The 144,179-nt window shown below is 39.9% G+C and overlaps 3 protein-coding genes across 11 annotated transcripts in view; 1 reads left to right on the top strand and 2 right to left on the bottom strand.

The window, feature by feature from the left end:
* Window positions 1-12,343, bottom strand: part of IMPACT (impact RWD domain protein) — a 13,042-nt gene extending 699 nt beyond the window's left edge. The window contains exons 1-9 of the mRNA XM_066329948.1: window positions 12,206-12,343; window positions 11,286-11,414; window positions 10,515-10,567; window positions 10,168-10,230; window positions 8,005-8,090; window positions 6,289-6,417; window positions 5,911-6,005; window positions 3,593-3,666; window positions 1,932-2,022 (exon numbers count right to left, since the gene is read on the bottom strand). Coding sequence (XP_066186045.1) covers window positions 1,932-2,022; window positions 3,593-3,666; window positions 5,911-6,005; window positions 6,289-6,417; window positions 8,005-8,090; window positions 10,168-10,230; window positions 10,515-10,567; window positions 11,286-11,414; window positions 12,206-12,241 — 756 coding nt within the window. The 5' untranslated portion in view covers window positions 12,242-12,343. The remainder of the gene's footprint in view (window positions 1-1,931; window positions 2,023-3,592; window positions 3,667-5,910; window positions 6,006-6,288; window positions 6,418-8,004; window positions 8,091-10,167; window positions 10,231-10,514; window positions 10,568-11,285; window positions 11,415-12,205) is intronic.
* Window positions 12,344-24,983: 12,640 nt separating this feature from the next.
* On the top strand, window positions 24,984-96,672 carry OSBPL1A (oxysterol binding protein like 1A). Of its 9 annotated transcripts, XM_066329976.1 has the most exons (27): window positions 24,984-25,119; window positions 29,898-29,983; window positions 31,890-31,964; window positions 32,737-32,848; window positions 33,943-34,028; window positions 37,204-37,348; window positions 38,008-38,075; window positions 38,156-38,200; window positions 39,640-39,713; window positions 39,790-39,853; window positions 40,772-40,873; window positions 42,316-42,438; window positions 44,195-44,276; window positions 46,925-47,031; window positions 66,912-67,074; window positions 73,929-74,085; window positions 79,078-79,153; window positions 80,729-80,863; window positions 83,740-83,837; window positions 84,523-84,705; window positions 85,194-85,301; window positions 85,393-85,482; window positions 85,719-85,845; window positions 89,048-89,164; window positions 89,933-90,056; window positions 91,738-91,828; window positions 95,516-96,672. In XM_066329976.1, the coding sequence occupies exons 1-27, from the start codon at window positions 24,999-25,001 to the stop codon at window positions 95,616-95,618; spliced, it is 2,862 nt and encodes a 953-aa protein (XP_066186073.1). In that variant the 5' UTR covers window positions 24,984-24,998; the 3' UTR covers window positions 95,619-96,672. The 9 variants fall into 9 exon arrangements, 8 of the variants coding, with proteins under 8 accessions (XP_066186073.1, XP_066186084.1, XP_066186099.1 ...); XR_010744765.1 differs by lacking the exon at window positions 89,933-90,056; XM_066329987.1 differs by lacking the exons at window positions 24,984-25,119; window positions 29,898-29,983; window positions 31,890-31,964; ... (5 more) ...; window positions 39,640-39,713; window positions 39,790-39,853 and adding an exon at window positions 39,903-39,938.
* A 7,748-nt stretch (window positions 96,673-104,420) lies between these two features.
* On the bottom strand, window positions 104,421-142,653 carry TTC39C (tetratricopeptide repeat domain 39C). The gene is made up of 14 exons (XM_066330049.1): window positions 142,329-142,653; window positions 131,493-131,541; window positions 129,863-129,991; window positions 128,803-128,917; window positions 124,989-125,343; window positions 123,422-123,590; window positions 116,363-116,456; window positions 115,435-115,542; window positions 114,843-114,952; window positions 114,168-114,291; window positions 111,126-111,223; window positions 110,123-110,227; window positions 107,674-107,712; window positions 104,421-107,042 (listed from the first exon to the last, which is right to left on the bottom strand). Exons 1-14 carry the CDS (start codon window positions 142,460-142,462, stop codon window positions 106,953-106,955), a joined length of 1,719 nt encoding a protein of 572 aa, XP_066186146.1. The 5' UTR covers window positions 142,463-142,653; the 3' UTR covers window positions 104,421-106,952.
* Window positions 142,654-144,179: the final 1,526 nt, after the last annotated feature.

Raw genomic sequence — 144,179 nt, 5'->3', positions numbered from 1 at the left:
GTTATATTTCTTATTCTTTGGCATGATCAATTATTCCTCTGTCACTAAGCTGATTGTTTATTCACATTTTTGGAAGTGTTGGTGGATGAGGCTAATAACAGCCAGGCCACAAGCATTATATATATAGATACATTAAATGCCATAAGCTAGTACTGCTAATATGTGCATGTTAACAACCATTAATCATCTCTGATAGAAAAAAACCCCCAGATATCTGACTCATTTGAACAATACTGTTAAAAGACTCAATCACTGTTCGTGAAAACAGAAATATTCTTATAATTTTAAAATGAAAAGGGCTGGGGGTATGTTCTGTGACAAGCATTTTCTACTCTACATTGATTATTTGCCATAAAGTCTATGTATAACAATTGCTGACAGTAAACAGGATGGTACTAATCTAAAATACAGCTTCTTGTAACCAGAAAGTGCTATTTAGAAATGCTGGTCTTATCTGAAACGAGAATAATTTCTATTAAAAAAAAAAAAAAAAAAAAACAAAACAAAACGAAAAATTCCTAAAAGTGCAGCAACAATAAATGTTTTAAGTCACCTAATTTTCATACCCGTATATCGTAAGAGCTCAAAACAAAAAACTACAAGATCTGTGAACATCCAGAAATCAGTCCATAAACTACTTTAATCTTTTCCTATGGCTGAACTTTTCTGATCCTTATTTTACTATTCTTCCAGAGTAGAAATATCCACAGTAACTAGGATTACAGATGGAGACTGATGATCTATATAATTTACACACATTCACATTTGAAAGTGACATCCTTGTCTGGATTTTTATGGAATATTTAGTGCCTAGATAACTTTCAAAAGTAGGTACTAACAAACCTGAGAAACCTGAGAAAAAGCTGATCATCTCAGAACAAACTGAGGTACAGTAACTGCCAAATTGTATCTTTATTTTCATAACAATAATCTTCACTGTTAACACATATAGTTGCATATATTACATAACCTAAGTTTGTTTATTTAACCTTCCCACGTCTGATTTGAGTTATTTAGAAAGTTTGAAAAAGTTCAAAATTAAAAATATCAAATCTTACCATCAACTATACTTTTTTTTCATGAAAAAAAATAGGAAACTTAGCGGGAGGAAAAGAGAGTTTTCAGAATAAGAGTGCAACATATTAAGCAAAAGAATATTCAAACAAGAAAAGGACAGGAAAATAAAACTCCTGTTGTGAAGGGAACATCAATCTAAAATAAAAATAAATAATTTTGTCTGTTCACACAGCTAAGTGACTTGAGGCACAGCATTAAGATGCACCCAGCTGCCTCCTGTAGTTGTGCTATTTTAACTATCGTTTCACTAGGGCTTGCATCATGAACCAAAATTTATCAATCTCAACTCACATATAGTAGCACCTTTGGCAAGTATTATTCAAACACTTGAAGACTAAAATATATGTGAGTATGAGGGCTAAGGACCCAGAATATGAAATAGCACAACAAAACAGACTAAATGATCAAAAACAACTTAGCTCTTTCATTCCTTTTGTATTTGAAGTTCTACTGGGCAAGTTCATAGATCAGTGTCTTTTTATTACACCTACTCAAGGCAACCACATGAAAGGTTGTGCACAGGTCAGCTGTTATATTCTGACAGTCAGCTTCTCCCAATCTTCATTCTCTGTGTACCTTACACCACACAGGAAGCATAGAATTTAAAACTTAGTTATCCTTTAACCAATTCAAACTATTACTGCCACCGATGAAACATCACTTCTTTCTATGATCCAAGACTTGAAAGTGCTACAGTTTGTGTTTTTCCTTTCACCTTGAGAAAGCAATCATCTGGCTGGCTGCTAGAAGAGCAAATATTAAAATAATCTTCTACAAGCTTATTTATATTGTAGTGATTTTTAAAATCAATATGAATTCACGATTTCCAAAAGCCAAAGATTAATTTCTACAACCTGCATAAGATGGAGTAGACGTCCACCTGCTGCTGTCTCTCCATCATCTTCACAATCCTGTAGAAACGTCTGCTTATCTTCACAGTATATTCTATAGAAGGAAAAAAAAAACATAAATTAGATTTTAAAATGTCAAATAATGAATATTTCTACATGATTAATAAAGTGTCAGATACCTTTCAGACACTTTTGTATCAATTCTAATTCTCTACTATACATACTTAAATGAAAACAGGATAAGGCATAGGGTAAACCACAAGTGTTTATCTGTACAGTAGAACAAGTTCTGAGAAGCTTTTACACCGACTTAAGTTACTTCAAACTTAAGGCAAACTCCAGTCATTACCGGTTTAAGTCCCTAAACAGAAAAATACTCAGGTTTTTAGCCTAATAATTGCACCTAGCTGAAACCAATTCTATCAGATACAGATTCAAATATTGGTATTAAACCTATTGGTATAAACCAATTCATCAAACTTGGACAAAAGCATTATGAATAATGAATTAAGTCTGTATTTCAGCAGCAACATGAAACTATTACTGAAATTTGCCTTGGCATTCTCCATGTAATCTCCTACCTCAAGAGGCACTGCAGTAAACTTTTGGGTGTATTGTTTCATAAAAAAGACAGCTGCTCAGGTCTAATTTTCCAGAAGTAATGCTCAGAGGTCTACTGACCATTAAGTTGGTTTGCTACTAACTTATTTCCTAACTTTTGAACTCAGTTACAGGCAACACAATAAGAGGCTTCTAGTACTAGATGACAAAGAGGAAGCACTAAGTATGTGCCTGTTCTTTTTTTTTTTAATTGTTCTTTTTTTTTTTCTTTTTTATTTTTTTTAAGTGGATTTGGATAATATGAGTGAAGGAAGCCAGATCATCATCTGTGAGAACGGAAATGCCCTCTTTACAGAAACTTTTTACTTAGGTAGAAGCTTTTATTGTTTGGTGAAGTAAGCTTTCACTTGCTCTCATTTCATGCTTCATTAGGATGACACCAGGATGGGCATGAATAGATAAGCATCTCTATATGCTTTTTTAGACGATTGGTTCCTACAGCTCCTCCCTTTTACTGTCACTTATATTCCTCAGAAAAACTACATCACCATCTGGACTGAGACCAATTCATTTCATATAAGCAAAAGTTGCCAGAGGCAGATGACTGCCAAACTCATTTTTGCTTCTCACAATCCCTGAAGTTTCTCGTATTTCAGCTGAAACTTCATATGCCAGATATCTGCATCAGGCTTTCTGATTCGACTCTTATTTCAACTGAACATTTTCAGCTATTTCTAAATATAAGGTTGAGGGGAAAAAAGAAGTTACTTCACCCAAACAAAACCACATTTAGTTCAGGATGATGTAGCATTTCCATGCTCACACATACTACAAAAGTATACCAATGCATGCTCAAATCCACTTTTTTTCTATTCCTAATGCTGCTTTACAATCTTATTTTTTACTGTATGCTCTACTTTCTTGAACTCAAATTCAAAATAACATCTGCAAGACCAATCATTCAAAAAAGAAACCTATTCCCTAAAGTAAGGAATTTCTTTTAATAGCAAGAAATTTAATAGGAAGGAATTTCTTTCTCATGTCCTGCACTCATTTTTCAAAGAACACTTTAAAAAAAATTAAAATTGCTATCTGTGTCTCACCTGTATGCATATATGTTGTGGGTAGCACTTGCAATTTTCTTGTTCTCATATAATTTTTCAAGAACTCTTTTAACCTACAAAAAACAACAGAGAAAACCTTCCTTTTAGAACGAGGGTTTCATACATCCTTCTCAATATCACTGCTAAACAAACATCTCCCTAGTACTACAATGAAATGATTTTATGCTTCGACATAAAACATTTAGTGTGATAACTCAAGAAGCAGCATCTCAGTATTCCGATACTCGTTTTAAACAATTTTCCTGGGATACTGAAAACAGCTTATCCCTTGAATTTCTACATCTCATACATTCATATAATTGCTCAAGATGTAGAAATGTCAAACTGCTTTATTAAACAAGAGACAGCAAGATGCAGAAACTATTTTTTCAGTATTAAGTATCAACTGCACTTGTTTACTTTTTTAACAATAAAGTTAAGCTGGAATAGAACACAACATACATATTCCCACTACACAATGCTTTTAATTATCTCACAAAAATATGATGTTTAGAATGTGCTACTACATTTCAAGTTTTTTTGTTTTCCCTCAAATATGGGTTTTTTCACAGTTTCAACTTCACAGAAAGAACAATAAAAACAAAAAACATCCTATTAGGGGTCTGAAAGTGTCAGTATTTCCCAGAAAGCAGACATTCCCATCATGTCTATCTCTTTGCTTTTAAGAAACATTAAATTCAAAACATTTACCAATATCAGTTAATCATATGTTTCTAAGTACACAAGCTAGCAACTGTTCAACCCTTTCCAATGGTCTAGCAAAAAGAAGAGCTTTTCATCAAGACGTATTTTTAGTGCACAATACAAAACATTACTGAAGTTGAGAGAGCTTGGGAAAACATGCCTGGCAAATAAATTGCTTTCCATTCAAAAACAAAAGTCTCAGAGTAATCAGTAGACATATTTAATATCTGCCCTAGCTTTATTGTGTTATTTCCAATTCTTCTTGAAGAAATTCAACTTGACAAAAATCACCTCAAATACAAGATATCTCAATGAAAAAAAATCCTAGTATTAATGGAGAATATTGCTTCATACATCTATCTTCTCCTTACTTTAAACACTGAAGGAAGACAACTCATACTATTTAATACACTTTGATAAACATGGAGAGTAAGTTAAAACAATAAATTTCAGGGACTTAAAGCACAAATCCTATGAAATGATCATCACCTTTGACATTACTTATTTCCCAGCTACCAGGTTCCTGTAAACGTACTTTAAAAATTAATTTTTGTGCTACAGCTGTATCTTCTTCAAGTGATTCTTTAATATAATAAATATATAATAAATGAACTCTGTTACTTTAGAGAGGGAAGAAATGGGAATCATTGGCTTAATGTATCTTCTTAATTTTAAAATACTCTCACCCTTCTATCATGATCTGTGAGTAAGATTGTTCCTACATTCACAAAACCCCACATGAATGTACAGTGTATGTGAACTTGAAGGGTCAAAGTGCTCCAGAAGGGATGCCAGGACTTAGAGATCAATTCTTATGTCAACACTAAGCAAATTATTGAGGGGGAAGCAAAACCAAAGCAAAAGAACCACAGACAGCTTCAAACATTACAACTTTTGTACAGAGAAATCAGCCTAAAAGCGCTGTAAACCTGTCAGTGTTATTTCATAGCCACTGAGTATGTAGTAGACCTAGCTGACCTGGAACTTCAAGAGGTACTTGACAATATCCCTTACCAAAAATTATTTTAAAAAAACCCATAAAAATTGCATAAAAAGAAAGAGAAAAACCCTCTCAAGGTTTAACTCTGAGTTAATAAAAGAGAAGATCAGTAATTTCCCCACTAAAAGGGGATGATCAAAGGAGGCTGATGGTAACAGATGGAAAGAGATGTACAAAAGAAGCTCCAAACTCCTGTCAATTAGGTCATGATAAAGATTTACTTATGCACGATCCAAGTGTCTTTCAACAGAATTCCTTTCTAAAGGAGGGAAAACATCTTTAAAGCCATTCTAATTCCTTTTCCAGCTAACACATGATAGACTTGGTAACTTCCAAACATCTTATGATAAACCTGCCAACATACAGAAGTCAAACTACAGTGTTCTTATTCTCTTACGTCTAATGCACATAGTGGTAAAGGATAGCAGGAAGAAGAGCTGTTTTTCCACTACTCAGCTGATAGTGAAAGTGAGAAAACAATGACTACTCAGACAGCAATAGCACAGAAAGATGCATAGACAAAACAACGTTATCTGGCAAATCCCAAGTATTCCTGTAACACTTTGACAAGCTCAAAGTACAGGCAAAAAGAGAAGAACTGATCTCTACTAACTTGTCTGGTTGTCACCACTGGAGCCAAATGTGCCTGGAAAGTGCTCCTTCGATCTGTGATTGGGTTTCCATGATGTATGGGGGGCAGTTCTTCATCTATGAGTCACAAACAAGCGAGTGTTTCTTTTCTTTTAAGAGTACAGAAACAATGCATGTGGCTACAAAAGTAAAGAATGTCTCAACTTTTAAAAAGGGGACTTGTTAAAGTGAAGTACAGAAAATAACAAACAATCCCACTTAAAAATAGATTGCATTTTTTAATGACTGTTATTAAACTTTATTGTGATTCTACAGTCACTAATTTTATTCTAAAGCTGGGCAGAAAAGCAGAATCTTCAGGCCTCTATTTCAACAGAATTAACAAGAGCATATCTTTTACCTTTCTGACTTTCAGATGTCATGCAATTTAACATTTTCATTTGATCTTCCTGAATGGGCTCATAGTCTAGGAGAAAATCATCTCCATCACCTTCATCAACTTCCTCAGTGGTTTTCTTAATATCTAGCTCTATTAAGATACAAGCAGTAGAATTTATTACACATTTTTACACAACAGGCAAAACAAAATTTCAAACATTTTTTTTCAAAAGTCTCTGACTTCTCAGTTCTAAACAGTTTAACGTTAAAAACTATTAAATGCAGAACAGTAACATTAATTACAACAAAACCCAAAAGTACTCACCCCAGTTTTAACTTAAAACTTCCTGAGAATTAAAAATAAGTCATACTATCATCCTCCTATAAGATATTCTGTTTCAATACTAAGTAACAGTATTTCTAAGAAAAAATAACAATAATGTTTACTGTTTCCATTAAACATTCAAAATGCCACCTTTAACCCGAATTTAGAGATCAAATTAAGCTAATGTTTTCCAAAAACTCCAGTTATTTACTGGTCATTTGAGGGAAAATTTAGAGCCCTTGCTCAATGCTACTTCATGAGGGTATAAAATTATTAGATTTGAAACATCTCTCTCAACATGCTTCAGGTATTCTGGGATTCCAAAAATCCTGTTTTCCATCATGCAGAGAATCCCAAAAATAATAGTCAATAACAAAAGAAGAAATATACAGGGTTCTGACACCTGGACTTAAAGCCAAATTACTACATCACAGTTTCATTCCTATTTAGAGGGCCTATGATCTGCTTATGATGCAGGTTTTATAATATATGTATTTTCCATTAAAAAATACAGGAGCGATAAAGCATGTTCAAAAATGGAAGCCATAGGGTTGTGGTCAAAAAACCCAAATTTCCAATATTGTCAGTAAAATTTTCACTTCACAGTGTCCACTCTTACAGTCACATCCGTGAAAAATGATTTCTCCAACGTCTGTGCTGTAGCACAGTTTATTGAAAGACTAATTCTAGACCTTGCCATGAAACAACAGTGAAAATTAATTTTTTTTCTTCAGACTTTTACTTCTCACAGGACTAAGATAACACCCCCGACAGAGAAAAGTAGCTCTGTTTCCTTTTGCCATGGTGCATGCACACACCACACACATTTCATAGCAGTTTAACATTTTAATGCACAAAATTCCCCACCATTTTTTGAAAGAACAACTGTGAATTTACACAAACTCTGTAAGGATAACAACAGAAGAATCACTGCAGCTCTACTGATGACGTACTTCTCCTCCCGATACAGTAAAATGAATGGCAGGACAGAAAAGTAAAATAACGGAATGCTTGGTCATTTGTCTGCATAGTCCACTGAAGATTATGTTTTCTTGAATCCCAATCCTCCAACAGTGCACCCAACACTAGAAATTAATCACTGGTATGAATAACTCCTTTGCAGAATGGAGGGCAATGCATCATGCGCCTGTGGGCAGCACTGTCCATTCACGCAAGGAATTTCATTCCTGAGAGAACTGCGGACCTTGTTCCAGTTCAGAGGCCACCCCACCTTCTTTTCCCTACCACTTTTTAAAGAGATACTGCCACTGAAAAACAGTAAGCCCTAACACAGGAGACTGTTCTCTGATATTTAGATCAAATTCAAGAGTGGGCATAAAATAATTTGCACTGAAATCTTACTTGCAGTGGAAGAAGAAGGAAAATAAAAACCCCATGTATTTTCTGAAGTACCTGGATCTGAAGACTGTGCCTTTTCTACCAGAACTTCTCGTATCTTCTCCACCCATAAATACAGTATGCTTTCACCAAGGTTCTGTCTGGAAGTAAAAGGTCATGGTAAATGAAGAATCACTTTTGAAAATTTCACTTGGAAAGTACACAAACAACATACAGACTTCAGACACACAGAAACTGAACATAAGCTAGCGAGATAAAGAGCTTAGGCAGGCTTGTCTAAAGTTATGTCTCAGTAGCTCACTGGGTGAAAAACTTATCAGTGGACTGTGATGGTAGGTCAGTGGAGCACTGGAATGAAACACTACAGTTTGGGTAATAGGCAGTGCTATAGGACAGGGAGATAAAGATTTAGGCCTAGGAGGCTTCACTCAAGGGGCACAGGTGGGTATTAAGGTACTGAGGGAGGATGGGATGAACACGTCTTATATATGCATGTCAGGAGTGAAGAAATGTTTCCTGTATGTGCAGCAGGACCCAAACAACTCAAAACATATTTCAGGTGGTTAAAATGGTTACGAACTGTGCAAGTTTGTCTAAGAAACAAAACCAAAGATTTAGGGCTATAGATATCTCATGGTTTCTTATTGATTTTATTCTTACTGCCACCATCTGGGCACCAAGTAAGTAACAAAATTTCGTATTTAAACTTTGCTTAATGTATACAGCACTACTTTTAAACAACCCAATACTTTGATTTGAAACAATCAAATTCAAATAGACATACATACTTTAAGAAAAATATTTAAGAAAAAAAATTCAAGAAAAATAAGGATTTTATGAACTTGTAGCTCTGACTTCAAAATCCAGACAGACTCCAGAACAATTCAACACCCTGACTTCACACTGCTTATTGTACAGAAGCACTGCTTAATACCTGAAGACTTTTTTTTAATGCAATGAAAAAGATTAGAAAAGGAATAAAATTTCCCTATTTTACAAAAGTAAATAGCACTTTGTCCAGCTATCATCCAATTCAAGTTTGTGAATGGTTGGAAGTAATTTTCTGTCTCCTAAAACAGACTTGTGATTTACAATTATCCATTTTTTTCCATAGCAATTGACAGTATAGTTCATATTGGTTTAGACTGCGGAACTACACAATTCAGATCCCTAGGGACTAGAAAACTGGCCAAACACAATGTAAATGATGCAGAGTATCTCTGTTCATCTGACAGTCATTTAGACATTGAACAGATAAAAGGCTTTCACAAATACTGTGCACATCAGTGATTACTCCAGGTGTTTAAACTGTTTAAAATGACCTGAAGTACATATATGGCCTACAGTACAAACACTTTCACTTCCTGCTGAACAAACAGAAGTGAGAGCAGACCAAGAAGGACTTTGACCTCTGGGCTGATATAGGCAGAAGGGAGCTGAGCCAGCACAATTTGACAGCCTACAGGACTGAATAAAAAAAGAATCAGCAAAAAAAAGAATCTACCTGTGGTAGGGACTCCATCAAATCCTTTGAATCTGGACAGCATTAAGGATAACCTCTGTCCTTTTTGCTTCACTCAACAACTGTGGTGAATATGATCACACAGAACTTTTCACTTAAAATCCTTGTGCATTTTAACACTTCAAATTAAATTTTACTTCCTTAAATTATCTGTTGCTTAATTAGCCAAGCAACCAAGTCAAAGTAAAAAACCCTTATGCAAGCTAAGTATTCCCTTCCTTATGGCATTAAAAAATATTTCTTATGCAAGATGCTCAGATTTAACTGTCTGGGGCATGACTGTGCTTCCTTATGTTTTCATTTAATTTCTTTTATATAATCTTTGGGATCCAAAAGCAATAAATAAACCATATAAAATTACTACATTTTCTACCCCACTTTCACAGCTATTCCAAATAATGTAATTTGAGTATTTCTAAATGCTGTTTATTCTCATGCATTCATTATGCCTTGTTGTTAGCTGCACACTGTGATAATAAACAGCCCACGATGTTCCAGATTCCAGTTAATACACTCTGCATGTGTTTATTTTAAAACCAACCTATCCTTTAGCTTTTAAGAAAAACTGGTATGCTGCTTATGCTCTAAGACACAATCAAAAGTTTTGACATCCTGTGTTTTAACATTCAAGTGCAGAACAGATAGAAACTGAAAATACATTGTCTCCTTTTACTCTGTTCCAGTCTCAAACTTACACATATATTTCTTCCAAGCTATTTGCTAGGTCTGTATAATCTTGTCCTCGAAGCCAAGGGGCACTAGAATGAGAAGAAATGCAATGAAAATTGTGCTATATGCTGCTTCCAACATTCTCAAATTAATATGATGAACACCTTGAAAATATACCCTTCCTAGCCATCAAGATTCCAGCTGTAAACATCTTGGAAAAGCAGGATAAAAATAGAATATCCTTGCTGGAAACATCCCCCATCACTGGTATACTTTAATTCAAGGAGTATTTTAACTAAACTTCCACTTACAGGTAAACAATTAACAATGGCAATTCATCAAACACAAATGTTTGCAAGAAAACTTCACCTACTTTAGCTGATAAATAGGTGGCTCTGCAGTTGGATATCCTGGTGGCAAAATCACCTGAAAGAAATTCAGGATATGTATTCATTGGACTACCCTCAGCTAGATGAGCTTCACTGAAGGACTCTGATGTCAAGCACAGGACTACAATTAATGTTATAAATTAAGAAAGCAATTGGTTATGTTGTCACAGAATTACAAGAACAACTGACTATCTGCATTTAAAATTCCAATAGCGGTAATGCATTAAATTATGTTTTATGGGGCAATTTATAAGGATGCAAAATAAAGGACGGAAAAAAACTGAAAGAAGCTTGTACACAAGGTTACTGGACTTAAATACTGGTACCACACTTCCCTAAATAGACACTTCCATATTTCTTACACTAAGTAAACTTACTGCTTTCAGTTCTGAAAACATAAAGAGTCGGATCAATTAAGTTGATCCAGATTTCATTTTGTCTCAATACTTTCCAGAAAGCAAATCTAGATGCAACTGCAGTAGATTCACTGAGGCACAAAGTCAATGTAAAAGCATTTCAGAAATTAGTCTTTGGTGAAATACACTGAAATGCTTTGGTCAGGTGTGGAATTAGGATATACTACTGAATATATCACAAGCACACCAATGTGTTACAGGAAAGATCACTGAAAAGTCTTATCACAGACTCCAATCCAAAAGTTTGTTAATCATCTGAGTAGAGAATAAACCATATTTAAAGGCTTTCACATCAGTCTAACTGCAAAATATGTGCTGAACTTCTTACCACCACTATACCTGCAAACAGAGGGTCCATTTGGGTTGATCCAGACAGTCACTAATCTTAATGCAATAGATTTTTTCATCTTCATCAACAACACACCAATCATCACCATAGATTGATGAAAGGGCTTCAATTTCATCAATCTAAAAAAGAGAAACAAAGCAAAAGTAAATACCCCCCCATAAAACCCTCACAGCTTTGTGTGCCAATCACCTTTTCATCTTTTTAAAGTCTTGCTCTTCTACAACTCATTGACAGATGTGACAAGATTCACGGCACTGGAAGGCCCTACATATTGGGAATCCAGTCCTGACTCACAGGACTTCAGGTGAGCCAGAGGAGGTTTAAGTTGGACATTAGGAAAATTTTCTCCACAAAAGGGATGATTAGACACTGGAATAGACTGCCCAGGGAGGTGGTGGAGTCACTGTGCCCGGAGGTGTTTAAGGAAAGACTGGATGCGGCACTCAGTGTCCTGGTCTGGCTGACACAGTAGTGTTCTGACTTGATGATCTCAGAGGTATTTTCCAACCTAACTGACTCCGTGATTTTATAAGTAACCTTTGCTCAGTTTTCACACACACACACACACCAGCTTTTGAATTTCTGTGGGCAATCCTGTCATCTCAGCAGTGACCAGGCGCTCAAAGTGTCAGGGAGCAGACGCCACCACGTCCCCTGCAGCTCCCAGTCTGGCGCTGCTCCTGGCTAGGTGGGACCCCGGCAGGGGAAAGACCCCGAGGGCTCGGCACTAAGCTCTTCCTGAAGAGGATACCCGGCAAATTCCCACAAAGAAAAACCGGGCAAGTGCCTTCCACCTAGAAATGAAGTGTGTCGGCGGTGCAGGAGCGCCTCAGCGGGCACGGCGCCGCTCTCCAGGAGCCCCTGAAGTCGCCGCTTTCCCCGCGGCCCCCGAGCCTCCGCCGCCGCTCACCTGCTGCTGGGCCCTTTCCGTGTCCCTCGCCGCCATCGGAGCCGAGGGAGACAGGAGGAGGAAGGGAAGGAGCAGAATGAAGGAAAGGGGAAGGAGAAGGAGGGAAAAGCACAGCAGCAGGCCGGCGCCGGGCCGTGTGCGCAGCCGTGGCCGTGACGCGGCGGCCCTTCCTTCCGCCGCAGGGACAGAGGCGCTGGGAGGATCCTGTTCTCCTGGCTATCATTGCCACACTGCCCGCAATTCTGTCCGTCTTGTATCCTTCTCCCTTGGTCCCGACACCCTGGTATTAAACTAAAGGCTGTAAGCAGTTCTGTTTCACTGAGGATTTTACTGATGCAGTCACCTTGCGTTTATGGCACTCGGAATGGACATAACTAGAAAATTTCCCTTAAAAATTACGTAAAAGGGTAATAGGTTTTCCACGCAGTTTTCATTACAGTTTTAGAAATCCATTTATGTAACCTCGGGAAGTTTAAGGCACCTCCTTTAGAGACAGCACTGATCAGTAAAGGTCTCCTTGCGAGCAAAGCGTGGGTTTCACCGTTTTTGCAGTTTTTGTAGTTTATGTTTTCCTCCAGTGTGATTTTGTACTGACACAGTTTGGAAGAATTCAAGGTAAACTTCAAGCTTTGCCTTTCTCAAAAGCTTAGAAAACTTGCACCCGTTCAGGAGAACAGGATTAGAGTTCAGAATGATTGTGACAATCAGGCAAAACAGGCAAAACTAAAACTAAAACAACAGGAAAACAACAACAACAACTACTCCACCAAAACACACAAAAACCCAGTCCACCACCAGGATGCTCCTGAGTAGGGACAAAACTAGAACCTAGCACTGTATTATCAACTATGTATATTCTGGATGGAGTACTGCAGGTTGCATAGCAGTTCTGCAGAAATTATTTCAGGGTTTGAGCAGATCCAAGGCCATCTTTGTCTTCAGTGTCACAAACAGAATTGGTTTAATTATTTTTGAAAAGATAATAAAAAGAATATACTCAGAACATGCCAAAAATGGGTATTTTTTCAGACAAAGTCACATATTCCAGTTAATTGTAAAGGAGAGAGAGAAAGAAATGTAGACAGACAGTGAGCTTATTGTTTAAACAATTGCTTGTGACAAAAACATAAATGAAAGCTCTAATCCATAAGGACCTAGAAAAAATGGTGCTCCATCTGTTCATCCTAATACTAAATTGCCATATAAATCTAAAGGGAGAACTGTGACAAGACTTAAACTTTCTGACAACAATCTCTGTATGATGCTTGTGCTTTTTAAGTTGCTAGTTTTGTTTTGGCTGAAAAAGTGACTTTACAGTACTGTGCACCTTTTTTGTTATTAAATAACTCAGAAATGTTATTGCCATTTTTTATGAATGTTGTCTCTAAGTCATATAAAAGCCTTGATATGAAAGACTTCAGCAATCTGCTGTCGGGCCAGGAGAAACTGTACTATATAAGGAGGCAAAGAGAATAAATCACAAAAACTGTATGGACTGTAGATATCTCTGACAGATTTCAGAGGACTCGCTAATTTATTTTCATTGTCATTTATATTTGTGACAAGTCTTGGTAAACAGAAATGGAGATAAATGTGGCAAATGAATCTCCAGCATGTTTATAGATACTAAATTAATAACAGAATAGCAGAACTGTTATGGTGCACAGGAGTATTTACCAGATAATTAATTGTCTGTCTGAAACATTCTACTAAAGCAGGTCTGAAATACCTATCCACAGCTTTCAAACAAAGGATAACAGCACAGTGGAGTTTACTAAATTATTTGGGGTATTCTTCTAGTATATAACAGAAGCTCACTGTTCTTTATGGTGGGGCATCTCCCAAAATGATACTCGTCACAGCAATGCATTAACTTTGATATTTAAAACGGTTACAAAGTCTAACCTTGGTCCATCAGTTCAGTCTTTGTGAACCACCCATAGCAAAGAGAAATATTTAAAGCTCAAATCAAATCAATTAAACCAAAGAAAACCCTGAGGTCAGGGAGCAGCCCTAATTGCTACCTTGAATTCAAATTCTTTGTTCTGTCTTGTCAGGGCAAGATAATACACTGGGTAATTATTCTTTCCATTTGGCAACTGGAATCTAATACTACAGCATAAAAAGCTTAAACAAGATATAAATAATATTCATTCAACCAAGACTGAATCACAAATAAGTGAAAAACACAGAACTAAGAAACACAAAAGAATTAAAGTTTGAGTAAAATATCCATAACCCTGCTTTATTTTGCATACAACAGTTCAAACAACATGATGCATTTTCAACTGCTGATTTACAATAAAACCAAAGGAAGATTGAGAAGAAATAAGGACAATGTAATGTCATGTCATGTCATGTACCAATGATTAATCCCCTCAGTTCTGGACTCTGGTTTTGGGCAGGATTTTCTTCTACTGAGACTATTCCAGTAGTGTCTTAAGGATAGCTCAAGGAGAGCATTTTGCTACAGTTACTTTTAGCTAAGACACTACATTCTCTCTAGTGCTCCAGTTCCACTCTATATTCAATAGAAATCTCATTCTGTAATGGAAATCATAATTGGGCTATCCAATAAAGAGAATTTATCCATTTGAGGACAAAGTAGTTCAGCTGATTTCAGTTCCACAGTGATGCATTTTGCTAGGTTGTGGTCTAAACTGACGTAAATTAGCTGTAAGGTTCATAGCTATAAACTTTCACATGCAGCTGATTTATCATCTTGGAAGTAAAACCAAACCAAACTGGTTCAGTTACAAGAACAAGGAAGTGCATTGAACAAGCCTAGTTCTTGGTCTAAAACTACATGTCTGGTAAGACTAAGGAAAAGCATATGTACAGGTGACTTAATGCCTTAGTTAGAAATATTTCTTCCCATTTAGCCACAACCCAGTTTTTTGCTGGCTGTACTGGGTACAGTTGCCTTCTGCAGAACTACAGAAATCCAAAAGCTTTTCTAGGAAGTAACTTATAGCAAGTTTTAGGAGCCTCCTGAGAGAAGAGGACCAGCAGTGAATTCTAACATTTTTTCCTGCCATACCTGCATTCAGATAAAAATGGGCCTGTTAAAAGGAACTTTTCTGTTAAAGGATTTTTTTCTCTGCTACAGGATACATCAAGAAACCGCCTGAGCTTGCTTCAGTGCTTCTTTGAGCAGGAAAAAGCATTTCCCAGCTCAGGAGGCAACCCAATTCACACCATTCACAAATTCACTACATTATATGGTTATTGCCCGCAAAGTATGAAAGAAACTTCAGCAAGAGACAAGCATCTGCAAGAATTCCTATTGCAGGCAGTTCAGGACAGCATGAACATTTGTTTTGGTCACTCACTGGCAGTTGCTCATGGTAATCTAGAGAGATCCACAAGAATCACTTCTGAGAGTGTCAGCACATTAATTAACTCTCCTGTGTCTGCATTTTGCCAGCCTAGTAAATAAAATCTGTATGGAAATATGGCAAGGACCTGTGCTTGCTGCACTGCTTTTCAGAGTTGAGGAGCAGTTTTCTCAAGAAATGCACCAGGGCTGCAAGAAAGCTGCTAAAGAACAAATTTTTAGGACTGCTTGTGAGCTAACAAACACAGTCATTTAACATGTTACTATGTGAAAACATACAACCCATCATGTATAATTTATTATTTCCACTTCTCATTTCTCTATGTGCACTCTACTGCCCAGTCATATAACTCAGATTTGACCAGCATGCTTTAATCTGAAGAGCAAAACCAGTGCAGTGTCAGTGCAATAAAGGTTGCCCCATCACAGAGAGGATATAAAAAATACTCTACTGTGAAAATCACTGACAAAGCAGTTCAGTGAGTTCTGTGCAAGGCTGTTTGCCAGTGTATTCAAATGTGTTCATGTCCCTAAAAGATGGGACATGTTTCATGCTTTCTGAATCAGTAATTTCAGCAGGTTATATGAAAAAGGAATGACATGGAAAAACAAACCAAAATTAAACAAACAAAAAAAAAAACAAAAAACAAACAAAAAACAAACAAACAAACAAAAAAACCCCAGAGAAAAGAGACCAAAACTTTGATATCAACAACACTCTCTTTCTCATTTCCTCACTTCAAAGTCCAGAATGCACTGGGTCATTATTATTCTGGGATGTGCAAGGAGGCAAAACACAGGTGAAAAACAGACACCCTTTGAAGATGATGGAAGCAGGGAAGTGTAGTGATCCTGGCCAGGAGAGCCGTGTACATCCAGGAGTCAATGATTCATGGTACAGTTAAGTGGAGCAGGCCCGGGTCTCTGCCGTGCTGCCTCTGGACCTGGGTTGTGGTGCACAGAAGCCTTGGAAGTTCACTAGCTCCTTGGCATGGAGGGCAGGCGATTACAGCACCTGCGTGGCCTTGCCCTTATCTAGACTCATGACTCATACAAGGAGTAAACCTCTCTTGTGAACATCCTTTATGAATAGCTACTTTCTTGTAAGAAAACTAAAATAGTGCAACCAAAGAGGAGCCTTTCCTCAGAGACAGGATCTGTGCAGCCTGCCAAGGGAAAAGTCCATCCAGGGTCAAACCAATACGGCAGGAATGTGGACATCTTGGCTTCTGATTTACTTGCTATCTCTGTTGGTCTTTACTTTGTCTTTTTAAAATATTTAATAAATAAGTTATTTGTTTTCAGGCCTTTCTTTCTCAGATTCAGAGATCAACCCAGCACTGACTGACTGAAGGGTGAAACAACTGTAAACTCTGTGTTGTGTTGCAATGGGTTATAGAGTAGGTGGGTGACAATACCTCTGTTTCATTATAAAACTTGTAAGAAATATGAGGTGATAATATACATATTCTAATTTTGTCTGCAAAATAAATACAAAATAAGAAAAGGTTTTATTGTGAGGTTGCTTAAAGCCTTTATGGCATTGTGAAAGATGGCTCAAAGTCAAAAGCAAGAGGAAGAAATAAAGGAAAAGGTGTGTGAGGATGACACAGCTAGTGCTTTGAAAGTAAGGGTGGCAACTTGAAGCCCTGCTCCTAAGAAAAGATAGCCAATGTGATCCTTCCCTGAAGCCTCTCAGATGTTATATAATTATTACTAAAGCATCCCCGGAAGCAGATCTCTTAAGTAAAATAAACTAATTGAAAGTAACAAAAGGAAGCAGAAGTTCAAACATGATACATTCATGTTATCTGCAGGTATGGAGCTGTTCCTTTTCTTCTTTTTGCTATGTCATTCTTCAAAGATTAAAAATACATGTAGCTATAGACAATACAGAAAAATGAAGCTTGCCTCATTATTTATGCCTGAAGAGTTTCACAAGAATTGCTCAAGTTTGAATGTGCCCGCTTTTGGAACAGAAGTTTCATACTAATCTTTTGTGATAGTTTGTCATGGCACCTCTGGCTCCCGCCCTGCCTTTTCTGCACATCTTCTGCATATGACACAGACTTAGTCATTGTACAACACTGCAAAGCTTCTCAGCTCCCTTAATAAATTCTTGCAAGATTTCAGAGGCACTGTGGGAGTTTTCAAAACGCAAAACCCCTCTCGTGCAGAAAAGCAAGGTCCCAGCTCTTCAGGTGAAAGGTGTAGTGGAGAATAAATAAGGGTAGGAGAAACAGAGGTGAAGGAGCAGTGGACCAAAGGGCCTTGAAAAAAAGCAAACACTTTACTTTTTGTGCCTGGTAGCACCCAACTTCTCTTTTAGGTTGCTTTTGGGTGTGCTGTTCTTAGAAGCACTGTGCATATTGACATTCTTTCACCTGCACCACGGCTGTATACTCTACCAAAGCGATTTCCAAAAAGATCCTGTTTTCGCCTCTGTCGATGCACCATTCTCGTAGTGCTACAGTCCTCTTTGAGGCCGGGTTGCCCCCCCATCTCTCTGAACACCTGTCGGTGTCTGCGTCCCCGCCGCGTCCCGCCCCTGCCGAGGGCGCTCCCCGGGCAGAGCGGAGCCGGGGCCGCGGCTGGCACTCACAGGGTAGCGGAACTCACGGGATAGCCAGGGTTGGAAGGGACCTCTGGAGATCATCTGGTCCAACCCCCTGCCAAGGCTGAGTCACCCAGCGCAGGTGACACAGCTACGCGTCCAGGTGAGTTTGGAATGTCTCCAGAGAGGGAGACTCCATGACTTCCCTAGGCACCTGTTCCAGTGCTCTGACGCCCTCAACGTGAAGTTCTTCCTCATGTTAAGGTGGAACTTCGTGTGTTTTAGTTTATGGCCATTGCTCCTCGTCCTGTTGCTGGGCACCATTGACACGAGTGTGACACCAAACCACAGCGGGCATAGGGCGGTACCTGCGAGACAGCCCCGGGCTCGCAGGACGCCACTGTCCCTCCCTGGGAAGAGCGGCCGGTGCGGGCCCGTATCTCCCGGAGCGCAGGGGGCGCGGCGCTCTCGGCGGGACCTTGCTTCGCCCCTCGCGGCTTTCCGGGCGCGCTGCGGCGATACGCGGACCCCGGGGCCGGGCCCCGCGCTGGCGCCGGTCTCGGTGCCGGGGGCGGAGCGGCGGCCAGGCGGGCGGAGCCCTGTCCCGTCCCGCCCGCCGGGAGCCCTGCGCGGCGGGGGGAGCTGCCGGGGCGCTGCCGGTCACATGCAACCGCGCCCGGTGCGCGTAGCGCGGCGCGGGGCGGCGGCGGCAGCTCGCGGGGCGAGGCGAGGCGAGGCCGGCCGTGGGTCAGCCCGCCCTCCCGGGGCGAGGCGAGGCCGGCCGTGGGTCAGCCCGCCCTCCCGGGGCGAGGCGAGGCCGGCCGTGGGTCAGCCCGCCCTCCCGGGGCGGGTTTCCTTCCGCGGCGGGGACGCGGGGCCGGCGGGGGATGCGCCGCCCTCCCGCGGCGGCGTTGGCTTTGTTGCTGCCGCGGCCGCCTCTCCCCCGCGGCCGCCGGGAGCGTGTTCGGGGGTGTCGCCGGTCCCCGGCAGGAGTCCGTTGTGGGGCTGAGGGGACGGCCCCAAGGCGGGCTCGGCTCGAGGCACGGAGCACAGGCGGCCGTGGAGGCGGGGGCCGGGGTGGGCTCTGGCCCTTGGGAAGCGGTGTCCCCGCTTGCTGCTGTGCGTGGGTGTCCCTTCCTCCTCCTCTTGCCGCTGTTCCGCTCCCTGAAACAGGCGCGGCGCTGGCCGGTACCCGCACGTCTGAGCGCACCTTTCCCCGCAGGCAAGGAGCGCAGCTGCTGCAACGCGTGAGCCTGACTCGCCGTAAAAAGTGCTTCATTACCGGGACTGGAACGAGCCGCTCGATTCCAGGCGGGCGCAGGGAAGTCCGGCGGTTCTGCTGAAGTTCTGACTGCTTGGGACTGTGCCTGCCTGCTGATCCGGGTGAGATCTCGCGCAAGCTGTGGGTAAGCTTATTCGGAGCGCCTGGGCTGAAAGAAATTCTTTGATGTTGCGGAAATAAAATATGTGTGGAAAACAGCCAGAAGATGACCAAGGACGAGGATTAGTTTAAGTAGTGCTGCCTTGGGAGAGGTGCTGCATAGATGTATTACTGCAGATGTGTTCATTGCTATTAAATAAACAGTATCTTGATTTTACAGAGGTGCTGCTTTCACAAGGAAGACTGTGTCATAGTAGCATGACCAGCGTCTAACTTCTACAACCCTTTACCCAGAGACTGAAACAACTACTTTTAGATAACATCGCTCATGCCTCTAGTACAACCACTCTTTCTTCTTGGAGCAGCTCCTGTCAGTACAGTGTGTTGTGTGGGTTTGTGGACAGGTTCTGTCTGTTTGTGTGGTTTGGTGCATTTTGTCCGCCTTCTTTGCAAGCATCACATCGTAATGTGTGCATGCTGGGACATGTAAGAAAACTTCCTGAGTGAGTATCAGCCCTTCCAACAAGAATCTAATTTTCATTGCTGGAGGAAGATCTATTGAAATATTAGACAGTGTTGTGCTTTTTGCCTGCCTTACTGTTTGTCGTGAGGAGAAAACTTCCTATGCAACCCGTGGCTGCTGCCTCAGAGCCTTAATGTTAAGTTGGCCAGTGCTAGTTCTGCTTCTCCTGCTTTTCTAGCTGTATATGAGTGAAACCCACTCATATTCTGTTTAGTGTATATTGTCATTGTTCTGGGCTGTGTACATGGCTGAAGGACTCAGCAGAAGAAGAAATCAAAGCAAAAGCAAGTGGGTCTTACCAATAATGCTGCCTCACAGTCAGGAGTGGCCTTTGGGTTGTCATAGGTGAGTCTATGATGACTGCTTAGGTGGGCCTAAGATGACTTTGTGTCTTCATAGGTGACTTTGAGAAAAGCAGCTTTTTTTTTTTTTTTTTTTTTTTTTTTTTTTTTTTTTTTTTGCTTGGACTTTATCCTAGCAGTTGGGTGAAGTTGGTAGTTTGTATATAGATAGTTAGATGGCTTTATGTGTTGAAGTATTCTGCAAAACTCCCTTGAGCAGGTGTGCAGGCAGAATGGTAACCTGTGTTCTCTGTGTTGGAAACGGCCCCTGTGTGAAGACAGACCCTGTAGTAGCGTGACAGGATCAGTCTGGCATGGGTCTCATAGAAGAAGATAAAAGTGGAGCATCTCAATGCTATTTTTTTACCTACTTAAAGGATAAGATTCAATTAGCAGTCAAATACTGCTGTGGTAGTTCTAATGAGTTCAACAGCAGTGCCTTGCAGTCACACCTCAGCTGCTGAGGAGATGCTAAATAATGTTCTGTGGTGTTGTGTCATGATGTACCAGTGACTAAGGAGACTGCCTTTCATGGCCCCTATTTATGCCTTGTGCTCTTGAAAGGCTTGCGTGGCAATTTACCTGTATCAGCTGATTAATGGAATAAGGTAATGATGGCAGCATGGCTGACTGAAAGATGTGTTCTCTTTTACGTGACTGGTAGATTTGCATAGAGGCAGCACAATCCGTATAGATGAACCTGCTAGTAGTATCTTAAGACCAATAACTCCCAACTAAACTATTAAGTTTCTCCCTCCTCTGCTGATAGCCTGGCTTGGTGCCTCGAAACTGGTGGGTGAGGATTTTGGAGCTCTTTGTGGTGTGTTGTGGGTTCAAATGAACTCCTGTCTGCACAGAAGTATGGGTGTACAAAGTACAGCTGCAGGTGCACACCACTTGAGTGCCTATGTATTGATTTGTTTCTATACTCTAAACTTGTCACTCAAACTTCTGTTGGTGGTTTCTCATCTCCATTACAGAGCAAATCCTATTGCTTAAAACAGTATTTACAAGAGTATAAAAGGTTCTCTTAGGAGTCTCTTTGCTGCCAGCTTTATTTAGGCATGCCATTTAGCTCATTAGCTGAAACTGTATGTTCTTTATCATTTGTCTCATGGGTAACTGCATGCAGATTTGTTTTCCAGCCCCAATTGTAGGAACACTTTTCACGTGAGTGATCTTTCTATGATTAGTAGCCAGACAGTAATTCTTCTGCATCATTGCATGCTTCAGGCTTACAAAGTGTGTTTGAAATTGGAGGCTTGGCCTGAACAGCAAGGTCTTTGGGGACTAAACCAGTGAAGCAGACACACCATGTTACTATGCATCTTACTCCATTGCTAATGTTCGCTGTAAGAGTACAAACAAATCAATGATTATAACCTCACAACTATTCGGTGGTAGAAGAACTATGCAAGTAATTTTATACAGTGATCGAACTTTATGTGCATCTTGAGCTGTTTAAGATTCTGCTCATGTACATAGCAGGCCTTGCTGCATACAAGAGTTGTTTATTTGAATCAGCGTCTTGGTTTCTTTTCCAAACAGTCTTTTCGTCCTTCTTGTCAATATCGAATGGAAACAGCAGGTTGTTAATGCGTTGAAAGTACATTGCTATTCGTACCTGCTAAGTATGTGGGATGTTGACAAATGATACAGGGTAATGATAGGAGTGTGTTTCTCATGTGAGACATGGCTAAAGCAATACTGTGTGGGAGGGGCTGAAAATGAACGATGAGCTTTGCTTTTTTTCTTCTCCCTCTCTCTCCCCCAATGATGGCTAAGCCAGAAAAAATGGGTTTAACTGTCCTGTTGTCTTTGGTCTGTGTGATTCTCAGTGTTGCATTCTGTGTCCCACTGAAACTGTATCGCTCAGCTTCAGAGATAGTATTACAGTCTGGTAATACATTAACAAACATGATTTTGATCATTCTTCAGGCACTGCTAGAACTGATTCACTGAGGAAAATTATACCTGCCCCAGTAACAATAAACTGTGCTGCGTTGCGTCCACAAGTGGATAGACTCCTGTTTCAAGAAGAAAGTATCTTCTAGTGCTAGAAGAACTAGCACTGTTCTGTTTTGTTTTCTGGTAGAACTGAAAAGCATGCGTTACCAAGAGTGCTGATTAACTGCTCCTGGAGAAGGCATTTGTATCCTGTGTCTGTAGCAGATTGCAGGTGACTGATCCAGTCTGGAAATATGCTAGAAGGGGCTTGCTTAGTCTTTGTTAAATTCTTTGAAAACAGATTCTCTCTCTGCCTTTGCTGGCTGAGGAAAAGGTAGGGAAACCTCTCTTTGCTTTATTGTTAGCTCTTTGGCAGTCTGTCCTGTTCTAATTTCTGCCTCAGTCTTGAATATTGCAGTATCTGCCACTGTCACAGGCTTTTTGTTCCTTACCCAGTGTCCTCACTGTCTCTTTTCTTGCTGAGTGGCTTCTTATCTTACCAGAGTCAAGAGCTCCCTGCATCTGTTTAAGCTGTGAGTGTGTGTGGTGTGATCAAGCTGCCTGTCCAGAACAGCAGTGTAAACAGTTTGTGGGACCAATCAAAACCTCTGCTAGTATAGGAAAGCTAACTGTGTGAGGCCCTCAATCATTAACTGACTGCAGGGCCTGGTAAACCTGGTGTTCAGGTGAATATACTAAACTGAAGACACTAAATTTGGACAAAGTCTCTTGTTTTCCTGTTGTATCAACAGCAGTAAATTGTCTATAGCAGCGCAGTCTTTTGAAGATGTTTTTTACATGGTTTCTTGACACCACTTAAAAGCACTGTATTTAAGTAGGGCAGTGCTTTATTTAGGTCTAGTTGAATCGTGGAATAAGCTGAGTTGGAAGGGACTCATCAGGATCACTGAGTCCAGGTCTTGGTGCTGTGCAGAATGCCCCCTGAGACACACCATGTGCCTGAGAGCATTGTCCAAACACTTCTTGAGCTCTGTCATGTTTCATGCTCTGTCTATTTTTCTGGGGAGTCTGTTCCAGTGCTCAACCACCCCCTGGGAGAAAAACTTGATACCCAACCTAAATCTCCCTTGACTCAGCTTCATGCTTTTTCCTCAAGTCCTGTCACTGGTCACAAGTGTGAAGAGATTGGTACTTGCCCCTCCCCTTTCCACCATAAGGATATGGAAGACTGCACTGAGGTCTCTCTTCAGTCTCCTCTAGGCTGAACAAACCAAATGACCTCAGCCTCCCTTCATCAAGCTTCCTCTCCAGATATTTCAGCATCTTCATTGCTCTCTTTTGGACACCCTTTAATAGTCTAATGCTTTTTTTATATTGTGATGCCCAAAACTGCACCCAGGACTCAAGGTGGGGCTGCTCCACTGCAGAGCAGAGCAGAACAATCCCCTCCTTTGCCTGGCTGGTGATGCCCTCCTGGCTGCCAGGGCACTGCTAACTTGTGTTCAACTTGCCATTGACCAGGACCCACCCCCAGGTCCTTTTCTGCACTGCTGCTCTCCAGCATCTCCCTCCCCAGTCTCTACACACATCCAGGGTTGCCCTGTCCCAGATGCAGAGTTCAGCACTACGCTTGTTAAATTTCTTACAGTTGGTAGTTGTTGTAATAGCATTAGGGGAAAAAACCAAAAAAAACAAACAAAAAAAACAAACAAAAAACCCAAACAAACAAAAAAAACCCAAAAAACAAAAACAAATAAACAAACAAAAAACAAAAACAAAAACAAAAAAAAACAGGCAAACCAACTTCAGATTGTGATTTCAGTTTGGCAAAAATTGCTTAAGACATCAGTTAGTAACTGTATTCTTCAACAGAGCTGGTAAGTAGCAGTATTGCTTGCCCAGAGGTCTAAAGCTCCCTGTCTAGTAGAGAGCTGTAAAATAATTACATTAAAACGTTTTGTTTTCTCCCTTTTTTAAAAGATGTAAATACCATTGTTTTTCCTTTGTTGTTCAACAGAAATTGTAGGATTAGAATTAATTAGTGATCCTTTACAGTTGTGTGTTAACTCCCTTATATTGTACTATTGTGTTTCTTTAAGATAAGTCAAATCTACAAAGTTGTCTGAGTCCCTGATTCCCCTTCAAGTTGAGGTTGCAGGGCCTCAGATAGGCGGACTCAAGAGATGATAGTACTAATCACTGATGGGTATCTGACATCTCCATGCAAATGCATTCTGTTCTCCAGAGTTGGCAGCCAAAATAACTGTCAATTAATTCTCTGGTGATACTTGGGTTAATGGATATACAGAGTTCTGTTGGTTTTTGTTTTTTTGTTTGTTTTTTTTTTTTTCATTCCTATTGCCTTTGGAAACCCTAAGGCATAAGGGTGAAATCCTTGTAAGGAAAAAGCAAACATTTACTGGTTCTGCTTGTAGCAAAGCTTGCCTTGCTTGTGGCATAGAGTTTCAACTCCCAAGCCACCCTTAGAATGTAGAAAACAGAGAAGCAAGAAAACATGAGTATTTGGTTATTTAACTGCTTTGTATGAGGAATTTTAATGCTTCTTAGTAGCCTGAGTGCTGGACTGTTGCAACAGCTTGCTCATTAAGTGTGTTCCACAGAAAGAATAGTTATCTTTTTCATACCAGGGTTAGTATTAAATAACAGAGAAAAGTGACGTAATTTTAAGTCGTAACTTACAGCAGTATAACTGATGGCAAGATCTCTTCTTTCATATCTTTTGTTAGAGATGACTACAGAAGCAGAACAGCAGCTTCTCCATGATGCTAGAAATGGAAATGCTGAAGAAGTTAAACAGCTGTTGGATACCTTGGACAAAGGAGAAATAAGCTTTGATATCAACTGTAAAGGTTAGTAGCCTTCCTCAAATGTAAAGGTTAGTAGCCTTTCTCAGATGTTTGTGACCTTGCTGTTGAAGTCACATGTAGTGAAACTGATACTGATAGTATAATATTGCTTTCTTTGGTGTGGTCAGTAGAGTAATAAAACCTACTTAAACAGCTTTTACACTGCAACTTAAGGGCATATTTGCATAGGGAAGAGATAATAAAAGAGTACGAATAGTTGCAGTGTACAGAAAAATTCAGTGTAATTCATAGGCACTAGAAGTGTCAATGAGACAAAGAATCAGTACCTCTTTTTGACTGTGTTCATGCTTATGCCAACCTTGAAGTTTTAGAATACTGAACAAAACAGATTTTGGTGCCTGGAGATTGTTCGGGGGGTAAATAGCTTTCGTCAGAGCTGCAGGGAAGATTAGATTGGGTCAGTCGTTTGTGCTCTGCTCAGAGTAAAAGTTTTTTATCTTTGTATTTTTTCTTTTTGTTATCACAGAGTAGAACTGTTACATTTCTTGCTACTTGCAAAAGTGTTTTGGACAAATGTGTACTTCTTACTTCTAGTAGAATACTAGGTTACTTGGGAAAAGAAACTAAGACTCCTCTTCATCTGTGTCTGGGTCTTTGGCCATCGCTGAGATTTTGCTCATGTGCAGCTAACATAGGTGTGGCTCAGCAACTTGCTTGCTATGCATTAAAACTTCAAACTGGGACTAGATTTGCAAGCTTGCTGGAAACTGCAGACTAACTCACTTCTTTGTTATTTTAGTAACTTTATATTTCTCTTTATTTACATGAGTGTGTTCCTGGTTGCTTCCAAGATGTGGATGTGAATCCCACTCTTTATACCCAGGCTGGTATTCCATTGTTTGGCATTTAACTCTTTAGCAGCACTGAGAACAAAGTGCTACGGAGGAAGAGGGGAGAGCTAAACTGTGCTTCCTCTTAGTCATAACAGAAGGGAACACCTTGCCCTAAAGGGCAGGGATTCCTGTTACCTGAACAAGCTCTATCCCTTTCCCAAATCTCATTCTTAATCATCAGCTTACTTATTGTTTTGTTTGACTACCCAGCTGTGTTTGTGTTTTCTCAATGGTTAGTGTACTCATCTCAGAAAAAGAAATTGTGAAACCCAAGCTCTTGCTGCTTTATCTTTGGGGAGCTAGTTCGTAATTCAAAGGGGAATCAAACGTACCTTGATGAAGCTGAAGTCCTTCACCCTCAGAAGTATATCCTTGGTAAATATTCAAGATGTGTAGTGCCTAAACAGTTGGAATGAAAGTATCTTAAGATTCATGCAACAGTGCCCATAAATAAGTTCCTGAAGTCTCCTGTGCTTACAAGAGATTTCAGAGTGTCTCTGGTGAATTCTTACACATAACCTGAAGTCAAGAAAGCATAATGAAAAGGCATAATCTGCCATCTATTATATCAAGCAAATGAGTCTCTGGTCAGAAAGTCTGCAGCATGGAAGAGACTCAGGTAATGAAGTGAAAGATGGTGCTTAGCTGTTTTTCTAGTTTAGCAGTACATGCCAGCTAGTTAATACTTGCTTGCTAATGGGAAGTCTAGGAAGCTAGAGGGAATGTGCTTGTGATATTATATTTAACCTCAACTAGTTCCAAATACGGATTTTGTTCACCGTGAAATCTCTGGTTTTGAAGTTTCAATTCTTCTAAATGTTAAGAGGACACAAAAGTGTAATTAGTGTTCTCTGGGGAAACTGCTCTAGTTGTGTGAAACTTGAGAGTTAAATCTCAATTCTTCTGCAGTCACTTTTCAGAGAGTGACTTGTTTCACTTTGCTCCCACAGAGTGTTCCACTGGAAACAGTCTAAGACAAATTCAGGCCAAACAGCCTCTGCTGTATAACTGGCCTTGCCATTCTGCCTCCTCTCTAGCCAAACCACTATGTCTTGCTACAAGTTCTGATCTGTTGGGTATCACCAGGTAGTAATCACATAACAACCTGATGATTAACTGAAGTACACACTGTAGGCTATAACTGTCTTTTTGCAACCCTTAATCTTTCTTCTTTTCCTTTAACAGCCTCTTGTGCTTCTGTCATTAGCGTGAATAATAGATGTCCCTAGAAAGTCAGGGTGTGGGGAATCTCTTCAGTGCTGTACCAGTTCCTTCAGGATTTGCATCTAATACAGCAGTGCCACTTGGCTTGGAATAAAGTGCTTCTGAAGCAGGTGGGAGGCTGTATTGGAGATGGTGTACACTTCCTGCAGGGTGTGCCTTGGTAATTCCAATAAGTTGATGTGCCTGGGTGTCAAAGCCTATCTTCAACATCTTCTCCTTGTCTTTTCAGAGGGGAGCTGCATCTGAGGCTGTGTGTGCTATATATTCATAAGTATCAGGTCTGATAGCAGTGATCTTAAACATCACAATTTCAGCCAAAGTGAAGGAAGAGAAAATAAATTCAGGCTTCCTGTACTTGCTCAGTTATGACTGTATTCTACCCAGTCAGAGCTTGCAGATAAGTAGGATTTGCTTGAGGAAAATCCAGCCAAATGATCTGAACTTCTCTTTTGGGTTCCTCAGTTCATTGGTTTGGAAAGAAAATATCTGCAATAAACAGTACCAAAACCATGTTTCATGCAAAATAATTATGTTTTCTAACATGAAAGCCATCTCTTGTTGGCTCATTTCTTTCAATGCAAAAAAATAGCATACCTAGGAATTTGCAAAGTAAAAAATCTGTAAAGTAAGGATAATGGTCAGTAGTAAGTAAAGTAAGGATAATGGCAAAATACACATTTGAATGACTGCTGCTGAAGTGGCCTAGCAGCCCACAGCTGGAAAATGACTGCCTGGCTTGTCTCCATTCTCTACACAAATGGTAACACTCGAGACTTAGGGTTGACTGGCATTAAAGCAAAGAGTTGTGTGTAAGAGGGGGAGGAATTATGTTTTTTGTTGGAATTACATTATCTCTCCTTTCCTATTCTTGTGTTCTGCCTAGTGTAATGGTGTCACGGTTTAAAATAATAATAAAAAAGTACAAACACTTGTCATCACTTTGAAGAGAAGTAACACCTCAAAAAGCTTGAAAAATAAATGGTCAACTAACATCAGAAAGGCAAACATTCAGAGTGGATGCAGAATAATGGTCTGTTCTTACTTTGCATAGTAAGAACTACAAATCTGGACAGATTCCTGGTTATTTTTTTCATGACTGAATTCCTTGGCAGCAACACCATCTTGTCAGTGCTGTTAACTGATGACTGTTCTGGGCTAATTGTATGAATTCAGTGCAACTCAGATCTCTTTTGTAATCTTTGAATGAAGATTCCCTGAATCTTATTCCCTACTGGACTGAGGGATGAGTGAAGTCCTTTAGCATGTTATCCAATATAAATTGTCCCAGAGTCAGTGATCCACACAGTGTTTATCTTCTGTAATACTTTGGCCCAACAGTGACAGAGGGTAGGCCAGACTGTAATGAGGGAAAGATCTAAATCTGGGGTTGGAAACAACAGGAGCTGAGAAGAAAGAGAATCAGATTACAAAAGAAATTGTCAATAAAGGGCAGGAATTTTAGCTGGAAACAGTTATAAGAAATGGGAAAATATTTCAGCTCTGAACCATATTCTAATGTTAATTTTTAATATGAGAGCAGAAAAGATTATGAACTTTCAAGCTGAACAGTTTTTCTTTCTGCTTGTGGCTTGTTTCCTCAGGGCAAACTTATGTTGTGCATGTTTTACGCCTCAGTACTTGAGGTTGTATGACAGGGGAAAACTTAATGGCGGCAGCAATTTCAAAACAATTTCGACTGCCTTATTTTCATTATTCTTCCAAGTACAAAATGATAGCTTTTAGGTGACACTGTAGTGCTGTGGGTCTTTTGCTTAGTAAAAACAAAGCACAAGTTGCCTTTGCTTAATAGAGTTGAGTGTTGTAGTTGGAAAGTAAAGTGAGCTGTTAATTTTAGTAATCTCTTAATGCTTTAATATCGTGCTCTTAAATAAATGATTGTAGGAGAGTCGTTGAATTTCATACAGCCAGTCCTCCAGGTCATGCTTTAAATGCCCTTTAAAGCATAAATCATATTTTCCTTTGCATGGTCATTTCTGTGCCTACCTCCTGTTTGTGCTTTATCATTCTGCAATTTGAAGCTGTAGATGATATATGAGTTCTACTGTGCATAAAGATTTCAAAGCACATTATTTAGTGAGGCTCTCTTTATTGAAACTGAGTAAAGCACAAGGCAACAAAAAAAACCTGATGACAAAAAGCCTCAACATTAATTCATTCCACCTATTTAATTTTGAATCCTTTGTTTGAAAGATGGATTGTCTTACCTCTCGTTTGTGTGAGGAAAATAAAATTGTGTAAACCAAGGAGTTTTTTTGATAAACAAGAAAAATGTGCTTGCGTGTGCCATTTTCATAATGAATAAAGAATGTAAGTAACTGAAGCTTCTTGGTAGTATTGACAGGTGTTACATGCAAAAAAAAAAAAAAGGTTTTATTCTCAGTCAGGCAACATGACTTCTCCCTTTCAGAAGGTTGTGAGGGTTTTTTGTTTGTGGTTGATTTTGTTGGGTTTGTTAGTTGGTTTGGGTTTTTGTTTGTTTTGTTTGGGGTTTTTTTCGGTTTGAATCCAGCTTTCTCAAACTGCCTCCTGATTTAGTAATTTAAATAATATGAGTAGTATTGATACTTCTAGCCTCCTTGTTCCTCTGCTGCTGTGAAGAGTGGTCATCCCTGACAGCCTCCAAGCACAATATCTCTTCTGTAGAGTGTGACCCAAACTTAATTTACCTGCTTTGTCTTTTAGGCAGAAGTAAGTCTAATATGGGTTGGACACCACTTCACCTTGCTTGCTACTTTGGACATGCTGTTGTGGTAGAGGATTTGCTGAAGGTATGTTTCTATTTTTCCTCTCTGTGTAAGGCCAGAAGCAGTTAGTGTTTGTTCAGATGTTTGTGATAGAAGAAAGGAGGCTTTGCAGAGAGGCAGAGGCACTCTGTTTATCTACATGTAACATAGAGATAACTGATTGTTGTGACATTAAGTCAGGCCTGGTTTAGAAGGACCCAACATAGTGACAGTGGAAGTGTATACAGTATCATACAGCCCTTACTCTGAGCAGTTAGGGGTACTTGGCTGGTTTTTTCTTGGAGTGTAACTTTCTGCATGTAGGAACTAAAGGCATGCAATATATAAGTGTGCACTCATGAAAGCTCAGTTTTTTTGAAGCTCAGTGGGTATCTGTATATAATAAGCCAGCATATGATACTAGTAATGCAATTACTTCAACAGTTTGATTAGTTTACTGTAGTACATAAGTACTGAAGTTTAGGCAATTTCAGTTACTGAGCTGTAGAAAAGGCTAAATTATCTCAAATGCAAAAAAAGCTGCATTACTTAATTCTTTATTGCGCATAGAAGTATGCACAGAATTTTGTGTGAAGTAGCTTGTATGTGTTTCTTTCAGGCACAGGATAGCATAGTTTGACTCATTATTTCTTTCTAACATCTCTAAAATAATGAACTGTATGATGAATTTTGAAATGATGGAGTTCTGTTATCAAAACTTGTGTTTGTATTTGCATAACAACCGCAAATGCGGTGACTGAATTTGACTGAGGGCTTATGACTGAATTTGGTTTTTTGTTTGTTTGCTGGGTTTTTTTTTTTTGCTCTTAGGGTAGCTTCAACCTTAACTATCTTAGATCCTCTTTCATATTTGAAAGATTTTGCTGGATGGCAGGAGTGTTATAAACAGGCTCAAGTGCAAAGCTAATCTAAACTTGAATTTCATTAAGAATAAAAGCTGCCACCATAATCCAGACTTTAAAGGAGGAAACAAATTTGAGATTTCTTTGAGAAATTCTTCTCTAGCTTACACACTTGCTCAGTAAATAATGCCATTTTCAATTCAAGTGGGCTACTTAAAGCAGTAGGTAAAGTTTTATCCCTTAATGCATTTATCAAGCATTTGACTTCAAGAGTTGGAAGAGTATATGCAACTTCGTACTTTTAGTTCCTTAGATAGAACTCTTGAAAGAGTATTATTTAAAGAACAAGGTGAGAAATAAGTGAGGCTGTGCACTTCTGACAGCTAGGCATGTATAAGTGTGTCTGTGTACTTGTGCCAAGAGCAAGTGAAGGAGGCATTACCAGAAAGAGAGCTGTGGAACTAGTCAGGTTCATCAGTTAACTGTAGGCAGGCAGCAATGGCCTGGCTAAATCATGTGATCTAAACATATGTGATGAAGTTAAGTATGCCCTACCCTCTCTTTGACCCTTTGAGAGGTTAGGTGGAGTGGTGTAGAAGAAATACTTAATGAAAGAAGGATAGGATTTCTTGGTTTCTTGAAAGAGTGCCTGTGCAGTGTGGCAAACACTCCTCCTTTTAGGTAAAAGGTATGGGATGAAGAAAGTGTGTGACAAAAGGACAGGAGATTCAACAGGAAGACCTACAAAACCCCAGACAAAAACCTAAGCCAAACAAAAGCCAAGACAACAACAGCCCCTACCCCTTGTATTAAACTTACTTTCCATATAATCTCTTCTTAAAAGTGTGCCTGGAAGCATGCAGGGTTGGGGTTTTTTTTGCCTTTTTGAAGCAATTGAGAGAATCTTGGCTGTGAATCTTAGATCCATACTTTATCCGTGTTTCCAGGATAACTGTGTTACAGTTCTGATCTGATTTGCCACGAGGTCTACATTAGTGTCCTGTCTCCCCTTCCCCCCAGTAGAGAGGGAATAGCCATGTAGTTCTCATTGGAAGGACATTCAGATGTCTTTTGGTCTTGCTGTTTAGGCTGGTGCAGATGTGAATGTTCTGAATGACATGGGGGACACTCCACTCCATCGTGCAGCTTTCACAGGGCGTAAGGTAAAGTATGGTGGCTTTTTTAAAGCCTGACTTGTAGAATTGTTAAGAAAGCACTAGCAATAAGATTTCTTCAAAAAGATGTTTTTACAGTGTCTAAAAATGACTTATTGTCTGTTTTGGTACAGCATGTTCAGAAGGATTAGGCACATTGCCTAGCTTGTATAACTGTCCAAAAAAAAAAAAAAAAAAGCCATGGAGAGAAACCACATTGTTTTAATCTTAGTAGCTTCTGGAGGGAAAAAATATCTCTTAAATTACAACATACAGGCCCATTTGGTGTGTGGAAGTGCTGTTTCTTCATAGTTAATTAGAACTAAAGAGCTTTTTATAGGCCTGTGTAATGTGACACTAGTTTAATTTTTTTTTTTCCACATGCCACCATCATTCCAAAACTAGTACTACCTCTGTGGGTAACATCTTGGCCCTTCAGAAGGAGTGACTGCTTACTGTCTCGTCAAAAGAACCAATTGTACAATTTTTACCTGTCGAATTCAGCATTCACACCAGGTACACCAGCTTTTCAGGATCAGTCTGTTCAGCTGTTCCTCCTTCAGCTGGTTCCTTCAGCCTGACTGATGGGAGAGAAAAGGCTGCAGTCAGTCTCACTCTAAATCTCTCTAAAACATCCTTTCCTGTTTTCATAGGAAACCAGCAGCGGTGAGAAGCTGGTGGTTACAAAGCTCATCTTACAGGATGTCAGTAGCTGGAAAGCCTGATTGTGGCCTTGCAGTTACACGGACAGATAAGCAGTGTTTTTCAAATTGTTTTTCAGGAGGTGGTGATGTTACTCTTGCAGCATAATGCTGATCCTTCTATTGTTAATGGCAGTGGAGAGACTGCAAAAGAAGTTACTCATGATAAAGACATAAGGAATATGTTGGAAGGTAACTTCAATAGGTCAAAGTTTGTTGGGGGGGGGTTTAACGTGTGTATCCTAAAAGCTGGTTTTTTTTTCTGCAAGTTACAGAAGCTAGTTGAATTTTCTTTTTAAATTTGGTTATTAGAAAGAAAACAGTCATAGTTTTTGGTTCTTGTCTGCAGTAGGGGTGACTTGAGAGTTAATTATTATGAATACAAATAGCATTACTCAGATAACTATTTCAGTCCTGCTGGGGTAGTCCTTGATACAGCTTTGAATCAAATGGTACATGGGCAGTCAAAGCCTTGGCTCACTGGAAGAGACAAAACTCAAGTCAAGAACAGTGGTTTTGTGTAAACCAAATCATTAGAGAGCAAAGTTCTCAACCGTTTGCAAAGGTGTCCCAGTTATGCATCAGATTTAGGACTTGCTATTGCAGTCTTAGACATTGTGTCAAATGGCATAAAAATAAAAACCCTTCCCCTTGTTTCCTTCATGGCCTCACCCTGTCAGAGATGAGGCAGATGGTGTCCAAATACTAATCTAGTTCACCAGTTATAGTTTTGGAGAGTTCAAAAACTTCCTGGTGTTCTTCCTGGTATTGCTTCCTAGTACTACTCTTAAATACTGATGGAGCTCTGTGTCCACCACCACAGACTGCATATAAGAAGTGATCCCTCTTCTGATTTTACATAAAAGTAACTCATTTCCACTGCTCATCTGCTGAATTGTTAGAGAAGAAAAAAATTTTGGTAGGATAAGAAGAGTAGAAGAGAAGCTGAAAAGAACATGGGGAAGATCTAAGATGAGGGTGTTGCATAGTTCCCATTTTCCCTTCTGCAGGGAGTGGGCTTGGTTTTAAGTGTTGAAAAAATAAGAATAATATATTATGTAAATGTGTATACAAACTTGCACATCTTGTCAAATTTTATGTGCTTTGAACATATTTTTGCTCTGACATGGAATTTTCTGAGTAAATACTCTATTTATACCTGTCCCAAATAAATAGCACTGGAAACTCTTGCTTCTCTAGGCTTATTTTGCTATAGTTTTTTTGAATGCTTTACTTCATATATACTTTACTGAGACTGATCTTACTTTTTTTTCTTTTTTAAATAGCGGTGGAAAGGACACAAGAAAGGAAACTGGAAGAACTCCTCTTAGGAGCAGCAAGAGAGGGGGAAACAGGCAAACTGACTGCCTTGGTAAGAATTCCAGTGATTCAATCCATAATGCTAATGTAACAAAATATGATTTTGTGCTTTGCATTTCAAAGGCTGTGACTTTGAAATATTAGTGCTGTGCATGATGTTATATTAGTAAGGTGCTGAACCCTCAAGGACTTTCCTCTTTGTTGGTGGTTGCAAACCCAATGGTTTTCAGCTGCTTTCATGATTTTAAATCCTTCAGAAAGAATTAGCTAGTTAGTTGTAAACAGCAGCATAATGGTTCATGGTCTCCTGAGATAAGCTTATTATGTTATTGTGGATACCTTAATGTCATGGATGCATAAGTTTTCACCACAGTATGGCCTGTCTTTAATCTTGAAAGTAAGCTCTTTGTCATTTGCATCCATTGTGTTTTTTTTAATGGACACTTGTCTGCACAATTCAGTTTCATGCTGAGCAGAAATTGAAAACTCTGTGTGTGTGCACATTGTAATCCCAGATGAACAGTTGGTGAGGCTGTAGAAGAAGCAGATCACAGAAAGACTGGAGGGTGCCTCTGGATGGGACCTAGTCCAGCTCCTGCTTGCAGAGCAGAATGAACAAGAGCAGGTTGCCCAGGACCAAGTCCAGCTAGGTTTTGAAGCAGAGTCCCAGTGCTTGAATTCAAGCTTTTAGAGTCCTGAAGAGTGTCCTTGGAAGTAAGACATGCAGCATGGAATGGTTTCTACCTACTTAGCATCTTTAGTTATGCCTTTTCAGGCATCAAAATTCACAAATGTGAGATTAGTATATTGAGATATTTGATGTTCTTTGTTTTTCTGCCTAGCACCAGAAGTGAACACCTGTTCACAATTTACTTCCCTCTCTGTTTTTTTGGTGGTTTTTTTGGTTTTTTTTTTTTTTTTTTTTTTTTTTTTTTAGCCGAAGAGCACTTGTCTTTCTAATTCCTTGCATGGAAACTTGTTAAATCTTTGGTAATCCTTGTAATTCTTATTTGGATTTTTTGTGCTGTCCTCTTTGAAATGGAGAGAGAACCAGAGCTGTACACAGCACCTAAGATGTGGAAAAGTAGTGCATTAATACACTGCACAATTGCAGTAATTGTAATTAATACATTGGCATAAGTGATCTGCTTTTGATTCTGATAACTTTAATACTTGTTACATGTCTGCTGGCTAATCCTTAAGCTGATGTGAAAAAAAAATCAGAAAAAAAATGGCTTCTTATAGAAAGCTGTCATTAAAGAAGCCTGCATTCTTTCATGTGGCATGTAACTGTGCATGAGCATGTAATTCTCCCTGTGAACATTTTAATTTCTAAGTGATTTTCTTTTTATTCTTTAATATATTTGCTGTGTTTGAGCTCTGTATATGTGAAGGTAGCTATATACTGACTTCTAAAACTTTTCCAAATATTGTCACTTTTTGACCTAGAGTCAGTTTTAAGTCAATTCTTATCAGGTGTTCCTTGGAATACACTTACAACTCTATGGTGTAAACCCCTTTGACTTTCCTATGCGTTGGTTAATACCTCTGTGCAAATTTGTGTAGCTCTTCAGAGCTGCCCTTTAGCTCCAAAATTCCCCTTTCTTTGCCTACAGATTGTTCAGGCCTTTCTGCTCCTACTTAATCTTTTTTTTATTAGCAGACTATTATGCTCATGAAACTTTAGCTGCTTACATCTACTTTTACTGTGACATCTAACACCAGAACATGTTATTTACTAGAAGTTAGATCTTCAGCAGCTGAATCTTAACCCAAGCAAGCTCTTTAGTCTACTTCAGGCAAAGCCATCGTGTTCTTCCTGCAAGTTCTCAAAAATGTACTGTACGTTTTCTGAAGTGACTGGAGAGATTTTTATCTCAATGAGTTGATGCATGAAGCTTGCTTCCAAATATTCCCTTGTGACATGGCATAAGGTGCTGAAAACACAGGCATGTGGCTTATAAAGAGGCAAGAAGTCGGAAAAGAAAGTAAATGTAAAACATATGGTTGGAAAGAGCTAAAGCTTGGAGTCCTCAAGAATGCAAGCATTTGACTACAATGTTAATGATGCAAGCATTTGACTACAATGTTAATGAGAGTATACTTCCACAAACTCCCTTTTTTTGACTTTTGTTCTCTCACCACTTGATCTGTAAACAACAGCTATAGTAGTTTATCCCTTATAGGACTATTTCTGAAATACATATAAGGTGTTTGCTGTTGATGTTAAATTATGTCCGTGGGAATTCTGTTATTAGGGAGTAATCTTTCAAAGATAGTGTATGGTTAATGCAAATACTGAGTTTCTCAAAAATTTTCATGTACTTGTGACTCTGGTCTCCTAAACCTGCTTATCAGTAACTTAGCCTTTCTATTAAGGCTCTCCCAACTGGCTTGTGAACTTAAGTGGCTGATAGTGCATGGAAATGGTTTGGGCTGGAAAGAACCTCTACAGATCATTCAGTCCCACCCCCATGTAGGCATCCAGTAGCCACATATTTGAGCAGAAGTGAAGTGGTGTTTAAGGATAGTTAGCAGTGTCATGCTTAATGACTCTTCTCTTTAAATGGGTCAGTTTCTCAAAACATTTATATTGTGTGCAAGTAAAAGTCAGTTTGTGTTGTTTTCTTTGTTGTTTTTTTTCCCCTTGGTTACATAGCTGCTTTTGTCTTAATAGACTTAAGAATGCAGCAAAACTGTTTGTGTAACAGATTGCCTATACTGGGAGCTCTAAATGGCCTAGGATATCTGGCATTGAGACTGGTCTGCCACCCTTCAATACAAAGTTCTTACTCTCTGAAACAAGGTGGCTGCACAATTTTTTTTCTGGATTTAGCACTGGCCTGTGCTAACTTCTGCACTATGCAGAGAACAGCAGATTTTTGCTAGTAGAACTGGGCAGGACCATTCTAGCATATGAATGACTGAACTGCAGTACTGGGCAACTTTCCCTGGCACTGCAGTTGAGCAGAAAAATGTGTCCATATTGTGCAGCAGAGATGGAAGGGTTATACCAAGTAAAACACTGAAGTTCCTTACTCTAGCTGAATGTCTTGTTTGACTGTTGCAGTCCTTGCCCTTGTCATAACATTTGCTAAATGCCCTCTTTGTTGCCAGATCTACACTGAAGCATCCTAGTTAGGAACAACTAATTTTCAAAAGAGGGAATGTGGCATCTGGAGAGGGAGGAAATTGATAAGTAAGCAGAACTTTGTTTTTTTTTCCAGCTGAACAAGCGCAAGCCACCTGATATCAACTGTATAGATCAGATGGGAAACACCCCCTTGCACTGTGCAGCATACCGTGCTCATAAGCACTGTGCGTTGAAACTGCTGAGAAATGGAGCAGATCCTAAAATAAAAAACAAAAATGGTGAGTACCAAATGAAAAGTATGATAAATGTTAAGCGGAAACACAAATTCAACATCTTCTGTAAGCTGTGTTACTTATTATGGAGTGTTCAGGGAAAATCTTGCAGTGCTTTACAAGCTTTGTGTCACTAATAAAGGAAGGCCAACAGTGGCTGAATTGCAAGAGGCAGAAGGGAAATGTGCCTGACTTTTGTTTTCTGGATGCTAAACACTGAACACGGGTAACAAAAAAAGCCAGGTTGAAAATGTGGCTGAGACAAAGTGACTCCTGAGGAGAAGGCATCTAATAAAACCAAAAAGAGGAAAACTTGATGCAGATGTTATGTGAACTGCGTTCTTGTCCTCTTTTTAAAGATGCATATGTCTTGGTTTTTTTGAGTGTCCTAAACTAGCTTTTTATAGTTGGAAGCTAAAAACAAATTTAAATTAGTTATGAAAAAGGGCTCTCTGCAGTTAGTAGAACTCTGATGAGCACTGCAGTGGCTTAGAGTTCAATACTTTTTTAGTCCTCTGCCCCTGAGTTGATGTTGATGCTCCCCAATTCCAAGCAAGTGTAGATGCTTGGAGGCCAAACTGATTGGTAAAGGGTCTCAAATGATTTTAAAGTACATCTATGTTTATTTGCATCAAATTCTCATGCCTTGTCTTGTTACTAAACAGATCAGACTCCCCTTGATCTAGCCCAGGGTGCAGAAATGAAACTGATACTGGCAGGTAAAACTGGAAAGGTAGGAACTTCTGTATCAATTTAAAATTCCAAGGCTGTCTAGTTGAAGCTATTCCTATATGAGCTTTAATTTCTGTGCAGGTTATCAACAAACCACTGGGAAGATATGAAGGTCTCCTATGGAAGGTATGGCTTATTTCCTTTTCTAAAATTGCTTGAAAGATTTCAAAGTATGCCAGTATGTCCTTTTTCTGTATTTCAGTGGTAACTGATGAATGAAGGAATTTTAAAATAGTACTTAATAGTAATTTAGTCTAATATGTGTAGGTGGGCTGACTGAGTGGAGCAGCTAGTAGATTCATGGTACCCTGATCTTAACCTCAGTCACTAAAATGTCTCTATTTCTTGGTAATTTTTGTGGCAAAGCTTCACTGTGATAAGACATTTTTCCTTGTCTGTGTGGTGGGCAAAATGTTTTTTGTTTTTTCTTTCTTTAATAGATTACTTTGATTACCTATGACTGATACATTGTCTTTAAGAAACTGTTACTAGTATTTTGCCATCATCTTCTGAAAATTTTAAGACCTAGTGGGAAGATGGCATTCAAAGAGTTTAAAGCTTGTTTTGCTGTGTTGCTCAAGTGAATCTAAGATCTACATGAATACTTAATTATGTTGCTTAATGAAATCTTTGAAGTTTCTTCAGTGTAAATTTTTCTATATCACAATTGTGATGTAAGGAGCTGGTCTTAAATGAGAATTGTGTACTAAAACTTGGAAAAGGTAAAATATTCTAGTTGGATATCTCAATGTGTATTGTTTCTCATTTGAATTTATAAAATAGAATTGTGTGGTGATAGTTCCTGTAATATTAAAACACAATTCCTGTAATATTAAAAAATGCAACATTGTAATATTTCAGTTCTTACTGAATAGCAGGCTCAACTTTTATCTTTAGGTGGATCCAAAAACAAGAGTAGTCCTGCAATTGTAAAATACTCTCAGGTTACTGTGATCATCAGGATATGCAGAACCTAAAAGGTTTTTGTAGTGTTTACTAGTTTTAAGGATGCTTCTCTGCCTGGCCGTGCTGGACTCACTCTGTCCATCACACCTCTTCCACCAGACACTTAACTGCTGGGACTAAAGCCCTTTTGCTGTTGGTGGCTCCAGTGAGTCAATGAGTGCCCAGTTTGGCTCTCTAAATTTACCACACTCACTCAGACAAGGTTTCCTTACTGGCTTGACACTTGGTTTCCCATAGCTGAGTGTCAGATGTCTGGATCCTTACTTTAATCATCGTGCAATAACAAAGCAGCAGCTTGAGCTGGTGCCTCTGACAAAGTACCCAAAGGAAGGAATCCCTGGGGTTTCCTGCCCTTGCAGTCCAAGTGAGTGAAAGTCTGGGGTCTTCCTGCTCAGTCCTCAGCCCCTGACACCACAAGTCCCTGTGCCCCTGGCTAAGCAAAGGGTCACTGCCACTTCATGGTCTCTTGCCTCAGGCTCCTACCACCCAGAGCTCAGTTCTGCAGCTCACACTGCAGCTGCACACTGAGCTGTCTGTACTAAAAGTATTCTGTTAAGATTACCTGGCCTTTTTTTTTTTCTTTTTTTTGCCCCTTTTAGAGCTCACGATTTTTTGGTTGGAAGCTCTACTGGGTAGTTCTAGAACATGGAGTGCTTTCCTGGTATCGGAGACAGTAAGTTCTGTATTTAAATTTCTGAAACTCAATTTAAATCATTCCTGTCTTCACTAAATCTCTTCTTCTTTCAAAGAGCTGATGCAGTGAATAATGATCATCGTCAGGGATGCAAGCATCTAACACAAGCTGTCTGCACGGTAGGAAGTGAAAAGTGTTGTAACTACAGTTTTTTTGTATTCCATTATATTCCATTCCTGGTTAATGAAAACTTCCGCTGGATTGGTAAGCCGATCTTTGTTATAAAATAGGGAGAAAGCTTGTGCAGTTGAAAGAAACGCTTGTTCCTGTCCAGCAAAGTATTCTTTTATGTAAAGTGGCCATAAAGCTCCCTCACTGCTTTCTAAAGTCTTTTAGATTTAGACACACAAGGCATCCTGCGAGCAGACCGGGTCAGTTTGGAGCATGTGATCTGGAATAGCCAAAGCTCCAGTTCCTCCTTAGCTGTCCCTGGCCACTTGTGACTGATTGCATAACTTAAGCTGATCTCACTTGAAAGACTAATAAATTTTGAAAGTGACTTTTGGAAAGCTTCCCTGATTTCTGTTATGCGTGTGGGAATCCAGTTTGGAAGGGGGAAACAGAAAACAAAGGCCAGGTGTCATTTATAATGCCCAGGAAGATGAAGTGCTTAAGGAAAATGCATTTAAGATAAATTCCATATTTCTATAACTGCCCTATCCTAGTTTGGCACCACAAATTCTGTTAAACTGCACTTATATATACACTCATATTGTGTGGGAAAGTGACTTGCTTTTCAGAATCTACAAATTCTTTAATATTGGTGATCTTGAACCATTGATGAGGTTTTGTCTGAATCAAGTGGTGTAAATAAATAAAAATAGAATATTTAAACATAAGAACCTCTATATCGCTATTCATAACATAATGATGCACTTTGGAAAGTGTTCTGACCAAGGGTTTTATAAATTACAATTACTTGAATCAAAATTGAGGCAAGAACTTCTGATTTAAGTGTAATTTTTTACTTTGCTTACACTACATTTTTTCTGACTGCTTCATTGTACTAATTTTGTATTTTCTCAACCTTGCTCTAGGTAAAATCTACAGACAGTTGCTTCTTTTCTGTCAGATGTTTTGATGACACTGTTCATCGTTTCAAGATTCCTAAAAATAGCCTTCCTTCTCAAACTAGAGAGGTAATAATGACTCTTTACCAAAGACATTAAAATACAATAACTTCTGTAATTAATAATTTGCATACTACTTGCTGTGGATGCATTAATAGCAGTGTGTTTCAGATTTTGATCATCAGGACTTGGTAGCTTAAGTGCAGATATTAAATCTTTTAGCATGGTTATAGATTAATTAGCAAAAAAATGACCCATTTTAATTATCTCTTCTTTAAAATGAATGCTACCTTGTTTTCCAGCTCTGTTCCCTGTTATTTAACTGTCTGTTTTTCATTCCCTTCTCCATGTGATAAATGTCTATTGGAACCTCCTTCTGTTGCACTTTCATAGTTCATTATCCCAAACACAATAATGCTTAATGCTACAGTCTACTCTTAACTGTACTCCCAGATAACCTAATAAATTATATTTTCTGAAAAAGTGGCTCATAAACATGAAGAAAAAAATTTAGGGCTCTTTGTAGTATATTCACTGTTGTACTTCTACATATGTGCTAACTAGAGATGGAATTGGGGTAGAGGCAGCTGGAGTGCTGTGTCCAGTTTTGGGCTTCTCATAACAAAGAGAGATACAAACATACTGAAGAGAACCTAACAAAGGGCCATTAAGGTGTTTGAAGGGATCAGAGCATGATTTTTACTAGGAAAAGCTGAGAGAGCTGGGACTGCTCAGTCTGGAGAAGGGGAGGCTCAGGGAAGCTTGTCTATGTATGTAAATGCATTAGGAGTGGTGCAAAGAGGGACAGAGCCAGGCTCTTTTCAGTGGTGCCTGGTGACAGGACCAGGGACAATGAGGACAAACTGAAGCACAGGGAATTCTCTCTGGACATGATAAAAAAGTGTGAGGGTGACCGTGTACTGAGGGGGCCCAGAGCAGTTGTGGAATCTCCATCCTTGAAGATTTTCAAAAGCCAGCTGGATGTACTGGCCAACCAGCTCTAGGTGGGCCTTCTTGAGCAGAGAGGTTGGACTAGATGACCTTCAGAGATCCCTGCAAGCCTCAGCCACTCTGTGACCCAATGAACAGGAAAAGAATCTACGTTTTAATTGTGATAGTACTTGAGGTTTTGTGCAGAGAGTTTAATGCATAAGAAGGCAGACTTTGTCACAGGGACCTTGCCGTCTGAACAGAAACTGAAAGATGCAAAATATATTCCCTACAATCCTTTAATTAATAAGATTTTTTTATGTGACCTTGGATAGACTAAGGGTTGGGTTACATTTGTGTTGAAGGGCTAATATGTTAAGTCTGTGATACTTTGTGCACAGAGTATTTATTCTGCAATACATGTTACATTTTCTAGCAAATCTATTCCTTGCCTATTGAGATGTCGCATTTTACCGACTAGCTTATTTCTAACCAGAGAAAATTTTGTTGTTCTACATACGTGATACTTTTTTTGGAGATGACCTTTGAAATATTTATTAACTCTGGTTTTTCCTTTTCAGAGTTGGCTGGAAGCAATAGAAGACCACTCTGCATATAGCACTCATTACTGCACACAGGAACAGCTGAGCAGTGATGATGAAGATGATGCAGTATCTGTTACAGACCTACAGGACACTCTGAAAGTATGTAAATAATTACTTGGCTCATGTGTCTGGGCAGTATAGATTAGTATTGTTTTGTGTTTGACTAAAAATGTTGAGTCCTCTAATGGATGCATAAGTGTTTGCACTGCTTGCTGTCATGTATTCCTGCTCAGACTGTGTGGCTAAAATGACATGTTTATCATAGCTACAGGGCTGTGATTTCACTTTTGCCATCACTACTGTAAGATAGAAAGCTGCTTGAGAGTTTCAGCCAGGAGAGGGAGCCTTGTGTATTGCACTTGTCCTCCAGTTTCAGTGTCACCCAAGCTAACCCACATTGAGCTCTGCCTCTACAGAACAGGCAATGAAGTGCTTTAGAAACGATCTTTTATCACCTCAGATCACATCAGATGCATTGTACAGTGACTGCTCATCCCTGCAATGGAAATGAGTAGTCTTTGGTAATTCTAGCATTCAGCCTGTGATTCTTGCTTTTTACTGTACGTTTTAAACCTTCTATTTTAAGGGAAAGTTGATGCTGCAGCACAAAAATCTTCATGTGGCTAAACTCCAAGACGCTTGTACCATTCATTTTAGTACAAGAACTTACAGTAGTTCATGGCACAGCAGAGGTGGGAGGATGACTGGCACTGGCAGTCCCCAGCAACCTACAGAAGATTGTATTATTTAAGAGACAACAGTGCACTTGAAGCCCAGAAGATCAACTGCATCCTGGGCCACATCAAAAGCAGAGTGGCCAGCAGGGCAAGGGAGGCGATTCTGTCTCCCTCTTCTGCCTTCATGAAACCCAGCCTGGAGTGCTGCATCCAGCCCTGGGTCCTCAGCACAAGGAAGATGTGAATGTGTTAGAGCAGGTCCAGAGGAGGGCCACAAAGGTGATCACCAGCAATGAATGAACACCTCTCCTTTGAAGACAGGCTGAGAGAGCTGGAGAAGCAAAGGCTTCAGGGAGACCTCACTGTGGCCTTCCAATTCTTAAAGGTGGCCTATAAAAAGAGAGAAGGGGTGATCTTTTGCACAGGCCAGCTGTGTAATAGTGATTATACACTAGATGTAGTTGTGATAGGATAAGTGGGAAGAAGAGCGATTTTGTTCAGATATTGGGAAGAAGTTCTTTACTCAGAGGGTGGTGAGGCACTGGAAGAGGTTGCCCAGAGAAGCTGTGGATGCCCCATCCTTGGAGGTGTTCAAGGCCAGGCTTTATGGGGCTCTGAGCAACCTGGTCTAGTGTGGAAGGTGTGGTTGGCCAGGGGCTGGAACTAGATGGTCTTTAAGGTCCCTTCCAACCCAACCCTATGGTTTTATGATAACTCTCCAGGTTTGCATGCGGGCTTGAAACCCTCTTTGCATCTTGGGGTTGGTTTCTGCATGTGACTATACTTGCCATTTATCAGTTAACCTATGAATGTGCTTATTTTGTCTTTAAGTTTCTCACACAACAAGGACTTAACTGTTTCTGGATTTTTAAACTCCTCAATAAGAATGAGGGAAAGAGCAAAAGTGACACATACAACAAAGCTTTGGGGTTAATTTGCTATATGAAATTTAACAAAATCCAGCCATTGATAAAATGTTCATATTCTGTTTGCTTGTGTGTCTTTGAAGGTAATTGAAGTAATTTGTTTCTGTTTTAATATATCAGTCTCTGGCCTGGGAATCTTTGTTATGATTTAATGCTGTCCAAATTTTAAAATTTCACTATAGTAAAGAAAGTAAACATACACTTTCCTTAGAACAAGGCACTTCTGAGCTAGCTATCCTTGCTTTCTTTCAGAAAGCACAGACGTGCCAACAAAGACTCAGTAAAGAGGTTTCAGACTTCCTCGCAATGGTTAAATCTTTGGATGCTACAAAAGGTAAAGCTTATTCATTTAAAATGTAGTTTGTTACCAAGCAACTATTGTTTTCTTTTTAACAGGATGCTTTTATTTCCCTGAAATCAAATTTTCAGGAGCTTGAAAATAGAGGACAATTTTCCCCATGAAAAAAGTAACATTATAGTAATTGCTAACAATTAAGATTTCAGATTTGGAGAAACAACTAAGAAGTATGCTGATTGAAAGAAATTTTATTAGCAGCTGTAAATGCAGTGAAACTGCCTCTAGCTATAGTCCTTACTGGGTAGTATCATAATAATATAACACAGGGGTCCTCTTTCAAAAACAAAATTTAAGAAAATTAGCTGATTGTAGTGCATAAGTGTCTCCTCACAGGTACAAAGAGCAGTGCAATCACAAAACTACACAGAAAACTGGAGGCGTGGTGTGATGGGACATATTCCACAGATTTTGCCATGACTTTTATGCCAGATATGAACGTCTCAAGTTTCATTTCAAGTTATAATTCTTAACATGTACCTGGGTTTTTGCAGCATAACTGCAAAATATATCACAAAATATATCAAAACTGCTAAAATATATCACAGGCATAAAGATGCAAGAGATTTTTACTTCTTTTAATAAATGCTTTAAACAGGTACAGAAGTTGTTCATGTATAAACACACAACGAAGTTTTGTAAGAACAGCTGACTGCTGGTCCTTTGGGTCTGAGTACTAGTTATATATTGTGACTAAAATTATGAAGCTCAGATTAGAGAACAAGTTGTTTGTCTATTCAGATCCCTAGTCTGTAGTAGAATACCAGTTTTGAGAAGAAAAAAGTTCTTCTTTCATCCCTGTGCCTTTCCAAAAGGAGGCTAAAATACAGCTTTTTTCTCCACATGCTACTGGGGTAAGTTACTCTGTGATGTTACCCTGTCTTTTTAATAAACTGAATTTTTACCAGATTTTTATTTCACAAGGTAAAGGGACACTTCATAATGTATATCAGTGTCTTATTGTGAAGCTTTTGTAATTAATATTACAGTAAAACTGTATTTTTCACCAAAAAAAAACTAGTTTGAAAATTAATGTAAGGTGGATAAATTCCCTTTGGTAACTACAGAGGCAATTTCCCTTCCTTCATAGTGCTGACCTGAAGAATCAGTGAGGTTCTTTTTTAAACAAGAAAAACATTTTTAAAAAGGAAATACGTAACTTAAACAACCAATACCCATAGTAATGCAAAAGCAGATACTATCTCATTCCTAGAAACTGCTGGTCTTGGCCAGTAGCAGTAATAAGTTCCTGTTTTCCTTCCAATGTATGTTTGTAACTTGCTAGGTCAATGAACTGTTTCTGGGTTTAAGTGTAACTGCAATAGGTCTCAACAGAGACAACTGCTCTGGTTCTCCTATTGTTGTATTTTTAAAGTATTTGTATCCTCTGGCTCCAGAAGTGTAAATTTCTGAGACAGAAACCCTTATGTGTGGAGTGTCCCTAAAAACGTTTAAGTTGTATAAAAATGGCTATGTTGGCACCTGATATTTAAAATTCTCTACCTAACTGTTTGAACAGGCCAATCTGAGTCCAGTTATCTTTGGGACTTATGCATCTTGTGTATTACAAATAAAGATGTCTCCTGCACTCAGAGTGCTGCCCCTCCTCCCAGAGGCACTAGCTGTTCTTGGAAGCTGCTGTAAGAGTCAATTTGAGTCAGTGGCGAGCTCTGGTATCAGAGACCACAATTAGTGTGTGGATATGTACTCTATCTTGTCCTGCATAAGCAGTATAAGTTCAAAAGTAAACTCAGGTGCTGTCACTCTTAATCTTCAGTGGTGTGGCATCACCTTGAAGCACCTGTGTTACTAAATGGTGTGAACTGAACCTGGAGTCTGCACACACTAAATGTTGCTATTATTTTAGTTTCAACAACTGTGCTTTCTGAGAAAATGGTCTACTTGATTTCTGAGGAATTGCTGCGCATCATAAAACTTCACAGATTGACTCAGATAATTTCTACCATCTGATTGAGTTGTCATTATTTCCTGCTGGTTCTAGACATGCTGGTTTTATTTCCTGCTGGTTCTAGACTTCTGTAAGTGGTCATAGAAGCCAGGATGTGAGGTAACAAGCTGTACTACTTGCACATCAGATGAGTCCATGAAAACAAGATCTTCCCATTTAATTGTTCAATGTGCTTGTAGTTACAACTCCATCTATTTTTTTAAACCTAAATTTACAACCACACTGAGCACTGTATGCTCTTTCTCTTCTATATAATATGTGGAAGAAGGCAAAAAATATCTACATTTTACACTTCCATTTATATTAAACCAGTGCATAATCCTTTTTATTTAAGTTCTATCACATAAAGCTTTAAAATCTAGAAAGTGGGTGACAGGATAGTGTTGGTAGTCCTTTTACCAGTATCCTGCTGCCATGGCTTACTCCCTCTGCTTTCTAAACCATGCTGAAAGAGAAACTCGATCTATTCATGTGCCTCTTATATCAGTACTAGGGGAAGGATGCAAAAAAAGAAAAAAAACCCTCCCACAGATCTTGCAATGCACCGGCCTTCCTGTAGCGTGTGAATGTTATGTCTGTATTACTTAGAGGAAAAAAATAATAGAATCCTGTCGTTTACAATGCCCTTCTAACATTATTAATATTTTTGTGCTTACAGGAATATCTTCTCCCCTGCTGCAGAAAGTTGATGTGGTCTCTGAGGTATCCCAGGAAACATGTGAGGCTCTGGCTGAGTGCCTCAAGCTATTCACAAAGCAAGAAGGGGTAGGTATTGTGCTGCGTGGGTCTATGAATGGTTGAACAGCTTAGCATATATAAGCTAGTTCCCTGCTTACCTGTTACAAAAGTAAATGCACAAACCCATATAACTTCATGTTGCTGGTAAGATGTCCTTTTGCATACTGAATGGGACAAAAATTCATTCTTCTAGAGAAAAAGTAGGTATATGCCTTGGCAAAATGATGTCTTAGTATTTGGATATTCAGAAAAGAAACATTTTGGTTACAAGCTACTGCTTGCAATGTTAAAACTGAATGCTTGAATTCAACAAAGCTGTTGCTTTGCTGGTTTGAAGGTCAAAATATTGAGAAAATTAGGGTTTAGATTTTTTTTTTTATTATTTTTACTAGCTGACTGAAGTGTTGAACAATTTTGCTTCTGAATTTGTTTTGCAGACCATGTGCTTAGTGGGTGTGCAAATGCTGTTTGTTGAACTTGTGGCTTTCCCAGTAACAAATATCTTGTGTAGTGTTAAACATAATGCAAGCACTTCAGTTTGGGAATATATGTCAAATTCACTAGTTCCTAGAGTAGGAGAGCTGGTGTTTTTCTTCCTTCTTGAAGATGCCCTAGTACCTTGGAATAGACTTGTCTTCCTGTACTGTGGTAACTACAATCCCTGGGTTAGGCTCTCACTCTGTCATCAGTAAACTGTGTTTCAAAATGAGGTTTGTGTTGGTGCTGTTAGTCTTCCAGTTATTTAACAGTGAGCTACAAACACTGGCTCCATTGTCGAGGTTTGGGTTTTTTCCATTCCTTCCCAAGTCCTTTGTCTCCAGTCACGAGTCTTTTAGACTTACTTAAGTTCTAGCAAAGGGGAACAAGCATTGCTTTTTTTTTCTTTTACATTGAGTTTTTTCCTTGGGAAAGTCTGATATTAAAGTTGCCAGCTTCATTTGGGGATGAGGGGGAAATTGTTACAACAGTGGGTGTATAGTGCTAGTTAGTATTCTCTAATTGTGTTGGCATCTTGCTTCAAGCCAGACTAAAATAGCTTTCCAGAGTGGAGTATGGCAAAACATATGGTGAAATTGTAATTTCACCTTACTTGAACTTGAATAGTCTCAGTAGGTGTAATAGGGGCCTTATTTTAATCTGGAAGCACATAGATTTGGGTACAGAGGGACAGGCTGGGGTGTGAACTTGATTTTCCACCATAGCTAGTGAAATCAGTTGGTCATGACAGGGAGAAGATGTGATCCTGGAGAGTTTTCTGTCTTGTTATTTTTAAACTTCAAACTACTGAGTTCAGGAATATAGTGCAGGCTTTTAAAGATACCACAATCTCGCCCTAAGACTTGCAGCTTTCCAAGAAGCTACATTCATTGATCATTACTGTTCTTAAACCCACAGCGTCTGGCTTTGTTGCCCTTTATAAGTCAGGGCTCTGTTCTTTGCTGTTCAGTGTTGATTTCTAGACTGTCGTTTTGCTGGCATTAGAAAAGCAATATATATAACCTTGCAACCGTATTGTGCATGTCCCATGAAATCTGTTTCTCTCTAGAATTAATGTTCTCTCAAGCCTGGTACTTTTTTATCTTGCCTCTTTAAGGAGAATTATTTTTACCTCTAATTTAAATTGTCAGCATACCAGAAGCTACTGCTCGAGGCTCCTCACTTCAGTAAGGATAGCCACAGTGAACGCACTTTTAGCTCTCTGGAGAAAACTTTATTTAGTGTTACTTATCACTTTGGCAATTGTAGCATCATCGCGCAGTCTGCAGATGAAACTGCTAACGCAGCGCTGAAACAGTCGGCTTCAGCCGTCTTCCACTTGCGCTAGAAATGGTGCGTGAGCGTGATCTCCGATCGCTCCATCTGTCCGCTGCTTCCCCTTGCCCCCGGTGCCGCCGGCGGGGCTCGGTGCGGCGGGGCGGGCCCGGCGGGCGGGGGCAGCGGCCGCAGGAGCCCCTCGGTGCCGCGGCCGCGCCGGGAAAGGCGTGACCTGCCCGCTCCGCACGGCGGGAGCGGCCGTGACGCCGCAGAGCCCGGGAGCGGGGGGCGGGGGGAGCTTCCAAAAATAACCCAATGCGGCGGGGCTCCGTGCGGGGCGGCCCCGGAGGGCTCGGGGACCCGCACACCCCGCGGGGCCGCCCCGGGAGCCGCGGCCGTGAGCGCCGGGCAGCGCCCCTGCCTCGGCGGCGGGGCGGGGGCGCGGCAGGGGCGGGCGCGCTCCGTCCTGTCAGGCCATTTTTGGCTGGGCTCCGTGGCCGCCCCGCCGCTTCGGGCTGGTTTCCTCCTCCGCCTCCTCCTCCTGCGCCGCCGCCCCGCGCCCGGCGGAGCCCGGCGGGAGCGGCGCTGAGCGGAGCCGCGCCCCGGCCGCGACTCCCCCGCCCCGCCCTGCGCCGCGCCGGGGCGGCCGCGGAGCCCGCGGCGTGTGGCGCAAGGTGAAGGGGCCGCCCGCGGCGTCTGCCCGCCCGGCAGCTGCTGCCGCCGCTGCTGCGAGCGGGGCGGCTTCCCTCGGAACCCTGCTGCCCGAAATCGTCCCGCGGTACGTAGCGTTCGTGATGGGCTGGGGGCTGCTGCTTGAGGCTCCGCTTCCGTCTTGACATTGGGATGAAGCCTTCAGTGTCAAGCGGATGAGAGCGCAGATACTTTTTGCCAAATAGTTAAAACATGCGAGGGCAACAGGGAATGTAACTTGGTTGCTTTATTCTGAGTATTTACTGGGGCGGTGGTGTCGGAGCCAGCCAGCACAACTTGAAACGTTTTCTGCAGTGACTTTGGCACAAGGTTAGTATGTAGTGTTTCAAAGCAGGATTTGCCTTGGACTATTTCTACCAAATCTCAGAACCTACATTCCTAGAGCAGTTTGATTCTGGTAGTTTTTGTGTCCTGAGTTATTTTATGTAGTTGTAGGAGAAGTTGAACTTAAGGTTCTTTTCATGCTATTCTCTCTGCTGGATTTCCTGAATGAGTTTAAAATTCATCTCTAGTACCTGACCTACCTGTACTGAAGCTGTTGGAAATTGATAGAAGAAAAATTATTTATTTAAAGAAACTGGCTTTTTCCTTTTTTTACCTTGCTTCTTCACTAACCAGTGCTTAGGTAAAGTGTGTAGATTAGTATATTGAGTTTAACTCTCTTAAGTTTCACTTTTACCATCAAGGGATATATGTAACAGTAAATTAAGAGCTCGTATTGTGTGAGTGTAGAATGAATAGCAGTTGTAAGGTGGTTTCATTTGTAGTCTGTTTGTGGCTTTGATCTTCAACCTTTGCAGATGTTGTCATTCTTCCTAGTTTGCTTTTGTCTTTAAAAGGAGACTTGTTTACAAGCTGGTGAAAAGCCTTAGCTGATGAGATAAGGAATTTAGGAAAGGTTTCTTCACTTTTTATGTTAAATGAGTTGTATATTTCAGCTATGAAGAATTTGTCTTAACAAATTAAGGTTGTTACTTCTACAGAAGCTTTTTAATATCAAAATACTGTGGGTCCTGGTCCTTGAACTTAGCTATGTTTACCATGGCGTAATGTGCTATCTTTTATATGTACATCCTGTAAATAAAAAATGTGCACACAGTTCAACTGGTAAATACCAATCTCTGGAATTTCAGTGCACTGCCTTAGTTCATTTCGGATTTCTTGGAAACATTAACGAATGTCTGAAGGTTAGATGTGTCTGTGTGTGTTCTTGTGGGTGAATGCTTGCATGCTCTTTGCATACAAATAGTTGTCTTTAATATGTTTCTGATTTGCCTTCTGGGAGACAGGTGTGAGCATGGCTGTTATCACTTAAACCTATTTCCCGTCTTAATGTATTGTGAATGAAGAAGGTGCCTGTAGGCTGTGTCCAGATGACTCCACAATGAGAAATTTTATTATCTGTTTCTTGGTGGGGGTGCAGATGGGGAGACCAGTGATGAGAATCTGCAGTCAAGGGAGAAATGCTGATAAAGGTACCCTGTGCAAATCTGCTACAGCAGTACTAGCATCCATCAGCAGTCCTTTTCTTCCACCGGGCAGTATCGTCAGCTACGTTAACCTCTGTAAGGTCTTGGAGCCTCTGGTGTGTGGGAGGGAGAGATGGAGAAGGGTGAGGGACTCAAATAAAATCAGAGGAGCTCAGAAAGAGGTTAATGGTAAGTTTTCTGAGTTAGGTTTAGTAAGGGGATCATGTATTGGCTGGCTGCTGAATTAGACCTAGAACAGTAGAGTCCATGGTCTCTCAGGTGATAAAACCAGTGCTTTGTTTTTCTGGTCTTTTCTCTTCGTATTTAGAAACAAGTGACAGCCTATTTTTAAATTTTTATTTTTATTCCTTTCAACTGTCGGAGTACAGAGGAATTAATGTTATCCATTCTGTTCAGCTCTTGCTGAAAGTAGTGGAGAGCGAGGGAAAACCTCAGTATGTCAAGGCCTTTAGGCAATGCCCTGAACAACTGGAACGCTGTTCAGGTTGTATGCTTGTGGAAAGAAGAACAATTTTCAGATGGTTGATGATTGGACTGAAAGCAGCAAGAGCTTTTCATGGTGAGAGAATTGAGGTGTACCTACATCAAGAAAACCTTGATTGACTCTTGGTCAGTAACTGACTTGATCCTGTTACTTTCCTTCTCCAAATGAGTGGAAATTTACTAGAAATACCTAGTGCAGATTGAATCTTGTTTGAAAGTAACAAGTTCATTGGAAGGTTCTCTCTTCATGCTCAGATGAGCTCCCTAGTAAAGGCTGGTATTTTTCCCTTAAGCAGAGGAGCATAGGATATAAAGTGTTGTGGAATGTTGTATAGGCAGGATGTATAAGAGAACAAAGCTACCAACAGGAAAGTAACTTGTTTTTTTTTCTCCTGCTAGAATGTTGGCGGTTCTACACATGCCTTGATAATTCTTGCTGTACTAATTTTTGAGTTCTGTATATGCACGTCTTTCATCTGGGTTAAAGCTCTATAGTGAAGATATTAAAGTTGGAGTAACTTAATAGTGAGATGTTTGTGGATGATATAGTGTTCTTCCTCTGAAAGCATTTTTTTTCTACCAGTGTACTGCAGCCTTGCAGGTATAAAGCTAACTACAGGTCTGTGAAGACAGTGTCCTTACCAGCAGAGGCAGGAGTTTAGCAGAGGTACTCAGAGATAGGGGAGTTAGAGAATGTAACTTGTTTTTTCTGAGATTTCTGTAGAGCAGCCACGATTCAATAGGTCACCCGAGTTGGAAGTGAAGCTAAGCAGCAGCCCAGACAGAAGCTTTTTAAAATAAGAAATACTGTGTTTCCTTTCAGGGGAAAGATAAGTAAATATTACTGCTGTTCTTTTATGAAGAGTATTATGTGTGTTGACAGAGTGCTTTTCTTGAAGCACTTGATAGGTTTTGAAGCAGTTGATAAAATCCTTGGTCAAGTGCTGTATTTGGAAAGGCTTCTGGGTGAAAGATGGTTCTGGCTCACAGAAGGACAGACAGATATTACTACAGGGTAAAAGGCAAGTGCTTCTGGTCTTTCTAGTACTGCAGGGTCCCAACTCTGGAATTTGGTTTGGGTTTTTTTTTGTCATTTTGGGGTGGGTTTTTTTTTTGTTTTCTTATTTGTTTTCCTCAAGATTGCCAACACAACATATCACCAGCTACAAGGCAAGAACTGACTTGGAAGTGTACAAAGTGACATACTGACTTCTAGCAACAGGGAAACTCTTATTGACCTGTACCTCAAAGAGCTTGCTGTAAGTGGTCAGATGGCTTGTCTGAGGGTATTTCCTGCTCCTCACTGTGTAGCCCAGCTGGGAGCCCACTGCTAACCTGTTCCTGCACTTTCCACAGTGGGTTAATGCTTATTCAAAGCTTGCCCTGTAGATGTGGTTTTTTGTTGGCGGTTGTTGTTAAGCAGCCTTGTGTAAACTAACTTGGAATCCATTCCTGGGCCTCTGGGGAAACACAGTGTAAAACATACTGGTTTGAAATGAGACTCCTCCTTAATGTGCTTCTGCAACTCCTGCTGTGAGGTTTACTTCTAAGGTCTTGTCTACCACTTGTTTGAGTACTTAATTTTTAATGTTGAGAAAACAGTCTTAGCTGAGGCTGCAGGCAGAAAAAACATAAGAAGCAATCAAATTTAATGGAATAGTTCTTGATAGAGTAAACTTCTCAATATGAATTAGGAATTCTGTTTTCTGTGAATGTATTTGCAAAATTACGCCCTTGTCTCCAAGCTGATGGAGTCAAGCAGAAAAAGAAATGTATAAGATGGATATTTTCTCTGAGTCTTTTCACTACTTAGTGCTATGAGACTATTTTTTGTTTTCCTGTCATGCTTGGAAAACAAACTGGAGTGAGAAGGGTGCACACTTTTATTCTTCTGATGTCATTGTGATGTCATCATGGCGTGTAAAACTGATCAGCTTATTTTTCATGTTTTGGCTTAATTTGTATCTCATGTGTTCTGGAAGAATGGTTGAATAGCAGAGTTCTAAAACCTGTTTGCTTCCAGCCAGCCAGTGTATTGTCAGCTAAGGACTGATAACATTTCAGGAAAAAAAATGAAGCAACAAAAAACCAGGATATAAGGCTAAACCTCTATGCCTACCACCATACCTGTTAACCTTGTTTGCTAGGATTTTGCATGCAAGTGAGATAATTGACTGCATTCACAATCTGGCTGAGTGGTCTGGTTTTATGTCTCAGCTGCATAAAACATCAGAACAGCAAACTGGACTACTGTGGTCACACACATTTACTAATTCTCTGAAGATGTATTGTTCTTCTTGACATCTCTTTCTTGAAACTTAATTTATGAAAAATTACTATATAAGAAAATAAGGCCTCTTGTTCTGTGTAAGTCTGATAAAAGCTATTTTATGAGAGTAATAATTAAAAAAATATTTTCTACTCATATGTAAAATAAATTTTGTGTAGCCTATCAAGTACTGGATATTAGCACCTGCTTTAGGGGGAGACAATATTTAACTCTTTATTATGCATGCATTTTGTGTGAAGCTGTTTTAAAGGCAGTGTTTCTGGGGGCAGTGTAAGTAACTTAAGGCTCCGTGTCACTTAACAGTTGTTCAATCATCTTAAATTTGTCATGTGGTGGGATTTTAGTATATTTTAGTTTTATTGGCTTCCTTAAACATCAGTGATACCAGATCTCTTGCCTTATGTGCTAGTAGGATGTCCATGTGTAGCCTTTCCTTGAATAATGGAGACTGAGTGAATCTAAACTTAGTTTTCTACTGTTCTTTCTGGTTTTTTTTTAGTTGGCTTATTTTAGTCTCTTCTGGTTCTGTGAAGTACAGGGCCCTTCTAGCTATGAATAAAAGAATGGATGATTTCCACATAGACAATATTAGTACTTATGGGAGGATGTGTTGTCCCTTGTGTTTTTTTGTTTTTAACCTAAACTTCACCAGGTCATAGTCATGGTATATCAACCAGAACTGCTTTTTTGCACTTAATTTTTTATGCTTACTTATTAGAGCTGATACCATTTTTATAATCAAGATAAGCAATTGTGGAATTTGACCTCTTGTCTGTTTTTTTAATCTTTTGACCGAATGTGTACTTGTTGGGCCTCCCTCTCCCCACCCCCCTAGAAAGCCAGTGACTTTAAAAGCTTAACTCGTTTTAATATTAGTATTCAGAAGTGTGTTATCTCTGCTTGCTCTGCTGCCCAGTGATGAAATTCCTTGGTATAATGCTAGCTGCTGAGTCACTGACAATATCACTGGGATTGGTAAACGGGCTGTGTTCAGAAAGTATTTACATCCTGAGAGTAAATCACTGGTGTTGTAGTTTTCCTTGAAGGTGTAGGCCATGCCTGTTCATAAAGGAATGTTAGTAAACTCTTTCTCTGTATTGCTTGTGTTGTTCTTAATGTCACTCTCCTTGAAATGCAGCAATAATACACTTTAATAATAAATGTTTCCAGTGTTATGTACAAAGGGGAAATATGGCCTGTGCTACCCAGGTTGGTTGATAAGCACACACAAAACAAATTATGCTCAATTTATAATGAACGTAATGTTGCTGCAAAGAAATGGTAAGGTAGAGCTCCTCTTACAAACAGAGTGTATCCATTTGTTGTGAGCATCCTGATAAGTCCAGTATAAAGAGGATGCCTGGCTTTCTAAGCATAGCCCTCATCTAAATATCTTGTCTGTGGGAGTGACATGATGTGCTTACTTTGTTCACATAGCTTCATGTTGAGCCCTTTGCAAGGTAAATGTGGACTCAGTGTTTTTGAATGGGAATGTTTTCCCTCCTCTCATGCTTGTCAGGGCTACATTATTAATGTTAAAATGTGGACATCATTATAATAACTCTTGGATCTGTGGGTGTGCTGGGAGAGTTTGAGGATGGCTTTAGAGCATGCCTGTTTGAAGAGGATCTGCAGTGTACCTTCATAATGTAGGGGTACTTTTTAACATAGAAGTAGATTGCTGACTTTTTCATCTGCTTCAGGGAGTTTTGTGTTGCCAGAGCTACACTGCTTCCACAACAAAATCTTGTTCAAATATGTTTGGCCTTTAAATAGAGATACAGCTTCTTATTAACCTTGAAATATAATAGTGTCACTATTGCACACCCCTATTTTTGAGTCAAGAACTATGGTGGGAGAAAGGGTAGAAAGAACAAAACTACTCTCATGTTGTCTGAAAATATTCGGTGTAATTGGTCAAAGTATCAACCTCCAGGCCTTGTGCAGGGCTACAGTAGCAGAAAAGCATCTGCAAGAAATTGGTGGGTTTAACCTGATAGACAAAAACTAATGGAACACCCATAAACAAGGCTTTTATCATTGTGATGAGGAAAAATCTTGAGTTGTCAAGATAATAGTATATCTCCTCTAGGTAATGTGGTAATCTGTGTATGTCAGTAGTTCATACTTTTCTGGAAATGCCAAGATTATTAATTGTGGATGTATCCTGTGCTATGCATCCAAATTGGATTGTGTGTTTTTCCAGTGAAACACCTTGCTGCAAGGTCAGACAAATCAAACTGAGGTTAAAATGAGCTGGCTGAGTCTTTCAGACAGCTGGAAACCTTAGACAGCAGGCATCTGTGCCTATGGATAGCAGAAATCTAGTTTTATCTGATCTGTATCTCCTCCACCCCTGAAGGGATATTTTGGGCTAAAGCCTAAACCCTAATTTCACAGCAGAACAAAATGGAAATGGTTGAGGTTGAAAGTCACCTCAGGAGGTCCTCTGGTTGATGCCCCTCCTCAGTCAATGCCACCTGAAGTTGGTTGCTCAGGACCATGTTTCAGATGACTTTTGAATATCTCCAAGGATAAAGTCTCTATAGCCTCTGTGGGCAGCTTGTGTAAGTGCCCTGTCACCACCACAGTGAAAAAATGTTTCTTGACAATCAAAGGGGATTTCCTGCCTTTCAGCTTGTGCCCATTCCTTCCTGTCCTGCCACTGGGCACTACTGATAAGGTCCAGGCTCTAGTTGTCTTTGCATCCTCCCTTCAGGTATATATATAGATGAGATTTGCCCTGAGCCCTCTCTTCTCTAGTTTAAACAATGCTTAGGCATACAAATACTTAAGGGGTGGGCCAGTACAGTAGTGTTAGAAAATTTCAAGGAACCATGTGTCAAAGATCAGCTGATAATATGTGGTCAGTGCTTTTTACTATTGTCTTTGTTCACATATGCCATTTATTGCATCTAAAAAATGATATGTCATTCTAGACTGACAGATTCTGTGTCAGCTTGGGGTGGGGAGAACTTAGAACTTTCATTAAACTACAAGTTCTCTTCTCACAACCAGGGAGTTTTATTGGAGAAGTTTGTAAAAGAGCTTCTTAGAAGTTTAGTCTGGGATCTCTCCTTCTTCTGAACTGTAGATGCTACTGGATTACTACAGGGGAATAGTAAATAAAAGACTTAAGAGTAAATATATTTGATGCAATGTTCTTGAAAAAGATTTTTAAAAAATCCAAACGAACACAACAATGATAGAAAGTCCCTATCACATAAGAGCAAAAGTATTTGAGATCATTCATAAGGAGAAAAGATCTGCTCTCCTAATGAGAACATTGGGATTATCTAGTTCTGCAGTGAATTTCCATACTCCAGAGCATATTTGTCTGTCTGCTTTAACTGCTGGGCAAATGTCTGCATGACATACTCTAATTTCAGGAAATGTCTTATCAACCTATCCAGGGCCTGGCTGAAGTCTGCTGGCTGTTGCCTGCTTAGGAGTAAGGACAAAAACAGTGTGTCAGAGGAAAATCATCCCTAAGAAGGAGCAATCTTCTTAATGCTCCAAGTCCTTCTAAAATCTGAAGTAGAAGTGGGATTTTTGCATCTGTATCTTTGAAGTCTGATTCTTTAATATCGGAAATGTGGGATGAATGTAGGCTTTAGCAGAAATAGCAAAAGGCTTTCCAAGGTGGATTTTATTTGCAGATCAGAACTCCAGCATTGCATTGTAAAACTGACTGTTGATTTCTGGCTGATGTAACATTTTTGACTTCAATTTGGTTGGTGTCCAAAATAAAATAAAAACCAGCAAGTGAGACATCAGAGTTTTTCAGAAATGCAGGGCAACTGTACAAGCATGCATGTTTGTTTTGGAATTTCTTTTTAAAAAACCCACCAGTTAAACTTTATGAATAATGAATAATTAACAAGATTCCCAATGCAGAACTTGTACAATGGACAGCCAGCTTCAGAAGCGTTAATTTTTTTAATGGGAAGCTGTTTTCACTCTGGGTCAACAACTGAGTCCAGCAGCATGTAAAAGCCAACAAAAACATGGCAAAAACATGACATTTGCTTCAAAAGAGAAAACATTACATGCATTTGCCATAATCCAGTTGGGAAGAAGTGTGGGGCAGAGATTACAAAGGGGTTGATCAAAGTAATCAATGGTGTAGACGGAAGAATACTTAAGGGAAGTAGTTAGATCAAAACTGCCTTAAGATCTATTTTCAAAACAGTGCTTAAGAATAAAAAGAAAATGTTTCCTGTATGCGTTCTTAAGAACCCTTACATCTTAAAATCGGATCTCTCTGGGACAAGCAAACTTCAAAGATGTCCAGTCACTCAAAGGGAGAAGACAAAATATTGTTCCTACTGGGTCTGAAAGTGCGCAGCAGTATGCTGTGCTGGGTCTGTTGGAATCAGTGTAAATAGATCAGTTTCAATGAGACCTTTAGTTTGAGGGAAGTTACTTGTGACATATACCTCTGAGAACATAAATGCCTAATCTCACGGGGACAGCCAAATAGCCTTGGGGTGTGGTTTTTCTCTGGTAATCTTGTAGCTCTGCAACTCAAAACGTGCTTCCCAAACATGTGCATCACTGCAGATGTCATTGAGTCCCAGCTTGTTTTGGCATTAGTGTTGGCAAGAGTGAATAGCAGCCATATTTAATTTCAGCATTACTCGGAACAGAAACACTACTTCGCAGAAAATGGCAAAATCAGATGTCCTTTTCTTTGAAGTCCTGATATTTGGCTAATCAGTATTATAGTACTGGAACACAAGTAGGGACAGAATGGGCTCTGGAGACTGGCAATTTCTGCAGCTCTCAAACCTAAGTAGACCTTGTGACATTTATCAGATTACAGTTAAATTGTTTAGGTAAAATGTGAAAAGCAAATACATTTGAGAGGAAGACAGAATTGCTATTGAGTCCCACTTTAGAATCATTCCAGAAAGAATTTTTTTTAAGTCTTGACTGTGCAGAAACACTTTGAAGAAAGCGGTTTCTCTGTTAAAAAAAGCTTAAATCCAAGGTTTTGGCCAAAAACAAAAACTAATCTGCAATCAGTTTGTTCATGTGCTCTTAGACAGGTTCCTGGCTGGGAACTGTGACATTCTCCACTGGTTAAAATTGCAGTGCTTCAGCAGCCTCTGAATAAACAGACTCCGACATAGCCAAATGTGGAAACAGGAGAGGGGAAGGAAGGCAGCAAGGTCCATGTTGAGGAGGAAGTGTTAGTGTCTTAGGAGGGAAAGGTGGGAGGCAAGCAATCCTTGTCCCTAGCATGTGGCTAGTTCAGAAACTGTTATTCCCAACACTCTTGAATTATGAGCTTTTATGTGAGACGTGCACTGGGAGAAGGGTGCTGTGTGCTCTCAGCATCTCCGGCTTTTCTCTTGAATAACAGTTCTCTTACAGCCGAAATGTCTGCCTGAGGTGATGTGATCTTGCCAAAGTAAGAGTTCCTTCTGTGTGGATGATAGCTTGGCTCTTGCTTCTGCTAGTGCTTCCACTGTATTTTTCTAAGTTTTATGATCATACCTGATACTTTCTTTCATTGGCAGAATTTAGTTCTATTACTAAATCAAATATAGGTAAATACTACAACTTTGTGCTCTGAAGAATGAAATGTAGCCATTCCAAATCAGCCCTGCTAGACTTGTCCTTTTGAACTTTGATGTGAATGTTCGTAGTTGACTAACAATGAGCTCTTGTGTTCATCTGGGGAATGACTGAGGCAGTCGTATGACTTGTTCTACGAAGTCTTTGCTTTCTTCTGTAGACTTTGGGTTGGGATGTAAGAGAGCAGATTACCAGGACTTAAAGTTGGTATGTACGGGGTTTGATTGTGTGTATGTGGGTCTTTCCGCCTTTGTACAAAAAGAAACTGTGTTGGTGGTGTTTTCTGTATATGAGTCTGAAAGCAAGCCAGCTGTTATGTTTGCCTTTCAAGTGTGTTTTCTCTTTTGAATATGATGATCTCAGTAAGATGTGGTGTTCTGATGCTGTAGAGAGCTGGCTGGACTTTGGAGATGAAGACTGATGCTGTCTTGTGATACAGTAAATAACCCTTTTGCCTATCACCACTGAGCTCAGCTTACCTCCTCAATTAAGTGATCACATCTTGTTTTGCTTTTCAGTAGTTGCAGTAGCAGTAGTTTGAGTTGCTTTCACTTTCTAACTGTGCTGGGTTTAAATCTGATAGATCTCTGAAGCCAGGTAACTGACAGGCACAGAGAGAGGGAAAGCCTGAGCAAGAAGCCATGGCTGAAGTAAAGCATGACCTATTTTGGTTCAGTCCTCTGTTCCCTGGGATGAGCCAAGACTGTGATGAAGTTTACAGGAACTAGTTTATTCCAGCAAATTAAGAGTTAGGATGCAAGACTTCAACATATGTTTACATAGCAGACATTTGTCACAAATCCCTTGTGCTTGATGGTGCTGGGGAGTAGTGAGTCAGCAAGAAGTTCTTTGTAGAAGGGCCTGAGTGTAAACAGATCAGAACTCTGAAAGTTTTGTGTAAAATATTTACATGCTTTAGGAATCTGGGTATGTTTATTAAATTGATTGCATCTGTTTAGGAACACTTTGTTGTTGCTTTAATGTGAGCTGTCACACTTGCAGTTTTTTGATGTGCCATAGAGTATTCGTATATCCGTCATTCCTTTTTCTAGTGCCTCAAATACCTGGGGCATACTTGGAAAGAAACATTCTGAAACTAGACCTGTTCCTGCTTTTTGGGGGTGGAAGGTTAAGAGAAAAGCAGGATTATACGTATTCATATCATATACTAATGTATGGTTAGTGGGAGTTAAGTTCCATGAGTAGAGTTAAAAATCAATCCTTTTCTAAAATTTGTTTTCTTTCTGGGAAGCATCCTGCATTGAAGTTCGAGTATGGTTAAAACTATGAGAACTTTTGGAGTGAGTTCTCTTTGAGAGTAACTGGTTTCAGTTTCCACTTCGGTAGCAGCTTAAGCAGCAATTTGGTACTATTCCAGGTAGCAGAGAGTCTTAACAGCAGTTTTCATAGAAGTCTATCCTGTAGAACTAGTGCTGCAGTAGCATGCTTTGAAGTTAGCTAGCAGTATATATAGAACTGTTCTGTTTCTAAACAGGTACACCTCGAGGAAAATATTCAATCTTTACATTTCTTCTTTTGTTCAAGACAAAGAGGCAGGCCTAATTCTTAATAAAACTTTAGTTCTCATTCTGCATTAACAGATTTACTCAGCACTAGTTCAAACTGGACATCACAAAGGACTGGCTTATGCAAGAAGGCATTAGCAATAGGGACTGTATTGTGCTAACAGTAAAATTGCAGCTGTATGAGCTTTTTAGAATAGACAAACTGTGTACATATCAAACTCTGCATCGTGGTTGTGGTTTCCACTCTTTGCCAGATTTTTTTGTAGTTTTCATTTAGTATGAAAATCATAAAAGAAGGGACAGAGTTCTCACTTTAGATTCTCGGTGCTTTCTGTGATGGGTTTTCTGTAGTGTGATGTGTTACAATGCAGTGCTTTGTAAGTTCTGTCTTTCAGGATATATGTCCTGTTGGAGTAGTTGACCCTGGAAACTATCAGCTTCGTATGAATAGCAAACTATATTGCAAAAATAGCAAAAAAAAAAAAAAAAGTGAAACAAATGGCAGGTTTGATTTGCTTTACTTTATTACAGAAAGCATCAGGAGATATTCACACAAAAATGCCAGTTCTACTATAGCAATGTCTTTCTAATTCCTTGGTTATGTGTTAATTTCCAGCCAGGTGTTAGACTAGCCCCTACCTTCCTACTGAAAACTTGCACCTCATTTCTGTGCCTTGTGGCAGATGTCCCATCAGAAATTACATTTTTGCGAGGATGGAATTTCTGTGGCAGTTGCACAAAGCCATTCATTTTGAAAAATGAAAACTCTCCCTTCTGAGTCGTCAGAGATGTTGGTGAGGCGGTGTCATGGGCAGCTCTCCCGTGCTCAGCTTACTGCAGAGCAGGGTTGGTACACAGTGTTCTGACATTCCAGCAGAGTCTGCCTTCAGATCCCTTCGTGGTTTCTCTGTGAAAGAGGAGGTACTTCCTTTCAGCACACCTCTGAAGTCTGCTTGTTCTGGGCAGTCATTCCTAACACTGAAGTTGAGTGCTTGAAAATCACTAAAAACTAAATCACACAGCAGTGTTGTGAAGTCTGTCCTTTTTCTCTCAGTCCAGGAGAAGTAGGATATAAGGTATGCTGTCTTTTAATTTACTGTTCTAACGTTGAAAGCATGTAGCACTGCATGTTATTGAAGTGTCTGTATTTGTTCTGTGCCCTGCTTGCTGTATGTTGGGTTTAATGTTTATTTGCAGCTGCAGTAGCATGTTGCTGAGATGGTCTTTTATTAGCTAGGCATAGAGTGGTGTGATCCTTCCCTACCCTACAGAAGTGCCACTGTTGTTGTGCATTAATTTAAATTAAAAAGCATCCAGCACCAAACAAAGCAAGTATTTTGTGTATTGTATTAAGATGTCTTCAGGATGGACAGAGAGGCCTTGGTTAAGGCTGTGCTGATATAGTTCAAGACTTCAGCCTTTAAAAAAGAAAAAAGGAGATAAAAAAGAGAAAAAAGAGTGGTTTGGTGCTTGTTACTGGTCTTCCACCTACCTAAGCAAAACTGAGGGTACAGAGTGGAGTGGGACTGGTGTTTGTTACACACAGTTGAGCTTTTTGATATTTTGGAATAGACACGTGAAATTTCTGCAAGTAGTACCCAATGAAGAAGTTAACTTTTAAACCATGCTCTTGTCCTTAGCAGGTTTTCAGATAACATGGAAAGGCAATAGGAGTATCTGCAAATAATTTGTTACTTTCCTTTAAGAAAAGAAAAAGAAGTGTGATTGCCAAAATAACTCACTTCTACTATTTAAACTCACAATGTGGTGTTCACAGCACCAAATGTTACAGTAGCATTTACAGAAATGTTATAGAAAGCTGTTGAAGCAGATTTCCATTCAATTAAACCAAAAGTGAAACTAGTTACCAGACCGTGGATATCAAACTTCAGCTGTAGAGGCACGTTTTTAAAAGTGGAGTGTTGCGCTGACCTAGATACACTGCCAGAGAACCACCAAGACTTCAGTCTGAGGTTATAGCTGTGTCTATAGCTGTAAGGATAATGATGGAGTGATTGTTTACTTCTGTGAGACAAGGGTAGATAGTTTCCATCAGAAATAGCAAATTTCAAACTGAAGTTTGAATGTAATACCATTATCTTTAGAGATGGAAGCAAGACTGATCTAAAGTGTCACTGTCTACCAGTGTGAGCACAAGCCCAGCTTTATTGATAGCTATTTGCTCTTGTGCAGAACAGCTCCTGACAAGGATAAGGTAGGAGGCCTGGCCAGCTGGGCCTTGGGGACTCAGCTGGCCTCATGCTGGGTTCACTTGAGCACTCGATGCCACTTTCTGCCTAAAGCTCAGAGGAGGCACTGGCCTTGTGGCCACCAGTGACAGGGATTGAATAGATGGCAGCCATTCCACAGTTGGAAGGTGAGGAGCTGAACCCAGTACAATTTGCCATGTGTCTCTTTCTCAGTTCAGGCTGTACCATGAAAGCTACAGAAACCATAGCTGTATTACAAGCTGTGCCTTTCTCTGGTTGTCAAAATGATTCTTCCAATAATTCCTCATGCTCAGACTGGATTTCCAGAACTGTGTGTGCATAGGTATCTGCATAATTTTGGTGTGATATTTACTACATTTCATAAATATTTATGTCAGTTCATAAAATTATTTAGTATTCAGCTAATGCAACTTCACAAAATCAGGTGATAGTTCACTGAAAAATAGTGGTCTCTCTGCATCTGATTTATAGACTGAAATGCTTCTCAACTTTGTTGTTTTATGCTCTTCTTCCAGCTTATTCCATGAATCCTACACTCCGTGTGTTAATAACAAATTTTAAAACTAGTCTGGAAGTTCGTTCTGTAATATTGCAGATGGTTTTCTTTTGTTGGAACACTGAAGAAAGACACAGTGGGAAAGAAATAACTCCTGCAAAAGGGATGATGCTGAAACACCATCTCTAAAAATGGTTGTGGAGTAGCAAGGTAGATGGACTAATTCACCTCAGAATCCTGTTCATTGACCACATCTTGAAAATGAGAACTAGAGCATGGCAAAATTATGCATAATGACAATCTGCTGCTTACATTTTGGGAAAACCTATCACTCAGTTGGTCAATTACATTGTTCAATAAACGTACACTCTGAAAAGCAGCACCGATCTGCCTGCAGTGTTTCATGTTAAAGTGGGAAGAGAGTGGGTGATTCTGAGAAAACAAAACATTTTTCCTTTATGTTCTATTTACTGCAAGTAGAGTTTAGGAGGTGTACCTCATCACCTTGACTTTTATTATTGACAAAATGGAGGTATGTCTTAAAGCTTCTTCGTTTAAAAAAAAAAAAACCAAAACACCTGCTTATTTCAAGCAAAGTTTTTTTCTCCTGTATTGTTGAGTATGTCAGGGTTGTGCCAGCTTTATCTCTCCCAGTATTGCTTCTCTACCGGAAAAAATCAATCAAATAAGGCTTGTAGAACCATTGTTAAAATACTTTTTCATTCTCATGTTGATACTGTGAAACTGTTTTTGTGCTTAAGGTGTTGCAGTGTTTCCTGACAACAGCCCTGAAGCAATGACCAGTGTAGAGGTGCCAGGCTGTAGAGATTGGTAGGGCAATCTCTGGACTCTGTCTCAGTGTGTGTCCATCCCATAAGCTCCATACGGTTGACAAAAACATTATATTATAACTTTTCATCTCAAGCCCGCAAATATTGATTAAGGTTGCTTTAAAACCAGTTTATTCAATTATGAATGAACATCCCAACAGTTGAAAGCAACAAACTTTAGTGGGTTTCCTTTATTCTTTAGCTTCTAGCTAGCATTGTTTTGCTTATGGAACAGATGAAAAGCTTTGTGTTTTTGTTATCTACTAGTGTATTAATTTGTTACATACTGGTGTATAATTGCTGTACTAGTAAGTGTCTGACAACCAGGAGGTCTGGGAATACACAGAAAAGTGAACCTTACTGTAAAGCTGGAAATTGATTTTACAAAAAGGGAATTTATTTGTAGTGTACCTTTGGCAATTCTGAATAGCTCTACATTATGATAGGAAGAGCAATCTTAAAGTCAAGAAAATACTTTTTTGGAGCAGGCATGGTTTTAGGCCTGTATGTGTTGTTGCTTCTTTAGTCACACAACTGTGATTAAAGGATGCTAAAAAGGTCCATCTGGTTTTTTTAGATTGTTTTGATTTTCTTTCAATTTTCTGTAAGTTTTAGATAAAGATTTAAATAACTCAAATCACTTACCAAACCAAAGCATTAGAGCATGATGGTGTCTAATTCAATCCTGCAAAAACAGTATTATTGCAAATAGCATTTTCATAACTGGTTTTACTTTGCTGTTTAATGAAAAGTACCCTTTTATTTTCAGTCCTTTATCTCCCTGTATCAGGACAGTAAAATACTGATGCTGTTTCTCTAAGCAGGTGGTTCTGTAACTGTTTGACAGGATACCAAATGTATTTAGCAGAAACTGCCTAATAACAGATCTTTTGCAGTGGCATGTCTGATTTGTATGAAACATTGCAATAATTGGCTTCATTGGTACTGTCAGAGTGAACTTTAAATGAAAGTGACAGTAACTAGTCCAGACTTTATTCATTTTGTTCAGAGTAAAACTATTAGACAGTAAGTGACTTACTGGTTTTCCTGCTTTTAATTAGCAACCCAATTTTATACTCTTTTAATTATCATTTAATTGGATTCCCCCTTTACACTCAGAGCCTGGCAGCCAAAACAGCTGATTTAGTATTTGGCACAACTGAGGGGGTGAAAACTTCTTTTCTAAATCTTTCTCTAGAGGATATGTTTCCATCAGTGTAGAAGTTCTTTTCTGGAAGTGGCAAATCTCTTTTAGTATCTCCTTGCTAGCCTCTTTCGTGCCCAGCTCAGAATCCACTATTTGAGAAGTGGTTATAACTGAGGGGGCTGAAGCCTCCAAAATAAAGCTTTAATGTAAACTGTAACCAGAGAGGACATACAAACAGTTCTTAAATTAGATTCAAAAAGGTAATGTTGGTATATGTGTAAGTTGTCCCTGTAACTGTTCCAAGAGATTACTTGTCATGTCCTTGCATGTTCTTAGTGGAGGGGGACTTAGTGTTGTAAACTGACCTTTGAGAGTAAATTCTAGTAAACTAGAGGACAGGACAGGGGTTGGGGATGCTTTTAAAAAGGGGCTGGAAGGGAGAAAGGGTTGACTGAAGGGGAGAAACTCGATGGTTTAGGGACTGAAGGCGAGGTAGCACACTGAAGCCTTACTGGGCTGGGAGAAGTGGCAATTTCTGAGCCTTCAGTTACAGCCCTCTCCCCTCTGCTGGCAGACAGAGGAGGCAGGGAAGCACCAGCAGAAAAAAAAAAAAGAAAAAAAAAAAAAAAAAAGAAAAGAAAAAAAAAAAAGAGGAAATAGGAAGGACACGCTGCTTTCCCATTACTAGTACTGAACCCAAAACATAGATGACATCATCTGCTCTGGAGCCCATTGCATGTGTGGGGTTTAAAAAAGGTCCACCACCTGGTGGCTGGGGTTCTGTTTTTGTTAACTTCTGGCTCCTCAGTTTGGGGATTTCAGAGGGAGGGCTGTTTATTTCAACATTAATTCACTTACCTGAAGAATCTCTTTTTTAACCTCCTCCTGTAATCTTCAGGGTTAAATGTTTTCAGCTCATAGTTCAGTTGCAGTTATTTGTAGCTGGCATTCACATTTGCCCTGTAATTCAATTTAGATGATGCTGCTTGGCCTAAATTGGAGCAGACTAGTAGAAGGAGCTTGGTGCGTGTAGAAACCGATCACTGACTCCATAGTTAAGGTCATCCAAGTAGAAGCATAAATATTTCCCCTCATTTTTAAAGTATAGTTATCTGGCTTGAATTCACTTATGAAATTGTGATTGATACTGTCAGATCTTACGTGTCAAATTATTCAGCTACTAAAAATGCTGACTAACAACCTGATTGTCATCACACAAGTACTGTAATATTCTCATTAATCCATGTGGCTTCAGTTCCAGCTGTTTGCTAGTTATTTATTCATTAGAGTCTATTTTCTGAATAGCTTCCAGCTACACATTCTTCAGAGAGATGAGATTTTATTCATACATGTATCTACTTATAGGTGAGGAATTTGAAACTGGAGCATGAGCAGGAGAAAAACAAGATCTTGTCAGAAGCATTAGAGACACTCGCTACCGAACACCATGAACTAGAGCAGTCTCTGGTTAAGGGATCTCCTCCTCTCAGCATCCTCAGTGAAGAGCAGTTCTATGATGCTGTTTCAGGTAAGTGATGATGTCCAGAATGTGAGCATGTAGAATGTGTGTGGTGAATGCCTTGGGGGTGAGTGGGGTAGGGGAAGAAGGTGGGAGCAGTCTCACTTCAAGTGAAATCTCTGCCTTTCTAACACGGACCTAATTTTAGGAGTATGCTTGATGTGGTTTGCTTGAGGGATCTAAAAATTTGCCAGAGCTCACCTGCAGGATTGTATTCCTTCACCTTAGCGTGACCAAAGATTAGAAAACCACAGGACAGAAGTGAAAGGTCTCTGCTTGGGGGTCTACATTCTTGTTCTAAATAGCAAAACATAAGGGTCTTATTTTGGGAGAGGTAACTGTATCTTGTAGCCTTCTGACTTGTTTTGTCCATGGTGGTGTGTGCTTTTTTCTTTGGTCTGTTGTTAAGATCAGACTATAAAGATCCCTAGTTTTGAGGGATAATGATGTTAAGAAAGGCTTGTGCTATTTCAGTTCTGTATACTTTAAGTGTTTAACGTGAAAGAAAATGATGAATTAAAATCCTGCATGCATTTGTTAAATGTCTTTTCTTTCCCTATCTGTTCTTCAGTTTAGTGTCTTTCATACTTTCATATGCAGAACATGCCAATAGTGATTTTGGAACATTCTGAACTGCGTGAAATGATTAGAACATGCATTTGTATAGGGAGGTTGTACGTAGTGCAGTTCAATAGCAGCTCAAACTGGGTGATCCAGCAGCACACACCTGTCTACAACTATGAAGGATCTGGAAAAGCTTGAGGGTGAACATAATCTAACCGTAGCAGACAATTGGGCTGTGATGGCAAACTTCACTAGCAAGTATGGGGTTACTTTTTGTGTGAACTGAACTGTCTGATGCTTCTGACAGATGAGAAAAGCAGTGTTCCCGGACTCCTTGATAGGTGTTCTGCAGTGAGAAACTTAAGCCGTGAAAAAACAGGCAAAGCAAGTCTATGCACAGGAACACAGTGAATCAACTTTGTGAAGCAGACTTTGCTGTTTGGCACAGCAGCAAATTTATCAAGCCTTCAAGCAGAAGAGACTGAGGAACACTAAAACAGGTTCTTCTTCTGGAACCAAAGGAAGAATTCTGCTGAAAGGCCTCAGGCCCTTTTGATTGTCAACTGAGCAGAGAATAGTTCTTTATCTGATGCTGCTGGAATGTAGTCTCTCCAGCAGGGCTTGCTTTGTGCATATGAGAGAATATTAAGCTTTAAAGGGCTAGTTCATAACTGACCTGATCTCCAAATACTGTTCCATGAAAGTGTCCAAAGCCACCTCTCCTATTGTCAGAGGTGGGAGTTTTGTCCTTGTAAGCTACAAACAAATCATATCAAGTGGATTTGTAAAATTGTAAAATTTGCTGAGTGCATATGTATATAGACATACTTTAAAAAAACAAACCCAAATGTGATTTCTTTCTTCTTTGGGAGAAGTTACTTGACATAATTCGTCTTAATTTCATTTTAAATAATATTCTGGGACAGGCTTACTCTCTTGGCTGTCGGTGTCAGTTTAATCAGACTGATGTTAGATTTTCTTCTCTAGTTTGTTCACATTCAGTGCTTTGCACAGATTAAGGTCCTTTCTGTCTCTGAAGGGGATAGGGATGGGGAGGTGGCTAGAAAAAGGGAAATATGATGTATTTTCCTGACTGCTGAATACATGTTACTGCTTTCATTTTAAGCATAAAAGGAATTAGGTTTTTGTTGGTATGGCTTGAGGAGAGGACTTTTTTGTTTCTGGAAATTTAAATTGCTACAGCTGTCTGCAAAGCTTTTGCTTAACCTGATTTGCAAACTGATAGCATTAAATTATATTGATTTTGGACAAATAGCCATATTCATGAATTACCTTTCTAGGATGTATAGGAGATTGGTGTTTGCTCAATGTATTTTAACAGGGTGATATAACAAGTTATAATGTCTGTCAGTGGGAAAATGCCGCTACTAAGAGTATTTTTTCTATCAGGATGCCATCTTTCTCTGCTTGCAGTTCTATGAATTTTTAAATCCCTGCTGTAGGAGTGAGTTTAGAAGTGAGAGTGTTGCATAAGTAGGCTTGCACTTTGTGCTGAAGAATTGTTAGTTTTGACTTGACAAGTTGAAAGAAGATGCCACTGCTGCTTTTTGTTTTGTTTTGTGTTTTTTGGGTTTTTTTAAAAGAATTTTGTCTGTATAAAAGACATTTTTTTGTTGACTCTCAACAGAAGTATCACTAATAAGACAATTCAGAGCAATTTGCAAGCAGGTTTTTGAAGAAGTGTATCAAAAATTATGTATTCACTGCATTCACTGCAGCAACTACTTGTCCCCATTTGCCATGCTCTGGTTCACATTGTAGAGCAATCCAATTGCTCCTGAATGAAGCTGAATCAGAAGATACAGTCCAGTTCCTATTGGACATTCAGTCCATGGCAGCAGAGTAAGAGCAGATCTGAAGAGGACAGCACTAGAAACGTTTTCTGGTTTGATTGTCAAGTCTTCAGCACCATCTGTTCCTCTTGCAAATCTGCTCCAGCCTGAGCCATGCTACCTGCTAGTGTTGGCATAGACTGAATTGTTCACTGTTGAAGTCTGTGGTGTGTGGTTCTGTTTGTAGAAATTGTGGCCAGAGTTACAGAAATATCCTCTTCCTTTTCCAAAACTGGAGTGAGGAAAATGTTTGCAATGTGGTAAGATTATTTACTGAAGTTGAAGTTTATATTCTGAAGTCTCCTTTCTTTTTAACTTTAAGTGATATTCTGTTGTCAGTGCTTTTTGGCTGTTGTAGTAATTCCTAAATTCCTGTAATGAGAGAGAAATTAGAGGAAGAACCTACAGAAAGTGGAAGTTATTTGTCTTACCAAAGCATGGTATCCACTGTTGAGAAGAGCAAAGTTAAGGGTGTTATTAAGCTGAACTCTGATAGCCATAGGTCAGTTGACAGTGCTTCCCAGTGTGCTGATCCACTCATCATGGGAGCGGTGGAAATGTGTAATTAAACTTGATACCACACAGAGTGCTGCAGCTCTCACTTTCAGGATTGAATGCTTAACATGTGTCAAACTCTTCTATGTTTAAAGCAGGGTGGGGCAGAATGGGGGGGCTCTGGGGAAGGGAAGAAGCACTGAACAAGTAGCAAAATTCAAGAAGACCAATGCCATCTCCTAGAGAGCTGAAAAAGTTAGTAGCTTTGATTAGTACAAACCTGAGGAGCATACGGAAATGGAATAGGAATGAAGAGAACATCCACAGTATTGAAAAATGACTAAGCAGGTTGTGAATTAAAGGGTAGAGGTACTTGATTTTTGCCTTTCAGGTAAGATTCCTTTCTCATACGCAAATCGTGCACCCAGTTTGGGAAGAGTTTAGATCTGCCTATGTTTTCCTCTTTTAAACAGGTTTTCTCTGAGAGCTGGAGGTTTTTCAGCAAACAGATTTTTTGTGTGTGTTGAGAAGGTTATTGACAGGTTTGCATAGCTGCAATCTTGCTCTAAAAGCATTATTTAGCTACAGGAATATTTAAGTAGACTGAAGCTAACCTGTCATAGAACAGCTTCTGCTGGTATCTACCACTACTGGGTGCTGTGTTTATAAATAACTCTCCTAAATGGTACAAGAAGTAGCAGACTACATCCTTTGCTTTTGCTTGTTTCCTTGTTTGTCTCAAGTAATCAGATCACTTAAAAGTAAAAACGGTGCAAAAAGCATAGAAGCCTCTTGCCCTTCCTTCCATGTTCAGAGTAGTTGTCAAGTGGCTTTTTTTGAACATGTACCAAAAATATTTCACAGCCTCTGTGAGAACACTGCTGCCTATCACTTCTTGCCTTGAATAGAGTTAAAAGAATTAATTCAGCCATCTCAGAGGGATGGGAAACACCTAGTTAGAATTGAAACTCCACAGTGCCAATGGTAAAACACTATATTTCTTAGGTTTATTTATTAATCAAAAACATTGGCCGAACTTTCTATCTGCATCTGAAGACTTACCAGTTGTAGCAATAGGAAATGATGTCCCCTGAGTTAAGTTTGTCATTGCTTCTGCTGTTTCCCAGTGCTCTCCCACTCTTGCAAAATGTAGCTGGTGTTTGTACTGTTACTCTTTCAGGTTTCATGAGCTGGAGAGCTTCCTAGTCAGCCTGGTCTTGTCTCAGAGATCACTTTAAAATTTTGGCTTCTGAACAGGGACTCTTATTCCTTCTCCCTCCTCCTCAGCCCACAACTCCTTAAGTTCAATTAAAAAAAAAAAATCATTTTCTCCTAGTCATCTGTTTGACAGCTGCTCTGTAGAAACTTGTGAATATAAATCTTTTTTTGCAGTGACGGGGGAGTATGTAAATCTTAATTCAGAAAAGAGTTCGCTGCAAGTGCACAGAGAAAAGCTCAGTTTCAGTTGCCTATTGATTTGTGCTCATAATACAATACTAGGCTTGTTCACTCTGACACCCTAACAAACTCCCAAGGCTTGCAGAGTTCATTGGGTTAAAAGAGGTATCTGAGGTTATGGGATTGGAGACTGAGATCTTTGATGGCAGGAGCTGTTGCACTTTCTTGGTTTCTCAGGAAAGTGGGTGAGGCTTCTCTAAGGAGCAACTTCTTACAACAGTTGTGTTTCATTCTTCTACTCTTTTTTGTATAGTGTGGCCTTTTACAACAGTTGTGTTTCATTCTTCTACTCTTTTTTGTATAGTGTGGCCTTCTTGCATGAGGTAAGGCAGGTGCCCTGGGGAAGTCTGTCTGGTCAGTGTCCGCAGCTCTGGAGAGGTTTGCAAGTGCACAGCTCAGTCCTGCAGAATCATCTCATGGCACTAAAAGGCTAGCATGGGGAGAACGGGACACATGATGTATTTTAAAATCTTTGTTGTACCAAGAAGCATATCCAAGAGTGGCAGGCAGTTCTGGTGAAGCTTATCTGCCCTTGCCTTTCTACTCTGGAATCCTGGGTTTCTGTTGCAGAAACTCAGATTGAAGGTATTTACACACTGTGATTCTTGTCTGAAAGCAAGACAGCCCTGGATGGTACGAGAGAAGAAAGGTCCCTGCAGGAGCCACTGGGTTGTCTTCATGCTTTTCTTGTCATGATAACTGTCAGCACAGTTGGGCAGCTTTTTCAAAAAAGAGGTGGAATACATACCTCAAGGGGATTTATAGTTTGTTGTGTGGTCAGGAAGCTGAGGCTCAAGTTGTGTTACACTCCAAGAGTGTCTCTTCCTCTGCAGTATTTGGATATTCAGGAAAACTGGGTTTAAGATCTCTGGACAAATCTGTATTTTATGTAACAGACTTGTCCCAACTAAAAAATGCTTTTCCTTACCCTACTTGTTAAATATAGTACCCACCAAACTAATTCTTTTGATATGTTATATCATAACTTGGCATGGAACTAGACTGACAATTTTGGGGAAAATTGTGAGAAGCTTCTCTGGAGTGCCAGTCCACTTCTTTAACATATCCTCAGCACCAGCTGGCAGTTCTTTTCATTCCCTAGCAACTGGCTTAATTTCAGTACTGTCTTGATGAGGATAGGCATGGATATTTTAAATGGAAGATCTCCTTATGCTTCTAGATCTCTCTTTCAAGAAAGGATGGAGACATTGTGACACAGCCCATCCATTTATCAGGATTTTGTCCTGTTCCTGACCCTTATGTAATCTGGATGTTAGAAAGTCTTCCTATCACTATATGTATTTTTATATATATGTATACCCTTCAGCAAAGCAATGTTACAATTTACATGTTCTGGAGAAGTTACTGGCATAGCTTTTTTTAAGACAAAACAAGAAAGCACCTGGCAGTAGACAGCTGTGAGTGAGAGATTCTTTTGGACTGGCTGCTACTTCAGCAGATTTTGATTACTGGATTTGAATTAGAATGAGTATGTGAGAGAATGGCTAATTTTGCAATTATTTCTCTGGGGTTTTGCAGCCAAGAGTAACAGCATATGCTGGAAGCAGTACATGGCAGGAATAGTGTCTACTGTAGATTGGGTCTGCGTTTTTCAGAAGCAGTGAAGCTTGCATTAAGCTGTTTATCATTCAGTGTTGTACCTGGTTTCTGGTAGAGAATTTTTCAAATTAGATGGAAGTTGATGTCTTGAGTTGTTCCCTCACTTCCTGGAACTTGCAATTGGATAATCCTTTGACAATCTTGTCAGGTTTGAAAGAAAACCTAACACAAAATTACAGCCTTTGCCAGGAAATTTGTACCTTCTGACGTGGGGCAAGACTGTCTCTTCTCTAGAGCTGGACAAGCACTACCTGACCAAAACACTGGTTGGAAAGGTGGTGTTGTTGATGTTAGGATTAGTTTGAGATGTGATGTGGATTGTACTATTAACCTGCCTTCCACAGTACGAAGTTTATCTTGATAATTGGTGACCTTATCACTTAGACTTTGCTGGGACCTACGTAGTTCGTGTTATCTACATGATACATCCTCCTGTTCTTTGATACTTATTCAGTGAGTTGGGAAGTGAAGGTTGGTGAACAGCACTGAGAGTCTTAAGAACTTAGACCTAACTGAAGAAGGAATCATCACTCAAGGTACCTGTCTGTTTGGTAGGGTACTGACATTTATATGGCGTTGGCACTTGTCATAAGCAAGGTCTAGTAGCTTCAGTTTAATAAATATGCCAGATTTTGGCTCAGTTTGATAGAGCATTTTTAATGCATTGTGGTCTTGCTTATTGTGCAATTTGTTTAAATCTAGATGCTGGGCTGCAGCGGTCTCTGGCAGTACTAGTTACTTACCAAATGGATGCTGTCATCAGGACACAGTAGGCTACTTAGGTTTCAGTTTTGTACAAGGCGGGGAGATCTGTTAGTGACTGAAGTCCGGCACAGGAGGTGGATTCATTAACATGCACCTGCTCTGTTGCAGATTCGGAATCTGAAAAATCATTAAGTGGGTTTGAAACAACAGCAGCCTACTCGTTAGAGGACAGCATGGATTCAAAAGATACAATAACTTCAAGCAAGTCTGAAGAAAAGGTGTGTGGCAGTGGGGAGTCGCTGTCAAACGGAATCAAAAAACACAGGTAGGATGTTGTCCGCTCTTAAAGTTTTATAATGTGCCTTAATCGAAAGAGGCAACAGGAATTTCTGAAAAGCTAACAGAAAACTTTTTGAACTTTGCTAGGGATGACTGGCAAGTTACTGGTTGTGCTATGGTTTTATAAAGACTGTTTTTCCAAGGCTGGTATGCTCCTTCGCATCTTGATGATGCAATCTAAATAACTAAAAACGAAATATAATATGCTGTTTAAAAATGGACACGCTTGTTTTTTATTAGCTCTTATTGAAATCTATGTGGATTTTAATTCCTTCATTTATCTTTAATGGCCCATACCTCCTATTGCCTCTTTAATTTCGAGTTATTTGATCCTTCTCTTGGTATCAGGAATGAATGAAAAATATTGCTAGCCTGGCATCAGAAACTCAAATGTGAACAAAGGGAGTCTTATTCTAAAAGTCTCATCCATGTTTTATGTGCTTATTTTGTGTTGTCAAATGATCCATTTTTGTTTGTTTCCTTGCCGATAAAGGAGGACAATAGGTCTGGAGTTAATGAGATGTAACAGACACCACTATTCTCTAGTTTCAGTGAAAGGGCAATATAACATTTGTGCTACAGATAAAGCCAGACTTCAGCATGTTTCAAATAGACTGTTCTGGAAGTGCTTTGGACGTACAGGATGATGATGGGGACCCCACATTTCTGTAAAAACAGGAAAATAATATTTAATCTTTACAGAAGGAAGCTAGAAATGCTTTAATTACTTGGTATCTTAAATAGGTAAATTGCAGTAACTGCTGAAGTGAGTTGGTAGCATCAGACATGATGTTTCAAGGGTCAACCTGTGCGTGTCTCATGCTTGAGAAAGACTGAAGCAAATGAGGGCTTGGGTGGAGTAAATGGGTGTTTTGGGGAGATAACATAAAGCAGCTGACTAAGTGCATGGCTTTGCTCTTGTGCTGTTAGCAAGATGGTATTTGTGGCCTTGGCTAAGTGCCTTCCCTAATTAGAGCAGGAAGTTCAGGAGTGGGGGAGGAAGCAGTAGGTGAAGGTGGACATCTGAATTGCTTTCACTGCCTTGGAAACAGTGAGGGGAGAGGATGCAAGTACATAATCAACATGAAAATGATGGTGCATGTTGGTTTGCATTGTATTGAGGAGTTTTTACAGGAATTACACTTCCATTTACTATAAAAAAAGTACTTGGCAACTTCTTGTAATGCTTGCTGCACAGCACTGCAGGGAGCAGGTTACTGGAGGAGCATTTCAGAGCTGATTTTATAAAGAAGAATGAAAAGTAATGAACAAGTACATCTCCCTCTGTTGTTTCTCTGAGTTGCCTCTCTTCTAGTAGTAAAGAGAGCATAGGATGTTGGAGTAAAATGAGTGCATAAATTGGCTAATAATTTGCTGCTAAAGAAAAGTGGAACCTTTTTTAAATCTGTTTTGCATATAGACAAGAATGTATGGTCATATTTTGTGTGACTAAAGGGCTATAGACTATATGGCCATATTTTATGGGATTAAATGGCCATAACAACATTATAGGTTGAGCTGTAATGTTAGGCTTTTTTACCTAGCATTTTGGTGTCACATTGGGAGTTTTCCCCAAATATAATGATGCAAACTTTATCCCCAGAAGCTCAGACAATTTAAACTTTACCTCCAAGAAAACCTTTTCAGGGAAGGGAGATGTGTGGTGTGTTTATCTTCTGAGACTGTTGGTAGTAGCTAGGTTTGGCCTGATACAGCATCTCTTTCATGTGACTTCAGAACTGTGATACCTGCCTGGAGCTGCTGGCTCCAATTTGTGCCTATTTGTCTGGGGGCTGGTTTTAACTGTGTGCATGTGGTCAAATAGGCACTGCCTGTGATGCCACCTGTGTCCTTTTCAAAGCAAAAACTGTAGCTTCTTGGTGTTATGCAAAGTTAGGGGATCAAAATGTTTTGGCATCATTTAATTCTGTCCTTACACCCCTGAGTTTGCTTATAGCTTTTTTTGTTGTTGTTGTTTTTTAACTTCAATTTGTGTTAATGATATGGAAACAAGTCACTTAGAAAATAGGCCAGATGAAATATTTTGCTTAAAATCTTGGTACCTTCAGATGAGTAGAGAATTTGTAGCTTGCATTTAGGTTGCACATGAGATTACCAAACACTGTTTAGCCATTAGTTTAAATAAGATTATTTTCTGTCTTCATCTGCACAACCTGAGCTCTAATGTGCATCTCAAATATTATTTGAGTGATTGAGAGTTTTCCATGCAGAAGTGAAGGTTGGTTTGAGTTTGGAAATTTGGAATAAATCTGTTGGTTCCAAGGAATTAAAGGTATTGGGAAGTATGTATACAGATAGAGGAAGCCAGTAGCACATATAATCTGCTGTTTTTTTCTGGGTTTTTTTTTTGGGGGGGGGGGGTTTTGTTGTTTGGTTTGTTGTTGTTTGGTTTGGTTTTTTTTTATGTAGGTTGCATCCTGCTGATTGTTCACAGAGTGTTTTGAGAGTGGACTTCATTTTTGTTACATTTCTTGGGACAGGATTTGAGAGATAGAATAGTACAGTAAATAATCAGGAAACATTCAAATCACTTCTTTTTAAGTGGGAATTTTTTAATCTGAGCCAAACTTAAAAAAAAAGGGGGGGGGGGAGGGGCAAAAAAACCCCACCCCTCAAAAAAGTCCAATCAAATCCCCAAAAACTCCATTGTGTAAAACTGTTCTGTATAAAGTGCCAACATTTGACATCCAGTTGTTACTGCTGTTTCCCTCTTACTGCTGAGTTTTGTTGTCAGCTTTCCCTTTGGCATTGGGGGTCTTTCAGAATGCAAACGTGTTGGTGTTCAGCTTCATGGGAGCCAGGAGATTGTTTGTTCAAGTTGGCATGAAAAGCAAGCTAAACATGCCTTTTTCACTTCATGTGTCCCCTTCCCCACAAAATGCCTGTAGCAGTTGATGTGTAGTAGTTAATGCTTTGGACGAATGTTTTTGTTGAAGTAAAGGATCCTAAATACATCTCATCCATTCTACTGCACGGAAATTCCAGCAGATGTTTTTGTCACTTAAAGCTAGAATTAACTTCCTGAGTTGTTTTTTGAAATTGACATCTGGAGGGAAATTGCTGCATTCAAAAACCTTTTGTTTAGTTACAGGGAGTATGTCAAGGTTATTAGGCCTGAAGTCTTGGCTGCCTGTCATGTCCACATGTCCTTACGTGTCCCTGGGATCTTCCTTGGTGGCTTAAAACTGCTTTGTTTTTCCTGTGTGTGTGTGTGTGTTAGAGGGAGGAGAGAGCTGGCTCCCATAGCAGTTTGACTGATATAGGCAATAAATATGGATGAGTGGCTGAAACTGAATGCCAACTTTCAAGTGATTAAACAAATTGAACAAAAGGGCAGATTAACATTAATGAAAATATAAGTTTTAGTATGTAAGGAAAGCAATTCCTGTGTATACTTCAGCAAACTAAGGGCTAATGTGTTTAACATGCAGAAGGGCTTACTTAAACACAAATATCCACTCTGCTGACTGCATTAAAGGATACACAGGAAAAGCAAGTTAACATTATAAGTGAAGGTAAGACTGAATAGTTGGTGGACACTGTCCTCTCCTGGACATTTGTATCAAAACATCCACAGAAGTATTTTATACTTAGTATTATTCAGGATGATCTGTTTCACAAAACATTTTTGTCTCAGTGAAAAGTCAGAATAGGGAGTGAGTGGTGGTATGTTGGTAAATTAAAATAAACCCTCTTACCCACTCATCCTCTGCAGGGGAGCTGAGTACAACTAGTCAGTGTTGGGTTTGTAGCTAGTTGCTAACACAATAGTTTGCCACCATGAGGAGATGAGACACGTGACTGGGTTTTTGATGGGGTGGGGCTTGTTTGATTTTAAGGAACAATTTTTATGTTATGTTCTTTCTGAAAACTGAAGCACCAGCCCTGGTGAAGGTGTTCCAGTGGCAAATAAGTAGAGGAGGTAACACAGCAGGTAGGGCTACAGAAACGAACAATTTAGCCTGAGTATTTTTTTTTTTTCTCTAGGCAGTGTTTCTGTTTATCAAAAAGGTGGGGTGGAGAAGGAAGCCTGTTCACACAGTCTGTGAAAAGATTGCTTTAGCTACCTTGAGCAGAGACAAGACAACCTTGGTTAGGAGGGCAACATAATAATTTAGAGTTAAGTAAACTTTGAAAATTTAGTAGTTCATGCAGTTTGAGCTCTAGGTAATTTTTATCTATTGATAAGAACAGAAAAACTGTGGATTTTGCTCATTGACAATAGCTTCATGATCCAAAAATGAATTTGTGTTCTGGACAAAGGACTTTGACCAATATTTATGCCCTTCTAGAAGTAAATTGAATTAACAATTGAGCTGGTCAGTAGCAGTAGCAGTAAGAAAACTGAACAAACTCTTGTGCTTGATTTCCCATAAGGCTGAGAAATGCACACTGTGTTCTCAGCCTAAATGCTGGTCCTTGAAAGGATGCTTATGACTTGTTTCAGGATATGTCAGCCGCCTGTAGAACACCTGCTCTGTTTGCTCTTCTTTAATGATACTGCTTTTTTCTATTGTTCCCGAGGGCTGGTTTTAATATAGGCCATAAATGTTGTGGATCTTCATTGTCAGTATAAAGGTGACTAGCAGAAAAACCCCAAAACAGCCCCACTGTTTTACCCTCAGATCTGCTCAGACATAGTGAGCGTACCTGTTCAGTTACCTTCCATTTTTTCACAAAGACACAGTGAAGTATCTTAATGGTGTCGTTGTGAAAACTGTTCTCATGACTGCTGTAGACATTCTCTCCCTCTGGTGTTATGCAAAATTAATGGTTCTGGTTTTGGAGAAATTCATGTTTCTATGCAGGTAAAACAGTTTAAGGGCATTCCCCCATGGTTTTTAATTTAAAAAATGGGAAACTATTACTTTCATAAATGGGCATTTGCCTTTCTTAGTCATGGTTAGAATTGGAAAACTTCTTACTTCTGCTTTTTTTCCCTCTTCCCTTTCCACAGAACAAGCTTACCATCTCCAATGTTTTCCAGAAATGACTTCAGTATCTGGAGTATCTTAAGAAAATGCATTGGCATGGTAGGTAATCAAAAAACTATGATAAAAAATGGGGAGTGATTCTTTTATTTGAGGCCCTAATGAAAATTTCTTTGGGAGAAGAGGTCTTTTTGATGTGTTTTTTTATTTGTTTTTAGGGTTGGTTTATTTTAGCTTGTTTTATTTGATGCTTATGCTTTATTTGCTTTCATATCTTAAGAAGGTAAGACTTGGTCAGAGCAATATTCTTTCAGTAAAAGCATCTTCTCTTGACTTGAGCCCTTTAAGTACTTCATGTGGGGTTTTTTGAATTTATTTTGACTGTGGGAAAAAACAAAACAACCCCACAAAAACAACCGCTTTCATTTTGCTTTTGTTCCTTCCCCTAAGTGTCTGAGTCTTCCCCCTTCCATGGTGTTAGTGACCAGCCGGTTGCCAGATCAGAGTCAGCTGGCTGGCACCTAATCTGCTTCCAGCTAGGTGTGAATTGAGAAGAGTTCTTCTCTGCATTAGATCCTACAATAGGCTGAAAATACTTGCTGCTGATAAACCTCTCTCAGTCTGTAACAGTAGTCTACAGAAGGGAAGGTTTGTAGGTTTAGTTGCTGTTATTTTCTCCTCTATTCCCTGGGTGTAGTTGGGAGCAACACCAAGCATTGAGGTGTGGGAATGCTGGGAAATGCCTGCATCAGCCCCTCCAAATCTCCTGAGTTGTTGTGAAGTGTCTGAGGCTTCTCCCAGTGTCTTTCGTGAGGCTTCTCCCAGTGTCTCCCAGTGTTACAAAATACAAAAAACAGATTGAAAGCCTGCCTTGCATAAAGTGTGTGTAGGAAAAAGGGGTCTTAATTCTGCTTTGCAGCAATTGCTGCAGAGAAGTTGTAGTTGTGGAGGGCAGCAGAACTTGCAGTGGCTTGTACCAAAGCATCTGCCAAGGCTCCTGGTGCCAGGTACTGCTGTTATGGCTCAGGATGGTGCTGTTTGCCTCACCCTTGGCCAGCAGTCATACTTACACCCTTCTCATTTGCTGCTGCAGGCAGTTTTAACTGTGTTATGCATTCAGAGGGCATGCTTTTCAAAAATTGAGAGAGAGAACAAACAGCATCCCAACTGTAGGGCTTCCTTTAAATTCTTTCTCGTTACAAACCCTGTTTTCTCATCAGAATACAGAATCCCTCTTTTAACTCTTGTACCACCATGTTTCCCTGCCCTTTCTCATTCTCCTCTCCTCCCACTGACCCACCTGCCTCCAAAAAAAGATAATATGTTTAAGTAATTAAATGGTCTATATCTATTTATGGAATAATAAATAACGTAGTCTTTAAAAGAGTCTTTAATATTTCTTTCCATTGTTTCGTCTCACTTTCCTAATGCATTCATTGATAGGAAGTTTGATGTTTGGTTTTCTTTTTGTTTTAAAATTGGCCTTAACACCACACAGCTCTGCTTTTCAAGCTCATAAGGGTTTTGTCCTTTCAGTATTAGCAGAGCCAGGTCAAGCATCTTGCATTAGCACTAAGAGCATCATTTATTTTTGTAATAAGCCAATTACACTTGGGTTACTGCAGGTCAGTGTATCTAATCATTCAACTCCCAACACGAATTTCATTTGTGCATCAGGAGTTGTCAAAGATCACAATGCCGGTTATATTCAACGAGCCCCTGAGCTTCCTGCAGCGACTCACGGAGTACATGGAGCACACATACCTCATCCACAAAGCCAGCTCACTTTCCAGCACAACTGAAAGAATGCAGGTATGTTGGCTTGGCTAGTTCCTGTGAGCTCTTGGTGAGTGTTGTGGGATCTTTCTTCCTTAGAGATGGTCTCTGTAGGAGGTGCTCCTGTAACTTGCCGCATGTTGGACTCTCTTATTCATTAACTAGTTTTGGTTATTGTTCTGGTTTTCACATGGATAGAGTTCGGTTTCTTCCTAGAAGCTGGTATGGTGCTGTAATTTTGGATTTAGAACGAGAATAATGTTGGTAACTGATGTTTTAGTTGTGCTTAAGCTGTGTTTACAGTAAATTAAAGACTTTCTGCTCCTTGTGTGCCCCCCCAGCAGTGAGAAGGCTGAGGGACACCAGAAGCTGGGATGGTGGCAGAGCTGGGACAGCTGGCCCCAACTGTCCAGGGGGATATTGCATACCATATGGTGATGAGCTCAGTACATAAACTGATGGAAAGCTGTCTGGGGGCTGCTGCTCAGGATCTGATGGGGCATCAGTCAGTGGGTTGTGAGCCATTGTTCTGTGCCTTATTTGGTTTGATGATTGTTATTCTTTCATCATTATTATTTTCTCTTGCTTATCTGCCATATTAAGCTGCCTTTATCTCAACCCACTGATTCCACCTTTTTTATCCCCCTAATGTACCCCTCATTCCATTTTGGTTGGGGAGGGCATGGAGTGAGCAAATGTGTGGTGTTTATCCTGCTGGGTTCAACCACAACAGTCCTTTATGGCACCCTAAAAGGAGCAGAACTTGAGGGGTTGAGATAACAATGGATCTGGCCAGAGCATAATAAAGCAAGTTCATTATAAGCATTTATGATATTAGTTGGATAGTCTCCAGTTGCAGTGTTGATTTATTTGCTCTCAGAGCTGCTGTGAATGTTCTCAGAGTTGGGTTATGCAACATCTAACTTGCTGTATAGGTTCCCTGCTGTGCTGTTTATAACCTCTGGGGGCTTGGTTAAGTTAACATTTAGTTGTACTTTGTAACACTGTCTTATGATATGATAGAATTCCCTGTGGTATGTCTTAGCTGGTATTTGTACTCAGCATTGCCAGCATTTCCACACTTTGGGAGCCATCTATAGGAAACCATTCGTAGTTACATCTTTTGCCTTTTCTCATCAGAGAGTCAGTCCATGCAGGAGATACCTTCTTCCATCATCCCCTTCTCCTCCAGGCTAATTAGCTCTTGAGAATTTCAAATTTCATTGGGATATCAAATCCACTTGTTCCTTTGCTGCATCTCTTGAATGTGTTTCAGGTCTTGTGTATGGTAAAAGAACTATTTGTGGATACCACCCAGAGATCTGCCCCGAGGCTGGAAAGCTATGAGTGGCAGGATGTGTGGATTAGTGTGGATAAGCAATAGAATAGTGGGCATCTCCAACGGTTTGAAATTTTACTCCTAAGCAAGTGCAGAATCCTGAAAAATTAATAAAATATTTGGAAAAGTATGCTGTCACCCTGGCACTTCTAGAGTGACAGAAATTACTGCAAGGTGCTGGGGCCTGGCCCATGCCTAATGAGCCCTGTTTAATACTATTCAGTACCCTCAAGAGGAAGAAGAGGCCTCTGGATCTGACAATAAAACAAGAGACACTGGAGGTACTCCAGCTCCTGTGTCTGGCACTGCAGGTGAACTGAAGAACTGACCTGTGCTGGTGTCAGTCACCCCTGTACACAAAAGGAAGTATTGGAAGCAAAAGTCCACTCATTTAGTAAGGGATGAAGGAGATTCTTTCAAGAGGAAGCAGGAGAAAGATGTAGACAAGACAGAGTATTCTGAAGTAGGACTGCCATGAGAGAACAGGAGGAAGAGGAGAGGTAGCTGCTGACTGGGGAGAAGAAAAACGAAGAATTCATAAATGAGACAGTACCTGCCCAATCCCTGTCCCTGAGTGAGCTGTGAGATACATAAAAAGATTTTGGCTGTTGTCCAGGTGAAGACGTTGTCACCAGCCTGTTCCAATGTTGGGGTAACAACAGAGCCAGTAGTCTGGAATTGGAGAGTAAGGAAGCCAAGCAGGTAGGATCCCTTTCTAGGAAAGGGGGCAGTGAGAGAATGGTTGGAAAAGTGACACAAGTTACTGTGGAGGTGACTCATGTCAGGTGTGAAGGGAAGATATTCCTTCAAGGGAGATGTTATATGTCGCCCAGAGAAGTAGAGCACCTTGGAGAAAGGTATCAGTACCTGAGGGAAGTAGCCCTGCTGGAGGTGATTTGTGATGACATGGATGACAAACAGCTATCCAGAGATGCACATTAAGCCAGGTGCATGTGACTCATGTGGTGGAAGTTTGTACAGAACCAGAACTGTCACAGTTTAGGCCAGCAGGCTTAAATAGCAGACAGCCACTCGCTCACCCTAATTCCCCCTCCCGTCCTCCATGGATGTGGGATAGAACTGGATAGTGGTGGGAGAAGAAATAATAATTGGAATATACTAAACAAGTGATGCACAGTGCAGTCACTGCCCACTGACCAATGCTCAGGCAGTTTCCAAGCAGCAGCAGTCTCCAGCTGGGTTTCTTTCCCCCCTAGGTTTTTTATATACTGAGCATAATGTCATATGGCATGGAATATCCCCTTGGTCAATGTGTCAGCTCTCCCAGCTGTGTCTCCTCACAACTTCTTGTTCCCCCCAGCCTGGTGGGGTGGTATAAGAAGTTGAAAAGTCCTTGACTTTGTTGCAAGACATTGCTTGGCAACAACTAAAACATCAGCGAGTTATCAGCATTATTTTCATTCTAAATCCAAAACAGCGCTGTGGCAGCTACTAGGGAGAAAATTAGCTCTATCCCAGCAGAAACCAGGACACCTGTCTAGGACAATATTTTGATATTCTGTAACACCATGGCTACTGTTGATTAACTCTGTGACCTTACTCTTCTGAGCAGTGTGTTGCTGCATTTGCTGTGTCTGCTGTAGCCTCACAGTGGGAGCGTACTGGGAAGCCATTCAACCCATTGCTTGGAGAGACCTATGAACTGATCAGGTAATGAACAGAGCTGCACTGAGGGTGGTATTCCGTGGAAGAGATGTTTCATTAGATTTGTTAGCTGGCTTGCAGACTGCACTTCAGCTCATAAGCTTCCAGCCATTCCCCTAGCAGCTGCTGCAGGTAGATGCAATGTGTGTTGATGTTCACCAATCCACCTTTCACTGAACAGAAACTACTTAACCTTTCAATTCAGAGCAAGCAAATGAAATTTGCCAGGTTAAGAAGCAAGTTTTATCTACAAAATTCATTTATTTCCCTGAAACCTTATGAATGAAAAATGTGCATGGTACATAAGGAGTGTACAGAGTACAGGAGTGTTCAGAGTACCTATTAATGTGTAGCTGTACCTAAGGCAGATTTTTCTTTCGATTAATATTTTGGCCTTTGTTAAGGTGAAGATTTAAGAAAGAGATCAGTATCAAAAGTAACTGTATTGACTCGCCAGATCTGGTACTTCTTGCTTCTTTTTTATATTACGTCCTTAGTTATTTAAAATAGGGATGTTATACGTTTTAGCTAATGTTTTCAGTTTAGGCTTTTAATTAACTGTTAATTAACTCTTGCACTGTGAGCAGCAACTATGCATGGGTCCAACTATCCCTTTCACCTCAGGGAAAACAACTGCAACTTTACTGCACTTGATACATAGGTACATGATTTGGTTATCTTTATTTTGCAGAGATGATCTTGGATTTAGACTTCTCTCAGAGCAAGTCAGCCATCATCCACCAATCAGTGCTTTCTATGCTGAAGGCTTGAATAATGATTTTGTGTTTCATGGATCAATATATCCTAAACTGAAATTCTGGGGCAAGAGCGTGGAAGCAGAACCAAAAGGCACAATGACTTTGGAGCTACTCGAGTAAGTTGATCAGTGATAATTGAAGGGGTACACTGCCTCATCCTTGATGATTAGAGTGCATTAAAGCCTCATGGCTTAGGAACAGAGGTGTCCAACACGCACATCCTGAAGTGTGAGGGCAGATCATTGTGTGGGGAGGAGAGGATGGGAAGATGAAAGGATCTACCATCATTTCCCCATACATGCTGCTGACAGCACCAGTCGGGACCTGGGCCTGGATGTTCTCCAGGGGCCTGGATATCAGTTCTGCTAAAGCCAGCATGTCTGAGTCCTGTTGGCTTTCCTTGTATCTTTGCATGCTAACAGTGGATGCACCAAAGTGATTGTTTCAAGGAACTGATAAAATCAGTAGCAATAGGTTAATAAATTTCTTGTTTTTCCTGACTTATTGCCATGCCCGTTTCAAGACTTGGCATAATGATGGCTTATTGAAGGGCTGACATCCTGTACAAAGATACAGTATTTTAATTTTTATTCCCTTCCCTTAGGCACAATGAAGCCTACACATGGACAAATCCTACGTGCTGTGTGCATAACATTATTGTGGGCAAACTTTGGATCGAGCAGTATGGAAATGTGGAGATAACTAACCATAAGTAAGTTAAAAGTGTGAGCACTTTCACTTCCTGCAGGTTTGAAAAGGAAAAGCATTTGGAAGTAATTAGTGCTCTCTTGTTCTGCCTTTAGAACTGGTGAGAAGTGTGTACTAAGCTTCAAGCCCTGTGGCCTCTTTGGGAAGGAGCTGCACAAAGTTGAAGGCTACATTCAGGATAAAAGGTAACAGCTTAATTCTAAATGGGAAACAGCCCTTGGTTGTGAGGCGAGCTGTAGAACTGAATGCCTTTAACAGGGTCTGTCAGTGGCACGAACCTACAACAGCAGGGTTATGAATTCTGCAAAATCAGTAATAGAGTTTTTATAGTTGCCCTTAGAAGTTGTTCTTTCACATATTTTTGTCTGTAATAAATCTCTTTAAGGTCCTTTTTAAAACTTAGTCTGCTTTTTTTTGACAGCAAAAAGAAACTGTGTGCATTGTATGGGAAGTGGACTGAGTGCTTGTACAGTGTTGACCCAGCTACATTCGAAGCTTACAAGAAAAATGACAAGAAAAATACAGAAGAGAAGAAAAGTAGCAAACAGGTATTTATCCTGTAAAGAGATGGGATCTCAAAAGCATGATAAGACAGCTAAGTATTTTAGTAGCATTTAAGACATTATAATTTCCTTCATTTACCTTCTCTTTCCTAGTAGGATACAAAACAGATTGGGTGAATAATAATATTAAGGAATAAAATTATTTTCTTCTCTTGGACTTGTATTCAAACTTCTCAAAACCTGGTGTGATCTAAATACTATCTAGAACTGCCTCTTCCTCCCAAATAACATGGAAGAAATAACATATGCACTAGTTGGGCCATTTCTGATCATGTATGATAACATATTCTAGTGGGAGGATTTTGCCTCGTGGAAGCAGGACAGTTTCATTTCTTAACTTCGTAAAATATCATATTTTCCAGCTTTTACAAGGAATTTTTTTATTACTTTCTGTTAAATTTTCACAATTGTAGAAGTGCTGGCAATTTTATATTTTACTCCATAATTGATTTTTTTTTCTCTTGTGAAAAAACCTCACTCATAATTATTCCAAACTTCTGGTCAGCAGTAAGCTTTTTGTTTAGGATGAATGGCGATGGTGACAACACAGCTTGGTGAAGAACAGTCACTTGGACAGTAGTTTAAAACAGGGATTGTTCCCCTTTGGCGACTGCAGACAGGTTTTTTCTGTTTAGGTGTTGATAGTCTTCGAAGAACCTTATGAGAAACTTGGAGAGCTCTGAAACCAGTTGTGCCTGTGCAGGTCCAGATTGTTGCTGTATCTGAGCTTGCTCCAGTGCTTGACATCAGGAGAGTGGTAAAGCACTGGGGATTGCTGCTTCTCTGGGAGTCTGACCTGGAGAACTCCAGGGAGAAGGAACAAAGAAAAACACACCCTGTGTCTTTGTTCAGCAGTCTGTTTGCATTTTCCAGCAATGCTCAAGATGATGATTGCTTTTCACTTAGAAATGCAGCACCCTGTTGCATAAAGCTCAAGCTGCAGTGTTGCTCTAACTCGAGGAAAATGCTTTTCCTACTTAATTAACAGAACTCTTTCTCTTGTGAAGAAAACTGAGGGTTTTGTAATGTGAGGTATAAACCAGGCAGTCTGTCTTGAATATGTAGTGCCATTGCCTCTTGTGTCTGAGGAGCTGATATATTCTATGGTTTTGGAGCATTTAGGTGAGCCAAGTCCCATGTATAATGTCTGGTTTTCCCTTCATGGTATTGAAGGTTCATTCAGGCACAAAAATACATGTTTTTTTAAACTCCTAATTAGAATTTTTCAGATTTATGCAGTTGTTTTCCAGATATTACATCGTGCTGCATTGCTAATCAAGAAATGTTTCTGCCTCTCTTGAGGGAACCTGCTTGGATGAGAGTCCTTTTGCAACTTACCCCCAAATCCCTTCCATTTTTATAGAAATAAAACTTAGGGAAAATATTTTTTCAGGGAACTAGATAAGCCTTCAAGTATGCAAAGGTGATATTTTGCTGACATTAGGAGAGCCACAGTTAGACCAGGGTGGTTCTGCTCTGAATGAACTGGAGTCTTTTTTTTAATCAAGATGAAGCACTTTGTTCATATTTTTCAGTGCAAAAACATGAAAGAGAACAATGTGGGAAGCAGCAACTGCCTTTACAGATACTTTATTTACAGAGGTCTTGCTTTGGCAAGTGTGTTAACTATCCTCATAGCAATATACTGAACAGTTAGGTAGCATTGAGCATAAAATATGGATGGTTGTGACAAGAGCATATGAAAATACACATTTTACATATTTCTCTGTAATTCTTATGCTGTTTTAAGATCTTGTAACAAGGCAGAAATTTCATTGTGTATTGTAGCCTTTCTATAAAAGGCTTGGAGTTCAACACTGGTATTGCATTGTCTTTGTTTTGATAAAGGATACTTTTTGATAAAGGATAACTTTCTGATGTGTTCTGCTTCAAATTCCCAGTTTCTGAAGGATTGATCAGGATCATTCAATTAACAGAATGACGGGTTGCCAGCACAGTTCACATATAGTCAAGTTAAAGCCCTAAGAGCTAAGAGCCCTTTAATTTGTCTTCCCAAGAGCTGAAGGGCTGAACCTTGTCTGCACATTATCCTGCTGGCTGTGCGTTATTAAAAGCGTGGTGAAGGGCTCCTCAGTGGAGCAGAATCCTTACTACTACTGATTTTCTTGGGAGCATAGCACGGGAATCATCTCAGGACAACCGAGTGCTCGTTGGGTACTGGATGTTTTCAGTATTATCTGATGCAACCATGGGAGAGCAAAGCTTATTAGCAGCAGGATTAAAGCTGCTGGCCTGTAGCCAAAGTATTTAAAGCTTTAGTTGCCGTTAGGTTTGGCTTTAATCTCTGATGATCTCTGAAACGTGCTGCTGTTTTTAGCTGTGACTGTGACACCAGGTTTTCTTGGGAGAGCCCTTTTCATTGTCTGGCATGGCTTTAGTTCAGTCTTTCAACATTAGCTACTGTGGTAGAATTAATGTCAGCAGCATCAGAGCCCAGCTGCTTTAAAGCTGTGTGTAAAACAGGAAATAGTTTAGAACTAGTTCAGGTCACACTGTGATCACCAGTTACTCTCCTGCCCCAGTAACCCTCTGTGGAGTTTTTTTACTTTCTGGGAAAAGCATTTCACAGTCTTGTGGCTGCAGCTGCCTCAGGTTGTATGTGTCGCCCTTCACACCCTTTCCAGAAGCTGTAACTGATTTAGGATATTTATTTCACATTTGCACTTTGACATTTCAGTACTGTTAATACAAAGGAAGGCTCCTCTGGGCACAGAGCAGTAGGAAGAGCTTTTTGTTGTGCACAAACTGGGCAGCATCTGCATTATGTGCTGGCATTTCTTTGTTTTGGAAGGATGAGGAATGTGGCTTCTATTCTTCACCTCTATTGAAGCAGTATTGAAGTTAAGTATCAGGCATGAAAGTGCTTGTACTTGGGGTACCAGGACATCTCTGAGGTGGAAAAATTGGCATTTCTTAGCACTTAAACATCCAGCTTACATCTACAAAGATGTTGTTGCAAGAAACTGTTGGTAGTGTTCCACTGGGAAGGAATTGGGAGTATGTGTGCTATGTTAATGCCTCAATCCTTGATAAGAAATGTTTCTTTGCTAAAATTACTCACCTTTAGTCGAGGAAATAATTTTTTGTAAGTTCCAGTATTGGGATGATTGGTGTAAACGATTCATGACTTCAAAGAACTGCTCTTTCCTTTGTGTGCTGCATTTAGGTGGGCAATACCGAGGAATCAGATGAGATGCCATTGCCAGACTCTGAGAGTGTGTATGTTATTCCTGGAAGTGTTTTGCTATGGAAAATAACTCCAAGACCTCCAAATTCAGCACAGGTCAGCTATGCTTCTTACTGAAAATGTGTGCTAAACTGTTGTTCTGTATGGTTTACACAAAGTACATCCATTTGTTGTCTTTGTCATTAGCAAGTCTGGATTTGCCTGTTTATTGCAACAAGCCTCCTCACCACAACTGTAATTGTCTAATGTGGGGTTGGAAGAATAATTGCCACAGGGATCAGTCTATGATTAGTGGAATTTCTCTGGAGAATGGGATGCTTCATGTAGATAGTGGCATGGGACCTTTCCCCACCATTTCTTTGCACCCTGCTTCCCCCACTGAGGCACCAGCCTTGTAAGAAATCACACTGAAGGGCTTTATTAGAGGCCAGACATTTCCAAAGACAGACCTGCATGACACAAGTTGGTGTCTGAAGGGCCGTGAAGCCGGGAAACCACTAGGCAGAATACAAGGGCATTATGTGCAACAGAGAAGGCAAAGAATTGGTACAGAAAAGATGCCCCCACTGCATTAATCAAGAGGGAAATCTCTCTTCAGAGATAGAGAAAATACCAGTAGGACTGAAAAGAAGTCGAGAAATAGTGCACTGAGTAATTGGATACTGACCTCCAACAGAAACAGCAAGGATCACCTACACTGCCTGAGAGTGCAGTTTTGCTGGTATCTTGAGCAATCCTATATTGAGTAACTAAGTAATACAGAAGCACTTTGATGTTTGTTTGTAGACTGCAGTTTTCTTCTGTTTTAAGGCAGTAGCTGGAGGTGTCACAAAGTCACCTTTCATCTTTGTCTCTGAATTTCAGATGTATAATTTTACAAGCTTTGCTATGGCTTTGAATGAGTTGGACAAAGAAATGGAGAGTGTCATTCCCAAAACTGACTGCCGGCTACGACCAGATATCAGAGCTATGGAAAATGGAGAAATAGGTAACTTCAGTTATGGGCAAAGGCAGTTTTAGTTTTTTCTTAAAACTGAGGAAAGTTGGAAAAACTGGAAAAAAAGTTGTTAGGTGAACAGCTAGAGGAAGTAGGTCCCCATGCATTCCTCCATGACACCAGGCAATAACTCTTTAACACAACCTTCTGCAGGCTGTGTTGAGCCTCTGGTGTCACGCACCTCTGCAGAGGATGGAGCTTATCTTCCTCACAGTCACCATATCTCCTGCTGTGGTGATGTTTGATGACCAGTGTTGATAAACAATATCTGCACAGTCCTAAGGAAATGAACTTTTCAATTTGTCTATCAGCCTGATGCAGAGAGAGTGTTTTGTTATGCCAGTTCCGAGAAATGCAGTCAAAACTATTTAAGTGAACCTACGATGCCAAAAAATACACTTGATGCAAAATTATACTTCACTGGGAATTGAACAATTTTGCTGTCCAAGAATAGTGAATTAGAAGTGCATGATGAGACTTCCAGTGAATAGAAGTAGTGTGCTTTTAGAATATTAAAACATGGTGGCCAACCTTGTAGACTAAGAGCATAGAGGCTTTTGTTTTCTCTGGCTTGCTGACTGATTGGTATAAGTCATGAAACCCTGCTTCGGTTTCAGCTATATAATAGGGCAAAAACTGTGAGACTTCTGATAAGTAGTCTGAGATCTAGCAATAAAAATCAGTGTCATGGTGTAACAGAGGGCAGTTGTGCAGTTTTTTCTTTTTCCATTGGAAGCTGATAAGCATTTCTTTGAGGCTTTTAAAAAAGCAGATCAGTGAATTCCCACAACCACTCTCTCCTGCCTGTACGACTGATTTGTAGCCAGGACCATGGATATATTTGGTTCAGAGCAGCCCCAGTAATTAGTCTGTTTAAATTTAAAGTGCAAATAACTATGCTGTTAGCAACAGACCATATTCCTTCGTGACACACTAGGGTGTGAAGTTTGTATAGCAGCTAGTAATACACAGAGGGTTAGAAGCTGACCAGGAATGGTTGATGGAAGGAAATAGTTGATAATCATTCTTGGAAGACCTAAGGTGTGTATGAAACACTTTATGAGGATTCAGGAAAGTGAGATTGACTTTCATCTAATCTGCTTCTGAGTCTGACTTACTCCTCAGACCTTCTTATCATCCTTCCTGCCTAAGAGAAGCAACTGTTCTCCTTGTTTGGGATGCTACACTTGTGCATTACCAAAAAATACGAAGGAATGCTGCAGAGAAACAATTCTTTGTGATTTGGAAGTAAGCCTTCCAGACCTCTGGTGATGAGGAACTATACACTAGTAGCAACTTAACTCAAAACTCAACAAGAAGCAGGTGCCAGACTTCTGAAATTGATCATATCTTCAGTTTCCCTACTGAAATAAATTCTACATATGCCACCTCCCTTAGCTTACATTTGCTGTCATGTAGACACATTTCCAGGGTCTTCAGGTCTCGGATAAATACATATTTAGCAGTCTTAAAGCCTAGGATGCCACTGGCTGATCCTGTGCCACAGCTGGCCTAGCTTTACTCATAGACTACACCAGTAACCTTCAGTGTTCTGTAAATTGACATTTTCTACTACTGCCTTTATTTATTTTCTGGGTCAGATGAAGTAATGTCCCTGTCTCATATATTGTGCTTTAACATCTGTATTTTGGTGTGTTTTTATTTCTTCAAGATCTGGCTAGTGAAGAAAAGAAGAGGCTAGAAGAAAAACAGAGGACGGCCCGCAAAAATCGTTCCAAGTCAGAGGAAGACTGGAAAACGAGGTTGGTGCCCTCACCTCTGTGTGTGTGTGTAGTTATGTCAAGCCTTTGAACATTCGAGTTAAGTGACAGTCTCCCCTGGTGACGTGCAGTGAGTGTTGTGTCAGCACGAAGAGCAGACAGACAGCACCAGGTCTGGCAGTGCCACTGTTGTGTTTGCACACTCCGTCCCAGCGGGATGTCACACTTCCAGGGGGAAGCACCAGGCTTGCTCTCGCTTCCTCCCCTCGCTGCTTGCACACCCACATGCAAACACAAACTGTTGCCTTCTCTGAGCACTTCTTGGTTCCGGCATGACAAAGGTGTTACCTCTGATGGCTACTTTTAAGGACTGTTTTTGCTGTTTAATTTATAATTGCCTCAAATTTGCATGCCTGGCCAAAGAGAGGAAGAAATGCTCCCCCCATGAGTCAGCTCATCCATGACTTCCCAGCCCAGTGGCTCTGTGCTGACAATGCTGTGTTCTTAAAGTTTATCACCCAGTTATCCAAAATAATCTTTTGAAGGGGGCCCCTAACTACAAAAGAGGAGCTAAGAGAAAAGTTGGCATACAGTGGACCTGCCAGAATGTTTTGGGGATTTTTTTAAGGGTTTTCTTTAAACTGTGAGGGGTCAGCTGGGAGCTCTTAAACACTTGCTAAGAAGAAACTGAAAACTTGACCAGATGAATCTAGTTTGACCAGACAAAGTCTATTTAAAAGCGCAGTAGTAAGTTAGCATTATCTTCTCAGGAAAAACAACAGTAGAGCTAAACTTTAAGTAAGCAAGGTTCATCTCTTCTCTATTAACACAGTCAGACACTCTGGGTTAAAGATCTTTAAAATGTTTGTAACTATAAATCACATTTCTTTTGTTTTTGTTTTTTTAAATGAAGTCACCCATCACCCCAAAATCCCAGGTTTGGACATGTCTGCCTTTGTCTTTTTCCTGTGCCTGCTCTCCTGAAGTGTTTGGGTTTGTTTGCATAGAGACTGATGGAGAATAACATCTTTGTTAAGCTTCTAATTGCTGTATGGCCTTGCACCTCTCATTCCTTTCCTGAATTCAGAGTGGTTCTAGCTCTCACCAGGTGTTTTTAAACCTGGGATAGCTACATGGTATTCTTCAGGTGCCTGAAGTAACTTAAATCTAGCTCAAAACACCTGAGGCTGGAAACTGGGGAATTCCCATGGAACTGTGGGTTTTGGGTTGTATAATTAGCACAGATGCCATTCACAAGATTCTGCAACTGCTGTTGTGCAGATTGTATAGACCTGTTCAGCATGAGTCTGGGATATCCTTTAAGAACTCTTTGCTTTCCAGGATGTTTCTAAAGCTTTGGCAGAAAATTCCAATCTCTTGATCTCTTTAGTAAGTGTGGCTGCCTATGAAGGATGATGTTAAGTTTAGGGAGAGTTGTGCTATGGGGGAGAAGTGCATGCTGTGAAGAACTCTCCTACCTGTTCCCAGGTCATCTTTAGGTCTTATTCTGCAGTGCATTATGAACTTGGATCTAAACTACTGCCATTTCCTTGCACAGAAAAACAGGTTTCTTGCTTTGTCTAGCAGAATTCCTCCTTCCTAAGACAATTCTCCAAAGTTCCCGGTGATTTTTTTATATATATATATATATATATATATATATATATAATTTTATTATTCTGAATCTACTTTAAAAGTGGGGTCTTGGTGTTTCTCAAGAGGTGATTAATGTTTAACACTTAATATTTCAGATGCTTACCAGTAATCTTAAGTCTTGACTAAAAGTATTTAATTCAGTTCTGAAATACAGCAGTGGTCTGTTTGTTTTGATGGAAGTCTGTCCCATCTTTCCCACATCACTGGTTTAGGTCTTATATGTCTCTCAGACTTGGTTCTTCACATTGCCTTTCCCCTTCCTATTGAAGTAGGTGGGCACTGGAGGAGGGGCACTCTGTCCTGACCTGTACAAGTGTTGAGGACACACTAATGAGCTGTGAGGAGGTAGAATTTCTTAATCTGAGAGGTGAGGTCACTGTGTCATAGCCCTGTCTCACGGTAAATGTTTGGCTTTAGCTCTGGAATGAGCTGTCACCAGTGAACTGGACACCTAAGCTGATCCATCCACCTCTTATTTGGGAATAGCTGGCCCCTCCTATGGGAGGAGAAGCAGGAGTGAACTGTGTACAGTACTAGGGGTGAATGACTTCTGTTGACTTCAGTTAACTTAACCAGGGCAGCAGGAGTACCACTGGAGTGTTCACCTGTTCAGTTACTCCCAGGAAGGCAGCACAAGGCATTTCTTCCAGCCCAGCTCTCTCAAGTCCTTTGAGCCAAGCAAGACTCACCTGTTAGCTGCCCTGCTTTGTAACATAACCCTGAATACTGGTGGCCCTTAGGCTTTTGCCTTTTAAAGAGATCAAGTCATATTTGGTTCCAATGTGCTTTTTTCTCTTCTGAAACATTATGGCACTGGAGAAGGGAAGAGCAGAGTTAAACAGGCTGTCTTGCACACAGATGATTTATTCAGTGAGTGTGGTCACTGCAGTGAGTCACAGAAACAACTGGCTTCTGCGGTCAGTGAGGAGGTGAAAGGAAGCTGTGGAGCACATTAACCACAGAAACAGCTTCTACCAAGCTGGCTCATGCCATAAATGTGGCTTGGCAAAACACAGAAGGAAGTTAAAATGCTTGAGGTCTGGTACTGTGCACTGTTGAGGCATAAAATTGAGTAACTGGGCCAAACAGAAAGTGGCATTAGTGTGTGCTGTATGGTGCCTCCAGATTAGGCAGGAGGAGAGAAGAAAGGAAAGAAAGCAGGTGCTCAACTTCAGTGTTTCTATTAATAGCCAGCTTAGTAAAAGCTTGCAAGTAGCTCCATGCAGATGGAATCAGCTTTCTGGGCATTTGGATTGAGTCTCCTGCTGCCAACAGTGTAACACAACATAGTTAACTTGTAATAATCCAGAACTCTTCCTGCAGCCTGTGGGTGATGTTTCATCTGCACTGAGGGTAGCTGGCACACTGAGTTACCTGCTGGTCAAAGCAAAGGGAAGAAAGCAAATGCACAGGCAGTGGAAACAAGGATGAGTTGCCTGTGAAGAACAGAGAGATGAGTTACATAGAGATGGGGTAAAGGAGGGCCAAGGCAAAGCTTGAACTTGGCAAAGCATGCAAAAAAAATAACACAAAGGCTTCTTACATGCATGTTAACCAGAAAAGGTAAAAAATCTTTTTAAGGTGCTTTCCAACTTTTTAAGGTGCTTTCCAAGGTCATTCTACAGGTCTATGATGAAGTGCATTGCAAAACAAGGCTTTAAAAAAGCAAGGGGTAATCTAGATCCAGGGAAATAATATTTGTTTTCAGGACTGCAGTGCTTGTGGTGTTCACATGTCTTGCAAAAACTGTTACTGCTTGTGCATGCCAGAATAGTTGTTCACAACTGCTTTGAAATAAGCTGTATCTGTCCTTTTTTATGCAGTAATCTTGGCAGCTTCAAATGGCAAAACACTGGTGTCAGTAATTCCATCTCAGAGATGTTTAAGCGGTGTAGCAAATGGGGAAATGTAGTCACTAAAGATGACTTTAAACACACTTATGAATTTAAAACCAAGAGGACTCCTGCAATAATTATTTTGTGCAGTAAACTGCTGAAGATGCAGCAAAGCAGTTCTGAACTTGTACACGTGACTCTTAATAGCTGCACTAACGTGCTGTGTGTTTCCTTGCAGATGGTTCCATCAAGGCCCCAATCCCCACACTGGTACACAGGACTGGCTTTACTCTGGCAACTACTGGGACAGAAACTACTTCAACTTGCCTGATATTTATTAAAATGCAGCAAGGAGCCTCTGACTGATGCAAATAAGTCTTAATCCATTTTAATGTTTTCCCTTGTTCTACTTATCTCCTGAAAATACTGACATGTTATCAAACAGAATATTAAGCATCTCTGCAATAAATCTGGTGGTACATGATCTGCAGTCCTAAAAGTAGGGGAATAACTTTTCTGGCTGATGGTGGGTCCTGCATGGACAAAGTCGCTGTGGTTTCAAGCTGCTCTGAGTACACCTATATTAGGTTGTGGTGTATGAGGAATAGAACACCTTCAGCTGTTCTATGAATACTTTATTTTGTAGATAACAGTGGCACAAGTAAAACTGGTTTTATTTATTGTGACTTGGGAATGTTTAAAAAGCACACAAAGTAATTGCAATATTCTATTCTTAAATGAAGAAAAGGGTGTCACTTCTGTAAAGATGTAATTTTTCATAAAGTGACTTTTCTTTTACTAAAGTAATTCCCTTGAAGCCTGAGCTCTGCTCAAGAGATTCCAGAAGTATTCCCATCTCTGGAGCAGTAAGGCAGTTGTTTAGGCTGGTAACATTACTCAGAGGTTATTTATTCAATGTTTTGTGCAGTGTGTTTTGAATTTTGCTCTCCTGTTTTGCTACCAACCTTATGGTTTAAGGAATTAAGAGCCATTTAAATACCTACAGGTTTGATTTGAACTGCACACTGGTAACAGGTTTTAAAAGAATCTGTTTCATGCACTAGAAGTTCCGGTGCCCAGCACCACTGCAAGAACCTAATCAGTCCAGGTGGAACATGGCAGGGGGACAGGACTGTGTCTGTACTGTGCAAATTCCCTGAGAGGAAGTCTTGTGCATTTCAAAGGTAGTACAGCACCTCAGTGAGGCCTCCTGTGCACAGCTGCTTTACCCCTTTTCAGTGGGGTGCATTCAATCTTAGTCTGTTTATATTGAACTGTGTACAGAGCTTCTAGAGGGCGAGCTGCTCTTTGTACAATATTTTAACTGCTGTCTGGAGGTTAGTGTTAATTGAATAATTTAATTGCTACTAAATAAAGGCTTCAAAACTTCTTGCATCTAGTCTAAAGTGAGTGGTGTTCAACAGTGCTGACCTCTTCTGAGCAAGCCTTGTGCAAAACCTGCTGCAGTGAGAACAGCTCCTATGTTTCTCTGTGCTCCAGGGACCTCTCTTCTCCCTGAGCAAGGAAGAGTCTCCTTGTAGGGGATGGGGAGGGCTGGAGAACTGAGAGCTTCCTGCAGCTTGAGCTTGGAGTGCACTACTGAAACTGTCAATAAGGCAATGAGATGGTTTCTATTTTTATTCTAGGCACTACTCCTGTTACCCAGGTCCTGATGCTGAGACATATTTGCATAGATAAGGGAAAACTTTTTCCTTGGCAGTCTTTGCTGTGAGTCAACAGCTCTCACAGTGACCCATAGATGCAGGATTTTAATACCTGTTCTATCTGTAGGAAGCCTCTGCTCTGGCCAGAGCTTCTTGAAATGTCGAGTGCTGTGCCGCTTCCAGGTGTGAGTCTGAGCTCTGTGGAAGCAGCCCTGGCTGTTGGGTCAGTGCAGGTGACACAGCACTGAACACTCAGTGCTAAGGAAAGCAAAGCACTTAATTGCTACCTGCCCCCATGATTACACCATGGCAGCACAGTGAGAGGCTGGGTGGCTCCTCACTGGAACAGCTCCAGCAGCTGTGGCAGAGGGCACAGTTCAGACAAAGCTAATATTGGGGATGTTCAACAGGGGACTGCAGTTCTAATTGCTGGCTCTTTTTTTTTTTTTCTTTTTTTTTTTTTTTTTCCTTTTTTTTTTTTTTTTTTTTTTAGCATTTGCTTAACATTATTTGATTTATCACAATGTAAACTCCATCGATCCTGACCTCTTCCTGAAGTGCAAACAGCCTCTCTTCTCTCCCTGTTTAAAAATTAACATGAATGCAGTAGATAAGTGTGGAAGAACTACTTCAGGTGCTACCTAAATGCACTCCAAGGGGAGGGTATTTTGCCCCACTCTGAATATTAGAAGAGTATTAGAAGTTAGTTAGAAGTTCAGGCTACAGGCAAAAAGATGTGTATAAATGTGAGATTAAAAACATGGTTCTTTCAGACTAAAATCAGATCAGGACTTGCAAACAGTAACAAGCAGAGGAAGGCAGTGTGGGTGTGTTATATAGGACTAGTTTAACCAATCATCTCAAACATTTTTTTTATTTTGAAAAGGGTTAAACCTAGTTTCTAGTAGTAAATTCCAAACAGTAGGACGTTCCTATGTGGGAAGCAATCTTACTTCAGTACCTGTTCTGGGCATAGGGTCTGATGTAATGGTAGCCTGTCCTTGCAGTACTGTAACTTCCTGTAGGAGCACTCACTATTGTGTGTACTATTGCCAGCTTTGCAGATATCACATCAGCCAGAGGGATGGCCACTGAAAAAACACTGGCTGCACTTTCAGCTGCAGAATTAGAACCAAGGCTTGCTCATTTCTCATCAGGGAACGTAGTGGATCTCCTCCTTGCAACAGCATCTGGCTGTCCAAAGATGGCATGGGTAGAAACAGGTTTCCAGTCCTGTGTTCTGAACATCAGAGCCCCCTAGAACAAGAAGCAGAGAATTTCCCCACTTTCTTTTTCTTGCATCATATAATTTGGAGCAGATGTTTATGACAGCTGACCATCGCTGTTGATCTTCTCCCCTGGAAAAGCTGAGCATTGCCCAGGAATAAGGACCCCCACCTCCAGCAGGACAAAGGCTTTGGGGCAATTTTTACCTTGTCTCAACTAAGTTAGACAACAGAAGATCCATACATTAGAGTGTGGTGGATGCCCCAAGCACTTGAGGTTAAAAAGACAAAAACAATTGTTGGAAGCAGGAGCAGTGAGTTCCAGTCATCTTGTTTGAGTTTTCCATTGTATTTATTAAGACAACTCTTAGTCTTAAATACACCCAGGGAAAGCAAGCATGATGCAGAAGGGATCTGGGACAGCAAACACCGTTTGGTATGTGGGTGACAAACACCTGCAACCTAGAAAATAAAATAAAAATGAAAAAATGTTCACTGTCAGAGCAGAGGTTCTTTTGTCTGTTATTTCTGAAACTGAACTTCACCAAACTTGCCTAAAAGTTTAGGGTTTTTTACAAAAAGCCACTGGTAATCTGTAAATCTACCTACACCCAACTCTCCTTTACAAAAGGTTCTGCTGTTCCAGGGAGAGTGGGGGCAGGACAGCTCCACACTGGAGGATTTCTCCAGCTGGGCAAGGGCTGAGCTGGGCACATGCCACCACAGGGTGGAGATGCTGGTGAAGACCTGACCTATAAAGATGGGCAGTAGCTCTCTTGCTCTTTGTTGAGAGGTGATCAGTGCTTGGCCCACTTAGAAAAAAAAATGGTGGTGGTTGCCTGTGGTGGTTTTGGCGAGTTTCTGCAGTTGGGCTAAGTGGAACAACCTAAGTCACTGCTGGAATAAATGATCTTTCAGGCAAGGAGAATCAAAACTAGGGCTCCAACTAGTGACTTCTCCTTAGTTACAGGGTACCTGGATTACATCTTAGGTCCCTAACACCTGCTTCAGAAAATACACATTTTCAGCAAGACCATCTGACATCACTGGGCATGTTCCCAATCACTCTGACCTGCCTCTTTGCCCTGAGGAGAACAGAGCCCTGGCCAGAGTCATATTTCTTGGACAAAATGGCAGTGAAATCTAACACATGCATTGAGGCCAGGCAGACAGTGTTGGTTCAGTAGTTTCTCAGATGTCACCCCTAACCTTGCAATGGACTGACAAGAGGTGATCTTCCATTTATTTACCACTAAGCTGTAAAGCTGGAAGCTGGAAAAGGGAAGATGACATGAATGCCCAAACTTTGTTACCTTCCAAGACAAACTTGCTCAGTTTGATTCCACTTGTGCTGTAGATTCTGTTCTCTCAGGATGGCAATTAAATCATCATCAGATGAACCTAAAGTTGCAGTACTTGAGGCTTGGCCTGCATTTAATGGTTGCTTCATCTTTAACAGGTAATTTGTTCCATCTACAAAGGGAATTACTTTAAAAACTGCTCTATAAAAGATGGAACCTCTGCATCTATAATCAGCTCATCCTCCCAACACAGTGATACAACCTCACTGGTTGAGGTAACCTTGGTTTCACGGCGGAAAGGTACAACCTGTAATGGATCATTAGGAGCAGGTGATGGTGGAGGTGAAAAGTGATGATTTTCTGTAAAACCAGCAGAATAGCAGAAGAGAAGGCAAGTCTTTCAATGCATCATCACAGCTCAGCACTGAACTGCTTTCTGAATGACATCAAAAATTATGAGACACATTATTTGAAGCATTACAGAGCTAAATCCTCTCTGAAAAAACATTATTCTGCCTGGCGGCCCAAGCCAAGTCAGATCCATTTGTAACCTGTCAGTATTGGGCAATGCTACAGAAAGGAATGGCTGCCTTGCAGCTGTGCAATCCTGTTAGCTCTCCCTACTGGTGCATGAGTCCCAGATCCTATACTCGCACTGTGGGTGGGAGACACCAGAGGAAACCTCTTAGTGCAGGTGCTCAGAGTGTCACTGCCTGGGTTGCCTCCTGGATGGTTGGACAAGGATGTTTCCTTAACACAGGCATTCAGATGACAACTTCTGAATTATGCAGCCACTCTGTCATCGTATTTGAATAGTCACAGCAGTAAGGCAACGTCCCGTCCCCAGTGACTGAAGAAAATGGGAGTATCACATCTGTATTTTAAAAAAGGTGATGAGGACTGTAGGAGCAACCAACCAGTCAGCCTTACCTCTGTGCCTGGTAAGATCATGGTACAGATCATCCTGAAAGATACATCAAAGTATGTGGAAGACAGAGACACAAGCTGCAGCTTCTCCAAGGGCAAATAGTATCAGACTGATCTAGTGGCCTTGGATGATGGAGTGACTGCATTAGTGAAGAAAGGATGAGCTACTGATATCATCTACCTGGACTTCTGGAGGGTCTTTACCAGTCCCTCACAACATTCTGGCTGCTAAATTGGAGATATATAGGTTTGATGGATAAGGAAGTGGCTAGACGGGTGGAAACAAACCACCAGTAAGTGGACCCTCAAGGGTCTGTATGGGGACCAAAACTGGTAACTGACCAAAAATGGTAAGAAGTCTGTAGCAGACTTTTTACTGTCCCTTCAGTGACAGCAGGATCAAGTGCACCCTCAGCAAGTTTGCACATGACACCAAGCTGAGTGTGGTGCAGTTGATTTACCAGAAGGAAGAGATGCCATCCAAAGGGACCTGGGCAGGCTTGAAGACTGGGCCCACACAAGCCTCATGAAGCTCAGCCAAGGCCCAGTGCAAGATCTTTCATCTGCCCACAGCACTCATACAAGCCACTGCCTTTTCTCCCTCCCCACACTACATGAAACCTGCTCCTGCTTTCTGCTGCTGACTTGCTTAATGCCCAGCACAGGCAGAACCCTTCTAGACAAGTGCCCTTGGCTGTTTTCCTCACCAGCAGCCAAGCCAGATATTTCTTTCCAGCACAGGATGAGGGCAGTTTTTCCCTCAGGCTCAGGCTGTGATGCCATCACACAATCTAATGCTGCAACTTGCGGAAAGCAGAAAGGCTGTGGCAATCTCCCACCCCTCTGCCAGCCGTGGTGAAGGGGTGTGTGCACAGACCAGCCCCTGCTTACAGCCTGGCCTTTTAAGACAGGTGACATACAAAACCCAATGGATTTGAACCAACAAACTGCAAAATAGAGCACCTGAGAAGCAGTGCTTCTTCCTGGCCTCTGGCAGGGGCTCAGAGGACACAGCTGGAGACTGTAATCTCTTCAGCCACACCCCAAGACAAAGGAGGTTATTCCTTCATAATGGCATTGTTTGTACTGTGGAATATTATGATTGCAAGGGCAAACCCTGAAACAATCTCACCTGCCCAGGTGATCAGGGCTGGGACATTTGCTTCCCAGCACACATTATTAGTAGGTACACACAAGATCATCTTCTGTTCCAATACAACAAGCACAAAAAAGGTTACCACTGTGTTCTGGAGGATTGTGAAGACAGAAAGATCACAGGGGCAAGGCATGATCAGGACCTGCTGAGTGAAAGTTAAAAACTTTAACTATCAACATTGCTATAGATCAGCCTTCATTATAGTTGGAAAACCACCATGTACCTACCTGCTTTTGCATTCTTGGATGTCTGCATCTCTACACAAACCTGAGGGGAACTCCAGCAGTATGGAAGATTTCAAACTCGTTGGTGCTAAAGCACTTAGAAAATCTACAATAGCTTCTTTTTAAATGTAACATACTTGCAGCAGAACTCTCTGCTAATTTTAAATTACTTTAAATGTTCATTCACAGGAAAGTATGCTAATGGTACACTCACCACAAAATGCTTATTGAATCCTTAGTAATTTCCCAAGAAAACTTCTCACATTGTCTCTTCAGTTCTAGAGAATGACAACACAGATGATAATATTTAAAATGTTAAATATTTGTATGTTACGACTTGTGAAACTAGGAAAAAGAGCTTCCTGTAGAAAGAATACTTCAGGAATATATATATGAGAAGTACCAAATTCATTATTTTTGGTGTAGAGAGAGCAATCCAAAGTCTAGATATTTGTACTAAGAGCATACAGAAGCAACATGCCTTGATAAAAGAATTACACATACTGGAGTGCAAAGGTAGGCATGATTACTTCAAAACCATCCTCAATGTATACAGAGCAGAGGAGAACTTGCATATTTGCTTCTCTGGAAAACTTTCAGAATTCCAGATCTGCAAAGCTCTACAGAGCAAAAGCTTCAAAGATGCTTAAGTACAGATGTCATAAACCACAAAAAAATGTATTACCAGGGGTGACAGAACTGAAGCATAAACCCCCATAAATATTTGAAAAGGCTGCAGGACCTAATATAAAATTGTGTGTTTGAAACTAAGGAGCAGCTATAGGAAAAAAATATGTCTGGAAACGAATTCACTGTGCTGGGACTTAAATGCAGGTTTTGGAAGCCATCAGGAACAATGTACCAGGTACTTTACTAACACACATCACCCTTTGGCCCCATAGGGAAGGGCCTGTCAGTCCACAAGCAGCCTGCCCAACTGAGGTCATTGCCTTGTCCTGCCACCTTTTGACCCTTTGCAAAAGTAACAGCTTCCAGGAAATGTTGAAATCTAAGGGCATGGACAGAAGTTCAGCAAATCAAGGTCCCAGATAAGTCTTATTTTTCTACCAGAAAAGGGATCAGGTCATTGATTAACTAAGAAGTCTATGTCCCAGGAGTACAACTATCTTTTTTCAATACAGTAAGCATATTGCTTTTAGTGAGATTGGGAAGTCTTTATTACAAAAATAATTTTGCTTAGCAAACCCTGACAATCTCTTTCTCCCTTCCTTCTGAAACCCTCAACTCAAACAAGTAATTTTTTTTTCCTTTTAACCTCTTCCCCTCTGCCCATCTAGGAATCTCCTCTAGATAAGCACAGCTTACCAGAAATGTCTGAAAAACACTGACCAACAGCCAGTCTCACTGAGCTTTAACAGATTATTTGACTGGAACACCATCATGGAATAGGTCACATCAAAACATGAGCAGCATTTTGGAAAAACCAGCAATGGAAAAATTGAGGCAAATAGTGAGACAACTGCACATGAACTCCCCATGGCTGACTCTCACTGGTGGTTAAAACACATGGGTTCAGTAGATTGTGAAGATCTTGGGCAATTGTGCAAAGATAATCTGAGCAGAAAGAGGTAAGAAATATGCAAATATGCACCTATCCTGGTAATCTGTGGTGGGTCCAGCTGTGAGGTCCAAACACACATCAAAAAAGTGATCAGAAATAGAAATAATTCAGCATTTAATTCTGAAAAGGCTGCCTCAAGTTGAATTTCTGTGTGGTAGGAAATGGGTGGGAGAGAGGCCAGGTAAGCAGGGACACTTTCCATCATCTCCTAAACAACGGCACACTTTTGTGACTTGAACAAGTCTATTACTCCTAAATTTCACTTTTCCTTTGTGCTCTAGGCGGCCTGCAAAGCTTCTGACAGATGCCACTGGCTGCCCAGTTGCCTTAAAATAAAAAGATAAGCATAAATTTACTTAAGATTAGCTTTAACAATATTTGTTTGGGATTGCATAACTTCTAATGAAAGTGCTTCCTATCACTGTTGGTGTTTCATAATGAGTATAAATTCATAAGGGAAGTTGAGTGTTGTACAGGCTACTCTGCTTTCAACCCCACTGCAAGGTTTGATCAGGCCTACACCAACCTAAGACCTGCTCCTGTTCAGACTTCAGCAGTACAGTGCAATTTTAAGAGTCAAGTACAATCAATGGCTGGAAAGACAATCACATTGTTGCAAACTGAAAAGCAATTAAATACAGCATTAGAGGAATTTTATTTAGGAATAAAGCAGAACTAGAATATGAAACAAGCATTCAAAGTCAGAGAAGAAATTAAAGTGCTTGCTTTAGAGTAAATTAGAAACACTTTTCAAAGGTATAGGAATGCAACAAATACAATTGTGTGTGGTTCTTTTTCTTCAATGAAGAATAAGTGTATTTGATGTCTTAAAAATGTACCTTAAAGCTTGTTCACTCTATGGTTGAGCTCAACAGGACATGTAACTCACTTGCTAATCAAGGAGACTGTAATTAAACTGGAAGAACAAAGGCAGGAGGTAATTGCTGACTAGAAAACTTCGTTACAGAGTCACTTAACATCCCAGAAGTTTTCCCAGTACTTGGTATCATCTTGTTCAGGAGGCCACCAATTAGAAGTCAAACTCAAGAAGCAAAGGAAAAAATTCATGTCCACATTTCTTTTAATTTTACTCAGAAATATAAAAGTGCAAGTTCTGTAAATTAACAACATTTACAGTACATCACAATAAATATGCCACCTTGTGACATCTAAAAATTCTATTCATTTGAAATGAGTCGTACTGAGATAAAAACTGCATCAACATCAACAAAAAATACCTGTCCCAGTAAAGATGGCCTTAATATATTAATTAGCAAGATGCATATTCCATTATTGCTATTAGACCATGCCTCCGAGTTCCACAGTATAAAAACTTACTAGTTTACACAAAAGACCATTTTTTCTCATCACAGGCACAATCTAACATTAAAAATAATTTTACCGTATACAGTGTAGGACGGTCTCCTACGAGGAAAGGGGGAAAAAGAAAAATTAGTACAGAAACATACAGTTGTGATGATTTGCTAAGCCCACAGGAAAGCTGCACTTTGCACAGAGTTATTGAACTGTTACATGAACATAGAGTGTCTTTCTATACCCACTCCTGGCCTGGTGAGAACAGGCCTTTTAGTAAATTTACTACAATTTTCTAGCTACCTCCAAGTATGCAGACTCTAAATATCCCAACACAAATCGCATGCAGGTGCTTTGTGTCCTGAACAGCCAAGTCTCACATCATATTTAAGGAGTGTATTTAAAAAGAATTTTGCCAGTAACTGCACCATTCCCAGCTATACCCAGAATAGACTGTCTGATTGCAAAACATTGAAAGTCAGATAGGACAAAATAAGATTTCAAGTACATTAAAGCCCATTTTTAAAATAATTATTTGAACTCTAAGCAGTCACTATATACAATGTATCATTTTCTAGTCAATACTTATTTGAATTGACCAAATAAGGTTGAACACTCATTTATGACTCAATACTACTGTCAAAGTGGAATTAAAAAGACACAGTGTACTACCTGTAACACACCTAGATTATAGAAAAATAAAACTGCTTTTTTAAAGAATTCCTCCTCTCCTTCAGAATTTCTGCAACAGAAATGTTAAACTGCTCTAGGAATGCCTTTCATAGCAGAACTGTGTCTTTCTAGAAAGAAATAAAAGTGTCTCAACCATTTCATTTGGCCTACCAAACAGGACATTACTTCTTTCCTCCATTTCAGTCTTGCTTTAGATGTAACCTCAAAAGCAAATCAATGAAGGTTATGTATGAGAAAAGTCTAGAACTTTGGCAACATGCTCTACAAAATGTTAAAAAAAAAAAGAAAAAAAAAAAAGAAAGAAAGAAAGAAAAAAGCAAGCTTAAGCTAAGGAACTGTTTAAGGCAACCTGACCCAAAGTAAAGATAAGGCTTTTGGATAACTACTTCCAAGGATATCCAGTTTTCTTAGCTTTGCAAAGTAACTTAATTCAACTAACTTTATGGTCAGATTTCCATTCATAAGCGTCTTTAAAAAAATATTTACCTTCCTAGAATATAATATTAGCTGAATATAAAGCAAAAGGAAATAAGACACATTACAGACAAAAGTAAAAAAAAAAAAAACCACGCTACAGATAAGCACACTGATGGCCAAGTATTAAAAATTATGTGGTCATGACAAAAGTTTCAGGCTCTCTGAGGTATTTCAATAACTTAACACCACAGGCTTGAAATACTATACAGAGACTGAAGATACTGTAACATTGGTGTAACTACCAAAGCCAATTTGTGGGTTGGTATTTTGTTTGGTTGCAGGTTTTTTTAAATACCCTGAAAGGTCACTGCTATAAAGATCCAGCAACTTGAATGAAACAGATGTAAAATCTTAACATGATATTCAGAATATGAGAGCTGAAATAAGAACTGCCCAAGCAGTAGCTGCATGTCAAAGTATTTGTCTGGAATGTACCAGAAGCAAAGAACCTTAATATTGACATCATTGATATCACGAATATGAGCTGGCTTGGAAGGGAAGGGATAAAGAATAAAAGGGGGTGAGATGCTTAAAATTCACCATATTAGTCATCATGAGGTAACTGGCATAAGCCACTGAAATTTACTAAGCTTTGCTTTTTGTGGCTAAACAGTTTTCCTCCTCCTCCTGTGTACTGGCTAATACCTGGAGAAAAAGGAGTATTCTGACCATTTCCAACTTCAACATTTGAACCAATTACTTATATTGCATTATTCTAATCAAACCAAAAGTGCTCCTCTTGGCAAATTTTAGATGTAGATCTGTTTTAAAAGGTAAAAAAAACCCCTTGCCTATGTTGTTGAAGTAAATCATGTGCTTATTTAGGCTTACCCACAGAGTTACAAGTAATTGTGTTCAGCTCGGTTTGAACAAAATAAAAAATGAAGAGTTAAAAACACAAGGTCACTTAACCTCCTTCCTCAAAGGTTTATTTACCTTTAGTTAAAATTGTCATATTTTTACTCAGCCACACCAACTCTGACCGTACTTAGGAAAGTGTCTCTGGCACAAGTGGTTTTCAGAAGAAAAGCTGGACTTCCCAACAGCTCTTTCTTCTGCTTCATCCTAAAGTGCAGGAACTGTGGGAAAGGATAGCAAGCCTTCCTGTTGGTCACTGTGGAACCACTTCCCTTAGAGAGGCTAGGGCTGCGTGTATGCGGACGTGCAATCTGTTCTCAAAGTCATAGCCAGTGAATTCCTCCTGAGGGGGAAAAAAAGAAAAGGAAAATAAACCCAAACATATACCTATTAGCCTCCTTCACTAAAGGATATGAAGATAATTTTGCTATTAATGCTTTAAAAAAGTCATGTTACAAAAGAGTCCAAAGAAAAGAGGTGAACTGGCGATTGCATGTTGCTATGTCCTCACATTACCCACAGCAAAGGAGGAATTATTACAGAAATTCCAAGTTGGTAAAGGGAGCAGATTGGAGCCCATATAATCGAAGAGCACCTGAAAGGTTCTCCTAATCCAAAAGCTCCAGAAAATCCCAGGTCCAAGGCAGGAACCAGTTGGAACAGACAAGGAATGGAGAATTGTAATTTTAAAAAGTTCTGTAGCCAAATCTTGAGAAACTTATCACTCTTCTAGCACTGCAGGAGCTGTCAGTGATGTGGGCTCTGTGTGATGGCTGACCTAGCAGCACCTATCTGTGGAGCACACACAAATGTGTATCATGCACATTAATGCACATCTACATGTGGAGTTGTAGCTTATAGGTGAGGGACACCACCACTTAACAACCAATCCTCCTTCCCCAAACCCCTAAAAACAACCTCCCATATGCCCTTTCATCTCAGACAATTAAATTAGAAAATGCCTTTGTTTTTACCTTGGCTTGGAGCAGTAAGGTTTTGCCTCTTGGTACAGTCTACAAAAAGACAAACATTGCATTGGAATATACATCATAAATGTTACAGAAAATATTTTAAGTAAATGAGCTAGTGAGACTGGAGTAGCATCTCTACCTTTGAAAAAAGGTACTGAGCAGACAAAAGCCTCTCAAATTAGAAAACTGGAAATACTACTAAGAAACCTAAGAGAAGCACTATTATATATTTCTAGTCTTCTACAGAAAAGGAGAAATTACAGCTTCAAATGCTGATGTTGCAGTTGATGATGGTAAGCTACAACAATGCATAGGGGAACAAAATAGGCTATAAATAAATGATTAATAGAGTAATTTTTGTTTCTTAGCCAAATTTGAAGTTGTTTATTTACAGAACAAGGTAGTGGATATTAGGCATTAAATGCTGTTTCAGAAATCTCAATTTCAAACTCTTAAAAGAAAAAATATGCATATTTGCAGATTAATATTTACTATTAAATAAGGTGAAAAGTTCTTATTTCTTATCATATAGTAGATTTTTATTGTAAGTCTTGCAAATAAATAATCCACTGCCTGGTAAGAGACAGAAAAATTAAGTTCCCTTATCAAATATACCTAAACATGACAATATCTATTTTTATTGGTTGGATTACACTCAGTGTCTAAGAGAACCACAAAAACACCTGTAAATGTCAAAGTATTAGTATGGTTACATGAAGAACTATGTGATTAGAACTCAGTGTAAAATAACAAAGATGATTCAGATGACATGGTATATCAAACATGCAATTATGCCTAAAAATAATGTTAAAGCAAAGTAAATTTAATGACAGTATGCCTTTTATACTAGAATGCATACTGGTATCTCTATTTATTGCTTAGGTCTGTAACATGCTCAGCTTCTCAGGAAAATGTGATTTTTAAAATCCTATTCCCTTTTCTTTCTTAACCATTATGGAGGTCTAGCATGGCACCCCAGCTACTAAATGAAATTTTGTGTTAACAGGATCCACTCACCTCTAGTTCTAGTTCTTGCTTTCCCCTACCCCATCCCAGTTTATTGAAGTCAAGCATCATTTACCTCCTCATTTTCTGAGTGCCACGAGAGGGAGTTTCCTCCACATCCTTCATACGCTAAACGCTACCACAGCTCCTCCAGCCGAGGCTTGTTCAGCCCTCAAACACCCTACATGAGGCACATTCAGTTACTGTGTGCACACACTGCATGTAAAGCAGGAGGAAGGAAGGAAGGACTGCTCTCACATTCTTCAAATCTTAACATACCTTCACTACCCACCACATCTTTGGGGTTTTTTTAGAGACACTTGACATGATCAAACTTAAACATGAACGTGGAAAGAAAGGCAGCACAAGGAACATTATGGGACTCAGACCTTCTTTCCAGGCTTCAAGGCCCAGCTCTAAGTCTTAGGGCAGCAGCGTTGTCAAAAAGAAAATCAGTTTTAAAAGCATTTTCTAGTTCTGTCCTTTGTCACAATAATTGTTTTGATTGAAAGCTTTTCCTCTCCTTCCCCCTTTAAGGCGAAGGCTCAACTCAGCTAACTAAACCTGACAACAACAGAACCAACTGAAAACAGAATCGTAAGAATGTGAGATACTATCAGCCCAAATACTTAATTCACTACATACAGTGATGGGAGCGGTTCAAGTGACTACCCTGTTACCACTTCCCCCCTAACCTGCCATCTGATTAATGACACAAAGTGGCATAAACAAGGTGCTACACAAGGTGGCATAAACTCCAATGTCTGGGGTTACACATTTGAGGAGGGAAACAGCACCAGGAGTGCTGCACAAGTTGCTCTGGTTTAAGATTCTCTGAGGTAGGGTATGTGCAAAGACCTAACAATTAAATGCACTGTCAGCCAAGCCATTTGGACAATCTGAAAGCCAGGTGGATTATTTTCTTCCTCATCCTGAACAACAAACCCCTCACTACTCAGAGTGCAAGTCAAAATGCCCACACAAATGTCTTTAATGGAATTTAAATTACTAAAAAAAACCCCACTTGCTATTTTAGGAAGGCATCAAATTCTATTCAGAGAGGATAAGTACAGGTGAATTTTGAATGGCATCCAACAGGATATTAAATGGGTAAGTAAAGGGCCCTAGGCATCTACCACACTAAATACGACCTGCAGACAAGAAATCCCTGCCTACCCAGGGCGTTCTGGCCAGGCCTTTGTTGCCACCAGCAGCAGGAACACTCTCAGTACTGAAAAACTAAGACATTGTGACCTAAAACACATTCTATTTCTTGGATTGAATTCCCTTCCCCCGCAAAGCTGTAAGTTTCTTATGGTAGGTATAAAACAAATTTTTAAAACTTAATATGCATAGTCACCTACAAACTTTGTTTCATTCTTTGCATAGTGGCATGTTGACTCCTTCCACTACTTTTCTAAGCTTAAAAATAGGTCAGTGTTATTACCTCTGGATTGTCTAACAGGATACAGCCAAGTTCATAGCAAGCATATGGCTGGACGTACAAGTTGCTTTGACGGCAGAGTTCATCTTTAGCAGCTCGCTGAAAGTACTGTAGAAATGAAAGGAAAAAAAAGAAACCAAAGACTGCAGAGGTACATTAAAATTGACTGGTTGTCACTTTCAAACAATGCAGAAGCATCATTCAACTTTAAGCTGTAGAAATTAGCCAAAGCTAAAGTGAGAATACATTAAAAATTTACAATGGTATATATTCCTAGATGTTTTTACCAACACTACTGTATCAAGGCAGAATTATTAGCCTAGATTTTTACCAAGTATTAGAGTGACTGATTTAAGAGTTTTCCAACTTCATATTGAAAAAAAAAATTAGCTCTAACAAGCAACAGTGACATCAAAGATGAAGTACCCAGATTATTTAAGGTACGTTTGAGAGAAATGGGACAGGGGAAAGGAAGGTTTAAAGCCAGAATCTTGCTGCTGATATGAACAGCATTCTGTTTTGGGGAAGAAAAAAGAGGGTTGCACCTACAGATCAAAACCTGGAGTGGTGGCAAAATCAGTATGTGCTAATAAATCAAAACTCTCCCTCTAACACGTCCAGAGAGGAAGCAGCAAACCTCTGCTTTCAAAAGGTCAATCTCCAAGATACTTAAAAAAAATTATTTTTCTTTGATGGACAAAGTACACTTAGCAGAGCAATAATTTCTTTCTTATTCTTCCCAGCTTCCTCTTAGCTCTTCTTACTACAAACCACTTTAACTGCCATGTGCATTCAACAAAGCCAATTACTTTCACAGCACAGAATGTAATGAAGACATGTTAAATCGTAAGATTTTAAAATAAACTCTGTTAGAATTCACAAACCAGAATGATCAATGGCACTGGAAAACTAATGACTTTAACACTTACTCAGAAGTATTCGCTGTTTTTAAAATAATAGTTTATAAAATACAAATAATGGTGCAAATTACTATTTAACTAATTACCTGAACAGCATCTTCAGAATTTCCTAAACATTTGTGTATGGCACCAAGAAGCAAATTCCTCAAACCAGCAGCTGATGAATCATCCACATCATGACAAGCTTAATGAAAGATTCCAGTAAACAAGGTGGATTAAAATAATTTCTTAGACAGGAACTGTGATTTACATTACATTGTCCTTTAGTCTGATATTTAAATTTTACCAGGAAAAGGAGATGCTAGTAACATTAATAGAAAGCCAAATAAGTTGTTTTCTTCTAAATACAACCCATTCTGTATGAACCTCATCAAGAAATCCATCACTCATCAGAGCAATTCCTAACAGGAATGAATGGGCTGAAGTCAAAGGCAGTTGGTGAGTTCCTCTCACAAGAGGGGGACTGATCTCTACTGGTCTTTGAAATATCCACTAAGAGGTAAAGTTAAGAAACAATCATCTCCTTCTGGTGTTACACGACACTGGTTTGTCCCACATATTGGAAGAAAAATATATAGTTCAAGTTAGAAAGAGCACAGGGCAAACAATTCAGACAAACTTGATTTTTTGCTGAACTGAAGCCAAGTGACAGACGCACAAAAATCTGTACTGGACTTAAGAACCTAGGCAAGGGTGTTTTGGCATCACAATTCTCACTGATGATGGGAGAAGGTGGTTAATTTGCCAGACCTTAGCTGGTTCACAATCTGGGGACAGACTGTGCCTCAGCTGAGTTATGCTCACTTTCCAGGAAAAACTGAATCATAACACATGGAACTCTTTCTAAATGAATCTGACTCCATTTTGACCAAGCTTAGTGCCAGCTCTGCGAAATCAAGGCGAGTTCCATGAGGAGCCATTTACACTTGCCCACACCAGCACCTCCAGGAAGGACAGAGTACAGAGTCTTCATCCCATAACTGCTGTGTCTGGAGCAGCTCCTTAAACATTTTGCCTGACAGCATAAACCCTGCCAGATCTTAACCAGCTCTGCACTCACAACCCAAAGAAGCCACCTATGGATAACTACAAAGTGGCTTCACGAAGTATTTGCACTGCCAGCTGTCGTGTGGATTACAGCTCTCAAATTACTCGGCATTTTACTTACAGAGATGCAAGTGGATACAAATTAATGCCTTTAAGTCAAGTTCTAGCCCTGAGGAAAAGCCTGAAAATCCACTCCAACAAATTAACAGTTCAATTGTTCATGACAATAGGAAACAAATGTGGAAAAAACCCTAACTATTATTCATGTTTTTGAAATACAATTAAGGTGCAGAAATAATACTCACTGCACAGGAAACCTTCAACCAGGGATGGTTGATACAGACATATTTTTCAGTGTCAAACTTACAAGCAGTGCATCTCTGAATTTGAACCTATATTGCTATTTCACATTAAAATGTGAACCACTGACTGGAAGCTTACACAAGGGAGACCTACACTACCTCTGAGTGTGTAGGAGAGAATACAAACTCGTTATACCCTCTAAAGCTGACTGCTCTGAAGGCAAATGACAGCCAAAAAAATACTCGAATTTATTCTGATGTAGTGAAATCTGATTTTAAAGCCTGCCATTACCTTTGTGACTATAAAACCAGGGATCTGAACACAACCCACTGCCATCAAACAATTTAAATGGACAAGTTATCTCAAATTAAAACTGGAACAAAACCACTACTAGTCCTGACTCTTGACTTCAAGACTGCAGTTTTCTAGCTTAACATGAAAATTGTGTACAATCCCCAAAATGTCACAATTACAAAAAAAAAGCACCCCATGGCAAACAACTTTTGTTTTATTTTCTAAATGAGCAAGTAAGTATCACGTGATTTTAGAATGGTTTGGGTTGGAAGGGACCTAACAGACCATGTTCTAGCCCCCTGACATAGACAGGGACACCTTCCACTAGACCAGGTTGCTCGGAGCCTCATCCAGCCTGTCCTTGAATACTCACAGGGATGGAACATCCACAACTTCCCTGAGCAACCTGCTTCAGTGCTCCACCACCCTTACAGCAATTTCTTTGTAATATCTATCTAAATTCGCCTTCTTTCCATTTAAACCATTCCCCTTTATCATGTTACTCCCTGCCCTTGTAAAAAGTCCCTCTCCAGCTCCCTTGCCTGTCCCCTTTAATACTGAAAGGTTCTCTAAGGACTGACAGAAGGCTTCTCTTCTCCAGGCTGAACGTCCCAAACTCTCTCAGGAGGGACAAACTCCCGTCCTCACAGGACAGGTACTCCACCCCTCTGATAATCTGTGTCCCTCCTCTGGACCCACTCCAACAAGTCCATGTCTTTCTGGTGCTGAGCACACCAGACCTGGACACAGCACTCCAGGTGGATTTCACCAGAGGAGAGCAGAGGGGCAGAATGACCTTCCTGGGCCTGCTTGCCACACTCCTTTCAATGCAGCCCAGGATGCAGTCAATGGACTGCCAATGTACATTGCCAGGTCATGTTGAGCTTCTCTTCAACCAGCTTGAAACTGTTTGCAGAATGCAAACAAGAGTGATTGCTGGATGGAGTTAGAAGCACTGTACACTTCATGACACACACTGCTACCATAAGCTTCATGTGACAGACACCCAAAGTCAGCTGGAGACTAAGGAAGAGGGGCAACCACTCACCACTCAAGAAGGTCCCAGGATAATCAGAACACCTATCATATCATATCATAGATCATCTAACAAGCTACCTATTTCCTCTTAGAAGAACGCATGCAGGAATGAATAGGTAGTTCTAATTTTTCTTCTATTTTGTTGCTAGGTTTATGAGTTACATTTTGCTTAGTAACTTGGAACAGTAACTATCATGCTATTGTTTCATTTTAAACAATGATTAACAAACAGCTATATGCAGCAGGCAGTTACAAAACTTGTAAAAATGAAGCATTAGGCTGAATCATAATGTGTCATTATTCTTTCGTTACTCACCTATATTTTGCTATGACAAGTGCACACAATTTAAATTTTCATGCTACTGCACTTAGCTACTCCAACAACAGCATAAAATCATGAATCTCATTTTAAAATGTAAATAGATAAATCAAGGAGCCATCTATACCTTGACTCATATGCTGTAAGTTTGAGAGGGAACAGTTTGGAAGGGCTTTCCATAAGTATAACACTTCAATGGATGCCAGGACACAGAGCTCTTTGGTCGGCATTTGTTTCCTAAATCTATCTGCCTGCAAAGTGGGAGAAAGAACGAAGGGAGATAAGATTTTAAGATTAAAAATCAAAATCTTTCAACTAATTAAAGGGCTTACATATTGATCAAAATTAAAACCTCCTTGTAAGCAGCCTGACCAGGTCTGACTGTATTTCACAGTCCCAATACACACTGACTGGATGCTGAGGCAGTACCATCTGCAAGATTATCAGTTGAGAGCTATTTCCTAGACAACTCCCAGCTCTCAAAAACAACTAAGGCTTTCACAAACAAGACAAGATAAAAAGGAGTAAGAAAGGCAAAGTTAGAAGGAAAATTACCAAAGCAACTACACTATCATGTATTTTTATCTTTAATAATTACTTTAGTTGTAGGGTGAACAGCTAATACACATTTCCTTTGTTAAGTCCTTCAAATGACACTATTCTTTTTCCACCCTATTCCTTCCCACAAATTCTACAGAAGCAGCATAGCAGAAAAGAGATACATTCTGCTAAAGAAAATACTGAACTAAGAACTGAACTGTCATCACTGTACCAAAACAAGTCAGCCTACGCAAAAACTAACCTTTTTCACTGAAAATTGTTCAATCTGATTGTTCTTTCTTTTAAAAAGCTTCTGAACTTCCTTGAACACATTCTGAGCACCACTGACATCACCAGTGGCTCCTTGACACACTGCAAGAACACAGAAACAAAAATACATTACCCATACTGGGATATGAAACAGAAAACATTGAGATTAGATAGCATATCATCAGAGAAAAACCTTCATACACTCACCTCCAGAAAATTATCTAGACCAAGGATTTGACCAACATGGTAATCTCAACTCTCCCAGGTACCCTCTCTGTTCATTAAAAAATCAGTACTACTTTTTATAACCATTAAAGGAAGTAATATCACCAAGCCTGTAAAGTGGTAATAATTCTTATCTACATGGAGAGGGGTGTACAGACAGGCAGGTACATGTATGAGCATGCAAGTGTTCTTCATGGAAACAAACACAATTGTCCAAGTCAAGCCTGGCACAAAGCTGCATGTGCAGCAGGCAGTGTGGAAGGCACAACGTGCACCAGCAAGTTTCCCAGAGGAAAACAGTGCCAAACCCCTACCACATCACTGACTTACCATTTACCCAACACCCTGGATATACTCACCTGCTGTTAAATAAGCATAGTAGCACTGGGACCACCTGGATTCATTCTTAAGCCTTTCAAAGGATTCAAATGCGTCTTTGAAGTTCATCTCTATCATGCTGCACCAGCCTAAAAGCAACACTGATTTAATTTCAGGGAAAGTACAGTAATTCAAACTTGGTGTCAACATTACTGAAACACACAGTTCTGCTGTGTTTGTTTTGTTATGAGAGCTGGAGCACGTTTAACTGGAAAATTAAAAACAAAAGAAATGACATACATTTAAAGTCTGGTTTAAATTTACTGTGTGTTTTTGAAACTGAAGATTCCATAGGAAATAATGAATCCACATTTCAGAGCAGGAACAAAATTATACACAAAAAGCTCTCATTTTAATAATCTAGATACTACATTTTGTAGAATGCTGAAACTTACAAAACTTACTACTTTTTCCCTTATTATTTTCTACTGCGACAAGATTCCATTTAAAGCTTGAAGCAACGTATCTTCTCCACTATGAAGTATGCAAATTAAGACCATATATCATATCCTGCTATTGATAGAAGGAAATGAACATGAAATACAGACCCTGAAGTGAAACTTCACTAAATTGATTAGGTTTTGGCACAGAAATGGTGAATCCATAGACAAGTCGGATGAATTTATTTCTAATTTTAAATAATACTCGGCAGGTTAACAGTTTGCCCTTGATTCCACAGTCTACTCTCTGATTTTTCAACGCCTTGTACTCGCAGATAATTTTATTAAGAAAAAGGGTTGAATTCTATTTGTCTAAGCAAGAAGGTTATTACTCTAACCTACCCTAGACAAAGGCCAGTAATCTAAAACCTTTTTTAAAATCCTAGTAAGAAGCCTCCAGTTTGTTTCCTGAAGCTGCCAGTCGAAACTTGAAAGTGGTCTATTTATGGTGTAAACACATCCAACGTACCTATTTCATATAAGCAGACATGCTGAATCTCCCTTTGGTCTGTTGCAAGTTCCAAAGCAGTATGAAATGAGGTCAAGGCACTATTAATTTGACACTAAGAAAAATGAAAGAAAAAAAATCAGATACATGATATTTAAAATTTGTTGGATAATTTAATTTTGATAAAAAAAGAAATTTGAGGTTTTTTTCAATAGGTAGTTAGTAAGAACTAAAGTAGAGGAGTTTAATAGTGTAATAGCAGCCAGATTAGATCATGCCTCAACCTTCAAAATCAGTGACTACATTCCTCCTATGTGTGCTATTCCTCCTATGTGCTATTAAATTCAAAAATTCATCAGGTTTGTGCAGTAAGCTTTGAAGTAATCTCACTTCCACTTTTACTAGTCATTCCACCTTGAAAAGACATATTTTTTGCATGTGCCAATGAAGTTTAGCTTTCTGCACAAGAAGATACCTTTAGTGTTTGATTTCATTTATTTTGAACTTTTCACCTCTTCTCTTATTCCTCAGAAACCCCTTTAAGCAAGAGTTAATAGAGAATTCATAAATGCTGCATGACACTTAAGAAGATAAAAAAGCATATGAGAGAAAAAGCATTTTGATAAAATCATTAGAAACAGCTTAGCAAAAAGAGCTGACATTTTTCTAAGAACTAGAATGCTAGTGATAGTTCTTTTGACTACCTAATTTTCCCAGTCTGCAATGAGACTTCTCCCTATCAAATCATTATAAGGGGTAATGAAAATCAATACTTAATTAGTTTTAAACCTACTAGATATTCCAATGCAGCCTGTACCAGCTTTAATACTGTTTCTGTATTTATTATCACATACATTTATTATAACTTATACAACAGAAGAATTTTTAAGCCCCTCTCTGCTGACTAAGCATGTGAGCAAAAGAAACCCTTGAAAATGCAAACTCACCATCTATGCCAGCATAACTGAATTCAAAAACTCCTACAAAAATCTTCAGCATTGTAGTAAAGCCCAGGCACACAGTGAACTCTGAAATGATTGTGTTAGGTTTTCTCCTTTGTCTCATCAGGGAAAACTGATTTAGTTGCTAAGGAATGTTCTAACTGTAAATAATACATATTGCAAAATACAGCATAACTGCCTGCACAGGGAACCACAGCTCTACCAGTATAAATACTGCACACTTAGAAAGTACAACAGTGATTGAAATAAGATGCTTGCTGGCAAGGCAGAAGAACATACAACACAGAAAGACAGGTGAGTTACATTTGCCCTCAAAATTGTCAGGGAGCCTGAGCCAGGTACACCTTGTTCACTTCTGTAACAGCACATGGTCTCCACTACATATTACTCCACTGATGCTGCATCACCCCAACACAGCTTCTTGGAAGGCAACTGCTACTGGCCCAGTCTTACAGAAAAAATAAAATAACATCAGTTTAGAACTCAATTTCTGTGCTAGGAATTCAAAAGCTCTGTAAATCTGTGTTTTCAATGCTTCTGAGGAAAATGACAAAAAAAAAAAGAAAACCCAACAAAAAAACAACACCTAAATATTTAAGTCCTCTTCATAGATGCACTGTCTTTTAAATTCCTAACCATTCTGAAATAGAAATCACTTATTCCATACAACGACTACTGGCAATGAACTCATTGTCTGCAATGCTGTACATCTGTCTGGGGCACCACAGGAAATACTGACCACCTGGCAATATACAAGTCCAGTTTGTTGAATATTCAAATCTTCTATAATCCACCTCTCTCTAGATCTCTCAAGTGTTTTGACATCTGCCTAAGTTTTCTTTCACCATCAAGCTCATTTAAGTATGTTTCAGAGACATTCAATAATAATTAAAGTTTCAATCATCTCCAGGAACTGCAGCAACATCCTGGAATGTGAATTACTACTCTTGGTGGTAATTCTTATATTAATTACTTTCTATTTACTGCTTAAAAGAACAAACAAAAAGAATTATAAAGTCCTAAGAGTCTGCAAGTATAACATCCTGGCGGCACCTGAAATTGATTCTCTTGAGATTTATAAATATACATACACACACTTGTAATTCCTTCAATAGGCACCACTCAAGTCTCTCTTGGACATAATACAAAGATAAAATAAGACCAATCCATAAAACATGTAATACACAGAAGTACAAAAACCATAAAGAGGATTATTAAACCTAATGTGAGACCCCTAGTTTTACATTTCTGGACTTCAGATTAAAACTAAAAACCCCCCAACTCAACAACTAAGCATCTACAGAGCTTACCCAGACAAGGTAGCTTCCTAAGACAGCATACATTTCCCAAGAGCTGTTCTGAAATCTCAGGACACTTTCTCTCCCTCAGAACCTCTATTCTCAACCACCACTCTGAATGCATAAAGCTTTTAAGAAGTCATACTCAGAAATAAGGCAAAACCAAAAATCAATTTCTAAAAGCTAACTATTTACACCAGAGTACATTATATGAATGTTTCAAAGCCTGTATTTTCTACTCCTTAACACAATAAAACCTACTTTTCCTTTGACAAGTCAAAAATCAAACTAGAATAAAACTAGGATATTGTATTTTATAGGAACATAAAGTAACGAGAAAAATCAGCACAATTCCTGAAAATAAACCTTGACGTTACGCTTGCTCTGCCAATTTCTTTACTTTAGACCCTACTGTGATTTTTGTTCCAGAAAGTTCATCTGAGACTTCTCAATGCTTTTATTAGTCTTGTACTCAGTCTGCTTTTCTGTACCACATCCTCTCACCCCTAAGTAAGAATGATGCTGCTAATACCATAACATCTAGAAAAGGTAAAAAGCAAGACTGCTTGTCAGCATTACATTTAAGCACATGTTACCACTGGACATTTTCAGCAGCCTGCTCATCAACCACACTACAGCACACCTGAAAACACCACTGGTGCTCTGCCTGTCAGACTGAGTATTCGACACATTTTCCTTCAGACTACTTACATGCACCTACACCAACAAAAATATGGGCCAAGCCTCAGAACCTGAGGGTTTTTTTGCAGCCAGAGATTTCCTGTTTATTTATATATATTTTTAATATATATATATATTATATTTATATATATGCACAACACACACACAGGCAGTCTGTTCCTATTTAAAGCAAAGCAAACCTTGTCCAGTTGATGATTTTGCCAAACACTTTCTTTTTGCTTATACTCTTACTGCTCTCCACAGGAAGCTATCCATCTATTAAACTATTGCTGAGGAGCATGACTGTAAAAGATTTTAAACAGCGTTGCTAACTAGGAAAAAAAAAAACAGAGAAAGCAAAACTGGAAGCTGAAAAGCAGAAATGGGGAAGATCCAGAACACCTCTCACTCTGCCCTCTCCCATGCTACCACCATGCCCCTCTTCCACTACTGGCCACAAAACCACAGTTGAATAGTGGAAGTCCTGGTTTCAAAATTAAACTGGTATTTATTAACATTATTTTAGTATCAGACAATACACAATTAGAATGTGGGTGGCAATATTTTTACTTTCCCAGTAATAAGAAACGTCCACAGACATAGCCACAAACTCCATATTTCAGACAAGAGGGTTTCAGCCATTATTATACCAACTATATTTTCATATACCTTGTAGGCCGAAGTATAAAACATAACTCTCACTTGTCTGCAGTTGTTTAAGCTTACATGAAGTATCACTACCAGCTTTAAAGGACAGCTATTTCAAAGACAGAAATTGTCAGACCTTCACAAAGAAATACTTATGAGGCTGGAATACATACCATATAATCATAAATCAAGCACAGAAATGTCCACAGAAGCAGCCTTGGTGAATTATGCATAAGTCAGTAAAAATGCTACTTTTTAATATATAGTCTCTTACCTACTCTTTGGAAAGAAAAAAGGCATTTGATCAGCCTAGCAGTGCAACCTTTAACTTTCTGGTGCACTTTCATTTCAGTCTTCCCAGAGCATCCTCCAGATGCATCCTCCTTTGCTTTCCCCTAACTTGTTCAATTCAACAGTCTCCAAACACTTTCAGACTTTTTTCTCGAAAACATGAATCTGGGGGAAAAAAACCTGACAGATAATCTACTCTGCATTTGTTGCACCTGTAAGGCTACATCTTCGAAAACTGAAGTCTGCTAAGAGTTTTACTGACTAATATCCATCCATGCTTTTTGGGGCACAAAGCATAATTCAGGCCCATGCTGTTCATTTGTCTTTTATGGAAGGTTTCACAGAAATGGTGCTTTCTCCTTGGCAGCCTTCCTTGGCAATTTCCTCCTTTGTCAGACTTGCGTCTCACTGTCCAGTCCTGAGTTACTGCTCCTGCCTTTTGAACAGTTTCCCTGTCTCCAAGTGTCTATGGGCTGAAGTGTGCTCCTTGTTTTTTTTCTCCACAGAAAAGATACATACCTACAGTATGAAGGCTTCCTAACAGAAGCTAAATATACCATCGGCTGAAGGCTGCAAAACATGTATGCAGGATCAAAGGAAAAAAAATTCAATGGAGGGAGTGCCAGCAGGCCCAAACACAAACTCTACAACCATAAATGGAACACACAAGGTCTTCTGAGCAAAATCTAAGGGGCCTTTCATCTATCTGTACTATTATTATATTTTGTCACAGAACTGTTAGAAGATGACAGATGTAAAAGAAAGACTCTAAAGTATATAAGCTTCAGCTCAAGATATACTTTTAAGTGCATATAGGTTAAAATAAAATTCTGGTAAGCCACCTGGAATAATATCCCATGCCCAGTGGAAAGAATTTAAACCTACCTACACATTATAAGTTCCAAGGAAAGCCAATGAAGGACTTCCTAGGCTTTGCAGGAGCTTTCCTCACCCACCTTGGAAATGAGGAGGAAATTACAACTCAGCATATTAGCCTGTAACATGAGAGTGTCTGTGCACTTCTGGTTCAGAATCACAGAGATCCTCAAGATCGGTCCAACCTTTGATCAATCACCACCTTGTCAACTAAACCATAGCACTAACAACCACATCCAGTGATTTCTTGAATACTTGCAGGGACAGCAATCCTATCACATCCCTGCACAGTTTGCTCCAACGTTTTCTGTGAATAAATTACTTCTGATGTCCAGTTTGAACCTCCTCTACCTCAGCTTGATGCCACGTCCCTTGTCGTATCACTCGCTGTCCTGGAGAAGAGGCCAATCCCCAGCTGGCTAAACCCCCCTATTTCAGGCACTTGTAGAGAGTGGTAAGGTCACCACTGAGCCTCCTCTTCTCCAGACTAAACAACCCCAGCTCCCCCAGGTGCTCCTCAAAGGACTCATGCTCCAGACCCTTCACCAGTTGTGCTGCCCTTCCCTGGACACACCAACAACTTCAATGTCTGTTTTGAGCTGAGGGGCCCAGGACTGGACACTAGTGAGGTGTGGCCTCACCAGTGCCCCCTCACAGGGGAACAGTCACTGCCCTGGCCCTGATGGACGCACTGATACACAATGGATGCTCTAACACCAATGCCCAGATTCAGGACACATGTAACCCCAAGAGTGTTGTGCAGAAACCCAGTGCAGCTCCCCACACCATTGCCACCAATCACATTCCTTCCTTCACTATTACGCCAACAGCACTTAAGCAAATTGAGCTGGAAAAGTCCTACCAAAATCTGGAGAGCCCATGACACTTAAACTGGAACACTGAGACACAGCAAAACCTCTCTGACACAGCACCACTGGGAACAAAGCAATGATGGGGGGCGAGGGAAGAGGCTGCTGAATGGAAAAGCTCTTACAAAAACACACACATGAATAGCAAAGAGACATTTTAATTCCTGCCAGCAACCAAAAAGCTTTCTGCTGACTAAGGGCATGGCTACATAGTATAACACACAGCACCCTGCCTGCCTGACCTAACTTAGTTAACATGGCCACGCTGTCTCCATTCACTTGGAACTAAACTTCACTATCTCCATGCAGTATTTGTGCATTAAATAATGCAGTAAGATTACATTTAAACAACTCTCCTTTGAAATATTACAGTTCCTCAGAAAGGGATTGACTATACAAAACTGACATTTATCCCAAATATATCCTCTTTCTTTACACATACACTCAATTTATTAACAGCTTATGTTTATACTTTTGCCCTAACTTCCCCTGAAAGTCAGAAGAATTATTTTAATTTTATTCCTCGTTACATTAAAATGCAAAGTTCTACCCTGCATTCATTGTGTAGTTATTTGCAACAAATTTGATTTTTACCATAAGAATGGAATAGATACACAAATGAATAAAACCCACTAAGGTCTTTCCCACTCAGGCAACAGCAATACTTTCCCAAGAGTGACAATTTGCCTGTGACAATGTAATTCCCAAAATGCACCACTGCTTTCAAAAAGACAGCAAAAAAGGAAAAACAACATTCAAATCCCATGGAGGAATATGCCTGCAAATCTGAAAGGGCACTGAAGCCTGCTCCTCTGTTCTGTTATTACCTTTTTGAAAATACTGAGCTACATCTAAAAGACTTAACTGCAAATCTAGCACAACCACCAATATCAACATCTCAATTAGCTCTTGTAATGATGCTTTGAATGATGCTTTCTAACAGCATTCACAAACACACTTTCAGTGAATACATTTCTGCTCAGGTCAGAGCTCACCCTTAGTAACAGAAAACATCCTGGTGTGACCTCTGAAAAGCAAAGCAGTTATTTAAGGGAAACTACTGCAGAGAATTAGCAGTATATGAACAATGCATAAAACAAAGAGGAAGATAAATACTATGTACTCAGCAGATAATACTCAATTTTAGCTTGACAAGCAAAACTGAAATAGCTCAAGAAATTCGAGTGGCCAAACGCACTTCCTTTTAGCACAGAGTTGCAGAAGTATCAAGTAGCTGAAAAAGAATTTCAAAATGTCATTAATTCAGATAGATCTAGTGGAAGAGCAAGTTTTGCATGTGAACTTGAAACTACGAAGGACTTAATCTGATCTTTCTTATCTTTCCATGTATCTTTAGTCAGAATCTGCTGAAGCTTGCAGAGTTCACTCGCATCAGAAAAATATAAGAAATGATCAGGAGGAAAAATGAGTCTAAAGGATGAAAAAGCGCAATACCTCTAATCGTTGTATCCTTCCCTTGAAGAACATGAACAGAGAAGAATTTGGATAAGCAGATTCTTTTTTGGCAAGAATTTCTTTTGCCTCCTTCAATCCTGCCTTGTTATCACTGCCATCGAGGGCAAAGAAGGGACGAACAACTGTGTGGTACCACAACAGAGCTAATCTAAAAGAAATGTAAGAGTTAAAAGGATTACAGCTTGTAAACAGAAATTCAAGGATAACATTCTACACAGACAAACTTTTAAATTATTCTGGAAGACAGAGATAGATATGAATCTTGTATTATACAATCAGGCTTTATACTTTAAACACAATACTACTGCCATACATCAAATGTACTCTTAAACTGCACCTGAACATACAACTCAGTGCATGTTACCCAAAGGCAAAGTAACAATTGAGCTCATGGCATCAAAGCAGTTGAGCCTTTAGAACTTAGTAGATTTCAGAAAAAAAAACCCACAATAAAACTTTGAAAACTAACTCTTGACTAGAGAGGGGAACAAAAAAAAGCCAAACAAACAAAAAACCCCACCCAAACCAAACAAAAACCCCAAAACCAAACAACAAAATATGCCCCGACAAAAATCAACAAAAACCCCTGAACACATATCAGCAGACACTCTTGAAATCAATGTGAAAAAGAAATACATCCTGTGTTCAGAAGGGCAGATATTTACACAACCTACATCGCTCCTGGAAACAAAGGCAGAGCACAAACATTTGTATCTGAAGGAGGAAACATTTCCCAAACATATTATTCTTCTTCCCCAGAAAGGAGAAAGATCAACAGGAATATTTAATCCTAAGCTTTCTGAAATAAACAGAATCACAATTCTTCTCCTGAAGCAGAAGAGACTTTAGCTCTGCTGTCAGTGTTTCAGAATTGACACCTGATGATACCTGTAGTAGGTCCAGTAATAAAAGCATTTATTTGTAGGTATTTGTAGATATTGGACTAATAAAGTCATTTATGAGAGCTGTTTAAATTAGGTCTGGCCAATCTTTCAGCTCTTGGAAAGACCTGAGCACAGTATGAAGTCTTGGGAGAAAGATTACCCAAAAGATACTCCCTTAAAAAATACTGTAAGGAACATCTCATTTTACTGAGATGCTAAAAGAAACAAACAAATTAAAACAATAGAAAATGTTTTGTGTTAGTAGTAAGAAAAAATGAGACCAGTGATTCATACTAAGTAGTATGCTCTCCACAGTAGAGAATGTAACTCAGGTGAATTCTGAATTCACACAGCCTTCAGGGAGAGCTTCTATTTATTCTGCTGGCATTTAAATTACAGGACATTAGAACTGTGGGTACTGAAGAATACAGCCAAATACTGACCCAAACCCCAAATACATGTAAATAATTAGCAGCAGAGATTTCATACATTAGTAAGTGATGAATTCACTAAACCATGGTATGTTAAACAACAAACTACCAGTTTATTTTACCTGCTGTTGTTTCCTTTAAAGCAACATGACTTTTTGGTTTTGACTGTTTCCCAGTTACTTACTTTTAGTACTAAGTTATCTACCAAAGCATTTCAATATAGCTACTCACGTAGCTAAAGGGGCCTTCATGTCCTTACTTTCACTTGCATACATCAGTGAGGAAAGCCCCTGTAGGCGGTCTCCAGGAAAACCCAGCAGGTTGATGATTTTGAGCAGGTTTGGGGGCACCATGGATATGCAAAGATGAAAAAGTCCATATCCAAAGCTAACAGCACCTTTCAGTCTGTTTAGCGAATCCTCCGTTACACCTTCTGCAGCAATATGATTATCATTTGCAGCATCAGAAGACAAGGACTCCTGAGTTGTTTTCTTCTGATATATTTCCTGAAGTGTATTAATGTCCGTATAGCACTTATTGTAAATTTTCCAGGCTTTGCGGAGGATCCACCCACCTTTTATGTATGCTAAAAAAAAATCAAGGAAGAAAATAAATACTTCAAGGATGTATTTCAGAAGCCGAACATCCTAAGTAGTAAATGCTGTTTCCCACACCCAGGATGCTCTTAGCAACAACTCAGTGTATAAAGGATTTTGTAATGGCTACTGTTCCCTCAGAGAGGTCTTGCACACTGGGCACTATGAACTTCACTGTGTACAAGCACAGACTTTACAGCAGCACACAACACAAGGGCGCCTGTGGTCAGCAGTGTGGCAGTACAGCTGTCAGAAAGAGAGCTATCAAAGAACTTCATGCTGGAGTTTGCTCCACTACAGAGTGCAGATGAAACGGCTGCCTAGCAGAGAGAAGCAAAACTCAGAAGTGATTACACCTCCTCTCTGAAGCCCAAATTGTGTTAAAAGATAGTTGATGGGAAAATACCAAGGAAAGCCTCTCCTTTGGGTTAGACAGTAAGATTTTTCAACATTTATCACTTCCCTACCCTTCACATAAACACAGTGACCTCCAATTAAGGAAAAAAAGAAAAAAAAAGAACAAGAAAACACACAAAAATTATATGCTTTTTAAGTATTTTTCAGTTGCCTGACTTCCTCAACTTCTAATGCAATGTGGGTACCCGAATTTCCCTAGAAATTTGGTCTTGAGCATTCTTGTTGGAGAATGACAGTATTCTCAGTCTGTGATCTCTACAGCAGGGTAATAAAGGCCTGACATCAAAAGATGAAAATGTTCAATTTGTCTATTTACACAGCAATCATCTTTGTTAGAAGCACACCCTTTAATAATAGTAAGCATTAAACATGAAACAAATGGAGAGCATCCTTGAACACATCAGCTGTAAAAACAGACACCAGCATTTTCGCTGTGACAGTGCCGAGAGTTAGGAATTGCAGTGACAAAGACTAACTAAAAATAAAGTAAAAATATGGTTATAGCAGCAGTGTTCTAAACAAATATAGCCAGATTTGCAAAGATCAGTGTTATAACTAATGCCAGCATTAGACCATAACAGGTGGGGTGTGTCAAAGAAAAGCAAGATGCTATTAATACCAAACAACTCTATAAAAGCCTTTGATGCCTTTGACAAAAACCCTCCCAAATGACAAAAAAAGCCCAACATTTCTATAGAAAGTAACATCACCGACTAGACTGCCTCTTTTTGGATTCTTGTTACATGAAGAGGGCATGAAGCTAGTTTTATAGTGTTAAAAAACTGTATTGAGAAAGACTATAAAATTTCTGTTCTCAGTTATGACAGAAAGGTTCTGTCAACATGAACTTGGAAGTTATTTTAAAAAAATTAATCCTCTCTCTTGAGATGAGTATTAAAGGATTAGAATAAAAATTAACCCCCCCAACCCTGATTCAGCTGCATTACAAAACTAACATTACTCCAATTTTAAGCAATTAGGTCACTTTCTGGCTGCACAGAGTACTTTAAAAGTTCCATGGTTGACCACAAGATGAATGCTCACACAACTATGCACAACAATGCAGCACACAGATAGTAAGAAAAGACCACATTTTATTTGTCCTATAGACAGTGATTCTGCCCATAGCTAATCACTGTATTCCAATGCTGGCAGGAAATGGAAAAGATGTGGTATGGTGAAAAAAAGCAGAGTTTTACACTTCCACTGGTGTGCTGTCATTAAACTGTTCACTAATACAGTATAATCATAATTGATGTGATATTGGTATACCAACATAAAACAACCTAACAAATCAAAACAAGAAATTTCTGACTTTTTAGACATAAAAGTTAAATCCAGCCAAATCACTGAGTTGATTTCCCAGCATGAAAGTAGTCAGACCCATGACAGCAGTGGTAAATACCAAGAAAAGGTAGTGCAGTATTGCCAGGGGAAGCTAATGTCATTTGGTCTGCCAACAACTCTAGGATGAAAGTATTTCTAATACATCCATGAGGGTGGGAAAGAAAATATAAAATGTGTTAAGCATATGAGAAACCAAGTTGTGTGGCATCATATGCTTCTTGTCAAACTGTTCCAGGAAGAAAAACACAAGGAATTTTTCACCCATCCACCGATAAAAATATTTGTCTCCTGGGGTTTTTTTTGTGAAGTTACACTAATTTCAGTCATCTGGTTGCTATTTCTGTGGGGAAATATGGTAAAAACAAAAAAATGTATGTACATAAACAGAAAGATGGCATACTTTAAAACACAAAATAATGGATCCAATAGCTCAGCAATGTCAGTAACTAGCAGTCACTGAGGCAGCATTTAGCTGCTCAGAATTTTAACTAAAGATTTCAGGTATATTTTTTGCTCAGTAGAATAACCCAAATATACTGCATGTTCGGCAATTCTCTGCTACCCACTTCAGTTCTCTGAGCTGCAGATGAGAAAAGAACAGACACCACCTTCAGTTACAGCATCCAACCCAGTTATGCAGCTGCAGAATACATACTGAAACAAGGCAAAAAGCTTCAGGAGGGATGGAAAAAATAGCCACCAAAAACAAAAACCCAGAACTGCATCAAAAATAGCAGGAAAACCCTTCTGAAGCACAATACACAAAGTACACAGCAATACCTCCTGAATTTCTGCTAACAAGAACCAAACATACTCTTGATGCCATAGCTTGGGATAAAACAAGTCTACACATCACAGAAAGCATTACACCCTTGACTGAAAATTTTAAGTGTTATTTTAAATGATCTGAATGTTATTTCGCCATTTCTTTTCACATGATCAGCTGAGTTTGCTCTGTCTGCCATCCCTTGATCTTCACTGATTTGGTAGGAACCTGAGATACACTCACACTTTCTCTATGACCTTGACCACAGTTTCTATAAACTTACAGATAAAAGCATGCTTTGAGATTGCGCAGGAATGCAAGAAAACATCAGAAACAGCTCTGCCATTGAAAGGAAGGGTTTGCATTCAACACGACAGGATTACCCTCTTTGGCATGCAAGGACACACTCCAGTGACCAGAGAGTAAGAACTGATTCAGCAGTTCCACGTTCAGCACACTCATTTGAAATTGCTTTCCTTGGCACTTTTGTCACCTCCCTGAATTGTCATGAACAGAATACATATGGAGCATCAGGATTTTCCCAGTGGCCTGGATTTAACAGCCTCTTTTATCTTGCAGGCCACAAAGCACACAGATGCTACCCATCTTTGTCCCAACTCCTCCAACACCTCTATGATAGATAATAGAACAACTTGTCTAAGGAGAACCAATTGAATATGATTGTTGATAGGGAAAAATAAAAAAAGCCCTAATTTGTAACAATCAATCCCATTTTTCACCACTACTTACACAATGGTGGAATACCTCTGTAAGCATACCAATTGTGGACTGTTTCAAATGGAACTGCACTCCTTCTTACAAAACAATTATTTCTACTGAAGTCATAGGGCAATTTTATGATCAAGTTTTATAAAAAAGACATGCTAAAATATATCTAAACATGAAAGTCACAGCACACCTGATAACTCTTGTTTTACAAATGAGAGCACAGCCAAGTAGACTTGACAGTCTGCTACAATTATTTGTCTTTGCAGACGATCTATCATGGATAGAGTGGATTTCCGTCCATCAACCTGTTTGGAATATACAAACACAAAGCACAGAAAAATATTAAGATAACACATGATACTTGTCTAAATCTGAGAAATTAAAAAATCCAAGATTAACTGCATGTGGTAGTATTGCTACTAAATTAACTCAGCATTTCCAAGTTGAAAACTATGCTAAAATTTGTCAGACAGATCATCAAGCAATATCCTACTTAACAGAAACATTTTAGACATGTATTACCAGTTATTTTACCAAGGTTCTACAAATTGTCAGAACAGATTTAAATTTCATTTCCTTATTACTAAATGTATAAGACATGCAATTAACAGGTAGAAGAGCACAGAAAAAGGTGTATGACAAGCGGCAGGGTAAATACAGTGCCCCTTAAGAGCGGAGAGTTAAATACAACAGGTTCAACACTTTTTACCAAGCAAACTAAACACTAAAGAGAAATGGCTTCTTTTTCTGCAGTGATTCTGCTGTGTCACGTTTGGCAGGCTGCTCACTGGATGCTTCTATACAACTACTTTAACTTGTTCTGCATCTCCATGCTTTATTCTTCCTCTATTATTTAGAATGAAAAAAGGATAATTCCCTAGGAATACGCCTGGCTCACAGCAATCTGCAGCCTCAACGTCACAAATTTTGACCATTACTAGAGCATGGATGACTAAAAGTTTGCCTGAATTAGACAGGCTACAAGCTCCCTGAAATAATTTTAGTAGGTCACAAATTCTGCATGTTCAGAAAACATTAACACAACCTGACGCTTTAGAAAATATTTTACTCACCTGAGACTAGGTATTTTAGAACAATTAGGAAATCCAAGTAAAATATTTGACTGAATTTCCAAATTTATTATTAATCTCAACTGCTCTTCACATACCAAAAAACATCTTTTCAAGATACAAGAGGACAGAAAGGAGGTTTCCAGAAAAATTTATTCAACACACAAACTAGGTTCTTACATTCTTTTTAATTTTATTCTTGATTGTTTCTATAACTCCAGCTTCTTCACTTTCACAAAGTTTCTCTGTAGCCTTTAAGTCATCACATGCCAGTTGCATTTTCTCCTCTTCAAATGTCATCATGGCATTCTAACAAAAACCAAGCATATTCGAATGATAAAAACCACAAATACTTTTATTTCTACAAAAGTTGTGGGATAATAAAAATTTTCATAAAAACTGGACCGTAAAACTTTTTAAACTGAAGTATTAATACACACACATCAGTGCAAATACTTCTAACACAGAAACACTGAACTAGAAAATAGAGTTCTTTAGCAAAATTTCAAGACAATCAACTCAGAACACACTAAGTGCTAACCTCCATCTTAGACCTTCATATACAGTGAAACTGAATGCAGAGTCAGACTACTTTAAGTAGAAGAAAAATTCCTATACATTAATTTTCAGGTTTTGTTATGTAAGGCATGTTATGCACCTGTGCAGGTATCTGCTTTTATTAATTCATATAAGTAACAGGCCTCTAAATTCAGTAACAACAAGAAGCTAATAAATTCTTTAAAATAATAGCCACAGTCCCTCCATAGGTAAGAAGAAAAAGAAACCACATCTGACTCCAACTACTGCTGAACCAACTGAAAAAAAATTTCAGGACAAGTAACTTCTTTTCTTGGAGCATATTAAACAAAAGCTCGGAATGACACAAGCACACCAAGTGCTGCTGCTATATTTAGAACAGCAGCTAAGCAAGATACTTTCAAGATCCTCTGATGCTGCACTGGTTCAGCACATCAATTCAGATAAGCAAGCCTGAGAGATTCTCCCTTTTCTTTCTCCCCTCCACTGACTTAAAAGGAAGCATATGCCCCAGGAGGTTTCCTAACCAGTGTATTTTTCCATATTGCATACTAGAGAGAATTCATATTTATTTCATTCACCAATCATGTATTTCTGACATACTATAATAAATTCTGTCTTTCAAAAGGGTATTACCATAGATAATTTCTGGTGAGATCTAAGATGAAGCAGCAAAGTCTGAATAAGGACAGTCTAAAAAAGAAAGATCCAAACACTTTCTAATACACCTGCTCAGTTTTTATACATGGCATTATAATTTCTAGTATGTTATATTTTTTAAAAAAAGCATTTAACAAACCTAACTTGCTCACTGTGACTTTTTAGTCAATCGATATTCTCAGTTCTCATCTATCCAAAATGGAATCAATGTGAATGGATTGAATTAAAAACCTTCATCCAGAAGCATGGATGAAGAAATCTTCAACAGCAAAAGTTACCAGAAAAACAGGCATTAATGAGTTTTATTTTAATCAAATAACTTAATAAATAACTAAAGGCAATGTTCACTTAAGAGAACTTTTTATTGTGTCTCTGTTAATGGAATGCATAAATATTTCATACATTTAAGAAACTGAATCACAGAACCTTTACTTTCTATTTAAACCACAAGAGTAAACAAGCTCTACACAGCATATCACCTTGTTCTCTAGCTATGTTTAATCTGAAAATTTGGAAAAAAATAGTCGCCGAGAAAGAAAATAGAGTACTATGAACACAGGCATGCACGTACAGCCACAAACCCCAAGTGTACTCTGTGCTCTCAACTACTCACCAAAAAACTGACAAAACTGGCTCCAAAACTCATTAATGGGCTATGGTTTCTGTAAAGAAAACAAAAAATAGTTACTATATTTGTACATATTTCCTGTAATAAAGATCCATATTGAATTCCTTGGGTTTTGCTTGTATGTTTGCAAATAAATATTGGTGGGTGTTTTGTATCAAGTTACAAAGATATCTGCAAAACACAATGGAAACAGAAAACCAAAAGCTTCATATCTTTTACTATAGATACATTTTAAGATATGTATATATATAGATACATACATTTTTAAGTTATGTAGATTTATATATATTTTTTTATACACATATTTTAAGAATATAGCATCAAAAATAATTTTTCAGGTACTAGGATACAGATATTTTATGAGAAACCACTGCCATCAAAATACATTCAGTTCAGGTCAAAAGAAAAAACTACAAAAAATTTTAAAGTCTGGCAATTCTACTCTCCTCTTGTGATCTCTCACTCTGATTTTGTCCTAGAAGGCAAATGTTAACTGGTTCTATTAAGAGTCCCATTTCCATCTGTTTCTATGAATTTAAGTTAACTCACTCACTTAAAAAAATGTATCTACTACACAATGAAGTTTTTGTAATACAAGGTTCTTACAAGGCTTACGGTTTTGTACCTGTTTTGTTTCAAGCTCAGAATCCGTATCTTACTGTACTGTGTGGAACAGCTTGAAGATGCTTCAACCTGTTCTGTTCATAGGGCTATTCCCAAAGGGTGAAAAATCACAGCTAGATCAAAAAATTCAGGCAACTAAAACCATGGTAATACATCCAACAGGTTTCATGAGGCTACAGTAGTGCCACACAGACAATTTGAAAAAAGAATAAATTGTCAGGGCCTCAGTGGTAGCATTGATTCACATTGTTCAGTAGTGGGGTACCATGTTATATAAAAACACAGACTTCCAGAATTTAAGTGACAGAAACATATATTGCTGCAGTAAAGCACCTAATTTGTTTTCAAGCATTATATTAAAGCAGAGTTTTAAAATAGCAGAGGTACTTAAAAACACAGAGAAAGAGGCATATTGCTGAGAAACAAATTTCCAGTGAACTGGTATTATACTAGAGTTTGGCTGTTTGTTATTTTTTTTAAAAAGAAGCAGTCTGCAATGTTTTCCCCACACACACCTTTTCTCACTTTTGATTTAGCATAAATATCTAAAAGCAAGGCCACGAACAAGAATAATGAGAAAGAAAAACAGCGAAGACAAACAAAGCATGTTATAACAGGAAAAGCCTTGCCTTTTTATATACACTGCTCAATTCTGTATGGACACGTAAGTGTGAGATCAATACAACTTGTCACATTTTTTCCATTATTTTTTCCAAAGGAAAAATAGGTTTGGGTACTTTCCCCTTTGTTAGCAGGCAACAAAGAATAGCTGCCAGTAAATGTCTCTGCTTCTCAGTACCTGGACTGTGCTCTCCCAGCAGCTGTGTTACACAGGGCAGCAGCAATCAGCCACACAAATTGCACTGGCTGCAGCTGGCACTTCCAGCATGAACTCGGCTGCAGAGGGCACACGGATCCCTCATCGTCCCTTTTTAAACTCCTGAGGCTCGCGGGACCATTCAGCAGCCAGTCCCACCACCACACTCCCAGCACAACCTTCACCACACATTTCAAGGTCACACCTGCATTATCAACGGCCAGCTGATCCAGAACTGCAGAACAGATCAGCACAACATCACACAGATCGTTTTTATGTCTGGGAGCACAAAGCTGCATTTACATCACGTTTCAAAGAAGCTCCGAAATAAAGCAAATGTTTCATTTTTGTGTTTCCTCAGATCTACGTACATGGAACACAAATAGTTAAAAAATGTTAAAATAATGTTAAAAACTGAAACAGCTAAATACAGTTGAGAGCCAACTGGTCTTTAAATACTACAAAATAAAGTCTACTACTGAAGCAATGAAAATTTGCTCAAGTATTACAGTGTATATATGCATTTGTCTGAGTACAGCTGAGTTTTTTCCCCAAGTATATACTTATCTTTTTCAACTGACCTTTCAAAACTGCTTCCATACTTGCACTCTTGACACTCACTGCTACTTCTGCTCCCAATTCAACCCCCATGATCAAAGATGAAACAACAACAAAAAAACCAAGAGCCATATCATTATTCCAGTCTGAAATTATCAGTAGCTGTAATACATGAGGTAAATGTCACAGATCAGTTCTTTTTAACTTTCACTCACTCAATCTATAAAAAGCATTGCCATTACAGCACATATGGGCTGCACCACAAAAGGACCCTGAAGCAAGAAAACACGATGCATAATGTTATCCTATGTCTGGGAGATGCTTCTGTTGAGACCATGGAGTTTGGCAATCAAAACATCAAAACTTTACTGTAGGAGTCCCCCACATAGACTTTGTGTCATCACTAAAGAAAATAAGGAACACTTCTAGCACATTCCTACATAGTCACTGGGTAGAGACTATAATTGCAGCTTTATGGAAGATCACTTAGTATGGCAATTCCAGTGTTTAAAATACAATTTTTAACAACAACCATGTTATGTGCTCAGTCTTCGTGAGTCTTATATTGACTGGTAAATTCTTCAACAGTTTAAGGCCATCTTTTTCTTGAGAGCTAGGCAAAGTGTGAAATGGCACAGTACTGTCCCAGTAAAAACTGAGGTGTGACAAATGATGACATTAGGTTTCTGGGAAAAACACAATCCCACAAAAAGCTCAAGCTCCTTGTAAGTGACCTTCAGCTTCAGACATGAAGTTCCATCCTTCCTGACAGACAACTCTGAAGTTGTTAAGAAACAAAAAAATGAGGCAGCACTTGAGAAGATACTAACAGCAAACCAAGGGCTGCCTCAACGCTGACAGGACCTATGGAACCGATTACAAATTAACACCAGGACATTGCACTACCCAAGCTGTCCTCAAACTTTGAAAGCAATAATCTCCATTAAGTAAAGAAAAATCAAGACTTTTAATTAGCTCAAAGATGGAAAAAAAAAATCAGTCTCCTGACATATTTCGTAAAACACAGCTTGCACTTCACCTAGGAAACTAGGACTCAGAAGGTATCTTTTTATAAGAAACAATGTTACTAACACCATTACTGCAGGATACCACAGTAAAAGGTCCTACATATCAATGAAGTCAGCATGTGTAACTAAACTTAGATCAAAACCTTAAGAGCACTGAAGCAGAACTTACTTCCAGACATATTAACCAGCATTACACAAGACATTGCTTCTCCCAAAAAAAACCTGATTGCTTTGCCTCATTTCATAGCATACATTTAAGGTATTAACTCACTTTCAGAAGAAAGGTGGTTGCTATGCCCCATTTTCACACATGATTATAACATTCAGGGGGTTTAAGCTTTGGTTTAATAATGCTGAGATAATACAGCCCAGTATCACAATAAAAAATACATCAGAACTGAAGCACATAACAAGCAAACAAACAAACAAATCAATTACTCCTCAGTATCTTCTCTTTTTTTCTACAGCTTTTTCCAAGACAGTATTTCACTTCTCCACATCAGCTTCTAAAGCTACTACAGCCTAGCTCAGGTTTAAATTTAGAGTAATGTAATTAACTTGCCAACACTTCCTCACTGTTTTTCTAGTCATTGCTAGTTTAACCACAGTCCATCAAGAATTCCAGCCATCATGCTGAGAGTGATGCTCAGGTTAAACAAATTAATTTTGTCCACAAAGTGGGAGAATAAAGCAAAATGGCATAATTCATCTAAGTTCACAGATAAATATAGTAGTGGGAACTGAATATTTTAAAACAAAACAAAAAAAAAAATGTAAACAGAAAGGTAAGGAATTTACTGCAACAACAAACAAATCCTTTGGTCATTATTCCATCACAGATTACTCTAAAATAGGTTCTAAAAATTGTTTGTGAGATTACAAACATGACAGATTCACATATGTACACCTATCATCCAATACTGGTATATGAAATATCCATGGCAATAAAAGTGTCATGGAAGCATTACAGTATTAAATCACATTGAGAACTACAAATATCAGATCTAGGTTTAGTTTACATTTCACAATCAGCCCAAATTTGTTTTTTTTAATGAACCCTTAGCATACATTTCTATTCTTACTCAGAAATACATAACCACAAGTGAAATACAGGAATATAAAAATAATTCTGTGGCCTTTTTCTATCCTGGTTTTATCTAATTTGTTTTGTCCTTCTGCAAATTAATGGGAGATTGTTTTGCTTTAACTTCAGGTTGTGAACTTTAGGCCCACAATATGAAAACACTGGAGATAAGGAAAAGAATTTTCAATTGCATCTTTAATTTGAAAACTAGTTACAAAGGTGAGAGATAAGCTAGTTATAACACATCAGCAGATTTGTACTATCTCTCCACTTGCACTATCTAAAATCTGTAAGAACTGGGGACTTAAGTAAAACCGTTTTTTCCAAACTGACCAATATCACTTTCCACAACGAACTACAGCAGCTTAACTGACATCATGTAACTTCTTTAACATCTAGGAAATCCTGAAGTAGATAAAACCAAAAACATATCTAACCTATCATAACAGCCTGAAATATTTTTCCAGAAACAGTAGACCAAAGAGTGGGTGCACTAACAAGAGTAAAAAGCATTTGCATCTTTCACAGAATTAATTTAATCTGCTTACTATCACACCTCTTCTCCATCTCCACCAAACCTGACTTCTAACCTCTGCGTTATAAACCAAGATTTTTGTTAAGCTTTCTGTCATCTTCCCTTGGACTTACAATAACCAGATACTGCTCCATATGACAAACAGATCTCTCAACCTCCCTCTACCATTTCTACCACTTCTTCCGGCACCACCTGTCTCTGTAATGAAGGCCACAAAACTAAGTGTCACGCTCAATGTGATCATCTCTGTGTACCAAGGTCTTGGAAGATTTAAATTGCAGAATGCTTAAAATATTTCTAATCTATCCACATAGCTGGAAAACCAATGCTGGTTTTATGTGCATGGTTATTACTATTACTCTGCCTAGCATTGAGTAATGAAATCTCACCTCACTGAGGTACACACTTAGAATACTGCTACTAAAAATCACTTCCCTTACAAGGAATGCCCCCTTCTATACATCCATCTAGCAGCTGCTCCTCAGCCTATGGATGCAGCAAACAAAAGCACAGAGGGTTACTAGCAGGGCACTCATGATTTATTCTCACACTGCCAATCTAGATGCTATCATCCTTTGCCCAACTAACTGACGTCAGCTCCCGCTCTGCTGGCCTTATCTTTAGAGAAGCTACTGCAGCATCTACTAAATCACTTCATTTTTGCTCTTAAGGTTCCTTTGCTGAGGTATATATGCAAGAATTTCAGCAGTGGTTAGACAGCCCATAGATGGATCATAATCTACCTACTGATCAATGCTGGCTTAATGTCACCTTGCCTCAACTTGCATTTGGGTCAAAAGTATTTTGAACCACTGACAGCATTTTAAGTTGGTAATATGAGGTTCAAATGCCTATTCATAATGGACTTGTGGACCATTACTAAGTTTGTGTGTGTGTTAATATGCATAATGTAGCACGTCAACTTTAAATTAATTTCAGGTTTTTTAAACAACCATAGTAAGCTTTCTTCCCACGTGCACCAGCTTCCAGTTCTCCATGTTCTGCTTTACCCTAGCAGGCTGAACGTCATGTTTGTCTACACTGGCCCCATTCTTCAAATCTTTGCACATTTTTTCTTATAATCACATTTCTTCATATAATCTTTAATTTCTTCTGCAGATATGACCTTACTATACACATTTTACCTGTCCTCTTGTACCATTTCTCTTTCCATTAAGATGGAAGCTGGAAACTTTACCAAGCCTTATGTTAGAATCATTCATGCAGAGACAAATGTTTCTTTGGTAGGAGACAGATTGTTAGATTTCTTGTGAGATAATAGCCCTGGCAGCTCGGGAGGTCAACCATGTGTCCTGGGGTGCAGCAGGCACCGTTGTCATCCAGCCAAAGGATGTAGTTGTCTGCTCTGCACTGGGGCAGCCTCAGCTTGCGCTCTTGTTTCTTCTTTATATTGTGGTGCCGTTTTAAGCAGCATCACAATATAAGAAAGATGCAAGGCCATCAGAGAGCATCCAAAGGAGAGCCACAAAGGTGGTGAAGGACCTTGATGGGAAGCCACATGAAGAGAGGTCAAGGTCACTTGGCTTTCTCCAGACTGGAGGAGACAGAGAGGAGAGCTCACTGCAGCCTACAACTTCCTCTTGAAGAGGACAGAAGAGGAGGGACAGACACTGATCTCTTCTCACTCACGACCAGGAACAGGATTTAAAGGGATAGCACAAAGCTATGTCAGGGGAGGTTTAGGTTAGGTATAGGAAAAGGTTTTTCACCCAGAGGGTGCTTGAGCACTGAGACAGGCTCCTCAGGGAAGTGATCATAGCACCAAGCCTGACAGAGCTCAAGAAACGTTTTGGACAATGATCACAGGCACGTGGGGTGATTCTTGCCCCTGTGCAGGGCCAGAAGTTGAACTCATTGATCCTGATTGGTCCCTTCTAACTCGAGATACTCTATGATTTGACAATTCATGTTATAAGTCAACACTCAGCAAAAAACTCCTGGCTTTATTTAACACAGTCCCCTCTTCTCTTAGCTGGAGGAAGTTTTTAAATAATTGCAAATGCTTGTAAGAAGTGAAGAATCAGCAAAAAAATAAGTTCTTTTGACAGTTTATTTCCTTCTTATATGTCTAGAAATCCACAAAGCTACAAGAGAGAAAACAACACTCCAGTTCAGCTTTACTGCTAGTGTCAGGGCGGTTCACCAAAACAGTACCATCCTGCTGCCTGAAGGCTCCCCCTTTGCTGTCTGTCCTTGGTTAACCTCCTGCAGCTTCCACAGATACTCAAAAGTTTAAACTGATGAGAACTAGGACAGAGTCAGCATTCTTCAAGCTGAATACAAAGATTGATATCTGACAGTTTCAAATCTGAGTTAGCACTGAGGGAACCTAATATGGCTACAAGCACTAGGGGCAGTGATGCTGTCTGCTAAAGACTCATGAAAATACCACATCCACTGGTATTTGATTCATGTTCAGATTGTTATCACCACCAGAGGGTACAGGATTTGGACTTCTAAAAAATTAAGCTCATGAAAAAGCATACGCAGATATGGATGCTACATGCAGATGATTTTTCAAACTCTACTATCTTCCCTCAAGTATAACTTAAAACAAAAATACTCACAAACAACACTTGAAAATTCATTAAGTGCTTTAGTGTGATAGTAAACACAGTTCCAACTACATGTTGTATCTGGCACACAACTGAATATTCATCTTCTTCAGATTCTCCATAGATATGTATATGAGCTGTTACCACTCAAAGACAAAACACCACTCTCCCACATCCAACACAGAAATAATAGTTTTGTGGCACATAACTTCGAAGTACCACCACTCTTCATAAGCAAGACTTTACTTGTGTGGATATGCACATGAAACACAGCTGCAGTTCTAACCCTAGTTTCCTCAAGGACTGCATTATGACCAGCTTTCAAATATAACTGATTTTAGGCTCAGCAGTCAGCTTTCTTTTGACCGTTTCTTTCTTACATGCTTAGAAATCCACGAAGCTAAAAGAGCAACAAGAATACTCCAGTTCAATACTCATTACTTTCTGGAAGATGGAAAAATGCAGAAGAGCAAAGAAAAATACATACTGCCTGTTTTGGAAACAAGGTTGCCTACTGTCCCATAAAGACAGAAGCATTAATTTAAATTATTCACAAGATCTTTCAGGTGGCAAACGAATTTAAATATTGAAGTAAGAAAAAGCACAATCAAAACCAGCAGTTTCTAAGGAATGGTTTTAAGTAGTTTAAGTGGTGTGGCTACTGGAACGGAAGTTTTGCTGAGTATCTCCATTCTCCACTTCTATAATTTATTAATAAATGTTAGCTTCTGAAACAGAGCTAAACTACCTGCATAGGCAGTAGTCTAGAATTAACACTTTCTACAAGAAAGGTCACTTGAAATACAGACACACACTCATACCAAGTTTAAAAAGCTGCATGCCAGACATCTTTGACCTCTAGTATCACGAATTACAAATATTAATATTAAATTATAGAGAGCTTCAAAACCCTCCTCGTTTGGCTTACCAGCCCCATTTAGGATGGGTTCTATTTTGTAACTCCAAGCACACACCTACAAAAACACACTCATTAAGACTGCATGCAAACAAACATATAATAGCATTGCTTAAATCCTTGCAAAAAGAACACATTCAAGACAAGCACAGATCCAAAAGCTGTTGGGAAAAGCAAGTGGCCCTCACTGCACATGTCTGCAGAATTCAGGTTGATAGGAAGTTGAGCATGCTTTGCTGCATCTTCTCTCCTATATGAAATCCAAATTTTCAACATACAGTTAATCTGCAATTCAATAAGGGCTTATTAGTCCACAGCAAAAGGAAGCCTGCTACAAAGTTCGGGATGAAGGAAAAAGGTTTTAAATGCCTCTGAAAATCTCCAGCCCAAGACATCAATTATCAATTTATGAACCATAAACTATTAATCTTATGAAGGGATTCCTATTTACTCCTTGCAGGGGACATTTAAAAGCCACCATCAAAAAGTACACTGAGCTGAGAGACATTTATTGATAAAATCAAACAAAGAAAAGCCTGCATCGGGCAAAAAAGACTCGCCAGTTTCTGCATTTAAGATATCTTTTGAAATAAAACCTTCTAGATAACCAAGAGGAGAGTTTGCAGAAGAAATCATTATTCACCCTCTCAAGGGAGGATTAAACTCAATTTTGAGAACAAGAATCTTAACTATTTTACTCCTCAGTACTACTTTAAAGTGTAAGAAGCATCACATATTTAGAATTCCTAGATTACTCCCAGATTCACACTACTGAGAGATAGCAATGGCACAGCACAAAGAGAAAGTGGAGGAGAGGAAACCACACTGAATGTTCCTTAACTGGCGCCATAAAAAAATTACACAACACAAAAGCATGCAACCAAAACCAACAGGTTCCTTAGATACACAGAACAACTGAGGACTTAAAAAAAGAAAAAGAAAAAAAAAAAAAAAAGAAGTAACTCATAGGGTGCAACTTCACATGACACAGACCTGGCCATTATGGACAGGGTTTAGTGGTGGTCTTGGCAGCGATGGGTTAAGAGTTGGACTTCATGCTTATGCATGTGAGGAATGTAGAATTGGACCTTGCTTGTCACCTGTAACATTCCAGTTAGCTCTACACAACAGTACTTTGTGTTACATAGCAGTATATACTAGAGACAAAATGACACACTTAATATTAACCTGTTGCAGGTACACAAAAAGAAGTGTTATTCCCTTGTTATTATTAAGGGGAATGTTGTTAATGTGCCTTATTCCCTGTATTCCACTTCCAACCCTCTTTTCAGTAAACAAGATTTAAATACATAAGTACACCATCACTATGAAGTTCTATTTTAAGCCAACCAAAGTCTTTTTTAATCATACAGACGACAGCATTATAGTGCAAATTAATTATTTAGAACGTATGCGCAATTACAGCAGCAGCTCAAGCTCGAGTGGAAGACATTAGTACTAAGAAAAGCAGCAAGCACAGGTAGGGGCAACCTTTTCTTTAAGCCTGACTTACACAGCTGCACTAATGCCATTCCTACCAGATGCCTACTTAACGCAGAAACCTAGACATGATGTATGTGGGGATTATAAACATAATCTTACAGCCCTAAGATAATCACAGCAGCACTCACAGACCCTTTCGTTGCTATCCATTTTGTACACTTGAAGATCACATCAGACCACACACGAGCACCGGAGCGAAAACCCCCCAGGACATATCTCCAGCCACACTTGTATGTTTACACATACACGAGAGCCAAATGCAGACAGTGCTACCGAGGGACCCCGGCTGAGCCCTTCTCCACCCCTCCAACAGGGCGCCAGATGCCCTCCACCACACACCACCCCCGAACTCTTTTGGGCAAGGCCAACAGAATCCTGGGATGCATTAGGGAGAGCAGGGCCAGAGGTTGAGGGATGTGATCCTGCCCCTCTACTCAGCCCTGGTGAAGTCACATTTGAAGTGCCATGTCCACTTCTAGCATCCTGAGTACAAAGGAGCTACGGAGCTCCTGAAGCGGGTCCAGCAGAGGGCAATGAGGATGAGTGAGGGACTGGAACGGAGCATCTCTCTTACGAGGAAAGGCTGAGGGAGTTGGGCCTGTTCAGCTTCGAGAAGAGATGACTGAGGGGGCCTCATCAATGTGTATAAATATCTAAAGGGAGGGTGTCAAGAGGATGGAGCCAGGCTCTCCTCGGTGGTGACAAGCACTAGGACAAGAAGCAACGGGCAGAAACGGATGCACAGGAAGTTCCACCTGAACATGAGGAGCTTCTTTACTGTGTGGGTGACCCTGCATGGGAACAGATTGCTCAGAGAGCTTGTGGAGTCTCCCTCACCGGAGATATTCAAGAACGGTCTGGGGACAACCTTGTCCCGTGTGCTCTAAGATGCTGAGCTGGGTGGTTGGACTACACGACCCACTGCGGCCCCTTCCAATTTGACCCGACCTGTGATTCTGTGAAACACGCTTGCCCCTTCCCCGTGAGAGCCCACGAGACCGAAGCAGCGACGGGCAGCACGGACCCCTCCCGCTCCGAGGGTCCGTGCAGGGCGAGGCTCCCGCGCCGGGGCCCTGCGCGCCCCCGGCCCCGCCGCCCGCTCAGCGCCCGGCCGCGGGGGCGGAGGAGCCGCGCCGCGGGAAGGGGCCCCGGCAGCGGCGGAGCGGCGGCCGGGACTGACCTGTATTTCTTGAAGAGCTGGTCGGACTCGCGGAAGCCGTTGTTCAGCAGCATGTTGATGCCGGCCAGCGCCAGCTCCGAATCCTCGATGGGCAGCGGTGCTTCCCCGTCCTCCCGCTGCTCCGAGCCGGCCATGACGATGAGGAGGCAGCGGGACCCAGCCGACTCTCCCCTACCTTCCTACCTACGTGCCTACCTACCCAGCTGTCTACCCGCCCACCCCCTTCCCGGGCAGCCCGGTGCCGCCTCGGCGCGCCTGCGGGAGGAGCCGGGAGCGCCCGGTGCCCGCGGAGGCGCGAACTCGGCGCTGCCGCAGCCGCTCGGCGCCCGCAAACGCTCCGAAAGCGGCGGCGCCTGCCCCGCGCCCCAGCGCGCACGCGCGGCCGCGAGCCCGCGCAGGCGCGGCCCTGGCGCCGGGTGAGGGGCCGGGGGCGCGCGGCGGCTCCGCCCGTGGCGGGGAGCGCTGGCGGCGCTGAGCGCAGAGCCCTCAGCCGCCTTGCGCGGAATCACAGACCGTCTTGGTTTGGAAGGGATACACAAGGGTCTTCGAGTTCAGCTACTGTCCCTACAAAGACACCCCAGAAATCCCACTATGCGCCTGAGGGCATTGTCCAAACGCTTCTCGAACTCCGTCAGGCTTGGTGCTGTGACCACTTCCCAGGAAAGCCTGTCCAGTACTCAAACACCCTCTGGGTGATTTAAACCTTTTCACAAAATCATAGAATGAACTAGGTTGGAAAAGACCTTTGAGATCATCAAGTTCAACCTATGACCTAGCCCCTCCTCATCAACTAAACCATGGCAATGAGTGCCAAGTCCAGTCTTTTTTTAAACGCATCCAAGGACGGTGACTCCACCGCCTCCCTGGGCAGAGGATTCCAGTGCCCAGCCATTCTTTCACTGAAGAATTTTTTATTATACTATCCAACCTTTGGCACAGCTTTATTCCCTCAAGTCTTGTCGCTGGTCACCACAGAGGAGAGATCAGTACCTGCCCCTCTGCTTCCCCTCACGAGTATGTTGAAGGCTGCAGAGGCCGCCCCTCAGTCTCCAGGCTGAAGAAGCGACTTCAGCCGCTCCTCACATGGCTACTCCCTCAGACCCTTCATCATCGTTGTTGCTCTCATTTGAACACTCTCTAATAGCTTAATGTCTTTCTTGTATTCTGGTGACCAAAACTACCCACAGCGCTCTAGGTGAGGCCGCCCCAGTGCAGAGCGGAGCGGGACGATCCGCTCCCCTGCCCGGCCGGCGGTGCTGTGCCGGATGCCCCCAGCCCTGGCTGCCAGGGCACTGCTCACTCCGCCTGCGGCTGCCGTGGCCACAGCTCTGCGGACAGCACAGTGAGCACCAGAGGGAGAGAGGCAGGACTGATGCCTGGCTTAGGGGTGTCCATGTGAGGAGCCGCCCCCGCCTCCATGTGCTGCCCTTCCTTCCTCATCCTCACCTCATCTCATCTTGTGCTGGCAGGCACCGCACAGGTGTAGGTGGCTGCTACCCACCTTCCTGCCCTCAGGTGGGCTCTCCACAATCCCGTGGCTTCTTGCAAAATCCACTGCGGTTTCTAATGGGTGGGTTGTAGCAGCTGGGGCTGCAGCCAGCCCTAGAGTGTGAGGAAGAGAAGTCCAAAGTCCTCCTCTGATAACAAAGCTTTCCTTTTCCAGATAATTGATTTTTTTTCTTTTTTTTTTTTTTTTTTTCTTTTTAATTAGTGGTTATTCAGTGGCTACAGTCACTAGAACAGAGAGTAAAAGCTCCTCTTTCACACGATGGTGACTTTGTGATCTCCCCAATGCAAGTCTGGGAAACAAGGATTTTGGGAATTTGCTCGCTATCTCTTGACACATACCTT

Source organism: Sylvia atricapilla, chromosome 1 (genome assembly GCF_009819655.1).
Source record: "Sylvia atricapilla isolate bSylAtr1 chromosome 1, bSylAtr1.pri, whole genome shotgun sequence".
Classification (NCBI taxonomy): Eukaryota; Metazoa; Chordata; class Aves; order Passeriformes; family Sylviidae; genus Sylvia; species Sylvia atricapilla.
Note: the sequence above shows the minus strand (reverse complement) of the source record. Positions and strands in the feature narration are given on the sequence as shown.

Coding starts and splice junctions, on each gene's coding strand:
- TTC39C (XM_066330049.1), bottom strand. CDS start 142,462: ATGGCCGGCTCGGAGCAGCGGGAGGACGGGGAAGCACCGCTGCCCATC. Junction 114,953..115,434: donor CTATGCTTATTTAACAGCAG/GTGAGTATATCC, acceptor GTGTTCTTGCAG/TGTGTCAAGGAGCCACTGGT. Junction 114,292..114,842: donor AACAATTTTCAGTGAAAAAG/GTTAGTTTTTGC, acceptor CCCACTTTGCAG/GCAGATAGATTTAGGAAACA.
- OSBPL1A (XM_066329976.1), top strand. CDS start 24,999: ATGACTACAGAAGCAGAACAGCAGCTTCTCCATGATGCTAGAAATGGA. Junction 32,849..33,942: donor CATAAGGAATATGTTGGAAG/GTAACTTCAATA, acceptor TTTTTTAAATAG/CGGTGGAAAGGACACAAGAA. Junction 39,714..39,789: donor CTTTCCTGGTATCGGAGACA/GTAAGTTCTGTA, acceptor CTTCTTTCAAAG/AGCTGATGCAGTGAATAATG.